This window comes from Copadichromis virginalis, linkage group LG10 (assembly GCF_057382275.1).
Source record: "Copadichromis virginalis isolate Kocher_CV1m ecotype Utaka linkage group LG10, C_Virginalis_male_GT1.1, whole genome shotgun sequence".
Taxonomy (NCBI): Eukaryota; Metazoa; Chordata; class Actinopteri; order Cichliformes; family Cichlidae; genus Copadichromis; species Copadichromis virginalis.
Window position 1 is genome coordinate 31,432,663 of NC_140627.1, and position 144,179 is coordinate 31,576,841.

Consider the following 144,179-nt stretch of genomic DNA (forward strand, 5'->3'; position numbering starts at 1 on the left):
CAGATTTGAAATCCATTTTCATCCAGTCTTTTATATAAAAAGAAACAATCATGTTAATGGTAAGAAATTAATTCACCATTTGACCTTTTTGTTTACAAGAAAATTTAAAAAGAAAGTACTTTGTTAAACTCCCACTTCCTTTATCTCTATTCCAGGGGGAAACCAGTGTCTTATTAAAGGCCTCAATCGAACAGTCCCAGAGACCTGTCAGCAAGCATGTGACACCCAGAGGTAACAGGAAAATATCTAAATCCTGTCAAAATGTGCAGATTTCACTTATAAGGAAAATGATATCAATTTCCAGTTTGCATCACAATTCGTTTTAGATTTCAGGACTGCTTGGTGCAGCACCACATAATTCTTTAACTACACACTAGCACCAGACAGCAATCTCTGGCAAAAGCTTGCCAACCGGTTATGCAATACACACTTTACACTAGTGACCACTGGTTTCCAGGGTGTCACTCAGCTAGGGTCTGTAAAGCGGGATTAGCAATCAATTTCACAGCAATTGCCAGCAACCTTTGACAACACTTGCCAGAAGAGGGAAAACATATTCAGCATATTAGTTTTCAACATGCCGAACAGTAGTAAATTCTTAAATTTGTCACTACTATCTAAAACGTGTGAGGAAAAAAAGGATATTGACAATCATCTATGTTGTTTGATTTTAACTATCAATGCAAACCATGTTGAAACCACTTTAAATTTAAAGCTACTCTCCAAAACAAAGCCTGTTTTGGTTCCACACATGAGCCTTTGTTTTCCACACATGGGTAGACAGAATTGAATGATAAAAGGCAGGCATGTACAGACTCAGTCTAAATTCTAGACTACATATAGATTAAAGCAAAAAACTTGTCTACTTTAATTCAATGAACAATTAATTCTATAAATAAGATTTAATTTGGTATTTAGTTTATAAATCATTTCCAGATAGTGTTTCATGTATAATTGATTCCCCTGATTTAGCTTTTGGGTCTCTGCTCATTTTATCATATAATCAAGCATATAGCAAAAGACTTGAAGACAGTAGATTGGTTTTCTGATCTCTTAGGCATTTCTTTGATCTTATAATTACAGATATGCAGCTAATGGGCTCTTTTGAAATAAAGAATTGCCTTACTTTAGAGTATTCTTTTTCTTCCCCATATATGGTTTATTTCATTGTCAGAGGAACAAGCACTTAAACCCTGATGTGAAATATGTAATTATCTCTACTGGATGGATGAGGTGAACAGAGCCGGTGTTTCTGAGGTGCAGAAAGAAGCCCACGAGCAACTGAGGTCTGAGGAAAATCAATGTGTAGATTAATCACAATCGACCACCTGGGTTACAGAACGTGAAGATGTCACCGCGGAGATTCACGAGATCGATAAAACATAGCAGTTATTTAAGGGTGAATTCCAAAATTAATTGGGAGGAAGTATGTGGGGCCTGAACTGAGAAGATGTCTGGCCAACACAAATGCTGCGTGTCACATTTTGAAGGAGATAAAGACAGTAAATTACTGTTTTTAAGATTTTTAAGAGAAGCATGGTTGCTATTGTGATGCTTAAAGTTGGGAGAGAAAAAAACACTAATTTTCACTCTATCGTCATTGATTTCTGCAAAATGCTTTATCTTGCAAATTTGATGAGGACTGTTGAAGCAGAAATTTCCGAAATCTTCCAATTTAAGTGGAAGTCGATGAGACAGGTTTGGGTGTAAATGAGTACACCGAGTAAATTAAAACCACTTGATCACAAAATACCTCGTGGAGCACAGAGAACATCAGAGTGCAGAGATGTAGCAGGGTGAAATGGCGGGTTTTTCTTTGGTTGTCATCATCCTATCAGAGAAAGCCCTCGAGCATTTGGATAAATGACTCAAATTGAGGATTGAGCACACTGCATGCCATAAGGTGTTACTTTAAACAAGATGAAATGGAATTAAAATGATAGGCTATCTCAGGAGTGCAGAAGGAAGTGTTTTTCCTTTTCAGCATTCTGACTTTCAAGAGGGCACTTCAGCGTGATTTTTTTTGGAACCCAGACTTAACACCCATCTTAGCTCCACCCTTTCTCTGTGAATATGTCAGTTTGATAAAGAATGCCATGTTATTTCCTCGAAGATTGGCCTAATTTGCAGATGTCATTCCACAATGGCCTTGGAGCCAGTCTCAGTACGGTTTTTAGAGCGCAATGTCTCCTGCAATATACTGAAAGGAATGACATTAAAGTAAAGTATGTGATAACGTGCTATTTTTTAGGCGTTGCCATGTAAGACTATCCCCCAGAGCCACACTGTTCTTTGTATTCCATTATATATAAAGTTGTGGACAGAGCTTTGTACTTCAGGAAATGTTTTGGTTATTCATATTCAGAGACTTCATCTTTGGGGTAACATGACATTTATTATCATGCTGTGAAAAAGTATTTACACCATTTCAGATTTCTTTTCCTTTTTTTGCTTATTGGTCCCACTTGTTTGATTAAGATCATCAGACAAATTTGAATATTAGATAAACATTTGTTTATTTATCATTTATAATCAAAGGAACAAAAGTTATCTAAACGTTCCTACGATTGTGGCTCAAGAGTTGGGAGTTCGCCTTGTAATCGGAAGGTTGCCGGTTCGAGCCCCGGCTTGGACAGTCTTGGTTGTTGTGTCCTTGGGCAAGACACTTCACCCGTTGGCTACTGGTGGTGGTCAGAGGGCCTGGTGGTACCAGTGTCCAGCAACCTCGCCTCTGTCAGTGCGCCCCAGGGTGGCTGTGGCTACAATGTGTGTGAATGGGTGGATGACTGGTTGTGTAAAGCGCTTTGGGGTCCTTAGGGACTAGGAAAGCGCTATACAAATACAGGCCGTTTACCATTTACTCTGTGCGCAGATTTGTTTTAATTCAGCCACACTGGAGGGATTTTGAGCATGTTTAAGGTCATGCCAAATCATATCAGGTGGGTGAAAGTCCAGACTTTCATCATCACTTCATTACTGGAAATTCTCCTTCAGGATTTCCTGGTAGAGAGCAGAATTCACAGTTCTGTCAGTTATAGCAAGTCATCCAGAAGAAGCAAAGGAGCCCAAGACCAATCACAACCACCACCATATTTAACGCCCATGGTCTCATCATATGATGTTCTTTTAACCAGATGTATCGGTTCAACTTTTTTCTCATCAGTCCCCAAGATTCAGTGATCATCAAAATGAATAAGCGTTTGCCTTTTTTTTTTTGTACGGTCTCTTTCTATTTGTTGAGTCATGAACACTGGCTTTAAGTGAAAAAAGCAATGATTGCAGTTGTTGTTCTGTTTGATGTTGTTTTTGGTCCTGGATGAGTCATCGAAGGACTTTTGGTGTAATGCTGGTAGGCCGGCCACTGCTGGGAAGGTTCACCACTATTCCAGGTTTTCTCCATTTATGGATAATGGCTCTCACCGTGGTTCACTGCAGTCCCAAAGTCTTTGAAATGGTTTTGTAACTCTTTCCAATTTCTCCGCTGTGCCATTGTTCATTATTCTACAAGAGGGAGCAATTTCCCACAAGGCTAGGTATGTTTGGACATGTTTTTCCCTTAATAAATGGAATTATCATTAAAAATAGAATTTTGAATTTACTTGGCTCTCTTAGTTTTAACATTAAAAATTGTTTTATCTAAAAAAAAAAGTTAAGTGTAACAAAGAAAAAAAGAAAAGAAAACTATGTGTAAACACATAGCGAGTGAAAAAGTGACTGAAGAAGAAACACTCAATGCATCATGGGAACACCTAATGAAAGTAACAAAGGGAGGACTCAGGGTCACCTGAGCCAACCTGAACTAAATGCTATATTTGCCTAAGGAATTAAGTTGTCAAAAGATTTGGAGATTGCTGGCATTTGCATTTAAAGTTTCTTTCTGTGGACCTAAATAAGCTCTCACTGCAAGAGCAGCACACTGGTGAGATACAAGAAAAACGAACTACAGAGGACAGCTGCTGTGGATGATTAGAAGACCCTTTCTATGGTATAGATAAATCACTTCACCACATCAAGCCAAGTGAAGAACACTCTCTAGGAGGTAGGCGCATCATTAGCCAAGTGGACAAGAGTTCACTACAAGGCGTGAACCAGAAATCACCAGTTTCAAGAACAGAGAGGCCAGAATAGCGTTATTTTAGCCGCACAGAACTCAGCGAAATGGAAAAGGCTTGGAACAGCTCCTGATTCAAAATATATATAACCTTATCTTAAAAAAACAAAAAACAAAAACACAGTGGAGGCATTATGATTGGAATGCATGATCTCTGTTTATTTTACTGTTTATTGGTGATTTTACAAAAGACAGAAACAGCAGCCATATGAACTGAGAAGTTTATGGAGCGATACTTTCTGCTTACATATAGACAAATACAATAATCGTGTTTTGACAGCACCTCACAGAGCAGATGGGCAGTCAGTGGATCTCAGCTTGATCGAGCTGCATTTCACTCAGTGAGGACAAAACTAAGGCAGAAAAACCCAGAAACAAACAAGTGAAGTCAGCTGCAGCAAAGGCCTGGAAAGGGGTGCCATAAAATGAATTCATTCTTATTTGATGTGATGGATCACCCCGACAGTCTGCAAAACTTCAATATTATATTTTCAGTTATGTTAATATATCCAATGCGATTTATTCCTTTGAAGAAAAGTGAGCCAGCACTTCAGTTGCATGTTGACTGTTTACTCGTACTAAAACTTGTATCATTGTCCAAAGAAATTCCTGACCTACCAGTGTGTGGAGAGCATGGCATACTACTAAAGAACTAGTACTAGAGAAATCCTCAGAGGTCCTTCTGTGCCGCAAGAAACTGAAACTAAATAAAGAGCTGCCTGATATTTCCTGCAGCAGTGGTTGTCAAGGTGAAACATTGCAGTGGTGCTATGTAAAATAACTTATGGAAATAATAAAAAAGTGATCCTCAACAGGAAATGTTGCCTGGATGGTAGCACTAAGATTAACTGGTCAGTGGTTGTTGATCAATGGTCATGAGAATTTGCATAATTAAGATTAAGGAACTGACCTCCCAGCCCATTGTTCCTCAGTGGGCTGGTTTCAGTCATTATGCTGAGACTGAAGAAGTCACTTGGATGACTGACGAAACGTTTCTCCCACAAAACGCTACGTCCAGATGAACAGAATCAACTTTTGGAGATTTACTTACCTGGATGATCGAGCATGCATCAAGACGAAGCCATCTGATGTATATTCTGATTTTCACCCAGTATTATTTTAGGGCCTCACCCCACCCCAGTGAACCTAGTTGGATAAGCAGATAAAAAACTAAATTGATGGATAATTGGAAATACTACAGAAAGAAAAGGATGTAGACAACAGTAATCTGGTTCTGAATGAATGGTATCACCTGCCCAAACACTCAAAAAATGCACATTTCGTGTAAAGATCTCAAAATAGTACATACATGTATCTCTCCTCCCTTTTCCCCCTTTGTTGTTATTCCATTAAGAGTCCCAACAGTTGCTTGCACACACAGCCTATTTGTTCTACTGTCTTCATGCATATTGTGGCACGCTGCAGAGGAACAGAGAATAGAAACAGGCTTTCATTCTCTACTATCTGGCAGCTGCTTTCACCCTGGTTCTCTTCTCCAAGCTGCCTGATTGTCTCTGGCACAGTAGCGGTGGGCGTTGCTGACTTGTTCTATTTGTCTGCATACAATTGTGTTAGCTGGGTTCATCACATGATAACAAAAATGAGAATGAGGGAGAAATAATGTTCATTTATTAGAACCATGTCCTTTCAATAAATACTACTACTATATTCTAGCAGAAAATCCTGATTCTACTGCCCAAAGATCCTAAGCTATTGTCTATTTTGTCTGCTCATCGTTCGTCCAAGGACAGAAGAGGCAGTGAAAAGGCAGCTCCGTGGATAAAGACAACATTAGTGCTGTAGCGTGCAGCCAAGTGTTCTGGGTCAAAATTCTCTTCTTCTGTAACCTGCTACAATCACACACACAAATATTTCAAGGATTTCTCTCTGGTGCAGCTTGTATTCTGCTGATTATGTGCCATGGAACAAACCTGATACTAATCAGCACCGACGTTAGCCAGTGACAAACAACAAAGAAAAAGCTCCAACTTGGCAGCGTTTGCCAAGTTTGGCTAAAGTGGTTTAAAGTGGTAAATAATGTGCACTTTACTGTCATCACTACTGGCCATTTAAGGCATTGTTGCTTTCCCGTATGCAGCCTTGGCTAAAGAAAATCTACTTGCAAATACTTGAAACTTGCACAAGATGTGTCCATCACAACAGACACCATCTCAGTCCTGTTTTTTGTCATAGTTATGACTTCCAACACAAAATTTAAAACTTTAAGACCTTCTGGTGATACTGTATTTCAGGCCTAATCACACCTAGAGACTTGTTGACAACCATCTTGCAGCCACCTGCTGTGAGCCAGTTTCACCTGGTAACAGCCAGCAACTTCCAGCCACACATCACCAATCGGTCAGGAAGTACACATTCTGCCTGAGCGACTGGAGGTTGCCCGGGGGTTTTCTAGTTCCAGTCCTACCCCAGCATTTTCTAACGACCTCTTTCACTCCTTTAGCACATTAGCATAGAAGATCTGCCACATTAAGTGATGGTTTGACAATGCTCTGTGAAGGCGATGTTGTGTCTAACATTGAGGAAACCCCATGGACTTACAGCAGGAAGTTCTGTGTTTATTTCAGAAAAGCTACACTCAACAAAAATATAAATGCAACACCTTTGTTACTGCTCCCATTCCCCATGGGATGGACGTAGAGACCTAAAATTCATTCCAGATACACAATATAACCATCCCTCCCAAACAGTGGTCACAAATCAGTCCACATGTGTGGTAGTGGGCACATCTGCTATATTGAGATAATCCATCCCACCTCACAGGTGTGCCACATCAGGATGCTGATCTGACATCATGAGTAGTGCACAGGTGTACCTCAGACTGCCCACAACAAAAGGCCACCCTGGAATGTGCAGTTTTGTCTCACAGCAAAATGCCACAGATGCCACAAGCAATGAGGGAGCGTGCAATTGGCATGCTGACTAGAGATGGCACGATACCACTTTTTTATGTCCGATACCGATACCGATATCATAAATTTGGATATCTGCCGATACCGATATGAATCCGATATAGTGTTTTTTAATCAACAAAACTGTTTTTTAAAATATCTTGCTGCATTTTGCAAGTCTGCAAGTTCATACTCAAGTTTAAAACAACAACTACACTAAAGCTATTCTGTTATACCTGTATACAAAAAAAATATTTCATAGTTCAGCAATACTGATCAATCTAATAAACTTAGACCTACACCATCCTCCCTATTCTGGTATTTTAAAGAGTACTTAGCGTAAATATTAAGCAACCTAACTAATAGGGTTCCAACTCCCAGCAACAACAAAAATAAATAAATAAAAAATAGGGAACCACCCCTCACGCGCCACTTCATGATGCTTAATTGACGTAATCAACCTTAATTTGATGCAGTGTAAAAAAAAAAATGCACAGAAATCAATTATTTTTCAAGAAATATTAAATAGATTCAACATCTTTCTTCAACAAAATTGCAGACTGCACAGATGGTACCCTCCCAAAGGAAAAAGTACTATAGCTTACTATATATATTAGACTTAATAGTTACTATATACAGTAATTGACTTCTATTCATTTTGGTGCAAAGTGGGCCAAAAACAAACAAGAGAGACGGACTCGCGACAGAAAAGCCGATCAGCTGATCATTTAAGCAGTTTCACGATTGAAGTAGCAGCCGGAGAGCGAGAGGCAGTCGCTCGTTAAGCTTAACGCAGGAATGCTTTACAAACATTCAGAGATGGACTTACACACTTGCTTTACTTCTCTCGGTGATAACTTTGTCGGAGATGAAATGCCAGGTTGCTAGCGAAGCTCCACATGCTATCCAGACCACCGTCAGGTCCCGCATGCCACAGCCGCTCTATCACGTGATGCCTACTGCTCCGACGTGCTAACGTTCTGAGGTGAGTTACGGCGTGTTGCAAGTTTTGTGAGGTGCTTTCGTGATATTTAATGGATCGGATTACATTTTTTATTTTTCTCCGATATCCGATCCAGTAATTTAGGTCAGTATCGGACCGATACCGATACGTAATATCGGATCGGTCCATCTCTAATGCTGACAGCAGGAATGTCAACCAGATCTGTCGCCCGTGCATTGAATGTTCATTTCTCAACCATAAGCCGTCTCCACAGGCGTTTCAGAGAATATGGCAGCACATCCAACCGGCCTCACAACCGCAGACCTCGTGTAACCACACCAGCCCAGGACCTCCACATCCAGCAGGTTCACCTCCAAGATCGTCTGAGACCAGCCACCCAGACAGCTGCTGGAACAATTGGTTTGCACAACCAAACGATTTCTGCACAAACTGTCAGAAACCGTCTCAGGGACGCTCAACTGCATGCCCGTCGTCCTCATCGGGGTCTTGACCTGACTCCAGCTCGTCGCCGTAACAGACTTGTGTGGGCAAATGCTCACATTCGATGGCGTCTGGCACGTTGGAGAGGTGTGCGCTTCACGGATGAATCATGGTTCACATTGTTCAGGGCAGATGGCAGCTGAGAATGTCCCAGTTCTTGCATGGCCAGCATACTCACCGGACATGTCACCCATTGAGCATGTTCGGGATGTGCTTGACCGGCGTATACGACAGCGTGTACCAGTTCCCACGAATATCCAACAACCTCGCACAGCCATTGAAGTGGAGTGGACCAACATTCCACAGGCCACAATTGACAATCTGATAGACTCCATGCGACGATGTGTTGCACTGCATGAGGCAAATGGTGGTCACACCAGATACTGACCGGTTCTGGGTCCCCAGACCCCCAATAGCGCAAAAAACTGCACATTCCAGGGTGGCCTTTTGTTGTGGGCAGTCTGAGGTACACCTGTGCACTACTCATGATGTCAGATCAGCATCCTGATGTGGCACACCTGTGAGGTGGGATGGATTATCTCAATATAGCAGATGTGCCCACTACCACACATTTGGACTGATTTGTGACCACTGTTTGGGAGGGATGGTTATATTGTGTATCTGGAATGAATTTTAGGTCTCTACGTCCATCCCATGGGGAATGGGAGCAGTAACAAAGGTGTTGCGTTTATATTTTTGTTGAGTGTAGCTTTTCACGTGTAGACACGTGTAAAAGTCCACTGGACTCACATTATACACATTGTGGGCAATTTTTCAAAAAACAGTATTAATGATGTGAAAGGATATGTCTGTGAAGGTTCTCAGTCATCCAGGTCATCGTAGTCTAAGGAGCTTGCAAAGAAAAGCGTCTGGACTTCTTTAAGTTGCTTGAATACGTTTCACCTCTCCTCCAAGAAGCTTCTTCATTTCAGTTCTGGATCATTAGGGGGTCCATTGTCCCTCTTGGGGGGACACTCCCACAGAGCTTAAATCTGGAACTCTCCACCATTTGACTCTAGAACTGGAGAAGCTTCTCAGATGAGAGGTGAAACGTCTTCAGTCAACTTAAAAAAGTTCAGGCGCTTTTCTTTCCAAGCTCCTTAGATGATGTGAAAGGATATATCTTTAAAAAAAGGTCCTTCCTTAACCAAAACCAGGAAGCAAATGAAAACAGTGTGAGGCAAAGTGCAAAACTCTCTGCTGACAAATTTGTGACTTGTACCCATCATTACCCTTCCAACCTTTAAATCTACATTTTTCAAAGTCGTCCACTTTCAAGCTATTTGATAGAGTGGTATGAGAACACACAGTGTTTTGAGTTTTAGCTATAGTGTGCTCTAACATGCTGCACTACTAATATATTATAAGTACCTTGAATTATATGTTATCGCCATAACAATCTGCCCCTTGCTCTCTGCTTCTGATCATTTCTCTTGCAAGCATTATTCCTGTGATAGTTTCAGACAGCTGTCAGGGGGTGAGAAAAAAACAGTGAGTAGTATTCAGCATACGCCGTTTCTTTTATGTAAATTATAATCTTTTTTCTGAGCTGAAGAATCATTTAGCGGCAGTTTGGCTCCTGTACATGAGAGCTGCATTTGGACACCTGCCTGGCGTTCAGGCAACCTGAACAGAATATATAGCATACTGTCTAAATCTGTTAAAAGACGGAAGTGGCGGTAGCATATGTGTCGCCAACAACCAGCAAGGAACTGGCTGTTGTACAACAAAGTGCAATTTCTGCTTGTCGCTGTCAAAAAGCTGTTACTCTACAGCTTCAGTCAGCAGTTTACTCACCCAGACTGAAGGGGTTTATGAAAATATAACAACAGGCATTTAACTGCGTGACTGCGCTTCAGACAGATGAGGAAAAAAGAACAAAAAGAAAAGCTTTACCCGGAAGAGGTGATGATGATGAAGAAGGTGTAACACTAATTCTGACTGTATCATATCAAAAGTTGTACTTTAAATGTTTCTGCCAATGACTGTTCCTTTGATTGTTCAGCAATCCACCAACGCAAGACATTTCTATGATTATGTGAGAGACACATTCTGGCTTTCATTCAACCATGCACATAAAATAAACTTGGTTTTGGCTTTGTGACAACCGGACGAAAATAGATCCTCTCTTAATATGCAATTAACAAGCAGTTTGTTTTCATTCGGTGTCACATCACCTAAAAAAGCTTTAAGGATGAAACTAATATGTGCTTTTTTGTGTTCCAAACAGTCAAGCTTGTGGAGGATTTGGCTCAAAAACATCGCCACCAGGTCTCTGGTGGCCTGCCACTGCGACACTACAGTCATGACTTTCCATTTGTGTGTGACAGCGGGGCCATTAATAGCAGCAAAGCCCTGTGGGGAAGCAAGTTAGCTGTAATTATTCAGCTATGAGCAGAACTGGTCTGTCACACTTTCCACAGCTCCCTCGCGGAGCAAATCTTAGGCAAGGAGGAGATTTGGGATATTGCAGTCACACTAGACGGAAGTGTTTCCCCACAGAGTAAAACTGCACTTTCGTAAGGGATCATTGCAAGTTTCACTCAAGACTCTCTAAAAGCTTTATCTCCTACATGTGATTAATACATTTATTACCCTGGTTAATACACATCAAAATAAATGCTCCTGACCTAGTTCTGCAAATATATTATCAAGATTGACAAGATATATCTCGACTCTAAAGGAGAAAAATGGTCCTATTCTTTCATCACATTTTTGTTTTAGGGTTTGTCTCTAGCTTGCATCTTTACATTTCATGCTGTGCACTATTCATATCACACATCATCAAAAAGCAGTGAGAGCAATTGCAGGGTTATAATATGATAGAGGTGAATGTGAAGCTGAATGTGCTACTGGTTCAAAAGAGTGCATTATAGCTCCAGAATAAGTGGCTGTAAACTTACAAGAAAGATTACTATATTGAAGATTATCTGCCATTTGCTTGTGATTATTTATAGATTTGTGCAGAGTTTGTAATGTCAACATTTCAGTCAGAACAACACCTCTGAAGATAATAAAGGGAATGAAAGTATTTCAAATGCTATTTTCACATGAGAAAGACCAAAGAGCTTGTCCACTATTTTGTGAAGGTAAGATTGATTACATGGCAAAACAATATAGATTTAACTGATCATTAGAGAAAGACAAAGGACAAATTCAAAGACATATCCCTTCTGACTCGGTCTAAGATATGATAGCACTACCTCTGTAAAACAAAATAGATTTTAACTGGCACTGAGAAATATGAACATATTACTCCAGTATCAGCAAATTTATAGTGGCTGCCTGTTCCATTTTGTATTGATCTTAAAATCTTACTAAGCTTTAAATAGCCATGTTCTGATTTTTATGAAGAACTTGTTAGTCTCCTATATGCCTGGGTGCTTACTTAGATTGGTGCATGGAGTGCTGGTTATTCCAAGGTCTCAGTTCATAAACAAAGGTCAGTATTTAGTTTTTTTATGCTTTTAACAAATCTGATATTTTTTAATAAAGAAAAATGCAAAACATGGCTTCTGTGAAGCCATTCATAACTATCAAGAAAAATGCCACCCACCTGTCTTTTCAGTCATTTTAGATATTGACTGTATAAAAACTAATATTTGTGATGTTTGTCATGTTTTTGTAGCAACAGAATCTTCAATGAACTTAAAATAAATAAATAAATAAAGCTTCCCTGATTAATCACAGCTGAATTCATCTGCTGGACTCTACAGTATGTGTGTGCTCTAAATTGGTGTAAAAATGTGCATTTTAATATGTCCAATGATGACCATGATATGTTTATTGGATGCTGGGTCTTCAACTCTTCTGCCTAAATTTAAGAATTTGTTCATACTTGTACTGTTTATATGATTCTGCAGCTGCACAAATATGTATTCATGACTGTATTCATGAAGTAAAACTGTTTTGTTTTTTCTCCATGATAAGATAGAATAAGTACATGCTAGAAGTTTAATAATTCATCCTAACTTACTCTCCCATTTCTGCTTCATTTTCATCTCATCAATATTACTCTACCCTCACTGCATGCAAAAATCTCCAGGTTAGGGGTATTTCTGCAGTGGCTTCCACTGTTTGTCTGACCTTGATGGCATTAGACAGCCAATAATTTCTCGGGAACCATACTCAGGTATTGGATTTGCCACTCAGGTTGATGACTCACTCTGTCAATAAAAAAGTGAAAGTGCCGAATGAACTTTGGGCCTCAGCAGCTGCTGTCCTTTGCAGATAATTGTTAGCTTGCTGTGCAGGTTTTATCCCCAGACTGAGCAGAGATGATGAGTTTGCGTGACCTCTGTTTTATCAGATTTCCAATAAGATGTTTTCAGACATATACAGGTGCTGAGTCAAGGATCTGCCTGATCATAGGTTATCCATAGGTTGCCTGTTACTCTAGAGTAGCCGGGAACATATTCTCTCTGTTAAAAAATGACTAGTTTCTCACACAGATTGGGTATATCAATGGTATGATTGTTCCTTTCAGTCATATAGTTTGTGCAACAATGTTTGCATATTATTTTGGGACATATTTGAATTTATCCAACAGGTTGAACACAGTGCTTAGTTTTGAGTTGATTTTTTTCTTCTGTTCATTGTATTTTTATTCAGTTACATGAATGGATTTCTGTTGTTTGTTCTGCCTGTTTTGCATACCATTTATTGGCACCACTGACTGATACGCATTTTATTGACGCACATATTCTGCCTGCAGGCTTGTCTACTAAAAATGACACTCTTATACAACTATACAATTTTCTCATCTCTGCATGCAATTTCTCATGTGTCACATTTGCAAGTAAATTAGTAATCAGCATATGTGTCTTTTATTTCTTTCTTCTCTAAAATGTCATGTTTTTCTGCAGCTGATGGTGGAGACAACTCATCACTATGATAGTTGAGAAAATGGAAGTGAAGCTTCTAACTTAGCCACTGTTGTGATATGATTTATTTCAACCTGAACTATGTGAAATTAAACTAGTGGAAATGGCAAAAGATTTTTTAAAAAGCAATGCAAAAGTGAAACCTTTGCTCCAATTTAAGTTTTAAAAATAGTTTAGTAAGAAAGACAACTTAACTATGTATAGCAGTTATTAAAACCATTTCACAGCTTTATACACAATAAAAACACGCTGATAAACTATAAAAACAGCAGAGGGTAATAAAACTTACAGTAGAATCATGCGATACACAAGTGCAAAGTCAGTAATAAAATACTGTGTATTTAAGAAAAAAATATTTTAAAAAATAATTAACAATATTTCTTAAAGCTAACTATGTAGCGTGCTTCAGTTCGGCTGGTCATTCCACAACTGCAGAGTCCCTTTTAGTCTCCAAGCATGAGGTGAAAACAGTCAGCAGGTCCTTGCATGAGGATCCCAGGCTGTGCACCAGAGTCCTGAAATCCCGAGATTTTGAATCCAGTTTGCAAGAGTTTCCTAGATGAAGATAGTTATTACTATCGACTAAAAATAGCATATTTTTTGATGATAGAGATCTGAACAGATTTGAGCTCCTGGAAAAAAAATCTATGCAAGAATGTGGACATCATGCGCACTCCATGCGGAGAGGTACAAACCCAAAATCTTATGCTGTAAACCACTGTGCTGCCAATTCTGGACCTCTCTGACCGAATGATCTGTAGATGTGTTTATGAAAAAATGGCCGCCCCTCCCTGAGCCTGGTTCTGCTGGAGGTTTCTTCCTGTTAAAAGGGAGTTTTTCCTTCCCACTGTCACCAAAGTGCTTGCTCATAGGGGGTCATTTGATTGTTGGGTTTTTCTCTGTATGTATTATTGTAGGGTCGACCTTACAATATAAAGCGCCTTGAGGTGACTGTTGTTGTGATTTGGCGCTATATAAATAAAATTTAATTGAATTGAATTAAAAGAGTGCACACTGGTTTCTTGCATTTTGTTTAGAAATCAACAATAAAATGATAATGAAACTTTTGGGAGACAGGGCTGTACCCTGAGAATTCCTTTAGCTGTTAGAGAATTGCCAACACATGCAAACAAGCAAAGTGCAACTTCACTTTTGTTTTCTGTAAATGGCATAAATATCTGTTGGTTTACAACTGTTAATCAGTACACATGAGAAAACTGCTTAACCTTGCCTCAGTAGTAGTTTAGCATAGCAGAACATTTAATGAAAATATAATTTTAAAAAAGAAGTTTTCACCTGTAATTTACCAGACAACACAAAATACATTTTGAAATGATGTTCACGTAATATTTAGTTTGTTTATAACATTATACAAAAAAGTTCACTTTAAAGTCTTTGTGCCTTTGAAAAAAGTATATTTTTAGTAAATCTACACACTGTGCAGGATTTTGTCCCTCCTCATTTTCTCAAGTTGTGCCTTTAAAGAACTTGGGGCCGTGAGTAAAAAGATAGCATTGACAAAAAATATATAAATAAATGAAATAAAAACTGGATAGCTCATCCATTAAATCCAGCAGTATCGGCATCAGTATCAGTATTTTTACCGCAGTCAAATTAAGTTTTTTCCTCTTATACATTTTTGAGGTCCAAGTCTTCCATCTTTAAAAGCTCCACATTTTCAGGGTTTCCACAAGGCAGTCAGGTCTCACCATCGTTCTCCCATCCTGACGATAAACAGAATCAAAATATTATCAAAATCACAGATTTTATAATAGGCATTTTAAAATGAACTGTGTCTTTGCACTCACTGAGCGTTTCGGGTGCTGGTGCTCAGGCAAGCATGTCCTTCTTTTATCTCCTTTCCCACGACAAGCTTGCGCTTCATGATTGGATTCTGGATGTCACTGCTTGTGGTCCCACCAGCTCTTCAGCTCTCAGGGACTGCACTAGATCACTGTACCACAGGGTATGTCTGGAAAGCTGTGTCTTATTCACTTGTAGCTTTCATTCATACCTTGACAACACTGAAACAAAGGGAAGATATACAGGTTCCATAAATTCTGAGACCATTATAGCTCTATTTAACAGGCTTACTGGGTAATCCTTAAGGAAGTTAAAAAAAAGGCAAACTAGCAAAACATTAATGATAATCGTAATGGTGGTTTCGTGTCTAGTTTCTTCACCGTTGTTAAATATTATTGAAGTTGCATCAATAAATGTTCATCACATTGGGCGACATGAAATATAAATATTTTTTAAAGGAGTAAACTTCTTTAAAATCAATCATAGGATTAACACACTGCAGGCCACAAAGTCAAAAAGTCACGATTTTTACTTTTAGTGTGAACGGCCATGATTTTGGGTTTGCTTCGCACACTTTACAGTTTAACTGTGAAGTTTTGGCAAATGTTTGCAGGCAGATCAGCATCTTCCATGCAAAGTACATAAGACACCAGCATTATGCTAGAGAACAAAGCTATAGCGAAGAGATTTTCGGTACAGCACCGTATCTTTTTGCAACCAATTTCACCTAGGGAATGCCAGCAACCACTTGCAAACTGGTTGGGGAACACACAGGTTCCTTACTGACTGACGGTTGCCCAGGTGCAGCAAGGTCTGTGTGACCAGGGCTTTATGATTTATGAGCATGTTTTCCTTCTGTAGTGAGCCTTGACCCTGTTGCCTTACACCGGTTATGCTGGCTGCAAACATAACTACTGGAAGCAACACATACAACCCTGTATGGTGTTTTATGTTTATCAGCCAGGCAAGGACCACTTTTAACATAAAAGTATACTCTAAAATGTACTACCAATAATTTCACGAGTCTTCAGGCCACTACAGTAACAGTGTGAGAAATTAAAAAGCAAAGTAATTTGTCCATTTCAAAACAAAATCAAACATCTCTTCCCTCAGAAAGACTCACTTGAACAAAGATGACCTTTGAGTCATGATCGTTCTTTTTGGAAGACGTGTCATCTCACTGTTCAGTAAGCTCAGTTGGTGCCCTGGTTGAAGTGCTCCAGCACAGTGGTGTTGGTTCTTTCAAACAACCACAGCTGGCTGAGAGAGGCAGGGTCACACGTGTTCATGAAGACTCGCCGCTCACTCGGACTGCTATCAATACAGCTGTTACTGACGGGATGATACAGACTCTTATCCTGGAGGAAAGATAAACATATACATATTATACAAGAAGCTAACTTCTTCACAGGACATTTATTTCCTTCTTTATACAAAGAGAAAAATCTAATACTCTGTGATTAATACACATTTTAAAGCCTTATACTCCACAACGATTAAACCTATTTCTCAAACTTGTTGGTGTTCTATATGGCATATGTACGCATTACTACCGGCAGGATGTTACACTTTGCTCCTGCAAAATTTAAAGTGTCTATCGACCTTTTACCAGGCACACACTGAAATACTTGACATTTCAATTTTTATTTATTTTTTTATTTTTACTTTGGTGACTTTTTAACAAATATAAAACCTTCCTAAGGCCAGGACAGTTGGAGAGCATTGAATAGGATGAATTAGTAAATACACTAATTTTCTACAAGCAGTGAACTCTAGAATTTCTCTATTTCTGTTCATCATACCTTTCTGTACCGCCAAAGCTGGTTTCCCTTCATGCCGTGACAGTCATACAGGGTGACTGGGCTGCTGTGGGAGATGGCATCAAAGCACAGCTTCCTTGTATGTATGGGGTCACCCACCCGGATATCCTCCCTCCAGCCAAATGTTAACACCTGCAGGGAGCACATCTGAGCTGTAACAACATCTGACTGTCCTTCCTTTGTCTACGTGAAATTTCTACCTTTTTTTCTGTCAGATTGATTTTCTTGTTGAAATTGGGGTTATTATGGTAGTGTTGCAGTGTTACATGGTGTAGAGATAGTAAAGCCGATAAAATAAGCATTTTGGATTTATTTGATTTATACAATAGTTTCTCCACATCAGTGTTCAATCGATCTAGCCCAAATAGTTGGAGGTTACATTTACACTCAGGTCCATAAGTTTGTGGATGATGATACATTTTTTAGTAGTAATGCTGTACAAAACCACAGTACACTTAATCAATTAAGATATACAGTACACATATGAATCACTTCCTTTTGTCACTAAAGTTTTTACTGTCTCACCCATTAAGAGTTCATTTCCTATGATCTGTTACCAAATCCAAGTTCAACATTTGGAATCAAATCCAGTTTTTATTTTTATTGAACTTTTGATATTAAAAGAAAAATGTTTTGCCATCCTAAAACATATGGACTGCACCCTATGACCATACAAGCTGCAAAATGTTATGGATGTGATAACTGTACACATTTGGTCACCACATTCTAATTAGAAGTTTTGAAAAAACAAGCTGTTTTTCCACAGGGAAGCATATCACTTTGCAAAAGTTAGAATGAGGTAACTCATTCTCACTCACTCACTATGTGTTAATAGACCTCTCTGCATTGAATCATATCTGTTATTAACCTCTGTCTCTCTTCCACAGCATGTCTTTATCCTGTTTTCCTTCTCTCACCCCAACCGGTCGCAGCAGATGGCCCCGCCCCTCCCTGAGCCTGGTTCTGCTGGAGGTTTCTTCCTGTTAAAAGGGAGTTTTTCCTTCCCACTGTCGGCGAAGTGCTTGCTCATAGGGGGTCATATGATTGTTGGGTTTTTCTCTGTATCTATGAAGTGCCTTGAGGTGACTTTTGTTGTGATTTGGTGCTATATAAATAAAATTGAATTGAATTGAATTAATAGTACTATTAAAATGTATCTCAATTAAGTGATTAGACTTAATTTTGTACAATTATAGGATAAAAATGACAGGGCCAAATGTAATTCAAATATAACAATTTAAATAATGGGACAAATGATCGTTCTTTTGCAGTATTATTTTGACACCGACGTCTTTTCTCCACCTGTTAATTTTCTTTTTTATTTGCTGTTTGTTTAATTTAGCCCAATTAGGGTTTGGCTAAAAATGAATAGCATGACATTAAAAAGGTCCACTTTCTGTCTGTCTGTTTAGTTTTTTTTTCCTCCTTAATATACCTTGTTGGTAAAAACACACTTTCATTAACATGCTACTAAAGTAAGAAAACAAATGAAAATAATTTACCTGAAAACAGGTTGTTAACAACCCATCATGTTGCTAGAACATCATCTCAGAGGCTTTAAGATATGAACTGAAAACCCAATAAGCTCATTTAAGAGGGTGCCCTTACCTGTCCGTGACTCCACCCCACCTCACCACGGCCTTTCACACAGTTCTCCAAGCGGATGGGGCTCCCTGACACAAAGTGTTTGACCTCCATACACATTCCACTGCCCACATTCTGTATCTGAAAAGCACATATATAACTATGATAAACTGACATAAACCAGAAACCCATAAACATGCTGAGATTACAATACACAGTATAATCTCCGCTCTTAGTCCTACACAAGTAAATCCATACACTGACTGTAGTCAGCAGATTGATTTTCAGTTTTATCTTTTTTCTTAAGTTCTTTTTTGTGCACTTCCCATGTAAAGGCTTGGAGGCATTTTTTGCCTTCCAGGAGTGTAACTAGGCACCGATAGGAATTGCAGCTTGTTAAAAATACTAAAAAATAGTGTGTTATTGCAAACGTGTTTCATCACTGTTTCTTGTCTTTTTATACCACTGAGAATTCTTTAGCGCGTACCTCAATCCTTTATACCTTTTTAACAATTCTTATCAGTAATCTATTTTTCTTAAATCAAAAAACCCTCAAAACATTACAAGTTGAAACCAGTAGAAACGATTTTCCTGCCTTAAGCTAGTTTTTCGTGAACTTGTTACAGTCACATAATACATTCATGATGAAATTTTACAGTGAAATTATAGATTTTTGTTAAGTCTGTTGAAAATTTCAAACTTTGGTAATCTGTTCCTAAAAGAAATTATTTTTGGCTTTGGCTGATCATAGGATAGGGTAACTAGAGTTGTTCATATTTCCAACAGCTTTACTTCTGTGGCTTCAGTTTGGGTACATTGAGAGCAGAATCTGAATATTGTGAATACACTAATTTTTCTTTCCATGAAATGAGTTAGCAAAAGAGCCCTAAGGCATGAAACATGATTCCCAGACAACAAACAGGGAACTAGAAGATGACGATATTTTCAAAAGAAAGCTGGAAAAATACTTTGACCTTTTCATTACGCAGAGTTAATTTTCATACATTTTGTAATAATTTTCATCTTGATTTGATATAATTATTCATCTTGCTTTTGCCACGAAAATATTCTCTGCAGCACAACTGAAACATGCTCATTAACTGTCTGTTTTCTGATACTAAATGATTTATTTGAGCTACACACCGCAGTATTATATAATATATCTATTTGAATTTATTTATAGCAGCAGAATACAATTTAGCATCCAGGTTCTGAGCTAATTACTTTCAGCAAATAGTTTGCGTACAAAAATTGGTGAGTGATTAGTAAATATTCCCTTTGTGGCTACAGGCGGATGCTCGGCTATTTAAAGGGGAGTTAATGGATTGGAGAAATAGGGAATTTTGCAGCAGATGTCAGAGGCATGTTACACATGTATGACCAAGTGCAGCTAGATGTGACTGTGTGGAGTCATGTTCCTTGAGCCAGCTGGTTACAATTGGGGGCTTGTCCGGGATTCTAAATGAAAAATCAAACACGAAACATACCCTATGCCTGTATAGTCTCTGGAATTATGAAAACACAATGGGAACAAAGTTGGATTCACAGATTTTTTAAAATGTATTTATTATTTTTTATTATGACATCTAACTGCAGACATGTATTCAGTTTAGCGATTCCATATTCATTGTACACACAAAAACCTTTCCAGATGTGTTTTTTCATTTATTTTTTAGTTTGTATCTCTATGCATACATCTATTTATTTAATTTCTCTACATATATGAAAGCAGTTTCATGAACTAATCCAGCTCTTACCTCTCCCCAAGCAGCAGCAGGAGGTTCTACTGGTGGATAGTGTTTGGGAAGATCCCAGGCCACTTCATTCATAAACCACTTAAAGCTTTTACAGTTTAATCGGGTCCTCAGCTCTTTCTGCGCTGTCATGTCACCTGCAGACAGGTGCCGATACTCAGGTCGACGCTGGTACACATACTCTGCGTATTCGTCCATCCAAACTTCTGCTACACGTTTTAGATTCTGAAATCAAGTTAAAAGGAGTTTCACATGGTTGGATTAATTCTTTAAAATAGTTTTTTGTTAGCAGACAATTCAAATTTCACACAATAGGAACCTCTAACACATTATCAATAATGGGAGTCATAAAAAAGGTTTAAGGGTCCACTTATGAGTAATGCAAACTTTAACATTCCCATTCTCTTCAATTTGTTGTGGCTTTATACTTTAATGCAGCGGTCCCCAATCCCCGGGCCTCGGACCGGTACCAGTCCGTGAGTCGTTTGGTACCGAGCCGCGACAGTTGAGGCTCAGGTGTGAAATGTATGGTTTTCAGGGTTTTTAACAGTTTTCAGCATTATTTTGTTATCGTTTTTATTGTTAACTCGGTTTTCCTCCATCTTTTCACGTGTGTTATGAATAAACCTTCTTTTTTTTTTGGTACTAGTTTTATTTTGTTGTATTTATCCGCAACACCTTAAAGGCCGGTCCTTGAAAATATTGTCGGGCATAAACCGGTCCGTGGCACAGAAAAGGCTGGGAACCACTGCTTTAATGCATCAACTATGTGTTGTGTCAATGGATTCTGAAGCTGTCTGTGTTTCCACCTGCAAACAAGTACCCTAGTATAGGTCCTTTAGTTCCTGACAGTGAGACCAATTATATGGAGAGCTGCCATGGACTGGTGTGAACTATGTTTACCTAGTATGCTGGGTTTTTTTTTTACTGTATATTTGTCTCTAGGAATCTGCCAAGACAACGGCATTTTATTGCTGCCGTTTTTGACCATTGTATTTGAGCTACATATATTGAAACTGACCTATAGAGTGCTCTCTTTGATTCAGCTTTGATTGAAATGATACCTCAACAAACGGGAAAAAAAGAACTATCCGCTTTTATGTAAAGGGTCAGGTGATTCAGGGACATCAACATTTCAATGAAGCTAAGTTAGAGACTGTTCCTCAGAAAAACAAAACAAAGCCAGTTACTTTCAGCTACACACTGAGCTATACCGAGCCATGTTTCAGGCTGAGAGCAGAGGCATACATAATGAATGGTGTTTGGCTACACCTCAGATGATTAAGCACTTTTAGACAATTTCCTATTCTGTGTAGGTGCTGAAAAAAAAATAACAAAAGAACTTAAGCTCATTCTTCACAGTAGCACCTGGAAAGGCTATAAGTTGTAGATAGTGGATACCCTGCATATTTCTGCCTCTTGCCTGGTGGTCTTTTATGAGTGAATAATGAGCAGACTGTAAAGTACACTGAGATGAAAGAGTAGTGTACTTAGCAGAGGATGCAGAAAATACAAACCCTGCACCACTCTGTGTGTGCATGCAAATGCATAGCATGTGTGTTTACATGCAGGGTTAATGTATGTTTCTGTTTACTTGTTTATTGGGGTTAATTAGCTAAAAGTTCATTTAAAAGGCAGGGATGCATTCAGCTTCACTGCTCAGTGGACTTCAGAGGCACAGAAGTTGCTACAGTGTGTGTGTGTGTGTGTGTGTGTGTGTGTGTGTGTGTGTGTGTTTGTACTTTTATGAATACACACTTACACATACACATATCTTCTAAAAACATCCCATCTTCCATATAACGTCATAATTAGCAGAGATCCAAAAATCATGTTTCTGTATTGCTTTTAAACCCTGAGTGTGAATACAACAAAACACTAGTTTGTCAAAAATCTGTTTACCTAAATGTTTACTCTTGTTTGAAGCATGCTGGTTGACAGTTAATCATTCATTCCTTATTAAAAATCTTACTGGCAACAATAAGAATTTTTTTAAAGGGTAGGGGGTGGTGAGTGTGAGCAAGCATGTGATGGGATGCACCATAATCCAGATTGAATACTCCTTCTAGTACTCCTTAGGATATTATAGCATTATACTACCATATACTACTGTAATTCAGTAAAATCAGAATTATTAGTCTTTTAAAAAATGAAAAAAGGAGCTCCTGGAATGGAAAAAAGGATTTTCTTTAATTGATCAGGCTTTTTATCTCATTGACTAGTTCTCTACTAGTTTATAGAATACAATAAATTGTTGCTCTATGACTTAAATGTATCAGAAGTAATGTTAGAGCCTGTGTATTTTGCTTTTATAGTATGCAGAAAATCCATCACTGATCCACTGCACATAGTGAGAAGAATTACCTTTGCCAAGCTGATCCCACCAGGCACTTTGTAGGGGACATACTTCCTATAGATGTGTCCTACCCTGGAGCAAGGGATGTCCTCCATCCGACCACCACACATCCACAGCTTCAGAGACACAAAGAGAGGGAAAGAATACTTTCATCTGATGAATCTTTATGGTGTTTAGAAGCTTTGCTCTTTAAGATTCAAAGAGATGCACAAAGGTAAAGCAAGGTGAAGGAAGGAGATGACGACAGAGATGAGCAGAAGACTGATGGCTGAGCAGAAGGAGGAATAAGGTACAGTGATTCGAAGAGGCTTATAAATCCTGGGAGACCAACAGGAGAGAGAAGATGTAATAAAGATGAGAGGACAGAGCAGAGGAGGCAGGGGGCACAAAAACAAATTATGCCAAGATGGTGACCTGACTTCACCTAAGAAGGAGGACCAGATGAGAAAAGGTCTTTCTGACAAATCACTGATACAATGCTTATGTTACGACACTATTAGAATATTGTTGGTATTCAAAAAACACAACTGGTTTACTAAAACGTCTGCCGTTTTATGGGAAAACAACATTTTTGTTACTTTTTTAATAGCTTTTAAGTACCTTTGTCTGAAGTGTTGTCTGAAGCAAAAACAAAGCATCATTGCTTCTTTTTCTTTTTAGCTGTCTATCTGACATAACAGAGACATTCAACAGTGTGTCTTCATTTTAATCCTCCAGCAATAACAAAGGCGACTGTGATGATTTGCTTACTTGGCTTTCAATGAGGAAAACAGACCATGAGAAGAAAGGGAGGCTATGAAAGGGGCGAGAAATAAAAGAAAGACTTAAATACAGCAGGCAGGATGGAAAATGGGTTTTGTTTTAGCAAAACTAAATGAATAGAAATGAGAAGCTCATTTGAAACATAAGTAAATACTATCAACACAAGTTTGAAGACAGCCAAAGAGAGAGGCAGAGAGAAAGAGTGGTTTGGTGCTGCTGGTCCTGCAAAAAAGTCTGCTAATATGAGACTAAACAGGCTAAACGTGGGGAAAGTTTGACAACTTAGACATGAGCGAAGGAAAAGAACATGTTTTATACATCACTTCTAGTTATACAGACATACATTTCATTAGTTTGCGTTTTTTAAATCGTTGAAGGATCGCGGCAAACCCTTTGAATGAACTGAGCCGATCTCTAACTGTAAACCTATTACTACACAGCAGTTCATATGTAGATGTGTAGATACAAAGAATTTTTTTTCTGTAGTTTCCTGAGATATGTGGCTCAGTGGCTCCCACCCTGCAGAGATGATAACATTGAAACTATAGAGGAACGTAGAGCAGATTGCATCTCAAATGCTGAAGACTGAAATATCAGCTAGTTGTCCTTCCAAGTCATCAAGTGCTGTCAATTCATCAAACCCACAGGCATCTCAAAAATATGCACAGTGTCCTTTGGCACTGAGTTATGGTATTACTCAGACATGTCTCAGTAGCAACATGTCACATATGGATGCTTCTAAAGAATCTCTTGCTGTTACATTTAAATGAACTATTTAATGGATTTTTTCAAAGTTAATGTTAATGCTGCTAAGGTGTTTATGTAATAAACAAAAAGCTGATCTTTTCTTAAACCTAGCCAGCAACTTATGGGGAAGTGAAAACTAAACTTTTAAGCAAATCAAAATAAAACAGAGTAAAAACAGAATTACCTTTGCTGGTGGATCAAAGCACCATGTGCAAATCTGAGATTCTGCCAGATGTTTTTATTGTTGCACAGCTTTTCATATGGCCTGGTCTAGAACCAAAATCAATAAGCTAGCATACACAAACTGTAGATTATGTGAGGAAAAACATTTTTCGAAATGTGGATTTTGAAGTGACCTCACTCTCACCTTATGATTATGAGTTTTTTATTTTTTGTCCTGTCTACATCCCCTCACCCACAACTGGTCACAGCAGATGGCTGCCCCTCCCTGAGCCTGCTGGTGATTTCTTCCTGCCAAAGGGGGGCTTTTCCTTCCCACTGTCGCCACATGCTTGCTCATTGGGGATTGTCTGACTCTGAGGTTTGCAGCTGAATTACTGTACGGTCTTTACCTTGCAAAAAACTGCCTTGAGGCAACTGTTCTTGTGATTTGGTGCCGAACAAATAAAATTTAAGTGAATTTACAGGAGGCAAGGAAAAATAGAAGCCGGTAATTGAATCCCAAATGTTCAAGGAATGTTTAGTGTTTAACTTCAAACAAGTTTGATTATTATTCAAGGATTTTTAGTGATTAAAATACATTAAAAATATTTTTGGTTTCCAATGGATGAATCATTTTCTACGGGCTGCTCTATGAGATTTTTAGCAGTACCTGCATAGCAACACTTTTTTTTTTCTTCTAGCAGTTTTTAATATCGCTTTTGCAATACAAGTAGATGAAATACCTATCCCGTAGGAACCGCCATAAAGACATGAATCTATTTGTGTTGGGTTTTAACTTTGAGACACTAATGTGTGCCAGTGAATTATTGATATACTTTGAATTATTCTGACAGTCTAAAAATATTAAACTGACAATCTGGTTGGCAACAAAAGGTAAATATTTCAGGTTCTGAAAGCAATTACCATAAACCTTGGCACACATGGCTTGAAAGTTGTATTTTGCTTTTCATTATGAAGACGTTCATTAAACATTAACATGTTTAATTGTTTTGCCAACTGCCGTTTCCAAGGGCAGGAATTAACAGTCAAGCTCAAGCCAAAACATAAAACCTACTCTATGTCAGGTTCAAACTTTAACCTCCTAAGAACCGAACTCTTCCATGGCATGCATTTTTAATCTCTCTTTGATATTTGGGCTGATTGGGACCCAATGAATGTAAAAATAAAGAATTGCCAGATTTTTCTTTTTTCCTAATTTTTGTTTCTAAGAAAAATGAGAGCTACATATGAGGATATTCATATAAAATTTAGATAGAACGGTAGCAGCATAATGTCCTCGTAAGTGGATACCAGGCCCTTGTAGAGCAAAACTGATTGTTTTGGTCTAAATAACCCAAAATGTGATATCCACATATGTGAACGCCAGGTCCTAGGAGGTTAAACACATTCGGGGCTCAAATTTTAATTAAACTTGCAGACTAAGCTTACAGACATTAAAACAATAAGACAAAACCACTGACTATCTAGAAATCTACAAAGAAAAAGCGCTATCAGGCCAGTTAATGTTCCTCTATAGCAGCTCGACTTTCATTAATGAGGCGTGTAATCTCGTCACATGAAAATGTGTTTCACGGTCCAAGTAACATTAAACTCATATATCGTCCAGGCATGAAGTTCTCATGACCCTGTGCTGTTATCACTGTCACTCTAGTACAGCTAGAGTCTCTCTGCTCACATGAGTGTTCACAGCTCAGTTCAAGAAAAGAAACTACAGAACCACTGAATTCACTCCAAATGCATAAATAAAATATGTTGCTGCAAGAAAAAAAATCCAGCACTGACTTAAAGTGCAACAAGAACTTGAGCTGTCTGTACTCGTGTCCAAGAATAAATAAAACATGAATGCATACAGTTTGATTTTCTTCTGTGTTTCAGTGGCCTGGTCATGTGTTTTGCTTCCACTGCATGAATAATAATGATCTAACAAAATGCTCGCAGCACTAAATCTAAAGTCAGTATACAATAGCATCAATTGCATTTTAATGCTCTGGGACTAGAACAACAATCTGAATGGACTGACCTTGTGTGGTTTTTTTTTCTTTGTTTGTGTGTGTGTGTGTGTGTGTGTGTGTGTGTGTGTGTGTGTGTGTGTGTGTGTGTCAGTGTTTTCTTTCAACAGGATGTTTTATGAGATGCCTTATGAGTCTGGCGTGACACCTGGACTAGATTTACACTGGATGGCATTACCTTGGCATGCTGAGGAACCTCGGAATAGTCTTTGACTGAGATTTGTCCTTTCACTCACACAGCTTCTTTGTTTTTTAGTTTTTTTTTTAAACCTGCACAGCGTTATAAAAATGGGAGCATCCCGTCTCAGGGTAATGCTGAAAAACTAGTCCAAGCATTTGTTACAACTGTAATCTGCTTGCCCTAAACGCACTCTGAAATGCCTTTACTTGATCCAAAACACTGCAGCAAGAGTCTTAAGAAGACCTAGAAAGAGAGCTAGTTCCCCAACAGAAGCTTCTTGTCAAAACCAGAATCAAGTTAAATTTGCCCAATCTTATCCTGAAAACCTCACAGTGAGCAGACAAAACAGAACATCAGCTTTTGACATTATTCTTCAACCAACTAGAGGCTGGACCAGGGTCACCTGAACTATTACCTTGCAGGCCTACTATAGATTGCTACAGGGCATCCTGAGCACTTCTCCATCTCTTCCTTTCTCTTACTCTCCATCCATTAGCTGTACGTTTTCTCTGTTCCAAAGTTTGAGTTTGTCCTGTTTATTATTTTATTTCTATCTATCACGACGTGTTTCCCCAAAGGGATGAGTTATATTTCTGTCTATATTATAGATCTCATCCCTTGAGTTGACTTTTATTGTGATTTTCTGAAATAGCAAGTAAATTTAATTGACCAAAGACCAATATAAAAAAAATTATAATAAGCAGGAAGGGGAAAAATCCACATCAAACATAATATGAGCAAATACATATTATTTGATGATGTTGCCGTGGAAACAAGAACCAGAAAGCCAGTGTACTTTTTATTCTTTCAATAAGATGATTTTATCACAGGCAAGGGTAGAAAAGTTAGTCTGTAGCTGTCTATGTCCATCCAGCGCTAAATCCATAAATATGAAATAACATTCTTTTAAAAACATTTTTTTTTCAATTTATGTTTTTAGAAAAGTTTTACCCTGCCAACTATTTGGAAGTTGGCAAATGTTTTCTTTGAACAAATACCCCTTTTCTGGCTCCATCCATGGAGGTTTAATTATTTCTGCCTCCAGAGCAGCTCTGTCTCCAAATGTTTGCATAAATGAAGCTCGTCCGAAGCAATATAAAGACTCCGCAGTTGGTTTTATGCCTGCACTGTCCCTCTCACCCTCCCTGTGAGGTCACATTGCTTCTGCTCTTTGGGCCTTTATGTTCTGACATTATCTTGGTGTGTGAGCTGGAAATGCTTGGTGTTCCCACACCGCTGTCACCAGGATGGAGCTTTAGATTAACTGTACCACTGAGTAAAGTAATTGTGTTTCACATGCAAGCAGGGCCCGGCTGTCTGTGGGAGCAGCAGTTTGGTTGTAAGGATTAGTATGAGAGCCTGTTAATCTTCTCACCTCAGGAGACTGGCTGTCTGCACTATATCAGCTAATGGGGATCTTAATAAAAAGGAAACCAAATTGAATATCTGAGCATATAAAGTAGACTTAAGAGGCACAGCAAGGCATGCGCTAATAGGAAAAATTAATAGTGATAATCTTGACCAAAATAATAACCTTGGTAAAGGGTATTATCTTAATGATTACTTAAGTTAGACAGAAAACTGTATTAAAACATAAAAGCTGTTCTCACCAGGCTCAGCCCTGGGCCATTGATGGCATTAGTCTAGGCCTATCATTTGTTTCACATGCCCGGCTTCTAATCCTCACCTTTTGTTCAGACCTAAAGACACTCAACTGCAGTACAATCCATCATATTATAGTTTTAAAAATGGATTATACTTTTGCATCATGACGCATGGGTATCCAGGTATAGGTGACCTTGGTTTTTGGAATTAATCAGTCATTCAGAAACCGATTTTATTTCCACCCAGACATCCGTACATCAGTTTTCCTCTTCTTCATCTTCTTATTTTGTATAGTGTTGTCATTTATGGTAAGCATTGGGCAAATTCCTTCTCTTATATTCACAACTTTATATACCTACAGTGACTTCACCCATTGGTTTCTTGAAATTTAGACCCCAGACGGTTGTTCTTATCATTGTTTTTTGGAGTCAGAAACCAAAAATTTTGACAAATGAGTGCATTGCTATAATCTAATTCTAACCAGTAAACCTTAAGTTAAAAGATAAGGCCAGCACAGAAGCGCTAAAAGAATCATTGTCTGACATGGCCATTTACAGCTGGCTCCAAAAGCAGGTAAGTCTCCCCATTTCAGACTCCCAAGGTACTACACCCAACTCAATCAAGATTAAAAAAAAGCATGTTTACAGCCTGGTACACACAATGTTGAGGATTCTGTAGATGCTTTCACCTTTCATAGAAACTATACAGTGTCTTAGTGTTATTTTTAAAAATTATGGGCATATAAACAGCACAAAAAGGACAGAAATATGTGTTTGGTTGATTATTTCTTTGTAGTAACGGTGCTTCTAATCTGTAACTCACACTAAAACATTGGCGGACTTGTGACAAATGCTGACAAAAGCAATCTGTGACCAGCATGAGGATGAAGTGCCAAGCTGTTGTGGCTGTGAATGTTTCTTCCAGATGCTACTGAGTGAATAAATAAATGAAAACATTTGTAAATTGCCAGTATGTCTTGTTTCTTAAGAGTTCAATAATCCAATCCAGTAAATGACACCCAACAGGAGTCAATAGAATCTTTGATTTGAAGTTTTTCATGGGTGCAACCCACATATTCAAAGCTGCTTCTCAACCCACAAATGCAATTTTCCAAATGAGGTACCATTTAAGGATAATTAGACTGGTGTTAATCAACCAAACACAAATGTCCTTACTTTTGTGCTAAGCTTAGTCAGATGCAGATGTAGTCAAAAGCATAATATATAGTGTATCTAAAGACTATATGTTTTATTAGTTATATTTTTATAATTAAATTGATAAAAATGTGAATGAAAACATGAACAAAATCAAGAGGTCCAGTTCAGTGATTGGTTTACACATTCAATTAACAAGGAAAAGAAAACTGCTTTGATCCCAGGAGGAGACACAAATACCTTTGGGGTTGCATCAAGATGGGATAAATCAAAGAAGCTACCCGCTGTGGTGATGCCTTGTGTCTAAAGGGGCAGCCGAAAGTAGTTCTCTTTCACTCGAGTGGCTCAACTTACCGTGGTCTGAACTTACTCTGATACTAAATGAAGCTTATGCGTAAATTCACTAAGGAAGCTCCCTAATCAGTCATCTGCCTGCTTTCCTGGGTGTTAAGCTGCTTTCTGTTCATTACATCACTACCACTTTCCCACGCCGTCAATCTCAACACAGTCATCATTACTTTAAATGGTAAATGGCCTGTATTTATATAGCGCTTTACTAGTCCCTAAGGACCCCAAAGCGCTTTACATATCCAGTCATCCACCCATTCACACACTGGTGATGGCAAGCTACATTGTAGCCACAGCCACCCTGGGGCGCACTGACAGAGGTGAGGCTGCTGGACACTGGCGCCACCGGGCCCTCTGACCACCACCAGTAGGCAACGGGTGAAGTGTCTTGCCCAAGGACACAACGACCGAGACTGTCCAAGCCGGGGCTCGAACCGGCAACCTTCCGATTACAAGGCGAACTCCCAACTCTTGAGCCACGATCACCCCGCTTTAGTCCAATCATCTCCTTGCCCTTGAGCCAATCAGGCTCTGCGTGTGTTCATTTCTTTCTCCCTTTCAAACTCTCATTCATGCAACCCATCTCCACAAGCACCTCAGTCAGAGCTCCGCCCAAGCCTCAGTCTTCATCTTCACCACCACCATCGTAAATCCTGTAACTGCTGGGATTTTGTTCTGCTATGCCATGTGTAATTGAGTCTAATTGCCAAATACGTTAATTTCTATATCTCATGTTCAGTTATTCCAAGTGATTTTTGCTCATGAAAATAAGCTCACTTTACTTCTGTTTCCAAAACAACCAAGTTGGCAGTGATACACAGCTAAATGAAAGCCTCCAAACACAGGACACATCTTTTATAGGCCACAGTCTGTGCTTTGCACCAATTCATCGGTCCTAGTGACCATACTTCTAATAATGCAAACTTTAAGCTTTAATAATAATAATAATAACAACAATAATAACAATAATAATAATAATAATAATAATAATAATGGCTGGACTGGTGTAGTGATTCACTGAGCTGGTGTGAGAAACATACTGATGTTATAAATGTGTGCACAACTATTTGTTCTATCTGGTTCTGAGAAACACAAAGGGATTTTCTGTGTTTCTGTCTTCTTCTACTATGAATCTGATCACAGAAATGTTTGGTGAGAGGAGAAGAACACTCCCGTGGACATCTTCCTACCACCTCCACCACCCCCCTCTGTCAACAGCGTTGACGCTAAAGTAGACATAAAAGTAAATAGGCATTACGAGTGTTTTCAGTGCTGTCTGAGCTTGTTAAGATGTGGCTGAAGCGTGTTTAAAAGAGTTAAAAGGAAACATTAGAAATACACTCTCAGCTTGACCCCCAAAGCCAGAACAAAAACAACTCCCTTGGTCCTTTTGAAAAAAAAAAAGTTTAGTATTTTATAGATTTGCCGGAGGGCAATGAAAGGATTATAACATTGTCTGGGAACACCTTTAATTTGCAGGCAATCTTTTATTTAATTATTTTTTTTGAACTGATGTAATCATGAAAGGCTAAAACTATGGCAGAGTGGCTCCATACAGAACCATTAACAAACAGGTTACAGGCAAGAATATAATCTGGCTTCACATCCTCAATTTAACGTCAAAAACATAATATAATGGATAATATTATCTATACATATTTACCTTAAAGGAGATCTCATACTGCTCTCCTCCCCAGATCTCCAGACCAGTGTCGTATCCTCCCAGCTCCCAGAACCATTTTCTATCCACAGCAAACAGTCCACCTGCCATCACTGGTGACCTAAAAGACCCAATGTAACACAAACAGTCACTGCTTGCGTTGCATTTCGTGAACAGCTTTTACTTAAAACCCCTCACTTATCCATAAAGAGTAGAAGCATCACAGTAATATCAATCCTGCCAAGGACAACATCTAAACAGACAAATCTAACAGCCCTACCTTTTGTGTGAGGCGAAGTGTGGATTTATTCAAAATGACAAACATGTTATCAACAGTGCATATAAATACAGCGCTACTTCAGACCCGTTTCATGAATAATGTGTAGGTTAGTATGGTACTTAAGGTCAGTTAGGGCAGCTTTGTTGAGTAAAATGACATGGTTAAAAGACGTGTATTACACGTGTCAATGCTCTATTTAATGCAAAATACAGTAAATAATGACCAATGTTGGGCAATTAATTATATAGTTACTTCTTCAAAAAAGTAACTGAGTTTTTTGCAGCTGTTTACTTAAAAATGCAGCCAAGACTTTTTTTAAACAAACATTTCAAATTATTTACAGAACAATCAGCTGTTCTGCATCAAGTCTGATGCCACACAAATTAAATCATTTCTGTCCACTATGAGATAAAGGAGAACAACAGCCTGAAACCTGCAGGCCTGACAACAGGAGATGTATCACTGCTGTAACACCTGAAACATTCAGCAGTCGCCTCATTGTTCTGACACACACAACAAAACTATTGACTACACTACACACTAACTACACAAGATTTGCGCTAAACGTCACAAATCTCTCACATCTCATTTTTTGATTGGTCGACATGGCACATTTTTCAACCAATAGGAAAGGGTTGGGGTTTTTTTGGTTTTGTTTGTTCTCACAGTGGAGTGCTTTCGAGGGTTTTCCTTACTTTTAATGAGCAGCCAGTCACTTACTGACTAACACCGCAAAACAGAATTATTAAAGTTTTAATCTTAATTTCAATTCAGATTAGATTTTTTTTGTGTGCACAACGCAGATTTTCTGTTCGCAGAGACCGTGCCAGCAGTGCGCAAGCACGTGCGCAGCTTAGAGGGAACATTGGCTACAAGTCCAGGTATGGTTATAAAACATACAGGTTGAAAAGGAATACATCCATAAACCTTCTCAGTGCCTAGCAGGTCCATATTCAACATCCTCTATGCATTACATCCACTATCCCTCCTCTGCACATGTCCAGACCAACTCAGCTTCACTTCACTAACGTTGTCTCCAAAGTTCACAACCAGAGCTCTTGCTCTGATAAACTCGTTTCTATTCCTGTCCTAACCCTAACCCACTCCCAACAAAAATCTACCAGCTCCATCTTTAACTGTTACAAAATAACACTTTTTAAAAAATGAAACTACATGCTTTGGAAGAAAAAAAAGAGTTGATTGTATAGGAAAACATGCATCCTTCTAATATGAATAAAGTTCAGCATCTAACTTGATAGTGAATTAAATCTACAATGGACAGGTAAAGGAAATTTAATATGCTTGAATGTGGCATTAAAAGTTTTCTTGTGGAGTCTAGAGAAGGTTTTCAACCAGACTGACTCCCTCCTTCACCCTTCAGGCCACCCTTAGAGCAAAATCTACAGCTGCTTTTCTTGCAGTGGTGTTGGTATGTATGTATTCATGGGAATCATGAACTCTGACATTTACACAAGATTTTTTAATGCAAAACTAAGCAACCTAGTCAACAAATTATACACCGGAAATGGAACTGTTAGAAGTATAATGGCTCGAAGCTCACCATCCACCTGCTAACGGAATATAAGGAGAAAATGACAGTTTTGAAACAGCTCCAACAGTGCTTGGACCAAAATCACATAAAGTCTGTTTTTGTGGCCTTGAAGAAAAAAAACATCTAAGCTGGTAATTGCTTTCAATGGTATATGACTTTTGGAAGCAAAAATAAAACGAGTGAGAATATTCAGAGGAATACAGACAGTAAGGCAGAGTGCATGTATTCCAAGTGGCACCCATTTCTCACCAGAAAATGAAGATGCTCTGCACAGTACAAAACCAATTAACCCACTATAGCACTGTGGTTTCTGTCTGCTGTGTCAAGATCTGTGCTGCTAAGCGCGAGACTTGTTAGCTGTTATGTGGCTGCTATACATGATTGTTGCTGCTGCACACCTGAGGCACAAAAACTGGGGCAGCAGGTAGGCACACAAACACAAGAGTACGTCAGATTTCTTGTGAAGAACTTCACCAACTAGATCCGATCTTTAACCCACAACTTTCCACTCAACACCTGACCCCAAATGGTGCAGCACTAAATCAATCAAACACTGAAGCGCATCATTCTCATCTTTCTATCCCCCAAACGAGATGCGGTCCACTTCACTGCAGAAATATCACAGCACACACACTCGCGGGTACACGCAGGTTGTCATAGCTACAAGCTTTTCATCAGGTGGAAATCGGAGGTGAGTGAGCCAGCAGGTAGTCTGCTCTTGCCAAAGTCGTCCCTGAGGAGGATCAATTAAAGGCAAACAGTGCAGCTACTGTACTGTCAGCGGTGAGAAACACTCTAGGGCTTCTCACACCTCGTGAGCAGTGAGCACAGATATGAGTCCCTTGGTGATAACAGCCAGGTTTCTGTAGTTTTCCCTCTTCAAGGGTGAAAATAATTAAATGAATGAATAAGCAGTGATTACAGAAATCTCTGTACTCCTCTCCAACACTGTTTAATGTCTTTAACACATCATAATTACTCTGGGCACACTGTGTCGGGTTTGCCTCTAACACTCGTGCAGCTTGTTTACGGTCCTTCATTTTTAAAATTAAAATAAAAACCATTTGGCGTGATGAAAACATTTATGCTTCCTGTGCCCTCTGTGGGGCACGCTACCCTAAATTAGCACTCACAGCTCCACAATGCACACACATGATAAACGAATGCCTAAGTGCAGTGTAATAAAATTAACAGATTTTCCAATTTACTTTCTCAATGACAGCAATATTAAATGAAATACTGAAAACTTGGTGGTTTACTCGGTCCATCCCTGCTTTGGCCAGCACATCAAGGTCACCTGATGCTTGATGCTTCCTACAAAACACTGGTATGCCTCTTGGGTCTCTAAATTCCCCTTTTGTTGTTTTAATCACAAAAACCTATCAGCATAAGAATATTTTGCCTGGAAACTGTCCCTGCACAATCACTTTTTTGTCCTGGGACATTTGTTGTCTATTGCAATGCTGTCAACCCTCTCTTGTCATGTTAGTTTCAGGCCAAAAACAATCAACTAGATTTTTAAATTGCTGTTTTATCATGTTTTACTTTGTCAGAGGTTTCTTCCTATTAAATGGGTGTTTTTCCTCCCCGTGTTCACCAAGTGTTACAGTCAGGTGGGCCAATGTGTTTGAGGAGCGGATCCAAAAGCATACGTATGGAAGACAAAACAAAAGGGTAACAAAAGGTGAGCCATTTATTTAGGCTGGTAGTAAAACCTAGAAATCAACTGGACAATGGTGAACTAAGGCAAAGACCAAAAGCTAAACTAAACTGGAAAAAGCTAGAGCTAAACATGAAAACTATGGCAAATACATAAACATAAATCTGAACAGGGGCATACCAAGAGCACAAACATGAACTTGAGCAGGAGCATGAAGACACAAGAAAGCCAGAGGGATACAGGGGACTTAAATACACAGGAGGGTAATGAGGGAAGTGAAAACACCCGGGGACAAATGAGCCTGAATGCCAGAGATGAAGTACGACTAAACGCACTAAACATGGAACACCAGACTCTTCACAATAAAACAGGAACAAGAAAGGGACGTAGACAAGACAACATGAGCTTGACAACATGGAACACGCAGACATGAGACACATGACAGACTGCACGGAAAACAGAAAAGACACATAAACAAGGAGAAAGAGAAGAAACATAACTACACCAAAACTTAACTAAACACTAAATAGAATAATAACACAAGAACTTCACAATGTAACCACCAGAAATACAAAATAAACTCAAAAAAACAAAATAAACTCAAAATGCTGAGTCGTGGACCCAGCCTCCCACACTAAGTGTTTGGTCAAGAGGAAATTGTTTGGATTCTCTCTGCATTACTTTATATTTGACCTTTAAACAGCCTCGAGTCTCAAAGACTTACATATCATGATTTATCATATCACAGATGATATGATATGATGATACTTTTTAGCCCAATATATAACCAGTCTTCTACACACTGACTATATTAGAGGGATTAATAAAAAAGGTGTTTTACACAGTTATTTACACAGTGTTTTACGCCTACATCAATCAAGATTTAAGAGATTCTGTTTGATCCGACAGGGCAAGAAGGAAAAAAAACTCAAATTACACAACGCTGCCTGAAAAAAAAGTGTTGCTCCAAACCATTGGTCTAAATCCACATCAATGTAAATATGAGCATAGTCAGTGTGGAAAAATGTGGGGGTAAGGACTTAATTACAGCTGAGACAAAGTGAAGCAAAGGAGCTGAGACGGAGTTGCCAGTCTAATTTCAGCTTCTGTCTTAATTAAGAAAGCTCAGCACTTTGTCGTGTCACAATTATCCTCAGAAACACATCTTTCTTTCTCACACTGTCACATTTGGACACATTGGCAACATACAGCAGGGGAAACCAGTGGATTTTTTTTGTTTTGCTCCAGTCATAAAAGCAGAATTACCAAAAAGCTGCTGCATGCCAACCAGTCAAATTGCATTTTACATGCATGTCTGTGCATGTGTGTAACATGTTACATTTAACATCTAAAACGGTATTTTGTGAGGTCACAATGACCTTGACTTTTTGACATTTAAGCAGAGTTATTCTAATGGTTATTAGTTATCCTTCTAGTTCATCTAATCACTTCATTCTTGTGTCCAAGTGAAACTTTGAGCCAAACTTGCAGAAGCTCCCTTGAGGACTTCCTGAGAAGGGGACAGACAAGTCGAAAACATAAAGCCTCAAAAATTGTTTCCTGTGGTTGTTAAAGTGTCCCAAACCTACAAAACACAGATTATACATATTCATAAGGGAAAAACATCACAAATGGGCATCTGGCACCTGTCTCTAGATGTTCTCACTCGTGAAGCGCTGTTCTATAACAGTGTGATCGTACACAAGAGAACCACTAAGCATACGGTTCAGTTCATCTGTTGCTATATTCTGTATAGTTAGATGAGCACTGCAGTGCACCAGTGAAGTGTCTTCTTGGGAGGGTTTGACTTCCAGTGCAGCATCTGATGTGTGAGAGCACGGATTTTGGGAACATAAATGTAAGAGACAAAAATGTCTGTACATCATTACTAAATACAGAAGGGAAAAAGTGTTGTCAATATTTAAAGTGAGCCAATTGGATAAATGATGGATGGATGAATGAATATGAAGATGTTTTTTCACCTCTCATGTGAAAGGTTTTAGTTTTACAAGCTGATGGAGGTTCTCAGGCATCGTAGCTCTATCTACTTAACATTCAAACCTCTATTTTAGCTCCAGGTTGCGTTCAAATTAAGTGCTTAGAACTACAATGACTGGATGACTCAGAACCCCACACAGATACCTCAAGCATAGAAAATACATAAAAAGACTGCGTTAGGCCACCTCTAGAGGCGGAGAGACTGTTCATCAGCATGGCTAAATACACGGACCAGTTTTAGTTAAAGCAAAAACAAAAGTGGAATCAATTTACATTCTACAGTGTTAAAAATGTATACAAAATTACACAAATGTTTTTCACCACAAAAATGAATGTATTCATAGTTAGGGGCAGTTTGCATTACAGAACTTTGATATAATTTGTGTTACTTTCATATTCTGCATAAACTGGCTTATCTGATAAACTTAGCCTTGTGCTAAGCTAGCATAATTTAGCAAACAGCTAGTAGGCCAAAGTATTCCTTGTTAAAAATATTTTACTGTAATCAATACTTATGTTCAAGCAGACAAAAAAATAAGAGCTGATCTCCACTTTAAAAAACATCCGATATATATGCCTGATTCCGCCATTCTTTTTAAAAATCCAGCAGTAACATTACTGGAGTAGGAGTGAATGCATCTTACGTAACTGTTTGAAGTACAATATTTTGAAAATGAAAATTCTAAACAAAGCAAACAAAAGTCATCTTCTTAATGGAAGTATCAACATCCTTATCAATACAGTAAACTAGTATCAATTTGGTGATGGGAGGCATCCTGCTAAAAATATTATCATTTCTATAGAGACATTCACTCCCCGTATCATGTCTACTTTCTGTCTGGGCAGCCCATTAGTGATTGTGTGATCCTGGCAACTCACTTACACCAGAGTAGGGAAAAAATAAGCCTCACAAGACAAAGTACGACATACGCCTTTATTAGAAAGAGACTTTCAACAGCTCAGCCTGGATAATGAGAAGATTATGCACAATAAAGCATTTTAGAGGAGTGGACTTCAATTACTGTCATTTTATCATTCATCATTTAGGTCATTTAAATAAAATCCTTCAAAATCTAAATGCATATTTAAATGAAATAGGTATGCCGTGGAAGGAAAGCTTTAAGTCACTGATTAGATTTAAAGTGCACTACTTTTAAACTTGCGTTACTCACTCAAAGGGTTCACTGGGGTCATCCCTCTGCATCTCTGGAGGGATTGGAATCCGTTTGTAGTACATTTCCCAGTCAAACGCCCCTCGCATGGCGTCCCCTGCCTGCGTGTCATAGCCAAAGTTGTCGTGGTCGATGACGTCAATCATTGGACATACAATAGCCTTCCTGTTCTGGGCAATTCGATCTGTGAGATGCACATAGAGAGCCATTTGAATAATGTGAGTTAAATTAAAAAAAATAATAAGACAAGTTACGTGTTTATTTGCTGTATGTTGTGATATGGACAATAATAAATGAAACTCAGTCTTGGTTAACCCTTGTTCTGTTTGGTCCTCTGTTTGTGTTATAATATTTAGTTTTTGTTTAGAGATTCATCCTTTGGTCATAACCTCTCTATCCCCTTTTTCTCTCCTTTGTTTGTATCTAAACTCACCGGCTACTTTACTGCCTTGGACCTCCCTTTGCTTTCACAACCATCTTAATTCTTCATAGCATAGTAGTAGAGTGAATTTTGAACACTGTTATGTTCAAGAAACCAATCTGAGATGATTTGAGCTTTGTGACATGGTGTGTTATCTTGCTGGAAGGAGCCAGCAGAAGATGAGTACAATGTTTTCATAAAGGGATAGAAAATAATCAGCAACAATATTCAGGTAAGGTGCAGTCACTTATCAGAGTAGGTGATATTTTTCCAGTCCTGATATCCAGTTTGGGTGAGCCCATGTGGAGTCCACATTGTGGACTGTGGACTCTGTTTCCTGTTCTTGGCTTAGAGGAAGGGTGCCTGGTGCAGTCTTCTGCTGCTGTAGCCCATTTCAAGGTTTGACACGTCGTGCATTCAGAGATGTGTGTATTATTGTAGGGTCTACCTTACAATATAAAGCGCCTTAAGGTTTGTTGTTGTGATTTGGCACTGCATAAATAAAACTGAATTGAACAGAATAGAATAGAGATGCTTTTCTGCATACCCTGGTATGTTCTCTATAGACAATAGTGAATCCTCAGCTTGTCTGACATCAACAACCACACCAAGTCACTTAGATTAACTTTCTTTTCCATTCTGATGCTTGGTTTGAACTTCAGCAGGTCTTCTTGTCCATGTTTACGTGCCTAATGCACGGAGTTGCTGCCATATGAGTGTGAGTGTATGTGTTCTTCCTTTTACTAACTTCCACATAACATTTACATTTGGATACAGCTGTGAACGGATTCTTGGCAACAGCACTCCATAAGTTAAGGTCTTTGATGATCCAGAAGGGGATAGGAAAATTGTCCACCACAGATGTAGTTTTTAAAAATGCAGCTTTATACCTGAGTTTGAATTTTTTACAGCAAACAATATACGGTAACTTTATATTTGGATTCAACAATTATTAAAATACAGAAAATATTTATAGTTTCCGCTCCTCTTTCAGATGAAAAGCATGTATCATATCAATATTTGTATTCATAATTGCCAATTCAAAGTAATGATACTGCTGCACCTAATGCAAACCTGCAGTGCAACTACAGTATGTTCACTTTTCCACAGCCTCCAGTCCTAACTCTTTCACTCCTGACAACAATCAAAGTGCCACAGTGGGCTGTAATGAACATGGCTGCTTGTTTATGTTACGCACTGGCAGACACACGTCCTATTCCCGCTTGATGTGTAAACAGCTTGACAGAGAGGTAACATGGGTCATAAGGTTTGCTGTGAAATGGTTCCAACTGGGAATGGCGCCATGCTGGGAAACCGAGTTGAACATGGGTCCTTAATGGAAAAAGGTAATTGATAAAGTGAGAATGAGGTAGTGAGCAAGTCCATCAGCCAGAAGAGGAAGCACTCAGTCTCGCAGCAGGGATAGTGTGAGTGCATGTGTGTGTGTGTGCATATATTTCTGTGTTTGAGAATGATTGGCTCTCTCTTAGTGAAAGCAATTTTGCAGCAATAACGTGACTTTGTACATTCCTGTGCTCCGTGACCTTGGGAGTGATACATTTTTCCGAGAGCGATGAAATTTGGAAATTGACATTTGTCAGATTTTGACATTTATAGATGTGTCCTTTTTGTTGCAAAAGTGAGGCATTTTTAAAACAAAAAGTTATTTTTTAAGAAAATTTGAATATTTGTGAAAGTAAAGTAATTTAAAAATATTTGAAAATTAAACTGTCAAAAAGGTTGAAATGTTCTTTTGGAAATTAAGTGATATTTTTGGAGCAATTTTTGAAAGTGAAACGTTTTGGAAAACAGAAATTTCAGGACGTTTTTGTTTATTTAATTTATTTGTTTATTACATGAAAATCACAGTGCTACATTTAAACATTCAGCCAATATTCAAATGCTGAATGACTCTAATATGTTGCCTGGACTGGCTTTAAGTTGTTTACCAGAACGTCTGTAAACATGTTCTTTTTGTTTAATGCAGTAAATGTTATTATTGTGGCCAAAATAATTTATAATAATACATCTGTGTAGAAAATGTGGAAATTCATCCTTATATTTTTGATATTTTAATGGTTCAAGAGGGCAATGTGAACTGGGAGTGTGCAAGAAGCTGGTGGATACAACTGATATATAAAGTAAACACCATTACTATAATGATATATGCTGTAGTTAGCTTGTACACAAAATATCATTAGGCTACAAACTGTGGACACAGCTCTGAGTCACGGCGAGGACCCAGTAGTGCAGTTTAACAGTGAACGAGAGACAGCAAGAACGGACAAAAACTTGGTGATTAAACTATGAATTTATTTCTCAAACTGCTCCTGTGTGGTGTCTCACTTTTCAGTGGCACTGCTGTGGGAGATGAGTCTCAGTATGTTGAAAAAAATGTGCCAACAGAAAAGTGAATGGCCTCATTTGTAGTCACCTTACTTTAGTCAACCATAAAGAAAGTAGCTGAGGTAGCAGAATATTAGTCACTGGAAATGTGAACGGGAACAAACCTGGATAAACTATTAAGTGAGTCTGAAACTCTACATACGCACTGCAGTGTTTATGATGTACACATTTTATGTATACATGAACTCATTTTTAAACGTAATGTTTATCCTTAGAACCCTATATCATGGCAGCTCTATCATAACTACGTGATCACAATCACATGCATTTGCTATTTTTATTACAACAATGTGGTCTGATGTCGTACTTTGAAGGAAGCCGTCAGACTGAATTGCTATTGGGTGTGGAAATAACACCCTATCTGGCTTGCAAATATTGGTATAAGACCTCGTACCGATTTTTGGATGGGAGATATGTCATCGGCACCTCATGATTGCTGGATGGATGTGTGCAAGCGTGTTTCTCACCCAGCAGTGGAGGCAGCCAGTTGACATTAGCTTCGCAGTGTGAGTCCAGGAAGGTGATGACTTCTGCCTTGGCAGCAGCGGCTCCAAGAAGACGAGTTCTGATCAGCCCCTCTCTCTTCTTCGTCCTCAAGATTTGAACCTTAGGCATCCGTTTCATGTACTCCTCCAGTGCCACCTTTAGGTGCTCTGCAAAGAGAGGAAGGTAGAGATGATTTGAGGTAAAGGACCACTCTGCTTCAGTAGATTCTTTATCACTTTTAGTCTTTTAAAACCAATCGACCACTTTTTGCTACCAAAAAGTCGTAATTTTTTTTTATCAATACCAAGAAAGGAAAGACTCTCATATTTTCAGTTTTCTAAATACAATATTTTAATGTCATTTGAACACTGCAACAAGCCGTACATGCTGTAATTATTTTCATTCTTTTCACACTTTACCTTCACATCGATCAAGCTCAACAACAAAATCCTTCATCACCGTGCTTTGTGTAAGAAGCTGATGCATATGCTTGAGCATTTAGTTTTTCAGCACAGCACTGTCCTTTGTTTTGTACTGCAAATGTTTGTTCAGGATTAAAATAAATACTATAGTAGCATTGATCATTTTGTTTGGAGTAGAAAATTTAAATAGGGACACATGTCCACAATGCATAGACAACGAACTCTCTCAATGTATTTCTTAAGTGTGAAAGAGTTGTGCTGTGTGTATTACCAGTAACAACATTTCAGTGCTCTTAGTTTTTCCTTGGTCCATCCATTGGTGTTACATCTTCTCTGTATCTGTGTGAGTAAATGTGTGAATGTGTGTGTACCAGTCTTGTGATTTTTCTTTTTCTGTCACTTCTTGTTTTGTTTGGTTATCACCCTCATTGTGCATCTTTGTAGTCTTTGTTTTCCAGCTCCTGTGATTGTGTGCTCAGTCCTAATTGATTCGACCTGCCCTTCACCCACTCAGACAGTAACATCCTGTCGCTCCCATCTGTCCTTTGTCAGTTCAACTGCTGACCTTCCTGCATGTCCTCTTTTATTTTTATCTGAATTACTCTTTGGTAGAATCAGCAGCCATCAGATTTGCATCTGCTACCTTTCACCATTTCCAGTTAGTTTCCCTTTTTTGTTTGTTCAGCCTGTCTGTGTAGTTCTGTCTCTGCAGTTTGGTTCTCCTTGAATCAAGAACTGGCATGTAACACAAAGACTGGCGACCTACTGAGTTTACCTTCCCTCCTGCCCATGCTCCATGCTGGTAGCCGGGATACACTCCAACCCAGTGCAATTCTGCACACAATAAGCAGTTTATACAACAGCTGTTTTTTTTTTTTTTTTGCAGAGGTACCAAAATAAAGTTTGGGGATAGGAAAGTTTTACTGTTCACTCACTGTGTCTACTTCACAAATCTTCAAAAAGAAGAAAAAAAAAAATCTGTTCTCTGCTTCAGTTTTCTGCCTGTGGGATTTTGCCATTTTAAATGCAGAAATTACAGACAGAACATTTAACCACAGGAGCAACGAATCAGACTGATGAGATGCAGGGCTGTGATGTTTTACCTATGTAGGACAAATATCTGCAAACATGAGTGAAGGTTATCTCAGTTCAGGAAATAGACAAAACAACAACTCTAGCAATCCATTTAATGAGCAAGATCAGACAGCGTTCAAAACCGGCTGCCAGGAGATGCACGAACAATGAAATGTGAAAATCTCATTGTTAAGATCTCATTTGGACAATTGCTTGCACATATGGCTATAAATATATGACTATAAAGAGATAAACTTTACAAATATTTGCTCATACTCACAACGTTTCTCAAAGAATAGTTCTTTATACTTAAAATGTAACAAGCGAATAAAAGCGCATTATAACCTGACATTTGGTTAGGTTAAGATGTGTCACACATTTTTTGCAGAACAATCTGCAATTTGCTAAAAAAGACTGCTGAAACATTTTGGCTGTTAAAATTCAGTCTGTCATTGATTGTAATCATGTCAATGATCTGTAAATGCATAGTTAAGTGTAAGTACCATTATTCATTGACATGGGCTGGGATAATGGTATCCCTGAAGAGAGAAGGCTTTGTTTTTGTTTTTTTCGTTGTTACGTTTTAATGCTCTTCATACAAAATTTAAAGGCCTTTAAAAAAATCTAACCTAAAATGTGAGATATTTTATATTATTAGTATGACTGTCTGTGTAGGTGGCCTGGGCTGTTTTGTTTGTATAATAAGTACAATTAATTGCAACATTTTGACAAACCAGAGCATTACAAGTATGAAATACTATTTTACCCAACTGATATCATGGATTATTCTATGAGAACACTTAATTCTGTTATGGTGTCATGGTCTTGGGGCTGTGGTATTTTTGTGATTATTTAGAGTGTTTCTCTCTGACTTATGTTAATGATTTGAGTTTTTGTCTTCTGCTCGTCCTTTGTAGGTTTCGCTTTCCTGAATAACTAGGAAGTTGGAATTTCTGAGTTCCGAGATTTCCCACTCAACCAAGAGTTAACAATCCAATTGGTCTTCCATGGTCTCTTGTGTTCTGGGGGCCTCTGGATGTCTGGAGTTTTGATCTCCTCCATACCCGCTTCACACCCTGGAGGACGGGGCTGTGGCCCCCCCACACTCCCTAGCAGATCATTACATGGAGAAACCTTTGGAATGCAAGCATGCTGATCCACACAGGTATGCACACATGGGTATTCACAGACGCGGACTAAAGCTTTCTTGGCTGCTGCCTCAAAGCACACTGTGCGCTGTCTATCTTGCGTGCTGCACAATATCGTTTATTATTTAGTAAATATTGATATCTATGACTAGCTAGTTTATTGTGATGGTGCTTTGTTTTCTCTATTATTATGTTGCTCTTTGTTGTTTGCTGTCTCCTCTGTTTGTTTTTTTTGTTTGTTTTTTTTTTTCTCCATACAGGTGACCCAGGAGTTTTTTTTTTTTTTTTTTTTTCTCTCTCTTCCCCCCCCTTCTCACCGTCTCTTCTCCCCTTTGGTTTTCTTTCTTTCTCTCCCCCTCTTTCTCTCATTCATTCCCCCTGTCCTATTTATTAAAAAAAAAAAAAAAAAAAAAAAAAAAAAATGACAAAGGATGAACTGAAGCTCTGCCATCACGTAATGTCGCATACTGCTGTTTCTGATGTCATTTAAAAAAAAAAAAAGAAAAGAGAATCAGAATCCTTCACTTAATCCCTAAGGAAATTATGTAGAACAAAAACTCTCTAGCCACATAATTGAAAGGAAATCTATTAAACAGACGAACATTAAGAACAAAGTAAAGGACAAAAAATAAGTAAGAAAAAGTTAAAGTAAAGAGAAAAGCAGGAGCAACTGTAACAGGCTGCATGCATTGTTGATGCATGCACACTCATGATGGCGCACATCCAAGATGGCGGCCCTGGATGTAAACAATAGCAAATTTGTGAAACTTTCTATATCTATCTATGCTGTCACTGTTGTGTATTTGTGACTCACTACATAAGCCATACTGACCACGCTCTATCCAGTGATGTTTTTAAGCGCAAAAAACTTTTTCGTCACTTTATCTGGAACGAGCTAACTTGGACTCCAGAAGCAATACTCTTAAATTCCGACATCAGAGTTTTGAGTAATCTGGAGCATGGAATATATTCTGAAATCCAAATCCAAGAAAAATCAACAAACTACTGTTTGTTGATTTTGTTTGGATTTTTGTACAGACTTGTTGTGGGCCTTCTGCCAATAAAGCTGCCTTTTTGTTTAACAAGTCTGAATTTAGGTTATTTTCGTGCAATTTTATGACATGAAGAATCACAGTTGATTATCCAATGGGTTGGACATCAAATACCTATGCTCTGTCAGATTCTGTTGGTAAAAGATGAGCATAAGATGCGTAGGAGAGAACCAGCCTCACTGAAGATTGGAATTTGAAGCTTCGGGGACAGCAGTTGTGTTAGCCACACATCGTCAGCTAGAAGAAGATGACGCTTAGAGGCCTGTTTGTTAATTTACTTTTTCTTTGGTTTAGGCTCTAAAACACCATAAACTTTGTTAGTTTGCTAGGTTTGGGATGACAGTGTAGTTTGGGTTAAAATACACCCTTTCATAGCATTAAACACTGCAGATATGGCATCAACTCCTCACAAGGTTTCTGTCGGTCCCCTGATGCACTAGATTTATGCCATTACTAACACTCAAAAGCAGTATTTGATGCCCTGAATGAGGTTGGCATTTCACACCATGAGATGCCCTAACCCTGACCTTATCCCCAATCCTAACCTTTTCACGTTCAAAAAGCCTAAAACACAAAGACATTAAACACAAACGATGCTATTTATACACAATCCCTTAACGTCATGTTTTAATGCTAGGTGATCATTCTTGAGGATAAAAGCAGAAGCCCAGTGGTTTGAATAGAAAACCTTCTTGAAGTACAGAAAACGTGACATATGGTTTTGACAGCTTCTTTACAAACAGTGTCACAATACTGCCTGTCTAAAGAAGAAGACAGATAGACTAAGAGTAGCTGAAACGTTGACCTTTTAACGTCATCCTTTAGAAACTCTTTGCTTTCATGCCAAATGCAGAAATCGTACTGAGCTGAATTTGATGGAGAGGAAGAGAAATATAAAATTGCTCTGCCTGCTGCCTTTTTTAAATACATGAAGATGACCTGCAGTGGAAGGAAGAATGACTGCAGATGGTTTTATATTTTCAATATGAAGAAAGGTTAAGAAAGAAGAGCTAAACTTTCAACAGACATTAAAAAGTCTGTAAATTGGTAAATAAAACAATCTCCACCCAACCCTCATTCTCCCAACTAATATTCCAGGATTTTATTTATTTATCTTTGTTTTGTTTTATTTCCAGAAGATGAAGCACTTTAGAACAGCAGCAGGGAAGTGGAGCAGGAGGTTGACAGATGAATTGGTGTTTCCATCAGTACTGATGCAGACACTGTACTGGTCAATTGTGGCGAAGAGAGAGCTGAGTGAGGCAGTTGATTTTCTAGATGATGTGCGTTCCTACCCTCACCTATATCATCATAAGCTCTGGGTAGTGACCAAAAGAATGAGATCGCGGTGGAAATGGGATAGTGGTGGTTGGTCATGTGGATAGGGAAAGGAGCTCAGAGTAGAACATTTCAGTTGAGGTGGTTCGGGCAACTAATTAGGATATCACCTGGGTACCTCTTAGGCCCTGGGCGCACCTCGGTGTCACCCCGCCCACCAGTGGTGGTGGCAAAGGAGAGGGAGGTCTGGGTGCCTCTGCTTAGACTGGTGCTCAGGTGGACCAGCATCAGAGCAGCTGAAAATGGATGGATGGAAAAGCAACAAGTCACATCAACAAACAGCTAGGAGGATATGACGGGAATCGCACATTCTTTGTCAAGATTTCATGTTTATTTTTAAACACTATTTCTTGCATCTTTCGGTGTCTCACCTGTTCACCTTTCCTGAAACAATCCTATTTCCCCCCAAGCTTAAGCTGGGGATCTTTTGCTTGTTAGGCTAATTTGTAAACTACTAGAGTATTTTAACACGACTGATTATAAATGGTTATGGATTTTTTACAGAAACTGTATTTCTTCGCAGATGGTCGTAGGGTTTAAGAAAACTCATATATATATATATATATATATATATATAGCAGCTGGATAGCGTAGTGGTTAGACTACACGCCTTTGGAACAGAGTATCGCAAGTTCGATTCCTTCCTGGGGCGTCTGTATCCAGTAAGGGTCCTAAGGTTAGACCCCCTCTGCTAAGCAAGCCTACCGCAGACATGAGCGAGACAGATAAATATGAAGGCATGCCGGCTCGGACGTCGCCCGGATCAACAAGGTCCGCGTCAGGTGTTGAGGAACCAGGGCACCCTGACAAAAAGTGGGCTACTGGAACAAGAAGGCATCCACTCAACATCCACAATGACGGCGAAACAACTAGTAGCTCAGTGTTCCAACATTCGAAAGAAGGGACTGCTCTCACAGCTAGAGATTGACGAGGTACAACACAAATGCTACGGCAAGGAGGAGTCAGGACGCCAGGTCAGGGGGGAGATATCATCACCCCCACCCGAGATTGGGTACATAGCCCCAAGTGCGATAGGAGAAGGATCGTTGAGTGCGAGAGGAACTGACCTGAAAAATAGGATCATGGCCAAGCTTGAAACCTGGATCCCCTGTAGCCGGTTACCAAGATTACGTGAAGTACCCTCAGAAGGTCTGCTAGATGATGTTAATGCAGCACTACGGGCAATACCTACAACCACAATTACCGACACTAACAAGCTGATCTACAATACGGCATCAGTGAGATGCTTGGCTACAAGTTGAACAGCGACAAGGGGCAGTACCCTCCATGGAGAAGGAGGCTAGAAAGGTGCGACAAATAAGGTGCCTAAGAAATACAGCAAGCTGTCCATACCTGAGGCCTTGGAAACTGCCAAGCAAAGACTCACAGCCTTGGCCAGCCGCTTGAGGAGGTACACCAGAGAGATAGAAGGCAGGAGAATAAACCAGCTGTTCTCCACAGAACCAGCAAAGGTGTACTCTCAGTGGCAAGGGAACAATAAGAGACGGAGCAATACTGGAAGAGCATATGGGAGAAGGACGCAACCCATAACGGCAATGCTCAGTGGCTAGTGGATCTGAGGGCAGACCACAGCGACCTCCCTGAACAGGGTCCAGTAACCATCACAGTGGCAGATATCCAAGAAAGGGTCTCCAGTATGAAGAGTTGGACAGCACCAGGCTGGCTGAAGAAGCTGACTGCACTCCACGAGCGTCTGGCAGCACAAATGAACCAGCTGCTAGTTAACGAGAGACACCCGGAATGGCTAACCGAAGGCCGGACGGTCCTGATCCCCAAGGACCCCAAGAAGGGACCGGTCCCCTCCAACTACCGACCAATAACCTGCCTCAGTACTACATGGAAGCTAGAATGCCTAGAATTGCACAAGATCAATGGGACCCTAAGAGCCTTCATCAGGAACTCAATGGGGATGTGGCGTACAACACTAGAGGCCAACTCCAAGCCCATAGCACAAGTCACCATCAAGTGCGGGATCTACCAAGGAGATGCTCTGTCCCCACTGCTGTTCTGCATAGGCCTGAACCCCCTCAGTGAGATCATTAACAAGACTGGCTACGGATACCGACTACGGAACGGAGCAGTTGTCAGCCACCTCCTGTACATGGATGACATCAAGCTGTATGCCAAGAGTGAACGAGACATCGATTCACTGATCCACACTACCAGGCTATACAGCAATGACATTGGAATGTCGTTCGGACTGGAGAAGTGTAGTCGGATGGTAACAAAGAGAGGGAAGGTAGTCAGAACTGAGGGGATTGAACTACCAGAAGGCAACATTGCAGACATCAGAATCAGAATACTTTATTCATCCCGAGGGAAATTAGGGGACAGTTACAAGTACCTGGGGATCCCGCAGGCGAATGGGAACCATGAAGAGGCCGCTAGAAAAGCTGCAACCACCAAGTACCTGCAGAGGGTCAGGCAAGTCCTGAGGAGTCAGCTGAATGGTAAGAACAAGATCCGGGCCATCAACACGTACGCCCTGCCCGTGATCAGGTACCCTGCTGGGGTAATAGGCTGGCCAAAGGAGGAGATAGAAGCCACTGACATAAAGACAAGAAAGCTCCTTACCATGCATGGAGGGTTTCACCCCAAGTCCAGCACCCTGAGGCTGTACGCTAAGAGGAAGGAAGGGGGCCGGGGACTGGTGAGTGTCAGCACCACAGTCCAGGATGAGACAACGAACATCCAAGAATACATTGGGAAGATGGCCCCAACTGACCGAGTGCTCAGTGAATACCCCAGGCAGCAGAAACCCAAGAGAGAGGAGGGAGACGAGGAACCATCATGGAAGGACAGGCCCCTGCACGGTATGTACCACCGGCAGATAGAGGAGGTGGCTGATATCCAGAAATCCTACCAGTGGCTGGACAAAGCTGGACTGAAAGACAGCACAGAGGCACTAATCATGGCAGCACAAGAACAAGCTCTGAGTACAAGATCCATAGAGGCTGGGGTCTATCACACCAGGTAAGACCCCAGGTGCAGGCTGTGTAAAGATGCCCCAGAGACAATCCAGCACATAACAGCAGGGTGCAAGATGCTAGCAGGCAAGGCATACATGGAACGCCATAACCAAGTGGCCGGCATAGTGTACAGGAACATCTGTGCCGAGTATAACCTGGAAGTCCCGAGGTCAAAATGGGAGATGCCCCCAAGGGTGGTGGAGAATGACCGAGCTAAGATCCTGTGGGACTTCCAGATACAGACGGACAAAATGGTGGTGGCTAACCAACCGGACATAGTGGTGGTAGACAAGCAGAAGAAGACGGCCGTAGTGATCGATGTAGCGGTTCCGAATGACAGCAATATCAGGAAGAAGGAACACGAGAAGCTGGAGAAATACCAAGGGCTCAGAGAAGAGCTCGAGAGGATGTGGAGGGCGAAGGTAACAGTGGTCCCCGTGGTAATCGGAGCACTAGGTGCGGTGAATCCCAAGCTAGGCGAGTGGCTCCAGCAGATCCCGGGAATAACATCGGAGATCTCTGTCCAGAAGAGCGCAGTCCTGGGAACAGCTAAGATACTGCGCAGGACCCTCAAGCTCCCAGGCCTCTGGTAGAGGACCCGAGCTTGAAGGATAAACCGCCCGCAGGGGCGTGCTGGGTGTTTATATATATATATATATATATATATATATATATATATATATATATATATACTGTCTTTGCACCGATCCATATAGCCACCATTTACTGCACGAATGATGCTTTGAATGACACAAACAAGAAGTACTATGTTACTTATTTGAATAGCTAAATGCTATTAGCAAATGAAAAACTGCAGTCCTCACTTGAAAAAGCAAGTCAATCCAGTTTTGATGAGTGACATTCAGAGAATGGTCACTTCTGAGTGATAGAAACCAACATTTACATCTAACATTGAGGCTTCAGGGGAGAGCTTCACAAGCTAATGGCTAACTATGGCGTATAAAGTCTATGCCTTTATGTTCTATATCCTTTTGGTGAAGACTTTGACTGATCTGCAACTCCAAGCAAATCCTCTTTGCACTGTAACCAATGACAACTATTGGTTATGCAGTCAGCTATTGACTGGACAACTGATTAACTATATTTATTCTATTTTTAATACAAATGGATCAAACTAATCTGATGTATATATGCTGCTGTATTTTTTACATTTACTTCATATGTTTTGCCCACTTTGATGTTGCTGTTTGAAGACTTTTACTTTTTATTATTCCATCAAAAACTAATCCTAAATTAGTTCTCTCTGCCCTTCCTTGAATTTCATGTTGTTGTTTCCCCTTCCTGCCTTCCATTGGACTGCAGTGAAGATCATTACTTTCAGCCCATGTTACACAGCAGCTGACCTACACCCTATAAAATGTGACATTGCAACAAGGGCGGAAGGTCTCTGTAAGGTCAGCATCAAACTGAGAGGAAAAAGCAGAGTCTCCTCACTTTATGCTCATGCAATAAATCAACCCATTAACTACTGACCATTAAAAGGCTGACTCTTGCTCTTTATGAACACTCACCCCGCTCAAAGTAACGTTTACATCATCCTTCCAATGACAGGAACCGAGGCAAAATTAATCAAAGAACACTCACCCCATGTGTGAAGAGAGCTTGTATGGGGAGAGGTGAGGAAGACAGATCAGAGCATTTAATTATGATTGGTTAATTTTCCCTCAATAAATTGTGATACAGCTCGTACTGTTTACCATAACCAAGGAGGCAATTAATCACTCTAATGAGAGTGAGCTGATGTTGGCAAACACATTAGTCTTTATTAGAATGTGAAGCAGAGGAAACTGGAAGGCTGAGGCGTTGGGGCCATTTCACAGTGTATACAGCAGAGGCATGAATCACTCATCATACAGCAGGCTGGTGATAGGAGTTCAGCCTATTTATTTGGCACAGAGTGGATTCCACCTGAACTCCCGTGATATTATCCATCCATTTTTGTTAGTTTACCTCCCTGGAGTCTGTCACACACATTTTACATGAACAGTCCTGGAGTTTTCCCGCCATCTTTCATCATCTCACATAGGGCCAAACTCAAACATGAATATGTGCTTAGAAGTTGAAAGACATGACAGCAGCCCTCAGGCTTTTGTATGGTGGCCCTGAGAGGTCAAACACACTGCACCTTAAGAAAACACCATGACACAGAAAAATGCTGCAAAAGCAGAAAAAAGGAGAGGTTTTTTTGGGGGAGACAATAACGTGACGGAACAACTGTGGAAGTGAGACCAGAGGGTTCATCTGTGAAAAGATACAGTTAATGTGTGTTTTATTTGCATGATTCATATAATATTGTAGAAGCATGTTTGCTAACAGCTTGTCACTTCTGCAGCTGCTCCCTCACATTATTTTCTCCCCCAAAAGACTCCCCTTGTGTTTTGTGAGCTTTCTTCTTATTTTGTATTTATTTAATTTTGTTGTGACCTTAAAAAAAAAACAGTTGTGTTTTGTGTGCTTTTATAGAATCTATTAGCTGGTGTTTTTTTCACGCTGCAGTGCATTTGACCTCTCAGAGCCACCGTACCTTCGTCTCGGTGATGACATGAGGTTAAAATGTCAAATGTGTCAGAATAAACTTGTGGATTATGTTTGTCTTACTTTGGTTCATGAACTTAAACAACACTGACCAAGTGGAGCCTCCTCATAGGACTAGTGAGTCACTGCATTATCCTTTGAATATATTAGCTGTACTGTTATTATTAAAATGCCTTAATTAAATAAAATGATAGCCCACAAATCCATCACTTTGCTGAATTGTTTTATAACATCTGTAAATTCACTAATCTTTGCTCAACTGAAATCCCAGAAATTACAATTACTAACTAGTGTTGTCTCACATATAGATATGGGTTAGCTTGAATTCCAGAAAGGCTGCAATCATTGTTTTAAAGGATACTAACACTTAATAAAACGTAAGAATATCTGACTTTATGTAACCAAGATGTAACACATACACACCCTTCCCGCCCCCTAAAACACAAACCTCTGAAAGCTAAAAATAACTACTATTAAGTAAGGTTACTTTTTTATTGGATATTTTTCATTTTAGCACTCTAATATTGTAATGTTCTCATGAAGTATATATAAAGAAATAATAAAAAAAATATTTGCACCGAAGAGAGATCAGGTTTTAAGTCGTAGGGCCTATGAGCTCAAAGTCAAACACACAACACTGCAGTCCACACACGAGCAACATCCTTTCTAATGGATTAAAAAAAAAAAAAAATCAATTAATGCTGAAACACAGCAGGTCCAACATGGCACACTGAGCTGTTTTCAGGGTGGTGGATTAATCCCTAGAAGCGCTGGCACACCACCAAAGACTGGAGCCGCTTGTTTATTCCCCCAGCAAAATATTCCAGTGCCCTTGTGAACTCCATCACACTCTGTCAATTTTCTCTCATGAAATAAATTATTCTCAAGGGAGTGGCTGCGCCTATTGTAGGTCAGTTTTGCCACACTGTTAGGGACAGGAAGCACGAGGAAGTGCACGGCAAACAAATGATGTCAAGTTTGCGACCAGTGTTTCGCTGATCTGCATGTAATTTCACATTCTGTTTTACTCCGAGGAAAGCCTGATGAATTTCCTTAAGTAATTTCTTGAGTCAGCATTGGCTAGGGCTGAAGTGAGGAAAGTAAGTCAGGAAAATGCACTGAATGAATAAAACAACACCTCTTGTTCTGCTGCAGCAAGTTTGAAAGACTTAAACTGTCTACTGGGATTTCAACCTTTGCTGCAATGCCAAATTGGTGGTGTATGCCTTTAAGAAATTTGAAGAAGCCTCTGTTACCAATAACAACGAGCAAATAAATTCTCACTGTAAACCAGCAGTTGGCAGCAATCACTGCTTTCAAACAAAGTAGATCAAACAATGTAGACAGACTAACCAGAATACAATTATTAATTTATTTATTTTATATAGTAAGGAGCTTGGTCTGGCCTGATGACGTGAGATACATCCTGAACACAGTCTGCGCACAGACAGAAGAATGGCTGCCTTTATACTTCCATTTGTCAAAGGCTGAGGGTGTGGTACACATCTGCACAAGCTGTTTTCTTTTCATTGGGGACCTGACACGCTGGCTGCAGAAAAAGCTAGCAGTCGATATTCAGATGGATGAGGACAGATGGATGGATGGATGGATGGATAGTCCTTATTAGATGGCAGAAGTTTGGTTGCAAGTCAAAGATTTCACAGGCAGGGGAGCACAGATTTTGTCTCATTTGCGAGCTTTGTGCTTTTGCACTTTGTTTTCAGTCACATTTTAGTTTCACATTTTGCTGCTTGGCACCAACAGCTTGCCAACATTAAGTTTTTTCACATTGTAAACTTTGCACATTGAAAATTATTTTCAGATGTATTCAGTGCCTTTACATGTGATGCCAAAGGGCCCTCAAGAAACCACATGTTTTACGTCAATGGCATAACCCTTTAACAAGTCAGCATAGGACAGTGCATCGGGAACAAGTTATAGATGCAAGTGTGGTTTTTTTTAAAAGTTCCTTTTTCTACCAAATACAATTTCAATCTTTATTAAAATCAGTGATCTTAGAGCATAATCACACCAACACACTGTCACACTGTCCTGATCACTATCACACTGCAATCAGGAAAGAAACTGATTAAATCAGCACAGAGTCAGGAAAGAATAAAATAACATAATAGAGGTTCACACAGACAATAATCGGGTGTCAAGCTTTTAAATGGCACCTGGGACTGTGAGATAATAACATTGTATTTTTAGAACATTTTTTGTTACTTTAGGAATTCATAGTTCAGATGCCACAGCGGCAAGAAATCACAAAGGAGCTCAGAACCAGCCTGTTTTCCATTGCAAAACAGTGTCCTTCAAGTCCTTACAAAAACAGAGTTTACTCTTGCCACAGGCATGCCATCGAAGTACATGAACAGCTTTAAAGTACATTGACAAAACCATAACTGTCAGAAATCAGTAAGAAAAAAAGTATACAAATTACCCACTGTGATGTGTAGTTGTTTTTTTATTTATTTATTATCTAAGATCAAAATTAAAACAGATAAACACAACAACTTGATTTTTTTCCTTTTTTTCCCTTTTCAAAGCACAACCTCACTGAAAGATTGAAAGACAGAGATTTGTCAGTAAGAAAAAAATTGCTTTTATTATAGATGATAACTTACTGAAAAAAATAATGCAAAAGTAATAAAAGAGATCCTTGTGTAACTGAAAGTAAACACAATAGCATCTTACTAAAAGAAGGTTACATAATAATAATAATAATAATAATAATAATAATACTTTAAGACTGTATGTATTAAAGCCTGTTAGGCTTATGTAGGCTTTCCACAGATCTTCTAGCATCTGCTGAAAAATTGTCAAACAACAATCTTGCATAATTTACTGACCCTAGCAATCTCAGAATTGAGAGCTTGTTTTTACGACTCTTCATAGTTATCTTTAATCTGAACCTTTAATTGTGCAAGAGTTGGAAGTCTGCTGGTTTCATAAGCTCCATCTAAATGTGCTACTTTATTAAGTAGATATGAAAAAAATCAGTGGGAATGACAAGTGAAAATAAAACTTGTTTAGAATGAGTATCACTCATCTGGAGATTAACAAATATAACAAAAGAAATGTGGGTTTGTACAAGGAATGGCTTTATTTATATAAAACAAGCAACCCTTGTATCTTGCCACAAGACTCTTGTGTGCATTCATCATATTGTTTCTAAACTCACCATCAGCCTTTTTACTTCATTCATTTTTGATCGTGTCTTACTTAGATATAAGAAATACACTTTAACGTTTTTTTAATGTCCATATTATGACATTACTACTTTGAAAAAGAGAGAACAAACAAAAAAAAAAAATGTATCATGATGGCAAATATTCCTCCCCATTGCTTTGTAAGGATGGAAATTGTGTTTCTGTACTTGTGTTTTTCAGTTTTTAGAAGAGCTCAATTTAGTTATAGGAAGAACATATCACTTATTCAATCAGCAGCAAAGAAAGGAAGGCACTAAAGGTTGGCTTAAAAAGAAGTGAATATGGTATGCTGCTTTAAAAGGCAGGCCAAGACTACATTTTACAGGTTTATAACTTAACGCAGAGGCCAGCATATACAATAGCAGCGCTACAGTATATTTCATTTAGTTTGTCTTCACACAGTAAGCATGACTTATCTGGTTGTCTCCTCTTCAGAAAGACGTTTGAATTGATCAGCTCCCAGTGATGGCTCCACATCTCTAAATGGCAACACTCAATTAGCTGCTTTTGTCCTCTGTCGTCTGTCTCCCTCTCAACCTCCCTCTTCATATCACTCTCTCCCGCGTATCTCCATCACACTTCACTGAGCGCCATTACCTCATTATCTCCCTTCACCCTCATTCACACACACACACACACACTTGAATGAATAAACATGGCAAAATTTGTTCTGTGTTTCTGCAATGCCTCCTCTTTCTCCCCCTTTAGTCACCCCCCATCGCTGCCTGTCCCATAAATCATCTCCTATCTCCTCATCACCATTGCTTCCTCTCCCCACTGCTCCATCATGATGGTGAGGCTGCTACTGTTGATAAGACTGTAGCTTGACACTGCTGACAGTAGCTTTCTCAGGCAGCCAAAACAACAAATCTAACTAGACTGTTCCAAAATTTTAACTGATTGTGTATTCAGTAATGTTTATATAATATCCATAGCTAAATCTATATACTGTATCTACAATAATAATAATAATAATAATAATGGATTGCATTTATATAGCGCTGTACAATTCCACTATTCATTCACTCTCACACACTGGTGGAGGCAGCTACAGTTGTAGCCACAGCTGCCCTGTGGCAGACTGACAGAAGCGAGGCTGCCGTATCGCGCCATCAGCCCCTCTGGCCATCACCAGTAGGCGGAGTGTCTTGCCCAAGGACACAACGGCAGAGACTGTCCGAGCCAGGGCTCGAACCGGCAACCTTCCGGTTACAAGACAAACTGCCAACTCTTTGAGCCACGATCGCCCCAGTATCTGTCTCTCTATATATAGCCAAAAAATGTCAGTGGGTCAGAAGGTGCATGAGTCAGCCTGTGTACCACCTCAAATGTCTTAAAAACTCCAGGACATATTGCTTTGGAATCTAGTGCAAATAATTAAGACCCAAGAAAATAATCGTAATTAAAATTTTTGATCTTGAGAAAGCGGCAGCACGGTGGTTAGCACTGTTGCCTCACAGCAAGAAGTTCAATTCCACCATCAGGCCGGGGTCTTTCTGTGTGGAGTTTGCATGTTCTCCTCGTGTTTGCGTGGGTTCTCTCCGGGTACTCCGGCTTCCTCCCACCGTCCAAAGACATGCAGCTTGTGGGGATAGGTTAATTGGCTTATCCAAATTGCCACTAGGTGTGAATGTGAGTGTGAATGGTTGTCTGTCCCTATGTGTTAGCCCTGCGACAGACTGGCAACCTGTCCAGGGTGTACCCCGCCTTTCGCCCTATGACAGCTGGGATAGGCTACAGCGCCCCCCGCGACCCTGAAAAGGATAAGCGGAAGCGAATGGATGGATGGATCTTGAGAAAATAGAAAACGGTCCATGATCAAGCACGTAGAATGGCACAGGAAAAAAGGAAAGTTTAAAGCTTTTGATTGGGTGGACTTTTTACAGCCTACCTCTAAAGTCACTCGCTCTTTCCTCTTAGCATATACTAGATCATCTGTAACGTGCACAAGTGAAAGTCAAATAGATAGATGGATAATAGATCCAAATAGATGGATTGCCATTAAACTGACCGAGCAGAATGACCACTTTCAAACATTATATAATACAAGTATGTGCTGATTTATCACGTAATCTAATCGGCATACCATAATGAGACTGACTCATTGCACATAGGATAACTTACTTTCTCTACACTTTCCTCCCCTCAGCCCTAACCAGTCATGGCAGAATGACGCCCCTCCCTGGGCCTGCTTCTGCCTCATGTTTCTTCCTGTTAAAAGGGAGTTTTTCCTTTCCACGTTCGCCAAAGCACTTGTACATAGGGGGCCATTTGCTTGTTGGGGTTTTCTCTGTATTACAGTAGGATTGTTATCTTACATTATGAAGCATCTTGAGGCACCTGTTGTTGCGATTTGGCGCTATATAAATAACTGACCTGAATTGAACTACAATTAGCAAAATGCTAATCTGGGCTATAAAAACCTTGAAGAGCAGCTACATGTTATTATTTTTCTGATTTTCAGTCGACTTGCTGAAAAGAAACAATGTTAGAAATTCTGTATGTTTTTGAAAATGGTCCAGTTCATTCTAGCCCAAGTTGGTTCTTGTTTGCTGTTCTGCGCCATGTTTAATAGCTTGCAATATTAGTAACCAACCATGTCAACAAAATATCCAAATACACACAAAATAAAAACAAACACAAGTACTGAGGGAACCCATCCACCACCAGAACGTTCTTATAAAGAAAAAAAAAAAAAGACAAACAAATCAAATCACAAGAAAACACATTTGAAAGGCTGTTGAATTTTATAACGAAAATAAATAAAGATAGAGGAAAAACTGAGACATGGTGCATTTCAGCACTCAGACTCTATTAGTGTCACATTTTTCTTTGGCTGGACTCACAGTATTAAAAAAACAACATGAAACAGCATCAGATTCTATCTTGTTGTCATCATTCCAGCCGGCAGAAAAATGGGCCTTCTTTTATTTACTGCTTTATCTTGACAACAAGAGCAACTGGGCAGGTGCAAAAATGTTTCTGGTTTCATTCAACAAGCAGCTGAGACTGGCAGGACTGTGAAACCACACTGGCACATTTGGGAATCATTTTCCATCGCAACACAATCAAAATCTGTCAGTGACATATTTCTGCAAACTTAGCAGCAGGCTTCTTGTGGTCAGCTCTACAGTTGCTGCAGGTTGGAGGCTGTACTGTTGCCTGCTGTGGAAGCCCTGCTATGTGACCACCAGACCGCCTCAACATCTGACTGGAGATAGATCAAAAGTCGCTCTGCATAGTTACAGAGTACAGGCCACTCCTTATTTGAAATAAAGTATTGCAGTGATTTGCTCAATTGATCCCATCAGGGAGTAGAAAGTGGGGAAATAATTGGACGATCAATCTGCCAATGGCAGGTCTCCATCACAGAGTAGCTGATGTGCAGTGAGATTGTGATACCACTGAATAGAACTCGGGGTTTGATTCTGGCTGTAATTCTGAGACACAAGTCCTTTTCATTCAGAATAAAAATCAATGTCACTGAAAAAAGCAACAGAGTATTAATAAGAGAGCCGAAGAAATTACAGAACAGACTCCTGATGACAACCAACAAGCATTTTCATCAGTCAAAATTTTCTACCTTTATTTTCACTGTCACTCAAAAAAACCTGCATGTGGTGAATCATCAGTCAAACCTGATAAAGCAGCAAAAGAATTTAAAAAGTGACTCTACCAAAAATTTAAGCGTACTTGCACTGTTCTTCATTTTTATGCATATTCACCTGTTGCTTCATGTTCTCTTTTTTAAATCATGTGTCCTGTATTCCTCTGTTAATCTGCGGTCTTCTTGTGCATCTGTCACTTCTTGCATGGTCTTTGTCTTCTTGCCTTGTTAGTCCCCAAACTGTTCACCTGTGCCACATCAACAATCAGACCTTTCTGTATATCTAGTCTTGTCTGCCCCGCTATATTTTGACACACACCTGACGTAAGGCTTAAAACCCACAAATTTAGACTTTGAATATACATTAAGTCACATAACCTTAAAGTCAATGGGACCAACAGGACGGCAGGCATGACATGGAATATTTACTTTATTTATTTCTGTGCTAAATCTATGTCATAGGTACATGTTAGTGTATGCCACTCTTTTTCAGGTTTCCCGTTTTCCTCTAATGACAAACATCTCTGAAACCCTATGATGCAATGCAATCTACACCACAAACTAATGTGTGCCTCCAAAGAAATGTAATTACACATGTCGAGATGTCAGCACAGCCCACAATGACCTGTTCTATTGCGTACTGTGTACTCCTATGTATTTCCAGCAGCTTCTCCACAAGGGGATCAGTGAGAGAGTAGTAATCACTGCCTCAAAATAAGGACTCACAGATGTCAGCAAATTCCTGGAGGGAGACTGAAAAGTATTGGAATGGGCATGAGGGAAAGTGTAAAGAAAAGGAAAAGCTTGAGGGTCAAATATGTTAGCTGCTAAGAGGAAATAAAAAATGATCACAACAAAACCAGAGACCTATGTCCCAGCACTGTATTTCTTTCTTTCATGGCTGACACCATACTGGGGACATAACCACAAGGTCATTAACAAGTGTTTCATACACAAGCATAAATGCTGGCAATGACAGTTAGATTAAAAAGACTTTTATAAAGTTTCACTGCAGAAGTCTAAATCAGTCCTGAAGCAGCAGGTAGCTTGGATGAGATGGACGAACGTAATCGAATGTGAAAAGATATCTGGTGAGCAGAGTCCCAGTGCATAAAATTTTCAATCCAAGCTGTAGATGACATCTTACCTTGCCCTACAAACCTTGACTGAAACACTTTCCTGTCCACTCAAACACATCCTGTCCAGCTGCCAAGAAGCCCTAGGGGAGGGTCACTACCGGTTGGACCATCACCAGATGCTAATGGCAATTGCTGGGACTCTTCTCAGCCATAATAATAATCAGGCCCCACTGTCTCCCCATAAAGTAGGTAATATTAGTCAAGGCAGGAGAAACTGAAACTCCAATCTTGAGCTGCCACTGGTTTTCTTTCCACTACAAAAGAATTGCAGAAAGTGACAGAGACCAAACAACTTATGCTTCTCCCACATATCACATCAACATCCCTGCAACCAGACATTGTAACTTTGTTAGTGGCTTCAAACAGCATGCCCTGATAAAATTAACTATGTGCAAGGAAGATTGTATAGCTGAGGTTTTTGAGAGTAAGCTGGACAAGTACCAGAGGCTTTTTGCCAAGACAATGTTGGCAAGGATATTGCCATCCAGTGGAAGTAGACTGGAGAGGCTTTGCAGGTCGCTTTCTCTACAGTTTAAAGCTTGCGGAACATGAGCGGAACGCACAGAAGGTCAGTTATTAGGATTTCAACAGAGCATCAGAAAGAGCTTCCAGGTAGACATGGATCAAGAGGGTAGAGCGATGACGCAGTTTTGCTGTAAGGCAATTCAAGGCTAGGTTTTATCTTCTGTATTTTTCACTCATAATCATGCTTAGAGAGTTTTCAGATAGTTTCTTTATTCAGGTTTCTTTGACAGCCATTACTCTCTCTTATAATAATTTCACTTAATAATTCGAAGCTGCTTTTTCTCTTTGACCATAGAGATTATTTTTGGACCAACAGTGGGAGACCTATCAAAACATGCCAAGTAGTTTACCCAAGGTAGTTGTTAGAATGAGATGAAAAGTTTTCTACTGCATCTGTTTTCTCCACTCAGTAGTCATCGAAAAATAGGAGAACAAGTGGATGACTAAACTCTAAAAGCAATTCTTTCAAGGTTGTAACAGTTCTTGTTTTAAAATTTTTTTTTTTTTAAAAAGGTAGTACATTAGGGATTTTGGGTTGAGGTTTTAGTACACACTCCTCTGCTACAAATGAACATTCAAAGTTTATTAACCCATTATAACCCATTGGTTGTTTGGTTTTAGGTCAAAATAGCGTAAGTCATGAACCAGTGGCAATATTGAAAATTACCAAAAGTTTTTTCAATGATATTATGGACATTACGGTACTTTGTAACTAAAAACTGAAAAGCTATAAACTGAAACTAGAACCACTAACAAACAGTGGGGTGTGAGATCAGTTTCTTAAACATTAATATGTAAATTGTCATGACCATTGATGGGGAAACTCAGTTACACTCAATGTAATTCAGGTAGTTTTTTTTACACATATGCAAGCAGGAAGAGTTGTTTTCTCATATTCCATCTTCATTCCTCTTGGAGATATGAGTTAAATTTATGGATACATTTTTTATTATTATTCCCAATTTCCATGCTATCAAGTAAAGTCATTCAACACTGTATGTCACCTCTCCTTGTGAGCCAATTAGCCCTTTCCTTACAGCTTGTCTGTCATACAACCCTCATCTCCATCTAAAAATCACACAGGCTATCAGGGGCGTCCCATCCAAATTTCCCTTTGGTCCTGCCTTCAAATGCGATTCTGTTCTAAAATGTTGCATCGCATCAGATTCCAGTTACCTACTGAAAAGTTATATTGATGGATATTTTTACTTTAAAATAGTCTCTCCTATTGAAATACTGCCAGATAATAACTTGCATTGATGCACATCCACTTAATCAGAACAGTGTGGCATGTGTAAAGATGATCGATATAGTCTGCATTTATATTCATCAAAAATCTATGTGTATCTGGAGATAGATGTCTCCTGTATATCTGATGAACTCTCCACGAAAGATTCATTTCACCTCTCTAACAATTTGAAACATCTCGGGCCTGTTATTTCTGACTGAAGTAATTATGCTCTCAAAAATGACTATGCAAATTATAAAGAGATATAATTTTTGCTTCACTTACAAAAACAAACATAAAAATAGAACCTAGCCCTAACAAATGCAATCTGTCTTTTTAGAAAGCTTTAGAAAGCCAAATGAAGAGTCCAAGAATGAAAAGCAGAGGTGGGGCTTGACCCTTAGGCTGTAATGGTGACTACAGTTGGAAATAAAGACAGATTTAGGAGCTTTGTTGTAATGCTTACATATAGCAGACATACTGTACATGCATTTCCTCTCTTTGTCTTCCATAGATTCTCTTCCTTGATCTGAGGAGAACGGAGGCAGCTCTTTGTTCTTCTCTGCATGTGTGTGTGTGTGTGTGTGTGTGTGTGTGTGTGAGAGAGAGAGTGTGAGTGTGAGTGAGAGAGAGAGAGAGAGAGAGAAAATGAGGGAGAAAAAGAGGGAGACGTTACAGCTACTTTCCCTGCCATGTCTGGCCATAAATCCGTGAAATGACTTGGGCTCCACCAGCAGCATTCATCGCTCATGCTCAACCGCAAATGCTAAGCTGCAAGCGACATAATTCAACCTTTTACTGAGTGAAACCATCTTTACACAGCAGAGGTGAAACTGTTGAACTTTTTTACAGTTGGAGAATTGAATCGATTTCCAATGTTGAAATAATCATGTCGGAATCCATCTGACTCAGTACTTCTAATGATAATGTAACTATATGGACTTTTTATGTTGATTAGCTTTTAGCCTTAGCCACCACCCTTTGGTTACTTAGGTGTGGTTACTTAATCCCAGACATGAGCCACATGTGGACCTATTTTAGGTGAGTTTTTGTGCTCTGTTGTAGTCTAGTATTTTTTGTGGATTAGCATTGTCCTGATGAAATAAGCAGAGCTTATACTAAAGCAAAACAAAAATACCCCCAAAAAAATCAGTGCCGACTGAGGGCCTGACGATCCCGGGCATCCGATTTTGATTTCTGGCCTTGACCCTTGTGTGCAGATATTTCTCCAGATTCTCAGACTCTTCACAATTTTACATTGAAGGACATTATTCAGATATCCTTTAACATTGTTTGGGTGCACATGCAGATTGGTGAACTTCCGCACATCTTTTCTTCAGAGAAAATCTGCCTGTCAAAGATGATCTTTTAGATGAATATTTATATGCTCTGCAAATTACTGCATTTTTTTTATTTTAGTCACATTTTATACAATTACTGGACTGGACTGGATATACTGGACTGGTAACAATGAGAGGTTGAGAGAGGCAGAGGTTGATTTGCGGGGGGGTCATTTTTGCCCTGTCCTCAACTGAAATCTGAAGAAATGTAAAAAATAGATATAAAAAAATTAAATAAAAAATTAAATTAAATTAAATTAAAAATAAGAAATTCAAGAGAGGAGAGACTGGAGGTTGGCTCCCTCACAATGGGTAAGGCCATATACAAGGAAGGTAACATATGCTTTAGCACAAAATCTGCTTCAGGGCGGAAATTAAGGGAATAAAAAGAAAATGAAGGTGCTGCCTCTTGATGTTTTCACTGCTATTTGATAGCAGGGGGTTATTTCATGGAAATTTACCTTTTCCTTGGAAGGCAGTTAAGTTTTGGCAGTTTCAAAAAAGTGAAATGGTGCTTTCCTTCACCCTCACACCCAATTTCTAACCATACCACTGGAGCTCTTGTTGCTATGATACCTCTCCAACATAAATGCCACCTGACAAAAAGAAGTTATTGTGCCATGAAACAGATGGCAGCTAATGCTGGCGTTAGTGCACAACTCGTGAGAGTTGCTTGGAGGTCTTCTTTTATCCTTTATAACTCTAAATGGAAAAATTTCACAGTGTTAATAGTCCATAAGCTATTTTGATGTCATATGCTGTTTAGTGATTAGATTAGGGTGGACCATTGCAATTTATCAGTTTTCCTAACAATGCTGGAATGAGAATACTGAGCCTGGAATGAGATTATATTTGTTCTATCTACTATAAAAGGCAGAATTAAAAATGAAACTGGTGAATGATGAGGCTCCGTCATATCTTGTAGTGCCTCATAGCAAAATGTTATCCCAATATCATTACTCAAAAAAGTAATTATTACATATATTACACAGAACACTTGTTTTAAAAGTAATACATTTGGGTATTTAATTACTCTCAGGATAAGCTAATTCTTTATACTATTCACTAAATTACTTACTCTGTAAAATGACCTCAACAAACTGCCTTATAATTACCATTTAACAATATAAACCTATAGGCTATGTTCCTACACACAAGTAAAAATCCTTATTCTAATGAGGACACATATATGATTTTTCTCAGTTTCTGTATTACACAAAACCGACAGCACAAAGCAAAGATGAAAACTAGCACAAAGAGACTTCAAAGCGATCGCCACAGTGATTCTACTATAGAAACATGAACAGGTAGAAATGGAGCCTGCAGCCTGACTGCTCATCAGTTTGTTACTTGTTGAAGTTCAGTGTCTGGCTGTTGGGCTTCACTCAGCATTCACTCAGCTTTGTCACTCTGGGTTCTTGGCTAGCTTAGCATGCTTTCTAGCTACCTTAGCATGTTTGTGATGGTGCTTACAGGGAACAGAAGTTGTGTAACTCTAACTGTTGTGCAACTGTTTGCATTCTCTTCTTTTTGTGCAATTAAAATAAAAGTAATGTTGATCTCCACGCTGTCCAGCACTTAAGTCTAACATCACTTCTGGGTCCAAACTCCTCTTCAATTCCCAAACTCAAACACTACGCGATCACTGAGACAGAAAAAAAAAACAAAAAAAACCCCTCTGAATTCTTTCATCTTTAATATATTGATCACTGCGGTTGCTCTACCAAGTGTAACAATAAAGTTTTAACATCCAGGCATCCATGAAAATTTATGAAGTTTAACGATTTAGCTTATTAGTTTCCATCTAAAGATGATATACAACTTCTGACTGAGGGATTTGTGAAAACTAAAACGTACAGCTCTGCTATCACTTTGGACATAAATGAAGACAGAAAACTAAGCAACAGTGATGTTTGTAGGGTTACTGAAGTTAGGCTAGCTAATAATAAGGGTGTGTAAAGTGGTGGCGAGTTAGGATAATATAATAAACACATTAGCATAGTGAAGCTAGAGGATGAATGCTAACTTTTTTGAGCTATGATTAAATGCAATTGCATGGTTCGCATGGCAGGAAAAAGATGCTGAAAACACACCAAATTTCAGTCAGGAGAACTGAAATAGTCCATCCACAATACATTAATATACTGCTGCATGGTTTGAATTACATGCTATGAAAAACTCCTGATCCTCAGCTTCATGTATCCATTCAAATCCTTGCTAGCCTCAGAATGATTCCTTTCTGACCAGTTCAAATATTTAATGTCTGGCAAACCATGAGCAGATGGGCTGTAGTTACTTTGTAGAAGTAACTAAAAACTGGGCTTTAAAACGTACTTCAAATTGATAGTGATGATAATAAAAACCCAGAGAGGCCAACAGTGATCACTGACTACTTTTAGGGCCTTGTTCAGATTAAATAGAACAAGATACAAGCGTTAAAACACGTTAAAAAGACAACATCCTTAATCCCTAATGAATGCAGTGTAGTTTGGCCCCAGAAGCAGGGATTTTACGTCTTCATTTAACAACTGGATTTTCCTCCTCTGATACACAAACTGAAATCAGATGATTGTAGCCCAAGTGCAAGAACCAATAAGTGGGATTGAAAGGCAAGCAGGCTCACAATTCCAAGGAACTGGACTACTGGGAACTACTTGTTCTTTGCTGGATTTCAATTATATGACCACGAATTCTTTTACCTTTTACTTCTAGTTTCTTCAAATTATATACATATATAAAATATGAGCTTACCACTCATATTTGAAAACTGGTCAATGCAAAAGTGACTTGGAAGACTGTAAACAACTACAAACATCTGCAGCAGACTGATAAGAGAGCGATAATCTCATGTGGAAAATAAGGCTGAGGGAGATCCTTTAATGATTGCATTAATATAAACTGGGGGTCATTTCTATAATTACAACATGTGTAATCTTACACACCTTGCAGGCAAACTTCAAAGTGTTAAAAATAACTGCCTCCTCATGTTTTAATTTGCCTCAGGATAACTGTTACAAGAAATGCTGGTACAGACTGAAGTAACCACATTAGTATGACTGCAGGCTCTGTAGCTGCCGTTAAGCATAGAGAGGTAACTCGGCATCAACAGAACTCACCTGGAGGGTTTCATACCATCTGTTTGTGAGTGTGTATTTTATACCTTCATGCAGACTGATTGGCTACTATTTGGTGAATGAGAATTAGATCCCCTTGTATTTCCTATCAATTTTCAAAACAGGAAGCCGAAAAAAAAAGCTATAAGGATGAGTTAACTTTGCCTTTCTACGCATCTTAAAGTCATACTTGTGCTATATACAACCTCATTAAACCGGCTAAAAACCCTTAAAGTAGCTCAACCTAATTTTTGCAAACTGCTACCAAAAATAGTTTCAGTTTTTAGATAATTGTTATGATTATTTTTAAATGTGTATTATTACTAAAATTATCATTGTTAACCAACAAGTGGACAGAGCTGAACTGTTTTATTCCTTCATTCAGATGAAAATTGGTGATCGGAGAATAACTTCCACATCCTTTCCTCCCACTCAACAAAATCATAAATTATGTATGTGTGTGTTGTTGTAGCCTATGACCCAAACGTGATGGGAAGGATTTGAACATCATTTTAACCTTGTTCAATAATTGCTTTTTTAATTTTACCACACTTAAGTTGGTGAATAAAAAAAGAATATAAAATGAGCAAACCTTGCGTGGGGAGTTTGATGTGAACAGGTATCACACACCCCGGACTGTGATTTGACTCACACTTTTCATTTTTTATTCATTTATTTTGTTTGTGCCTTCTTTAGGAACACTTTCTCTTATTTTTAAGTGCCATGTTTACCACACAAATCCTAAAACTTACTTTATACTCACTTTAACAATAATCAATTGACATTCATCCATACACATGCGATTACAAAACACCTGACGTGGGTATCATTGATTCATCCTCCATTTTTAGTTTGAGTTATTTTTGAGCTTCATAAAATTAATGTGTGAACCAGAAATTAATAACTACCTTATAAGTCTGAACCACACTTACTTCAGACTAAATGACTTTTCCTCTTCCTCCTCTCCATATATTTTTTTTTGTATACGAGGGTTTAAAGCTTGACACCGTTTCGTGTGTGCACAGAATCGGTCCAGGATTACTCTCTTTGACATTGTAACACTACTCAACCAGAAACCTGAAGCAACTGAAGTTCACTTTGGCCTCATGCCTCTTAAGCCTTAATTGCTGCCAAACTCATTTCTTATCAAATGACAGTAGTGGTTAGAAGGAACGTCAGAGCAGACGGTCTGCAGAGGTTAAAACCCTTCCCCGTGGCTGTGTAATGTTTTCCCATCAATCCTGATGACATGAGCGCTCACACCCATCCCATTTTTTTCCCTTCACAAAACTAAATTTTTTTTGCTTCCCACCTGTCAGGTTGTGTGAGGGGAATGATATAGGACACATTTAAGGTCTTAGCTATTCTATGTTTTGTATGTATCTATTACATCTTTTACTTCAAAGTTTACTTCACTGGATTGTTATAAGTCAATTTAAAATTAAAAACCAATTTACAAGGGCTTCTAAGAGACAGTCTTAATGTACTGCTTCACTTATTCAAAAAAAAAAATCTTATCATATCTTTTTTTCTGAATAGCTGTATCACAACAAAACACCAGTATGGTTTTTATTGTTTAGCCATATGTTTTGGAACACAACTTCAACATGTATCAAAACAAATGGATACTGATCCATCAATAGCTTTATACACAATGGAGTTTGTACAGCTGCGCATCTGTAACATTGATTAGCCAGACTACACCAAAAATAAATAAATAAATAATAAAACCACAGGGCCTTGACAGAGGACCTCGTGGAGCGTCTTGTGGGTAGCTTGACCCTGAAAATGGAGTGATTTCAGTTTCTGTTTGCTTTTTGGATGTTCAGCTGCTCTGGCTTCTTAGGTTACAAGGAAACAGCGCAATCACAAATATGTGTGTTGCATTATTTATGAGGACATCTTGATTTTGTTTGAAAAAACATGTTCCTGCCAAACTGAAATTAGGACTACTGATGATTTTGAATGGTTCTAATTATGTGTCATCTTTTGGAAAACTCGAAGGCTTGAAATCCACTCAACATTTAATTTACCTATACAAATATTTGAGCACAATAACACTTTTGATTGAAATGACTTAAGCGTCCAGAAACGTGAACATTGAAATCGTTATTGTTTCCACTCCACTTGGCAGCAGCAGGAGGAGGGTTTAGTCTCGGAGCTCTGATGGGTGGTAACCTTTAAATGAGTCTGAGGCAGCAGAACATCTCATTACCGTGGAGACGAGAGGTAAACACATCCTTCGACGAAGGACCGTGACAAAGAGCGCTAATTAACAAGGAGTTAAACACTTTAAAAGGCCTGATGAAAGAGTGAGAGGAAACACACAGAAATGCATACACAGACACACACACAGACACCTTAATCTATGCGATGATAAGCAGAACACATTTACCACAAATAGCTGTTGAAGAAACATTCAAAGCCAAATGTATACTGCTAATCCTATGCCAATTATAAATTTAAATGAAGACATTCTATAAGAATGTAATCACAATCATGTGTTAACCTTATGTTGTACGGGTGAACAGATGTTCATTAGGAACAGGAACTATTCGGTATTTGCTGGGAACTACATCAATGCATAACTGAGGTAGAGTTATGACAGTAGAACAAATACCAAAACACTGTTTGGTTGATCTTTAAGATGGAGTGTCTTGCTCAAGGAAGCTGCTTTGCAGCCTTAAAATCTTCAGGATATTATCTGAGAAATATGTGAAAACATAACATTTCAGACAGTTGAGGGATATCGTGATCTCTAACCATCTCATCTAACCAGCATCTTTATCATCTGCTTTATCATCTTTATCATCTGGCCTTTCAAAGAAGGCTAGTTGGTGTGCACACTCTGACCAAAAATACAGAAAAGTTATAAGAAAGTATCTGTTACATATAGTCTAGAAAAAGGAACTGGGGACAACATCTCGACTCGATACTCCCATTCATGTGTTAAAAAAGGTGAAAGATTGTATGTAAACTCCCAAGTTCCATGTTTCATTCCCATGCAGACAAGTAAGATTAAAATACTGCATTTACTGCACGTGTGAGAAATATGTAAGAAACAAAGTCAGAAAGAGGGCAAATCCTTTCCCACAGCACGGTATATCGGGCTTTTACAGCTTAGTGTTCTTTGTAACCTTTCAGAGTTTAGAGAAGCTCTCACTACCTTTGTCACTGAAGTCATCCACCAGTATGACCTCTGTGATGAGCTGCGGGGGAGAGCGGTTGAGCACACTGTGAACAGTCCTTAGCAGAGATGACCAGCCCTCATTGTGGAAAGGGATGATGATACTGGTGTTGGGAAGCTTTTCTGCATACAGCTTCTGTCTGCAGCTAGACACACACACACGTACACAGACAAAATAGAAATAGATGTAGCACACTTGCAAATACATATATAAACACAGCGTATTCAAGAAAGGACAAGAGCATCTTATTCATATCCTGCATACTGCCTTTTTCTTTTTCTTGCACACTTGTCTCTTCAGTACATCTCAGGTCACAAAGAACATGTATATATATCAGCACTCAAATGAATGTGTATGGGCATGGTGAGCAGATGGCAGCTCTACTCATTTCACTGAAATACAGGTGCAATTTTCTCTGAAAGCTCAACTCAATTCCCTTTCTATCATCTGCTATTACAGAGACAATTGCATTTGTTCACCTCTTAGTAAGAAGAAAACAAAGAACAGCAGAAAACAATTTCAAGGACTGCTTTCCAATACACTCCGGACATAGTAGTGGTGGACAAGCAGACGAAGACGACCACAGTGATAGACGTAGCAATACCGAAAAACAGCAACATCAGGAAGAAGGAACACGAAAAGCTGGAAAAGTACCAAGGGCTCAGAGAAGAGCTCGAGAAGATGTGGAGGGCGAAGGTAACAGTGGTCCCAGTGGTATCAAAGCACTCTATGGAGTGACCGCAAAGCTAGACGAGTGGCTCCAGCAGATCCCAGGAACAACATCCGAGACCTCTTTTATGGTTGAATGTCCCTTAGTAAGGAGGCAAGTTTTGTCCAAAACCCGACATTTTTGCTAGCCATCAACAAGCTGGCATAATTCTGTCTGAATATTTGGCCACTCTTCTTTTCAGAATTGGTAGATTATTTAAATTTGAGGTTGGAGCTTTGAGAAGAGCATTCTAGAAGTGTAATGCTAGCCTGCAAGAATTTGAAGGCAGTCATTTATTATTCCATTTATGCAATGTACCAGCACTACTGGGTGACAATTTGCAGAGTTCTGGAAGCCTTCCCAGACATAGTGACACATCCACATAACCTGTAACCTGTACTCATCAGTTGTTTGAACTGATGAGCTTGGAATCAGCAGTTGTTTAAAAATGTCTTGAAAAGACCTTCCAACCTCATGTAAATTCACAATTCTCCTTCTTAGATCTTCACTGAGTTCCTTTCGCTTTCTCATTGTTCGAAGTATTAGTCAATCCAGTGAGAACTATCAAACAAGTCCTTATCATGCTTTCAAAGACAAATTAGTTTTTATGGTCATGATCATGATCACTAAGGGGATGTTAATAGGCTTTGGCCTTATCAAAAACACTGTAGAACTTTCAGCACTATTTAATTAAACATTGAAGTGAAATAAAAGTGTCTAAATTCTTTTACATTTAACAGAAAAATGAGACATCAGTCTATATTGTTACAAAACTAATCTTAATTTTGAGTTTTTCTTTTGGAATACTTTAACTGCTGAGTTTAACAGGTTTTAGTCTTTGAAAGAAAAGGGAAACAAAAGACCTAAAGTCATATCATGTGGAACACACAGTATGAATAGGGAAAAACAAGGCTGTGTTCCACTGCCTGTCAGTAATTTTACCAGCCTTGTTTAGTCAGTGAAACAGAAGCATTAAGAACTAGAAACCTTTCCTTTAACATACCAAGCAGTGACTGTGCAAGTACAATAGTTAGGCACTGTGACAGGAACGCTTTAAGTTAGTTACATCTAATAGATTGTGATGAAGCCGGAGCCTCACAAAAGTGACCGGCTGAGCGAATCTGACTATATTCACATGTTTATTTTGTGTTCTTCTTCTTTTTTTTGACAGAGAAACTTCAAAGTAAATTTCATGTCTCTACTGTTAAACTTCATCCATCCAATAAGAGCTTCTTTCATCAGCTCAGATTTACAAACATCGAAAATTTGGTCTGCTGTTGGTCTTCAGGAGGTATTGTGGACTTTACATCAGAGATTGTAGTGTTATATTCATTTTTTCACATTTACTTTCATGATGTTTTAAAAGTGCAACCATCATTTTAGATCAATTGTTTTTGAAGCTTTTTGGTTAAAGCCAATGATCTAATCTTTAATTGAGAGTTGCATAAAAAAAGGTTACAAATTTGTTCTCATCATGTATATTTACATGGTTGTCATGTGTTCCAAGGTAGTCATGTGATCAAAGAGAATAAACTGGAGCTAGGATGACAGCTTTGTGACATTTTCTAAAGCAAAGACCTTCAGATATGCTGCTAAATACATACTTAATTACTCGTGTCAAGAATGTCACCGACACGTTCCTCCTGTATCAGGGACAGTTGAACTTAGAGCAGTTATCAGCTGGCAACATGTGCTCTGACGATGGGCTGCAGCTTCCATCTTGTGCATTAGCATCGCAGCAAGAGGCAGGACCCCTGCAGAGGTGTTAATCATAAGAGGACAGTTATATTCCTGCTCTGACAGAGAGAAAGTGTAAGTGTGTAGTGAACTGTGTCAGTCGATCAATGTCTGTGTTGAACATCAGCCTGCGTGTTATTCATTCAAATAAGAACACTGGGAGACAGGCAGGCTGACTGATCGACAGGCAGCTGGCCGACGAATCTTAACAAACCTTGTCCAATTCCACAAGGGGAAGGAGTAAGTGTGTGCTTCAATTAAATCTTTTCAGTGTGCAGAAATCGAATGTGTCAGTCTCAGGTCTGGGACTGGGTGACTCTGGGGCAGTGACAACATGCCAATCACTAAGAGGCAGATGGTGCCTATAGGGCAGACCAGGTGGAGGGGTTGGGTACAGGTGTGTCTGTCTGATTGGTCACACAGGAGTGATGAATGATGGCAGCCAGTTGGAGCAACACCAGTAATCAATGACACTCCTTCATTTAAGATATTACCATGCTAATAATTCAATTACAGCCCCACGAAACCAAGATGACTGCAGCAGCTGTCATGTAAACACCTGAAGTTTTTATGACCTTCCTAAATCTAAACACACTTCAAACATAGTGATTTCAAATCGGAAGAGAGTGTTCATAGGTATGAAAGTAACTGTGAATAGTATCAGACTAAATGTGGTTGCTCAGAATACAGAATAAGTACCTGTGTAAGGTGTACCTTTACTCGTTCTTTCTTTGTGTAGATCCACACCAGTTGGATTTGGAAATAAAGTGCATACTTGCATAAGAAATTAGCTTACTATGCGGGGATGTTTTGTGATGATAGATTCACGTTTAGTATAAGCAGGAAAACACAGGTCATCACAAGAGATGTGGCAGGTCAAGGAAAGAACGGCTTCTACAAACACTAAAAGAAAGAAACAGTCCTTGTGGAAAGCAGCTTTGAAAGCTTCCTTTCAAAGCTGCTTTCCACATGAAGGAGGAGGAAGGGTCAAGAGTCAGTGGAAAGTTCTCGTCAGGTAAAAGCAAAGCTGTGATTAAAGGTCTTTCACAATGCCAGTCTATGCTTGAAGGAAGCACACAGTTCACAGGAGTCTGGACAGGTTCTTGTTTCTTTCTCTCTCTTTTTTTAAATTCCACTTTTTTCTTGGTGTACCAAAGCCCCAGAAGTAATCCCTGACAAACACTAAACCAAACATGCTCCCTGTGACCTGCTGTTCCTGAGAAGATGAATTGATTCTTTGGGCTTTATTAAATAGGTCAAAATGTTGGCTTCTTATAAACACTTCTGGCGAGACACCAGTTCAAATAATCCATGCAGTGGCATCTGTCATATCTAATCGTAGACATGCATGTCAGTAACACATAATCATTTTCAGGCTCCTCTTGGACTTGAAGGCATTATAAAATGGAGGAAAAAACACATTATGTTCAAAATTGTTCTTCATTTTCCAAAGTTTCATTGTAGATTTGATACAAGAGGCCCACAAGGTGAGTAATGAGGGCACACATGCTGATTTAACTCTGAACAATTTAGCCTTCAATTCTAAAAGAAAATATTGCTTGCTTTTGCTTATTTTCAGAACCCAGTCTAAAAGAAATGGACATTCATGGAAAAACAACATTTGAATGGAGAGGATGACTACATCAGAAATCCAAAGTATTCAATAAAAACTCAGAAGATTCGATTTCTGGCTTTGGAGTGCATCCATTTACCTGAAGTGCACACAGACACACACAGACACGCAACTCACTTTTCATGGCGGATGTCAGGGAGAGAGCGGTTGAGAGAGATTCGGTCGCTGACATAAATGTTGAAGCCGTTTTCCCTGTAGGCTTGGTCGACTCTGTCATTTTCTGTCAGAGGGAACGGCTTCCCCTGCTCACCATTACCTATCAAACACACATGTATAGGTCAACAAATAAAGAGAAGAAAAAATAACACATTAAAAACGAAAACACCACAAACACAGAAGAGAAGTCCAACTCGGTACCTCGAACATGAAACCTCTCAAACAGTTAGCAACCAATTCAGCACATACCTGTCACTCAAAGTGTCCATGTCCAAGTCATAACTTTTCATTTTAAAGGATAAGTTGTTTTTTTTAACCTCCTAAGACCCGAACTCTTCCACGGCATGCACTTTTAATTTCTCTTTGATATTTGGGCTGATTGGGACCTGATGAATGTAAAAACAAAGCATTACCAGATTTTTTTTTTACCTAACTTTTGTTTCTAAGAAAAATGAGAGCTACATATGAGGATATTCGTTTAAAATTTCGATAGAACAGTAGCAGTATAATGTCCTCGTAAGTGGATATCAGGCCCTTGTAGAGCAAAATTGAGTATTTTGGTCTAAATAACCCAAAATGTGATGTCCACATATGTGGACGCCAGGTCCTAGGAGGTTAAAATATCATGCACAGTTGACATAAAAAGGGGAGATTTTTTCTAACAATCAAAATCACCTTTTATAAGATCTAACTAGGCTGTAAACATGTTTATTTCTGCTTTCAAGTTCAGCATTTTAATATATGGTTCTCTAAGACTGGACTTACTTTTGCAGCTAGCCTCAAGTGGTCGTTTAAGTACTTCCAAAATTTAAGTTGTCAAGGTTTATATTTGAAGAATATACATCACTATAGGATTGAGATCTATAAGGTCTATTTATTAATATATATGAGGTACGCAACTCTGAAAGATATTCTTAATAGATAACCAGAACTGTGTTGTTTCTTTGGCTTTAAAGGAGGTTTTTTTCCCTGTTTCTTGGTTATTCAAATCATTTGAATAACAAACATATATGTATATATGCACACACACACTTGTATTTTTTTTTCAACACTTGATTTTCCAGCTTGTAACAATAATGTCTGTCTATGTCAGTGTTATCATTTATGTTGTTGAACAACTAGGACAAACAAGTATATATTTGTGTATTAAAGAAAGTAGATTAATATCAGACATGAAGGTAAAAATCAAAGTGTTTAACACTTTGCAAAGTATTAAAACTTGAACTAAATTTTTAATATTGATGGGAAGACAGCAAGATGTGCTAAAGCTTAAGCCCACACGAAGAACCTAGCAGCTACATTTAAAAAATGATTTGGTACAAGTGAATTCAGAATTACAGTCATCAAAATATAAATAAATGGTAAGCATAATCATTGCATTCGTCTTAGCCTGAAATATACTCAAACCAGGCTCAGCAATCCTGCATAATTAAAAAAACAAAAAACAAACCAAAAACACACATGAGAAATATTCTGCAGTGTCTATTCGTATCTTTCTGCAGAAAATACTTTCTTGCATTTTGGGGACTAAAGTGGCAGAACTACCTAAATAAAACTGTAGAAATTATCTGCCATCCAAACATAAAGAAATGTACAGCATTTTCTGAATGTCATCTGTACAGCAGTGATAAGGTTTACTATATCATATTCACCATATTATATGCCCAAGGCATAATGTTTGCAAAGTAAACAAAAGAAGAAAGAACATCGGCACAAAAGTCAAACAGGAAAAAAAAATACAGATTCAGCCTCAGAAAGCATCATATTCAGCAGAAATCCACTGAGATCCAACAGTATCTACAGTCATATTGCATTAGGCTTTCCATCTACTCCTCATCAAGTTTGAAAAAATCGTTTTAGCTAAAGTTGTTTGGAGAGCAAGGAGTTTGGATTGATTCAATTCAATTTAAATTCATTTAAATTCAATTAAATGGTAGAAATGGGGATGACATTTGTTCTGTTGCACCTAATTATTCATACTGATGATGTTAGCACCTTGAGTGAAGTGAGTGAAGAAGCACGTAGCCGACATTTATTCAGCATAACTTGGGTCTGCAAAGAAAAATGCAACTCTAACTTGCTGAATCATTTCCAGACGTGGACACTCTCCTCATATTTCATTGTTTATAATTTAAAGAATTTCCAAAGTATGAGAAAAATGCATATTTTCGCCTTGTGTGTTCCCACGTAATAGTCTTCAATTTGAATATAATTAGTTCATGGCTGTTGTGTTAACAAGGTGCAACAAGCTGTCAATATCGGCTAATCAGTTAATTGTTTAGAGTATGACACATCAAGTGTTTGTACAGTAACTATATAATACATATATTCAGCACATAGTTCAGATGTTTGACATGAACACATACTTGTGTGCCTAATCGTATTCTGTAATCTTTATCAATGCACAAACATTGTGAAGCTTAAGCTCATATCAAAAGTGCATCAAATTACACTGTGCTGCTTGTTTCATTAGCCACTTATCAATGCTCTCCACAAAAATATACACACAGGCGCACAGACGCTCTATAGTCAGAGAAGAGCAACAAATTAAACTGAACTGCCTTGTTCCATTAGGCAGAAATGATCTCTCTATATTCCTGAAGGTAACAACTGTGGAAAATAACTCCTCACTTTAATGGCTCATTTCAGCGATAAACCCTCTTCTACCTAGTTCTGTACTTTTCCCGGTTATTAGAAAGATCTTTGAAATTGGGATTTCTAGCCTTCCTCAGGCAAATACAAACCACACAGAGACAAATTATTTTTTAATATTTTTTGGGGGGTTGTTTTGTGTGGTCTTTCTGGCATCAGATTTATCGTTTTCATTACTTTCATTATGTTAGCAAATACAGTCACTCAGCTGATCATGGGTCTGCGCTAAGGAGAAGAAGCAAAAAGAAGAAATAGATGGAAGAAAATTGGAAGTGTATTATTCTCTGTTTTAATATTGGTCTTTATTTATTGAGAATTTACATATGAGCTGAAAAAAAAAAAGAGCGTGAATGAGTGACTTGAATGCAATAATGTCAAGCATTGATTGCAAACACTCTGAAGGGTTTCCATTGTATAAGAAGCTTTAATGTGCCCTCCTAAATTGTGCACATATAAGAAGAGGACATTCATGGGGTTCACTAATGTTGCTTGCAGAACAAGGCACATGAAAGGTTTGAAAATCATCTGTTGGATCTCTTCTTAGGGTACAGTATATCCAAGGACTTTAAGATCTTTTGGTCATGTTCAAGAGTTATGGGAAGGTGGAGCATGAGATGTAGTGTCAGCAATGACACAGGCGCTGTAGTGGTCATTAAGATTATAGGAGAGTTGAGCTGAAAAGCAAAGCTTTTGTTTTGTAAATCTACATTTAAACTATATGTAGTAATGAGCTATGGTTAGTGGCCAAAACAATGATATCCAGGATCTCAAATTTCCTCTCTAAGACATCTGGGCTAAGCCTTAGAAATAGTGTGAAGAGTTCAGACACCAAAAGAGAGTAAAGTTGGTTCAGCCTGAACCAACTGAGATCTAATCTAATCACGGTGCCTCCTGAGCACCTTCCTGTGAAGGTTTTCTGGGGATACCTAGCTGAGAGAAAATCTAAGGTAGACCCAGAACTCACCGAGGGGATTATTTATCTCATCTAGCCTGAGAGCATCTCAAGCATTCTCCAGGAGGGACTGAAAAGCCCTGATGGGAAGAAGGATATCTGCAAACCTTTCTTAGCCTGCAATTTCATACCCGACTTTGCATAAACCGAAGAAAAAAAAACCAGATATAATTAATCTTTTCTTGATCAATATGAAGCACCACATGTCTGTAGGCCAACCAGCTCGAATAAATCACACACACTTGATAATAGGGATGCTGTGCTTTTCTGAGGGACGAACTTAACTGATCTAGCTCCCACGTTTTCTTTTCATGCCCATATTATACATCAGATTGCACCTTTATGTCATTCTTTCCTTAAAAATATGAAAGTGCAAGGATTTTCTATTCATTAAAGCTTCAGAATGTATAGACATTTTCCTCAGTGTTAGAACCGTATCAACAATGGCATGTATGAGTTTTAAGCTTGTAGACTAGATGTTTGAAGGTTAACCAGATGCATCTGAGATGTTAGGATGTTTACATTTGTCTTTATTATCAATGCTGTTTTCTCCAAGCTGTTGAAGAGCATCACTGTCTATTGAGAAAATTAATGACTCATTAAATCTTTAAACAAGGGTACCTGAAAAAGCTGAACTCACTTTGCATATTTCTAATTTCTCTATATGCTTTAATGTGGTAGTTCAAACAAGGCTCAAACAACTAATTTTCTTCCATAATAACTACAATGTAATTCTATAAAAAGATTTCAAAAGGGATGATAATCTATGTTTCCCACTCGAGGTCTTGTTGTACAAGATTAACTGTGTTTAATAATGAACTCAGAACAGCACTTAGAGCATTGATTCGCACTGGTTCTGAGAATGAGTGAGAAATCCACTTCGAGGGAATTAAGAGAAAAGCAGCACAACTTTAGAGTTTTAGTGTATGTGTGTGGCCTTCTGCTAAAACAGAGCAGATGTTCTGAAAAACAGCAGCATCAGCAAAAAGTTTGTACCTACCCATGCGTGCAGCATCTCTCCTTATTGCCTCGTAGTCGTGCCAGTCGATCCGCCGCACACCGTCAAGTCCCACCTGAGTGACCTTACGCAGCTGGTTCAACCACTGCAGTGGTACAAAAAAACATAAAAGCCTTTAAGACTTGCGTCACAACTTTTCAGCTAAACTTACCATGTGGATGTCAAGTTTTTATCACTTACAAATGGCTCCAATGATGGATCTTTCCTCAAAATCATTACACAAGTATTCCAAATGAACGTCATTCAAGAAAGCTTGCTGAAGCATTTTATTGTTGTCATTATGTTGATATGTTTCCATAGAAAACTGAGTGCTTTCTTAAATATAGACGCAGTGCAACTGATATTAGAGGAAGAGTGCAAAGGATGTTCACTTTATTGGATGTTAAACAGTAATATTGGTATCAAAAACTGCTTAAATACAATATATGGTTAATTCACGCTTTTTATATTACATCACACACGCACACTCTTATCACCATAAGCCATTATTTTCTACACAGAATTAAAATGCAAAAAACAGCCATTTACAAAATTCTTCCCGCGTTAGAAATGACTTCTCAGTGTCTCGAGATATTACAGGATCACAGCACAATGGTTAATCAATTAGCTCCGTGGGAGGATGCAATTAGTGAATTGTTGTTAATACAAATGATAAGTCTGACTGCATGGAGTATTATTAACCAGGCTGTTAGCTGATACCACAGCAGAGTCAGACAAACAACGATGATGAATGTACAGCTGTTCGTTTATTTCCTCTTTGCTCTTCTGCTCAGTGTTAACACAGTCAGCCAATCAGCCAATATCCTCTGTATTTCAGTAAGTATACTTTAATAATTTATCCCAAAAATGTAATATAGTATGCAATTTTACAACACCATTTTTAAACAAAGTATATAATCACAGTGGATGGACCAATTTAGACAAAAGCCCAGATGATTACAAAGGTCATGACTAAATATGACTCTCTGACCCCAAATACATGTTTGATCATCCTTAATGCCAGACTCAGATTGTTAGGGAAAAAAAATTAGTTACCAAAATCATTATGATTCATGCTCTTGGCGCTGGGAACCTGATTAGGAGTTGAACTTGGCCGGCTGTGAGACAGGGAAAAATCGGGTCATCTACTAATTGAAAGGCCAGTGGTTTGAGTCCTGGCTTCTACAGCCAATGTATCAAAGTGTCCTTGGGCAAGGTACTGAAAGCCAAAGACTGCCCTTAATGCAATATTGTATGAATTGAGTGTATGAATTTCCATCTAAATATGGCTTGTAGTGTCATGCATATTGAGTGGTCGATTAGACTAGAAAAGCACTACATAAAAGCTTATTTATCATTTATTGTCACTGAAGTTCTCCAACTTGTGGTGATGACAGGTGGAAAAACCTCAGGGAAGGTTTTCAAGTTAACTGTTTTCAACTGTTCTCTTTCCTCGGGCATCAATTAGGGCTGTTTTCTCAAAGCCGGTCGCATGAGTCATTCACCCACAAGGTGTCCGTTGGCGGCTGAGCTGGACGCATAAGGTTATGGCATTAGTGAGAGGCATCTGTCTCTTCCAAAACGTCATTTTATCAAAGTTTACACACTAACGACGAGAGACTAATCTCAACTTTTTCTCAAGAAGTTAAAGGAATTATGAGTGGGAGTGAAAATACTGTTAACATATGACATTCTGTGAAATACACAAGAAGGGGTCTCATACATTAGACCAACGAGACTAAATATCGACCACAAGATTACCAATTCCTTTATTTGTGTACAGACTTGACAGCTGAACTCTTCAGTTCTAAAATTAAATGACTGTAAAGCTTCAATTTAATGCAACAGCTCAGTCATTTCATGTGCTTTTACAATGATAATAAACTATGGTTTTTAGTGACACTGTTAGAGAGGTATTCATTTTTTTATAATACCTGTTTCCTTAGTCTTTTTTATTGAGGGTGTGGTTTGTAGCAATGTTATATCAGACTGCACATTATGAGATGTGACCAACCCATCTGCAATGCCTAATTAAGCATTCAGTGAATGTACAGCTGAGATTTAAGTGTGAATGCAAATAGAACTGCAAATTGCAGGCAAAGTGAAACGTGCTGCTAAAGCCAGAATTCGGCCAACCAACAATAATACAGAAAAAGCTAAACACAAGCTAAAGAGAAACCTGCCAAACCAAAGAAAACTACTGGAGCTACTGTTAAACACTGCCTTGTCCTTCAAGCATTATTTGAGACAGTAAATATTTGAAGCATGATAGTTCCCAGTAAACTGTATTCTCTCTTAAATTTAATACTTGTGATTAGGGCTGCACGATTAATCGTTAGAAAATCGCGATCTCGATTCATACTTATGTGCGATCTCATTTCCAAATGACAACGATTTAAAAAAAAAAAAAAGAAAAAGAAAAAAAACGACGACTGTACCGCATTTTGATCCGGGACGTAATCTGCATGAAAACAAGCGCTCACTCTTCCTGCTCAACAAATGAAAAGGGCGGAGCCTTATACCACGTGATACAGAAGCTGTGCTGTGTGATGCTAAAATTAGCAGGGGAAAAACAACGGAGAGCACGTCAGGGAAGACGAGAAAGTGACAGGAGAAAATCCGTCCCGGTCAACCACCCAAACATCAATAACGGGAACCTTATACAGCGCTTCCCTATACCCGTCGAACTCCCGCAGGCACAAAGAAATTACGGAGGCTATCACTTACCTGACCAAAGATATGGCTCCCATCAACACTGTGCAAAACGAGGGATTTAGGAAAATGATCAACATCCTAGACAAACGCTACACAGTGCCGTCCCACGACTATTTTTCTATTGTTGCACTACCTGCTCTATACACGCAGTGTCGAGCAACAGTGGAGACGGAATTTCAAGCAGTACAACATTTTGCGGCAACAACAAAACGTGAGACATTTATTGTTTTTATGTTCAGTTTCAACTGTTACGAAGTTGATGTGCAGTTAATAAGCGCTATAAATATTTATACTGGAAAAGAAAATCGTGAGAGAATCGTGATCTCAATTCTAAGCCAAAAAAAAATCGTGATTCTCATTTTATGCAAAATCGTGCAGCCCTACTCGTGATGAAAATATAGGTCCAAATCATGCTAATGAAGATGGTCTTAGCCATAGTTGAATCTGGCAATGTCTGGTGGAATCACTGTTGAAAAACCCGCAACCTGATTGTTTTTGCAATGAGGTTGTTGAATTAAAGACACCATCGCCTCCTTCCAGCTGAAGTTAATGATGGAGCACATCACTAAATTAATTTATTTAGCATCGATTTGGAGCTGCCAGCTAAAACCTCGCATTAACTTTTCTAATTGTCTCAAACTCCATCCTCATTCCTCTTTTTTGGTTCATATTTTCTCCCAGTGTGTCGTGCCAGGACCTGACAGGCAGTTAGAGTCCATCTGTGTGTTTCCCACTGAAAGGAAGCGACACTACGCTGCCCCATTTCCTTTTGATTAAAATTTCAGCACACGTCGGCGTGATATTCCACTGGGGCTTTCTGCTCTAACAAGACCTTGAAAAACAAGACAAGGAGAATGAGAAACTTTTGTAATCTGAGTCTCTGCGAGAATCTTAGTGTGACTTTGCCTAGGTGTTATGCTGTTTTTCTCAGCCTCAGCCCAGGCACACCACATAAACACATGCAAAATAAGAGACAAGATGTGGGTGAGAAGCTGATTGAGATAAACAAAAAGACAGAAAGGAATTTAAAAAAAGAAAAAAAAAAATCTATTTCTTCTTGCTCCATTTCTTCCCATATCTACCGCTTTCTCACACCTGCACGTGCACTCCAGAAGCAGATGCAGAGGACCACGCAAAGAACGAACAGCCGAGGGAATTTAAATCCCAGAAAAGCTGTCGTAATCACTCAACACAATAATGCAGGAAATGGAACTGGACACCACATTAACCCAGCTTTCTAGTGGAATATCCATTGCCTTCCCACAATAAAGGTGCACACATTTCAATTTATTTCATTTCAATTGAATATGGTTCAGTTGGAAATCACCATCATTCTGTATATGATGATGATGATGATGATGATGCGCCCACCCAGCTGCAAATACCAGACTGCAATGAGTACAGAATATTCTTGCATGAGCTGCTGGAGACAAGCCAGAAAATGAAAATAATGTACCTTTAGAAGTCAACTGCATTAAAATAAATTTCCCCTGATAGTTTGTAGGGATTTTTTTTCCTCTGGCCTGTGGTAATACACATGTAACCTGCTAATGACAAGGTCGCAATCATATTTTGCAACTGTCTATTATTAAGTTTTGATCTCTAATTGGTTTTACTGTTGATTTCATCATGTTTTGATGTTTGTTAATTATGGTTTCCTGTTTAGCATTCATTTTCATCCTAGTATATTAAGCTTCAATTCTCGTTATACCGGTTCACTTCTAATTCTTGTTTTACATTAGTGAGTTTTTATTCTTGTTTTAATTTTTTAGTGTTAGAGTTTTGAATTATGTTTCATTGACTTTAACATCTTGTCTTGAGTTTATTTCTGTCAGTGTCTGTGACGTCTTCTTTTTCTGTGTTGTGCTTTTTTCTTTTTCATTTTTGCAGCTTTACTTTAAATACCATTTCTGTCATTTATCATGTCAGTTTTACTTCCTGTCTGTCATTCTTTTCTTGATTGTTTTCACCTGTGTAATTACTTCCACCTGCATCTCATTTCTCGCCTGTTAGCCATCCTTAATCGGTTCTCATAGTGTTTGCAGTCTTCCCTTTGTCACAATCCGTTAATATATCCTCATTTTAACTTTCTGTATTAACCTAAATAAAGTCCTCTGTTTCTGCATCTTGCTTTTGGGCAACATGCATCGTGACAGCTTAGTCGACTCTTTCTTCCTACCGTCTGCTGTATATCTGACAACCAAAGGGACCATGCGGGTACTGAACATTACAGGTCAGAGAAAAGGGGAGCCCTTACTGTTTAGATTCTCTCTTGCCATCATGACAGAATCTAAATAGTACCGGACAGTCCAAAGCCACCTAATAAATCTGAATTTTCTGAGTTGGTGTTCCGAGAAAGTCAGTCAAGGGTCCCAATTTGCTTGAGCCAGAGGGTACCGCTTTGCTTTCATGGATCCTTCTATCTTTGTCGGTAAGACTCGACTGCTGCTATCCCATTGAGTCTAGGGCATCCAATGTTATCTAAGCCTGAGTGCCAACTTTAACATCATTGGCCTATCTGCTTTGTCACCAGCCGGCTGTTCAGAAGGTCTCTGCCACCTCCAGTGACGTATGCCAGCAGCATATATTCTGAGAAATTGCCCCCAGGTCGACCCTCTGAACTGCCCTTCATATAGGTCGATCCCCTGCTCTTCCTGTCCCCCTGGTTGACACCTTGAACTGCTTGTTTGCACTGTCCTGTGGCTGAGTCACCTCTCTGAACCTGCCTCTTCAACTCTCCTCCTTCCTGTTTTAGTTTTGATTACTGTTGGAGATGGAATTTTGTTATTTTTACATTCTAAGTTCTGTTGTTTAGGGTTTTTTTGTTAAGTTCACTCATGTTCTTGTATTTATTAGCTTAGTCTCTTTAGAGTCTTCTTGTTTCTTGTTGTTATGTGTCCATCTCTGTGTTAGATGTGTCCCTGTTGAATTACTTGCAGATTTATTTTGTAGCTCTCCATCCCCAGCGTTGTGCATTTAGTTTACTTATGTTCTACTTTTTCTTCATCCTTAATTAGTGTCACATGTATCTAGTTTTACCAGCATTTCCCTGATATCTGTGATTAGCCGTCAATATGTGTTTAAACCCTGATTTTGTCTGCTGGTTTTTGGATTTTATTGCCTTGGTTTTTGAACTCTTATTAAGGCTGATTTCAGAAAAATCTGTCTTTTTTTCATGCTACCAGCAAGATTCACATTTGGATGGTCTGTGCCAAACAATTACCGCTGAAGGTTTTACAACAAATGCAACACGCTACAATTAAATAGGTTGTATCATTCTACAATAGCAAAGTACGTACATTAATCTTTACAATTAAAAGTCAATTAAAAACAATTAAGTCACAATTTATAACTATATATAATAATTCTGATAGAATACGGTTACAATGCTTGATGTATCATCAATATTTTTATTGCCAACTACAAAATTAAATCCTTCTTCACCAAAACCAGTGTCTGAGCTTTATTCATCCCAAGGCTCCTAAATTACATTTTTTTAATCCTTATATTTATGACAACACAACGTCCAGTCACAACACACTGAAATCAGACATGTAGCTGTTTTCTAAAGATTCAAGTAAACCCAACCAGAACTCTCTTGTGTCTCACAGCGCCTCACCTGCTGCTAAGTAACTAAACACAACCCACAGGGATTTCTGACCTTTGCTTGCCCACGCCAACAGTTGAAAAAGATTCAGTTCAGTTGTATTTTTTAGCATCAAACGCATCAACTGCAGCCGTCTCATACAAGCTGCTATAAGTAGCTCTGTTCAAAAAGAAAAACAGTAAACACAGCTGTCTTTATTCTTCTCCGAGTTTTCGCTGCCTCCCTGCTGTGTGTGCTGCTGCTACTGTTTCTGATGGCTATCACAGAGATGAGGTTCACACTGGCACAAATACTTTTCTGCACTTTCTAACACATAATTATTCAAGGTGCAGTATAAAGTAGCAATCGACCACTGGATTAACCATAGCACTAACACGTAGCCAAGTAAAAAAAAACTGTTCTTTTTAGGCCAAAATTCACATTTTTGTTAAGAGAGGGGAAGAAAGTAAGCTACAGTGGGGCAAAAAAGTATTTAGTCAGCCACCGATTGTGCAAGTTCCCCCACCTAAAATGATGACAGAGGTCAGTAATTTGCACCAGAGGTACACTTCAACTGTGAGAGACAGAATGTGAAAAAAAAAATCCATGAATCCACATGGTAGGATTTGTAAAGAATTTATTCGTAAATTAGGGTGGAAAATAAGTATTTGGTCAATAACAAAAATACAACTCAATACTTTGTAACATAACCTTTGTTGGCAATAACAGAGGTCAAACGTTTACTATAGGTCTTTACCAGGTTTGCACACACAGTAGCTGGTATTTTGGCCCATTCCTCCATGCAGATCTTCTCGAGAGCAGTGATGTTTTGGGGCTGTCGCCGAGCAACACGGACTTTCAACTCCCGCCACAGATTTTCTATGGGGTTGAGGTCTGGAGACTGGCTAGGCCACTCCAGGACTTTCAAATGCTTCTTACGGAGCCACTCCTTTGTTGCCCGGGCCGTGTGTTTTGGATCATTGTCATGTTGGAAGACCCAGCCTCGTTTCATCTTCAAAGTTCTCACTGATGGAAGGAGGTTTTGGCTCAAAATCTCACGATACATGGCCCCATTCATTCTGTCCTTAACACGGATCAGTCGTCCTGTCCCCTTGGCAGAAAAACAGCCCCATAGCATGATGTTTCCACCCCCATGCTTCACAGTAGGTATGGTGTTCTTGGGATGCAACTCCGTATTCTTCTTCCTCCAAACACGACGAGTTGAGTTTATACCAAAAAGTTCTACTTTGGTTTCATCTGACCACATGACATTCTCCCAATCCTCTGCTGTATCATCCATGTGCTCTCTGGCAAACTTCAGACGGGCCTGGACATGCACTGGCTTCAGCAGCGGAACACGTCTGGCACTGCGGGATTTGATTCCCTGCCGTTGTAGTGTGTTACTGATGGTGACCTTTGTTACTTTGGTCCCAGCTCTCTGCAGGTCATTCACCAGGTCCCCCCGTGTGGTTCTGGGATCTTTGCTCACCGTTCTCATGATCATTTTGACCCCACGGGATGAGATCTTGCGTGGAGCCCCAGATCGAGGGAGATTATCAGTGGTCTTGTATGTCTTCCATTTTCTGATGATTGCTCCCACAGTTGATTTTTTCACACCAAGCTGCTTGCCTATTGTAGATTCACTCTTCCCAGTCTGCTGCAGGTCTACAATACTTTTCCTGGTGTCCTTCGGAAGCTCTTTGGTCTTGGCCATGGCGGAGTTTGGAGTCTGACTGTTTGAGGCTGTGGACAGGTGTCTTTTATACAGATGATGAGTTCAAACAGGTGCCATTCATACAGGTAACAGAAAAGCTTCTTACAGAAGACGTTACAGGTCTGTGAGAGCCAGAGATTTTCCTTGTTTGAGGTGACCAAATACTTATTTTCCACCCTGATTTACGAATAAATTCTTTACAAATCCTACCATGTGGATTCATGGATTTTTTTTTCACATTCTGTCTCTCACAGTTGAAGTGTACCTCTGGTGCAAATTACTGACCTCTGTCATCATTTTAGGTGAGGGAACTTGCACAATCGGTGGCTGACTAAATACTTTTTTCCCCCACTGTATTTCACATACTGCACTGCTCTCTTCATCGTGTATCTCTTACATACAGCACTTCAAACAGTGCTGTATGCTTCCCAAACACAGTTAAGTCATTACCACACATGCAATGCAGCCTTGCACTTATTTAGACATTACCCAGTGGGGGTGCATGTCAGAACAGTTTAACTCAGTCAAACCAGAAAGGAAACTGGCTTTGACCTGCCAGCTCCTTAGCACAAAGTCCATTTGATTTATGCAGCAGAACAACTTTAGACAATGTTCCAACCTTTTCTCATCACTGGTTACTTTATTTTAAAAAAAACCTCTCCTAGTCCTGCACTGGTTTGTTGTCATTTTGCAGTTTCTGCCCGAGTCCAGAAGGACCTGAGCTTTATATTTCTCTGAGAACGTTCTAACTGCCTGTGTTAACTCCCGTGTCTTCCTCTATTTCTAATGTGAGATCCTGTGGCTGAAACATGGATTATGGTGACCCTCTAATGTACTCCTAATGTGTGGAAAAACAAGTCAGTGACCTCTCCCTCACCGCACTCTCACTCACCAACTGGACTTTCCTTGTAGAATCTCCCTGTTTGGACTTCTTGTACTAATAGCTCTCTCCTCTCTTCCAGAGTCAGACCAGCTACCCAGAGTGACCTCAGAATCTCTCTATTAAACTGATAATCCAGTCTATTTGAGTCTCGTGTCTGAGGTCACCATTACAAATGGGCTGAAGTGTCCTATGACATAAATGTGGTGACTGAGTGGAAAATAAGAGACTGTAAAAGAATGACCAAATGACCAACATGACAGCTAACAGAAGCAAACTTCCACTCGAGGACGTTGAAACTGTCATTGTATGCATACATTTTAGATGTTTTTAAATCAGGATTTATTTAAACTAACCACCACGCGTACAACACAAGACTCCAGTCAAGCTGTTCTTACTTTCTTGACAGCTTTCTGGTGAGAGAGCCAATATTACATTATAATGTAAACAACAACAGGGTTCTTTGTATTTGCCCTTTAAAAAAAGAAAATCAAATTTGGTACAATGTTTTGATTTAATGTCCACTTCTGCCAAGAAACAGTGCCGACATTAATTTTACCCTCTTCTCTGCAGTCATACGACATAACAGCCCAGAATATGTACTGATATAGAAACTGGCATACTGAAAGTAATACAAACAATACCCGTGAGGTTTATTCAGATAAGACCTACCACGGTGCTCTTGAGGAAGACAGCATTCAGAGCAACAACCGTTACAGCTGATAAAAATAATAATAAAATGAACCTTGACATTCAAATCTCTTGTGCCAGACCTTTTGATTCGCAAAGTTTTCCACTGTGTTTTAATAGAAATTTTAGAAAGTACATGCGACCTCACTTCAGACCATCAGTGGCATTTTGTTCTGTCACGTGTTTCTCTGCAGAAATGTTTCGGCCCTGTGCCACACAACTTCACCAGAAGAATATAAAACATGCTTAGGTGAGTCTTTGCAGAACATGTGACATCTTGACAGTGACAGTCCAGATGCTTAGAATTAGTCTCGCATGTTCTCCCTGTGTCTGCGTGGGTTCTCTGCCTTCCTGACACAGTCCAAAGACATACGTAGGGGCTGCGTTTATTAGTGATTCTAAACTCACCATAGGTTTGAACACAAACACAGGTTTGCTGTCTGTGTCTAAAAAATAAAAAAAAAATACAGTATCACCACCACTATCTTAAAACCACTGTTATTTCTAATGGCTTTTTAAGAGCTTGGCAGTTAGACCTTGCTAAGAATTGGCAATATCTCCCTGAACTCCAGATAAATAATTTCCAACAGATTATATCGGACAGGTTTTCAGAACAAACAACACATTTTGAAATTGTAGCTGCAGCTGGCAAATTTTATTACAGATTTAAGTTCATTTCAGTTCCCTAACAGGGCTCTACACTAACTTTCTGACACAGCTGCAGGCGCACCAGCACAAAAGTTAGACGCACCCAAATCTTTCAACCGCATCGCTTAACATCGCAGTTTTACATGTGCACTTCTTTGGGGGCGGAAAATTGCTGTCCGTACAGACAATGATTAACTAACAATCTTGTGCTTGTGCTTAAAGTGCTTTGGCAATATTGTAGACAATGTTAAACGTAATCATCATCTCAGCCTCCTCTGACGACCTGTTATCTGCTGCCTGCCGCTGAAAGGCAGTGGAGAGAGGGGACACTTGGGCGGTGCATTTATCACGACATATAATATGTTTTCTGGATACACTGTCCTTTTTAAGCGTTCAAAGACTGATGGCTCCGTGTCAGAGCACTGGCTATGAATTTCGGACGGATCAGGCCTTAATGAAAAACTTATCAATGGTTCTTTTCATCTTTTCTCATTACCCATAGCTACATCCACTTATGTCGGGCCTAGGCTACTCACTAGGGCTGGGTGTCATCACTGATTTCTATAATCCATTCGATTCTGATTCACAAGGTCCCGATTTGATTCAATTTTGCCTCAGACAGTCAGAAATATTATAATTCTGATCATTTAACAGTACTGACACTTGTGAGACTTCATCAGAATTGTGAGCATCACAGCAGATGCTTTGTGTCAAAGTAACTGAGAATAAAACACAGAAAAACATGAAGGAGATTTTCCTGGCCTGGCTTTTTATATAACAGATAACCTTCAAAATATTCTGCAATTTTGCATAATTTTAAAAGGTTTTCTTCAGTATTGAACAGCAGAAATTAGGCTTTGTCCGAGGTCATTTAAGAAAAAAATAAAAAAATAAAAATTAAAAAAAAGGACAGCGGCTGACCGCGCTGTAAACAGCGGTAGACTGGTGGGTTATAAGCGAATGAATAATGCAGAAAACAGAGGTTTGAGATGCGTAGTTTGCTGCTTCTTTTGCTGGTGGTTCAGTGAATTTTGGTTGGAGAGAGACAAAACCTGCAGCGCAGAATCTAACGCAAAAAAGACGTACACACAGCGCGGACCTGGTGCATCAGAATCAGTGAGCTGTCAGCTTTCAGCCCCGACACCGTGTCCGTCTACGTGCCGTTGAGTGAGAAAGCTGATTCCGATGCATCAGGTCCACGCTCTGTGTTTACATCTTTGTGTGGAATCCATTTATCTGCTCTCATTTGCTGTTTGGTGGTCGTTGAAATTGTTTTATGAGCTTTAACCTGAGATTCTGGCAAAATACATTTATATTTAAAAGTCGATTCAGGATTTAATGAATCGATATCGCTTTATTCAAGCTACTCACCCCCATGTCATACTGTGTATGGTTGCGTGTGTGTGACAAATAAAATTTGAATTTGAATTTGAATTCTCTATCCGCCTGCACTTTCAAATGTACAGACGCACTACATGAATATCTGGACCATGACCAATCAGAGAGGTCCCGCCCCTGATTATCTCTGATTGGTTTACACCACAATAGGGGCATAATGTGTGGCTGTTGTTGACCACACGGAGACTTTGAGAGTTGCAGAGACTTTTTTTTCGTTACTCAAACAGTTGGTGGCACTGGTGCGACCTAAGATATTTTTTTTTGTCGCACCATTGAAAAAATGCCTAATGTAATTGAAAACTACTTCTCTGGCTGTTGACTGTGTCTCTCGTGTTTCCAAGTTTGCTTTAAATAGAAATCTGTGCTGAAAATAAATGGATCTAAAGTTGAATGTCCAGGGCAGAAGTTCACCATCATCACTGCTGCTGGCCAGTGTTGTAGGATGATAACTAATCAATGTGTTAGTCAGACAGACACACTACATCACTACAGAGATCTGTGTAAGAACATAAAGAACATGTCTACTGAAACCGAATCAGCAGGAAAAGGGGTAAGAGTTTTGGTATTGGAAGCTGTGAGCTTGGTTAAATATTGGAATGTCGGCCTGAGCGGGAATAAATAAATAAAAGTGTTGAAACGCAAACTAATCCATATAATCTGATGATGATTTTTCTTTTTTAGATTTAAGTTATATATTTGTCAACAATGATCAGCACACAGAACATGAAGACTTAAGCCACATATACAGTGACTGTACCAGAAGTTAACAAATGATAGGCATTCAGTCTAGAGAAACATAGTCTGGTTTGCTGGAGGTAAGTTTTCTAAAGCCCATGTATAGGAATTTATTTTATTTATGTATTAATCACATTATTTTATTGTATGATGCCTTGGTGCTACTGGATTTAAACATATTTCACACTCATACTGCAAGACAAATGGTGGGGGTGTAGTAAGGAAGTTGGGGGAAGCAGACCACTCCCCAGGAAGAGTCTTTTGTCTCTTTGAGGACTCTGGGAGGTAGCAAGGGAGTGTGAACCTTAAGGTGTGAAACAGCTGTGTACTGCCTTTTGTTCCTGGAGAAGGTATTTAACTGAGAACCATGTTAGGCTCAGGAAGACTCTGCTGACCGTCTGCCCCGCGGTCATGCAGGCTCTCCACCAAGCTTGGTTTTTCTCTTCTTTGTGTTTTGATTAATGAGTCTTAGCTACTGCTCACCGCTCGTCTGCAGGCTTTATTTAATGGAAAACGTCCACAACACCCAACAGCCACTTATTTTACTTTATTTACTCTTAAAAATTCACAGTCTGGTTCCCACAGTGGATGTATTTGTCCTGAACAAGCATTCTGAAATATATTTCATACTTCATGATAGCATTCATTCGTTTTGGAAATATACATTGTGCTTTATTGTTTAAATTAGTTAGAAAGGCAAACATACATATAATACATCTCAGTTGTAAAAGACAATATAACGACTTCCAGCTACTATGTTTAGGAGAAACCAGTATCAAAAAGTATAGCTTTAAAGGTCTTCCTGCAGCTGGTTATTTTGTTATTATATAAAACAAGAACATAAACAAGCAGTCCCTGAGCGAGACCTCAATCTCACCTTCCTACCTCTGGCTAGACACTGGAGAGCCCTGCGATCAAACCCAGCTGCACAAAAAGCACAGGAAGGAGGCAAATCAATATACAACTCCAAGTGTATGTCTAGCCCCGCTAAACATAGAAATGGAAGGGAAGTGAGTTTTTGTCTGACTTCACCATCAGAGACACTTAACTCTGTGACTGTGTTTGAATGACTCAGAACCAGCTTCCTCCATCTTTGTTCCCTGTCACAAATGCATACAGTTTAGAGGAATATTAAGAAATTATGAACTTGAATAATGTTTACCCACAAACATGGGAAAAATACTTTGTAAGCAGCAAATATTAGGTGCAAGATGAATGTTTTCATGCTGTAGTTGCTATCTATCCAAAAAAATATAACCGACTTCCTCCCAGAGGGCAATTTATATTGTTACCATTTTCAGTTTTGATGATGTTTATTTACAAAGTGGTAGTGGCAGAAACAGGCAGTGAGGTATGACAAAACAACTGAAGAAACCTAAACTGGGAGAACTAACTGACAAACCTGAGACCATACAAAAGGGGCGATGGGCAGAGAGACGCAGAGACAGGAACACCATAGAACACAGCGATACACGGATAAATGCAGACGAGCCGACAATGAACACAGACCGACACCCACTAAATATACATACACACAAGGTAATCAGGTAATCACACACAGGAGGGAAGAACAGCTGAACCTAATACACATGAGGACCGGAGGAGACAAGCTGAACACAATGACAACAGACACAGACTTTCAGAACAAAACAGGAAATCTAGAACCCGAACCAGACACAAGGGGGGAGGGCACAGAATAACTAGAACAGAGGAAAACAATCACAAAACACAAAACGCTGGGTCAACGACCCAGGACCATGACAAAAATGGCCTCCTCCAATGTCACAAACTTCAGGCTATATTCAGGCTTTCAGGTATTTTCATGTCCCTCTAGTAATAAAGATTATAAATATCAAAAGTGGTTCCTAGTTTTATTATAAGCTTTATGCTTCCTTTTTCATAAGATGGCTCAAGATTACCATCATTACCAGAGTCTCTTGGACTTGCTCAAAAAATGTTCTTCCTCCAACTTGAAAACAGATTGTTTGCTGATTTTCTACCACTTTCTGATCTGTTCTAAACAAACAGTCAGCGGGAAAATGAAAGACAGATAAACGCTATCGGACTGCTTTTGTCTGGCATTAAGAAAAATAAAGTATTACCAGCTGAGCAGTGCATCTGATAAAAAACAGTGCTGGCAATTCAATGTGCGAGGTCAATACTCCCCTCATGTGATACAATTACCTGCTTTTCATGTTTTGCTTTACCCTCTTCTTCTCCTCCATCATATTTAGGCATTTGACAGACAAGTTGATCTGAGCTAGAGGGTCAAAATCCCTTTTTCCATCTTCTAAGAAAGCGCAACTTCTCTATTCACTTAAAAATCCATTTCCATCTTACAATCGTAGAACTGTACAATCAGAAGTACCAAAGGTAATTAATGGGTCGTGATTCTGTGTATAAAGTATCTTTGTGCTTGTTTTTTTCTTTGCCAGCTAACACACTCTACAAAACTCACAGCTTTTAAACAACACTTTGAGCAACACTTCAGGTATCCACTGAGTAATACTGTTATGTTACTTGAGTCCTGAGAGCCATAGTTACAAAATCGTACTCTGCTATTTCAGGTAAGTTGCAAAAGATCTAGACTATGCTTCTGGCTGATTAACCTCATTGTGACTCACATGCAAATCCTTCTAGGCTTCTGCTCTCTGTCTCATCTGAGCTAGACATGAGCTTGAGGCAGAGGACCTCCCGACAGTGATCCCTGCAGCGAGGCACTCCAAACTCCCCTTGCAGAGGAGCTCAGCAAGGCCACTGCACAGTCCATTATCTCCCAAAAGGAGTCATTATCCAAAGTCCTGCTGAGATGGAGAGAGCAGGCAGAGGACCACAGAGAGGCCAGAACTCCTGGAGTTCTCTGCTTCCTGTGGTTTCAAACTTTCTGCTCAGATATTGATGGATTACGATGCAAACACTGGTCTTACAGAATTTTTTTGGACCGCCTGCTGCTCCCACCAAGCAACATGAAGACCAAATAAAGTCTTGTGCTCCTTTCTTTGGTCAAATCAGAGAGAAATCAAAGATGAAAATATGTGGAATGTAGACAAAGGTTTGTTGTTTTTCCCAAAAGTAACATGGAAAAATTGGCAGGGACTTACTTTACTCTTTCAAAAAGTGCTTCAGTCGATGGCTTCGTTTGCAAAGAACAGTTATTTTTCTCATTATCAGAGCCTTATCTCACAAATATTATCGTGGCTAAATGGACATACTGTAGGCTGTAAGAAAGCCTTAAAACAACAGACTCATTGTAGAATTACATTTCCAAGCACCACAGGAGTCTGCCTGTATTGTCTACTACTTATTTCAGTGTGTAGAGTTTGTATCGGCTCATGTTTCATATTACAATGCAACAAAGAACAGAAAAAGGACACACTAGGAGATTCAAACTAAGATACAACGTCAGCTGGATATTTGTACACAGAAAAAGAACTTCCATAGTCCTCATTAAGAAACAGTTTAAAACTGTTCTGATATCACCAAAGAGCTGAATGCAGTGTTTTCCCCACACAGCTTAAAGGATGTTAATGTAAGCTGCTGACAGATCCAGCTGGTAAACATTTCAGATATCTGATTTTAAACTGCTCTTAATACTACTGAGCAAGTTAATATATTTTATGCATAAACTACTGCTAAAAGGTATTTGCTTGTTCCAGTGCTTGCTTCCATTCTGCTGTAAGCAGATGGAACTCTGGGCCAAATCAACGCTGCAGGTTTTTTTGGCTCTTCGACTTCAGAATCAGCAAAAATCTAAATAAATCGAGATGCATTACAGTAGCTGCCATCCACTGAACTAAGCTAGACAAGTCACTCTAACTGTGAGGTTCTATTGTATTAATGGGACTTCAGTGTGATCAGTCTGGTGCTTTGCAGTCTTGTCATTTTTTCTTAGCCGTTTGGCCCTTTCATGGCTGCAGGGTAGCTGGAGCTGAAACCAAGGCCAACACATAGAGACACACAGTCATTCACACTCACATTTATACCTACAACCAATTTAAAACCATAAGTTAACCTATGAACCTGGAGTCTGTTCACCTTCAAAGTAAAAGTGGTGCCTTACTACTAGAACCAAAAAGGTACCACTATTACTCTGAAGGTAAATGTTCTCTTCCCAGTTTGTATCACACTTTTTCAAGTTTCACCAACTTCAATGCAAACCACAGGTGACTTTGACAATCTGCTAGCGACAACTTCACAACAACATTTTTGGTCTAGCACCCTTTTTGTAACCAGTTCCACCCAGGGACAGCCACCAATCACTCACCAAGGATTAGACACATTTTTCCCTAACAACCAGAGATTGCCAGCAGGTCATCTAGGCCTGTGTAACTGAGGCTTAACATGAGACATAACTAGAGAGAACCCACATAGGCACAGAAAGAATATAAAAACTGTACACAAAAAGGTATCCACTAGCCCGCTCTGGATTCAAACCCTTGATCTTGGTGTAGTGGGATGGCAAGGCTAACCACTACTTTACAAAACAGTGGTTAAAAGTAATTCAATGAGTAATCAATTCAGTTTTATATATGTAAATCCAAATCACAAGAAACATCATCTCCGGGTGATATAAGGTACAAACAATAAAAGATAATTTAATGTCGTTTGTTATTTTTAACAGGATGAACTAAACTGTATTTATTTCCAATGGTTTCGGTTATTTCAAAACCCGTTAGTTTTTGAAAAACTACAAGACAAATACCACAAAAATACACCCTGCATAATATGCTGGAAATGCTGGGATTGCAGCCTTCACTGGTTGTTGTGTGAATTCACATCAGCTGTTCATATAAGCTCCTTATTAAAATGTCTGAGGGAGACGAAAGCAGCAAAGAAGCAGTACAACTACACATGTTTCTTTTCCAAATATTTATTTATAAGTGACTTATGTATGTATGTATGTATATATATGTATATATTGTACTATTCTTAGTTAGCGTATTGTCTGTCTTGTCTTAATGTTGGTTTAAAATGGAGCACTGTAACAAAAAATAATTTCCCCCAGGGATCAATAAAGTATTCTGATTCTGATTCTGATTAATGGTCACCGCACAGAATTTCTGGTGCTGCAAGCTCAAAGAGCAGCTTCCTGTCACATCTATAGCCAGAGGCAAAGCTGGCAGAAAGGCCCCAGTATCAGCCCCCAAGCACAGAACAGCACTAAGCTTCAGAAGTACACTAAAATGGTGAGCATGTTTGCCTCCAGGTGAGAAAACAAATGAATGTTCAACAACAACTGAAGAATTTCCACTACATTAAAGCTTAAATAATCACTGAGGTGAGTCCGTAACTCCGTTCTCACTACAAACTGGAATCTGTGATGTTTCATATCACAGAGGAAACAAGCAATAATTCAGCAATAAATAAGGAATGACACATGCATCAACTTTCCTGAAATACGCGAAGTGTTACACTGATAAAGAAAGAAAATTATTTTCATGGATGCATAGCACATCTGCAGTAATGACTGAGCTCAGGTTCAATTAAAATGTCACAATAAACTGAACCTCTGTGTCTTTGGTTATGAAGCTCAACGTTAGATGACCATCAGCTGCAGTGGCAACCCTGCAGTCCTCCATTCCACACCATCCTAAATATCACCCCGTCAGCAGAACTCGTACTACAGATGAGTAACTTTGCTTTGCATGTTGCCTTTCAGCTTTGCTGCCACTAACTAAAGAAACAGATGTGATTTGCACTGGCTTCCCTAATCCCACATGCTCTCTATCTGCCCCATTAGAAGCATCGACTTAGGCTGATTTGCAGGGCCACAGTCATGCTGGGTTCTCTTTTTTGAGCAGAGAACACAGAGACAGGTTGTTCCTTCACTACAGCGATCAATGCTCGGTATGGTTAAGAGGAGCAAATCAATTGGTTTAATAGAAAGAGCTGTCACTGTGCTGCTGAAAGGCATTTAGCCACACTGGTGAGTACAGTTATCTCAAGGCCATTTTGTTTTTAAATCAAACAGTGGATTTTTTTGTTTCTTTTCAGAATAAAACTTTTTCAGCATAGTAATAAAATGAAAATTCAACGCTACGCAACAAAGCATAGACAAAGTGCTGAAGTGCGGAACAACAGGTGCAGCCAAAGCTTTCAGTCGCATTAAGTGATTAGTCTTATTCAGCGCTCGGTGAAAGTAGGGCTGACGGTTCAAACACAGAGAATTCGTTCACACTGCATTCATATTGCATTTAAACATATTGCTTACATCCCAGTTTGGAAGAGTTTGCCTCATTCTCCTTGAAAACCACTCAGGTTCTCATGTATCAGTTTAGGTCACTGATGAAGCAGGAGACCACATGTTACATGGCTGAAATGTAGCAGCCCTTTGCTACATGCCCTCTCCCGCTCTCTCTTCCCCTCTTTCCTGCCCACTCTTCACTACTAAACTAGTAAATAAGAACAGGCTACATATTACTGCATTGACAACCAAATCTATAGGGAATAAAAATCAACATATCGCAAAAAAAAAAATGTTTTCAGAGTCAGTGTTGAGAATTTTTAGGTTAAGTCACATCAGTGTGCCTCAGCTTCCCCAAGTGTCTTTCAGTGACAGAGCCCAAGGTTGTCCATTTTTTACCTTACATTTTTACTTTCGGTTGTTATTGACAAAATTCTGGGATATTTTCAAGCGAATAATAAGCAAGGGTTTGAGAGGTTACGAACTGACTAAGAGATAAAAATAAGGGAAGAAGACCCACAGTAAGCATGTCAGTAATTTTCTGTTCAGTGTAAATCAAATGTAAGGCATGCTCCTTAAGTGGAAATCCTTAACCTTGGTGGTGCAAAGCTGTGGAAAGACTGTTGGCTTTAATTGTACCAGTTTGAGATATTATAGCTGTGACTGAATCTACACATAAATTGTGGAAATGAGTCCTGGGTCCGGGTAGTGGTTTGAGAATTCCCAAATGATGTTTTGTTACTCTTTACGGTTTCATGACTGAGGGTCAAGCAGAAATGCAAAAATGTGGATATGAAAAAGTGCAAATGAGGACATAGCACCAGAAAAGCCTTCTATGTCCGGCTCCCTGGGTAAATCCATCTAAGAAAAAAAAACAATAAATGTAAATGTTGTTCATTTATATCCTGTTATAACTAATACATCCGTGGGACAGATTGGTTATGAATGAGAATGTGGCTCACCCTTTTTGTATTGAATACACTCTGATCTCATTCTGATGGTTTAAGCGATGTGTAGTCGACAAGTGAAGCAGACAGAAACCAACAAGGGGAAGAAAATATCAGCTACAAACGTCTCTAACAAGACTTATGTGGGAAAAGCCTGAATGGGATTAGAGTATTGATTTTTATCTACTTCAGTGAAGCCATAACAGCCCACAGGGAGCACTCAGACGCCGAGCACAGACACACATATTGTTCCTTCCTTTTGCCCTTATTTGTTTTTTGTTCCATTTGTCTTTAGCTATTAAAAGTTTACAAGAAACAAACAGAAGACAAGATGAATGTTTGCAGCCGGTTTCCAACAGTGTAAAGGAGTTTCTGTGCCATTAGAGGTTAAAATAAGATAAATGTTAGGGTTGGATGATGATGTGCTGGCAGCCTAACCCGTTTGTCTCCCTCCTTTTCACTCAGTCCATGCCTTTCAGTACACATGATACAGAAATAATGGCACTTTAAGTCAAGTGGGAGTAAACTGGCTTCCTAATTCACAACAGCGAGCGTGATCGATGACTCAGATTTTTCTGAGCTCCAATACATCAAATGCATAAAAAGAAAAACAATAAGACAGCTCATATTAACTAAAATCCCTGATGAAGGGAATTAAATGCAAAATTAACACTTTATGCGCCTCCCTGCGTATTCAGGGTGTTGTTTAACATTCACACTACCAAATCTATAACTGCACAAACCTCTTAAGTTTCCTGATGTTGTAAATTCATCTAAGTGGCAAATGACAAGCTTTTCCATCTCTAACTTCAATCCCACATGACATGAACGCAGCACAAGTGAGTAAATCAGACAGCATTATTGTTCTGATGTTGATGTTCTCGCAGCATGATATGATTTTTTTTTTTTTTTTTTTTTTTTTTTTTTTTTTTTTTTACAGAGGAAATACATTTTGACAAAAACCACCACAAAGAGATTCATATACCTAAATTACATAAAAATTGCAAATCAATATCAATAAATATTTTATTTCTATAGCACATTTTAAAAGGACAATGTCCATCAAAGTGCTTCACACAAGGTAGCAAAGCAGATTAAAACAAAGGCAACAAAACAAGTTAAAAACAATTATAGTTACAGTTACATAGCACAACTGGAGACCAGGTGGAAGTCCAAACTAATTTGCATCAAAAGCTAGCTGGAACAGGTGAGTTTTTAAGCATGATTTAAACGACTGAATGGAATCTGATATGCGGACATTGATAGGAAGATTATTCCAGAGTTTGGGTGCGAAAGCTCGGTCCCCTCTAGTCTTTCGTCGGGGCCTTTGTTGCACTAAGAGCAGTTGGTTAGAGGATCTGAGCATTCTCTTGGGGCTATACACGTCGAGAAGGTCTGCTGGGTAACTGGGCACCAGTTAAGAGGCGTGCTGCGGCATTTTGAACTAATTGCAAATGCTGGAGGAGAGAGAGAATTGGAGGCCCATGTACAGAGAATTGCAATAGTCCAGTCTCGAAGTAATGAAGGCATGGATAAGCTTTTCAAGGTCTTTATGTGGAATATAGGGCTTTGACTTGGAGATTTGACGTAGCTGGTTTTTACCACACTATATTAATGCACAAATATTCCCCATTAACTTGTTGCTTACATAGTTGCATATTACATTTTCCTTAGATGAATATATTTTATAAGTCAGGAATTCCCTTAAATTACAATGCTGTGATTGCAGCCATTCCCCAACTCTCTGTGAATGGTACTCATGGCCATTGATCAGTGGTTGTTGATCAATGGTCATGAGAATTTGCATAATTAAGATTAAGGAACTGACCTCCCAGCCCATTGTTCCTCAGTGGGCTGGTTTCAGTCATTATGCAAATGTACTGTTTCTAAGGTTGGGGAAACCTGCAGTCAGCTGAGACTGAAGAAGTCACGTGAATGAGTGACGAAACGTTTCTCCCACAAAACGCTACGTCCAGATGAACAGAATCAACTTTTGGAGATCCTTAAATTAAATTCTTTTTTTTTCTTTTTTTTTCCCACGGAGACACGATTAGGAAAGCACACTATTGATATTTATGTACGGAATATTTATGTACAGAACGTGTGATTAATATATTTCATTTTGTATTGCCGTTATAAGGTGTAGAAACATGAAAGGTGTCATGGATGTTTATATACAGGGGTGCACATAAGTGGTCCGCATGTGCGCATCCGTTGGAGGTGGAGGAACACCAAAGTAATTACTTAAAGGAGCTTGCTTCGACATCTTTAAGAATTCTAAACAAATGTCTGTCCTCGTCCAGAAAATCTTATGTATGCAAACGCACATTGCAATTTTGTTCTTCCAAGATGGGCTATTGGAGTCTAATCGCCAAATACATTAATTCCTCTATCTCAATCAATAATGTTCAATTCTTCCACGTGATCTCTCCTTATTGAAATAGGGGTCTGGCTCTCTGTGTTCAGTCACTGGGAGGTTACTAAGTAAAAGCCGTATTTACTAAGTTCAGCATATGAATCCTTGAGTGAAAAATAAAAACTCAATTTTTTTTCTTAAGTAATTATTTTCATAAGTTTACAACTTGAATCTCTAAAATTCAGGGTTATAACTCATGTTATTATTATTATTATTATTTTAATCTTCAGTAGCCCTAATATTTCCCCTACTGTTTAGCTGTTAAATTGAAAAATGGAAAGGAAGCCTTTTCTGTCATAGGCACTATATAAAATGGACTGTGCTACTGTGAGATCACCCACTAGTTTTGAATTAGCAGTTTTGCCCCTGACATGTTGTTTTGTGAAGACAAAAGTCATGCTGCATCTACAAAACGCATAGGCACAATGCAGATGACCTACTGATCATTTTTGCAAACTAATAAAATAATAAATTTTCATTGAGTAAAACTGAAGCTCAGATTTCTTTGACTATAATATGAGACAGATAAGTACATTAAAAGGCTTCAACAGGTACCAACAGCACAGACGTGGCAGAAACATCCAGTTTATTCATTCATGTATCGGGACGGCTATCGGTAAAATGAGCCACAGCCCGCACTGCAGCATCCAGGTGGATGAGTTATAAAATTCACACCAGTCAGAGTTCTTATGAAGGGGAAAATATGCAGACAGGCCAAACTCTTTTTAGAGCCAGACAGTAAACAAGTGTTTTTAATGCTAAAAAAAAAAAGGGGGAACTTGCTCAGTTTTACATCTACTATGTGAACTTCAAATTTTCATAATTGGCACTGGCTACAGCCCAAGAGGTAGATTTCTCTGTTCAGTCAAAGGGAACTGAATACGTCAGGCAGTAGATGATCAATTCTAATCACTGGCTCTCATCTACTCCATTGCAACAGTGGGAATGGAACAGAAATCAATGCAAGCATCAATAACAGGAAAGCTGTGATTGGGCACCTTACACTGATGACTGAATGCAAAAACATTAACGCAGGCTGGATTTCCACAAATCTACACATAAATCATGCTTAAGTGGTCATTTTTACTTCATGGTTTTGAATGTTGTTTAATCCCTCAGAGAAACTGAGCTGATATATCTTCATCACTGAGGGAATGTTAAAGAAAAAAAAAAAACATTTCATGCGTTCAGTGTAAATTTGACGCTGAACATGTGGCTTTTCTTCTCACACATCAAGGAATGAATGGTTTTGTCAAAGTATTATGTACAGAGACGCTGGATATGTTGAGTCTAAATACTATGAAAAAGTTTTAAATGAATTTGCAATGTTGAAGCTTTTTTTATGACAGCCACTTCTTCTCACTTAAAGGACTACCAATCAAGAGAAAATTAATTCGAGCCAAAAATTTCATTGGACTGATTTTAAATTCCAAAAGCCTGTCAGCAGTATGAGCATTAGCAGCCTTCCTCTGTTTTCATTTTATAATTTACAAGAAAGAAAAAGAGAACCTCCTTGACACTACTGGAAGCTTGCTGCATAAACACTCGTCTTGTCTCTCTTATTAGAGGTGAGGCGCATCGAAGCGTTTGCCAATGACTGACGGGCAGGAAGCCAGTGTTGCTGTGCTCTTCACTCGATACATGCCTTCTACATATGATTCTCAAATAAAGGCACCTCAATGTCAAATAAGAGTGAAAAACAGTTTTTAAATTTACAACATCCTCCATGTTTATAACTTTACAACAATGCTGAATTGTAATGGAAGTGCCTGAAATGTCAAGCAGATGCCTCACGCCAGCCGCATACCTTTATTATTTTATTTTATTTTTGTACCCTGCCTCTCAGGTGTGGAAGCCTTAGTAAAATAAATATTGCATTTTCTTTTAAATAGAGTACAGTACAGACACTACAGCAACCAGGATCATCATGGTTTTAAAAGACAAAGCACTTTCACCAATCAGAAAGAATAGTCATGAATATAATTTTACGATCTGGTAGATGCTCCTTATTATTCTTCACATGACATGCCAACAAATTAGTTCCTTAATATTAATCAATAATGAGGGATTCAAAGCTGACTGCCAGGAAGCTCATGCTGAAGCACGTATAATCCCACAATGAAAGCATCTACATTTGTTCATCATAAAGAAAACTCTCAGTTCCACTACACTAAAACCAAGCTAAGCACAGAAAAACAATCAATATCCAGACAGTGAAGATGATTAACTTTGAATGCCAGACTGTTACACATCTCATTGTTTAATGTGTTGAAATAAAGCAATAGTGCTGAAATCGTCCTAACACCCAACAAACTTTGTCTTGCGATCCTTTAGGTGCCTTGGCTCTGTCCATGGTGCTGAACCTGAGCAACGCATATACGCTCTCCATGGTGCTGAACCTGGGAACACATGGGTTTCTTTATTCTATGTTTCTTTTTTAGATAGTGGTAAAAGAATGTGTCTTGTGGATATTCTCAATAGTTTTCTAGTTTTCTTTTTTTTCATATTTCCCACTTTTAAAGTCGCCTATATGAATATTTTCTCTGTTTCAGATTTCCCTTTCTCAACCAGTCTACTGAAGCTACGCTCTGTCCACACTTTACAAGGCTTTAAAGTAAGGCGAGGGTTGCTTTGTAATCTCACTCTTCTGCAAATTCTACTGCACGTCTTACTATTTTGAGTGAATGACGGCTACCTTAAGCAACACTGTGCTACACTGTGTTTCACGTCTCACTACATTATCCTGAACCTGATCCTGATTTTACAACATATACGGAAGATTGGATTACATATTTTCCTTACTTGAAGTGAATTCTTACGCGTTTTCTGTAGTTTAAAAGTCTCCTGTATGAGAGTGTGTTCTTTGTTTCAGATGTCCCAGTCTCAACGAGAATAAACCGAGGCTATACCGTCTCCCTGCTTGTCTTTTAAACCGAGAACAAGTGGACACAGTGAGGAAACACGATGCATGTATGTTTTTTAAGACTGCCTTTAAAGTCTTAGCACCCCTGCGTGACACGGGGAGCGTTAAAGCCGAGCTTCTCTTACCTGTATCGGTGCATCCACTGTGTAGAGAGAGTTGTCAAACACTCGGTCCCTGTACAAAGACCACAACCCGACGTTAGGGAGGAATAACAGAGCCGCTATGAGCAGCCCGGCGAACTGCAGCAGCCTCTTCTCCTTCCGCCTCATCTCTGCGGGAGAAAGCGCGCGAAGCAACGGCGGTGCGAACAGCAGGGTCCCGTCTCACCACTTTTCCAAGCGGAGACAACTTTCGCTCTGACTCGAGGAGCGAGCTGCTTTTAAGCTAACTCTAATACCCCACCAGCCGGGACATCCGGGTGAGAGTTTCAAAATAAAAGCACACGACTTAAGAAACGCTTTCACTTTGGTCTAACGACAAAAACTAACTTTCAAAGAGCGACGAATGGTGGCATTTGAAGATTATATCAAATGAATCCTTTCTCTTCTATTATACTCTGTCTTGAATGTCAAACCAGTTTCAAGATTTCAGCGACAGAAAGCCATATTTCTCTTTCTAGTTCATTCCATCTCTCAATGATGCACTCACAACACTACATTAAAGGTCACATTGTGGGATCTGAAAACGGTTATGTAGATGGCTTCTTGTGCCTTTGTAGTTTCCTGTGTGAAACGTGGACACAGGCATTTTATATCTGACATTGAATCACATCTTTAGTTTGTAAGCAGCAGATATGAATGTGACCAGACATTTAATGAGCATTTATGTCAGGAGTCTTTCAAGCTTGAGCACAAATGGTGCTTTTCTCTACAAAAGTCATAGTTTTTAGTGGAAAGACATAGATGGTAGAGCAGCTTGAGGAAACGTCTACTGCCTCAAAAGTCTCGGTTTTTTTTTAACCTTTTTTTTTAACCTTTTTAACCTGAAGCTGTTGAACAATTGTTCCTGCAAGCTGGAAAATGGGGGTTGACTGGTGTTAAAAAAAATCCACCAAATTGCACAGTGTGAAGACTCTCCGTGTGCGGTGTAGAATTACACAGCAGGAAGGCACACAGAAAATGTTCCACCTTGCATTTCTGAAAGACCCAAATTGGCTACGCTTTCTTCTGACATTTCGTCCAGACTCTGCTGTCTTTATGAATCGCTGCGATATGTAGAAATATTTTCTTTGTATTTCTTTTTTAAGTTTACGAGTATTATATTTAATTGGTCATCGAGGTTAACAAAAGTATAGCAATCGGAGTCAGTAGGTCTTTTCAATACAGTAGATATGAATGTAGCAGAGCAGTAAACAATTAGCTTAATTCTTATTGACTGGATTGATGCTTTTGTTTTGAAAGGCTAATTAGCAATTTTCCAGTGGTTTCCTGCTCTGTAAAACCTGCTACACTTTATAAACCACGGCTTGGTGGGAAACCCCAGTTGCTCATGTTTGACTGTGTTTTAATAATCAGGTATGCAATAAAACATAAAACAAAAGATAAAACATCAAGAGCCATTTCAATTCTTCTTTTTGATAAACACAGCAATTTCTTTTTCTCACAGTGACCCTCTTATGTCCTGCCTGCTGATCTCACCCAGCAAACAAACTGGAAAGTCCCACTAAAACGGGAGCGCAGCCTTTAGGACTCATGTTATGATGTTCTTCAAAGACAATGGAAACTAAAGACCAGTAGTGACAGTAGTGAAGGATTTTTTTATTCTGTATCACTGGAATGGCTATAAATAGAAAGTCACTTCAGGCATATTTCATGTTCACATGTCATGTAATACATAGAAAATGACTAAAGCCTGGGGCAGGGTTCAGGTCATTTTCATGGTTTCGTAAAAGTGTGAAATGGCAGATGAAAAGGAAAAAAAATGCATAGCGTTAACATGTAGGGTGACTTCATGTGTACTGTTACACTATTTCATGGTATCATTTTTACCTGCTTCTGCTTTCCAACATGTACTGTGTTTTTGTCCTTTTAAAGTCCTGTTAATTCTATCAATCAAACAATAGAAACACAGGGCTGCTGCTATTTTAGTGATTTCCTTTGCAAACTCTTCCCGTATTCTTTCTTCCATTTATCCTTTTTTCTTAGTGCTGCATTTGCAGACAGAGGAAGTCAATGTACATAATTAATGCACTATGAACAATGTCAGTCCCTCATCAATTTTCATTAATTAACACAAATGATGATTGAGCCTGGCCTGGTAATGAGACATTCCACTATTCTAGTTGAGCTCATGCAGAAGGTGACAGGTTTTTTTTTCTTTTTTGTTTTACCAATTACAGCAACCACAATCAAGAAACATGATCCCAGATCACTTTATGAAGCCGCATGAGATGAAATTAGATGAGATGTGATGAGATCTTGCCACTCTGTGTTCATCAAATATCCTGTATGATCTCATATTTAACTGTTTTGGTCTAATCAAACTAAAATGAGAGCACATTGCCTGTATTTTACAGTCTTCTTTAGCCCTTTAAAACCAGAACAATAAAATAACTGCCAGAAATCTTTAATTTCTTGATAATGGAGTTTTTGTTGAACCTTTAGACAGAATATCTAATAATATATTAAATTTTAATCTGCATATATATGTTTTAATTAGTATCACATTTGCTACATAAGCCATATTTTTGCAATTTAGTCATTAAAATTGTGCCATGCAATTTACATAATTTTTCGGGGGTAAAAAACAAAAAACAGTGCCAAACAACTGTGTGACCTGTGTAGCTCCACATTGAGCTACACGTCTGCTCTTTTTATATGTTTTATGGTATCTGCTTTGACTTTTTTTCTCCCTCTTTACAACATTTCTTTTTGTCAGAATTTTATTGTTAAGCTGGGTACACCATTTTTTTCTGTTTTCACTTAAGGCAGATCATATTCAATCAACAACTTCCACTGCATATAAATGTCAGGGGTAGACATTTGTTCAAACACAAGTAAGAGAAATGAGACACTGTAGACCGACTCAGAGAGTATTAGAAAGCGTGCGCACGGGTGTGAATGCCTCTGAGAAGACACACACACTGAGCGCAGGCTTGGTTCTTTATTTATAGTGAAAGAAAGTTACATAGTACTTCCTCTTTTAACAGAAAGGGGAGAGGTCAGGCATTATCTCAGCTTTTCTGACCTTGCACACATACACTGAAAATAACGATGCAGAAGTATATCATGCTTATCTGACATCACACACTGAGGTAAGGAATGCATTATGTTCTCTTTTAACAATAAGCTTGGTTATGTGAAAACATATGAACACACAGAATATAAGGCACACTTGATTATATTGTATTATAGAGATTTGGTTATATTGTATAATGTAGAAAATCTCTTAACAATAGCATACAATAAATGCATAAATAATTAAATGTACTGATTTTTAAGTAATTTTTTTAAACACTCAAGCATCATTTTTGGGTGGCTGTAGCTCAGGAGGTCCTCTACTAATTGGAAGGCTGGAGTTTTGATTCCTGGCTGCTCCAACGTGCATGCTAAATATCCTTGGGCAAGATACTAATGCCAAGTTGCTCTACTATGCATCCATCAGAGTGTGAATTGAGCATTGAAAAATGTGCTTGTGTGTGAATGAGGCACGGTGTAGGCTATAGAGTCCTTTTAGTGCTCAGCTAGATTAGAAGGGCATTATATAAGAACCAGTCAGTTTTATACATTTGAGTTCATGTCACCATAGACTGTATGTTAAAGATGCATACAGTAGCCATCACAGATTGATTTCTCACACCTTGACTTGAGATGGCAAATGCTCCATGTGAGACTTGGACTGAATAGAATTTGATATCCTTAAGCAGTCAGATGAATCGCCAGTTGCTATATATTAGAAAGAATGCACTTTGTTGACAGTCCGTTCCTGTCATGTTTATTTATTTATGCATTATTTATTTCAAATGCATATGATGGTGACCAATGAAGGCAAGGAATGAAAAAAAAGACTTCTGCATGTGCCCCCCCCCCCCCCCCCCCCAGGTTTGCCCTGCTTTGTTTTCTAACCACGTACGATTGTACAATAGTTAGTCATCTAAAGCCTCTCGACCCAACTCAACCAGCTAAACAGTGAAAAAAAGCTGGTCAGTACAGAAGTGAGAGTAAAGGTTTTCTTTTCAGTTGATAAACACTGAAATTTGTGACTGAAATTTTGATCACCTCTTCCTGACCTTAAACTGCCCCATGATCCCTTCTTATTTCAAACGTCAGTTGATGCTCCCTTTTTTAACCTCTGACACACACGATGAACAAATCCTCATTTCTAAGCTACTCTAATCTCCTATAACCCCCAAATTTGACAGGCACAGACAGAGCATACACAGACTGGAAAGAGCTAGTTTAAGTTAAATGAAGATTAGCTACATTCTTTAACAGAGTGGACTTGAAGCCAGGAGTTTGACCCTCTCTGCCCGCTAATCGCGTCCTTTGTATTCCTGATCTGGACGCTGAGAAAAAGGAGAACAGCTCATTCCTCTCTCGTTCTCTCCATCTGTACTGGCCGGAGTTGTGACAATTCAATCTGTTCTCCGTCTTCCTGCATGAATTATGGATGAACCTTGCAACCTCTCAATGTGGTGGGGATTTAGGCTTAATAACCCCTCCTGCTCATGTCACTCTCTCAGTGTGGATTTGAAAGAGGTTGGGGGAAAAAAATCAAGGTAATTTAGAGAGCATCAAAGCAGAGGAAATGGGGGTATTATTATCCTCTAATGGCAAACCACTGATTGACTCTTCCTTGCTGAAAGCCATTAACAAGGCCCATTCAGAAAGGGCTGGGCTATGACTTCCTTGATAAGCAATTACCGATGCATCATTCTTTTCCAAGGAACTGAGCCATGAAATCCGAACCCACGGGTCAAATAAACAGAACATTTTCAGTTAGATTTTTTTTCCCCATTGGAGCAACAACAAACAAAAGCCTCAATTACAAAATGCCACTACAGTCTTCCACCTTGTTATCAAAGTATAGGAAATTCTGCCCACAATTCCTCACTAATATAGTAGTGTTAAAGTGAGTTAACCTCCTAAGACCTTGGTCAGTCACAGGAGCTCGTTCAGTGAGAGACTGAGATTACCGAAAAGCACCACTGAACGACACAGGAAATCATTCCTGCCTGTGGCCATCTCCCTGTACAACGCATCCACTTAACACACTGTTTGCTGCTACAGCTACACATGTTTCTTTTCCAAATATTTATTTATAAGTGACTTATGTATGTATGTATGTATATATATGTATATATTGTACTATTCTTAGTTAGCGTATTGTCTGTCTTGTCTTAATGTTGGTTTAAAGTGGAGCACTGTAACAAAAAATAATTTCCCCCAGGGATCAATAAAGTATTCTGATTCTGATTCTGATTCTAAGACCCGAACAAGTTCAATTCCTGCCTGGGGCGTCTGTATCCAGTAAGGGTCCTAAGGCTAGACCCCCTATGCTAAGCAAGCCTACCGCAGACATGAGCGAGACAGATAAATATGAAGGCATGCCGGCTCGGACGTCGCCCGGATCAACAAGGTCCGCGTCAGGTGTTGAGGAACCAGGGCACCCTGACGAAAAGTGGGCTACTGGAACAAGAAGGCATCGGTGGGCAAGAGACGAAAACAGGGCGTTGTTGGAATGCTACTATGCAAGTAACCCTGGCGGAAGGGGCTACATGAATAGGATGAGGGACCTATGGATTCTTCGATACCCAACATCCACAATGACGGCGAAACAACTAGTAGCTCAGTGTTCCAACATTCGAAAGAAGGGACTGCTCTCACAGCTAGAGATTGACGAGGTACAACACAAATGCTACGGCAAGGAGGAGTCAGGACGCCAGGTCAGGGGGGCGATATCATCACCCCCACCTGAGATTGGGTACATAGCCCCAAGTGCGATAGGAGAAGGATCGTTGAGTGCGAGAGGAACTGACCTGAAAAATAGGATCATGGCCAAGCTTGAAACCTGGATCCCCCGTAGCCGGTTACCAAGATTACGTGAAGTTCCCTCAGAAGGTCTGCTAGATGATGTTAATGCAGCACTACGGGCAATACCTACAACCACGATTACCGACACTAACAAGCTGATCTACAATACGGCAGCAGTGATCAGTGAGATGCTTGGCTACAAGTTGAACAGCCACAAGGGGCAGCACCCTCCATGGAGAAGGAGGCTAGAGGGCAAGATCAAAGTAGCACGGAGGGAGGTTAGCCAACTAACGGAGTTGCAGAAAGGTGCGACAAAGAAGGTGCATAAGAAATACAGCAAGCTGTCCATACCTGAGGCCTTAGAAACTGCCAAGCAAAGACTCACAGCCTTGGCCAGCCGCTTGAGGAGGTACACCAGAGAGATAGAAGGCAGGAGAATAAACCAGCTGTTCTCCACAGAACCAGCAAAGGTGTACTCTCAGTAGCAAGGGAACAATAAGAGAACAGCACCACCAAGGCTGGAGACGGAGCAATACTGGAAGAGCATATGGGAGAAGGACGCAACCCATAACGGCAATGCTCAGTGGCTAGAGGATCTGAGGGCAGACCACAGCGACCTCCCTGAACAGGGTCCAGTAACCATCACAGTGGCAGATATCCAAGAAAGGGTCTCCAGTATGAAGAGTTGGACAGCACCAGGGCCCGACATGGTTCACGCCTACTGGCTGAAGAAGCTGACTGCACTCCACGAGCGTCTGGCAGCACAAATGAACCAGCTGCTAGTTAACGAGAGACACCCGGAATGGCTAACTGAAGGCTGGACGGTCCTGATCCCCAAGGACCCCAAGAAGGGACCGGTCCCCTCCAACTACCGACCAATAACCTGCCTCAGTACTACATGGAAGCTCCTGTCAGGCATCATATCGGCTAAGATGAACAGGCACATGGGTCAATACATGAGCGGGACACAGAAAGGAATTGGCAAGAATACCAGAGGCGCAAAACACCAGCTACTGGTAGACAGAACAATCAGCCGAGACTGCAAGACCAGACTGACCAACCTGTGCACTGCCTGGATTGATTACAAGAAGGCCTATGACTCAATGCCCCACAGCTGGATACTGGAATGCCTAGAATTGTACAAGATCAATGGGACCCTAAGAGCCTTCATCAGGAACTCAATGGGGATGTGGCGTACAACACTAGAGGCCAACTCCAAGCCCATAGCACAAGTCACCATCAAGTGCGGGATCTACCAAGGAGATGCTCTGTCCCCACTGCTGTTCTGCATAGGCCTGAACCCCCTCAGTGAGATCATTAACAAGACTGGCTACGGATACCGACTACGGAACGGAGCAGTTGTCAGCCACCTCCTGTACATGGATGACATCAAGCTGTATGCCAAGAGTGAACGAGACATCGATTCACTGATCCACACTACCAGGCTATACAGCAATGACATTGGAATGTCGTTCGGGCTGGAGAAGTGTAGTCGGATGGTAACAAAGAGAGGGAAGGTAGTCAGAACTGAGGGGATTGAACTACCAGAAGGCAACATTGCAGACATAGAGGACAGTTACAAGTACTTGGGGATCCCGCAGGCAAATGGGAACCATGAAGAGGCCGCTAGAAAGGCTGCAACCACCAAGTACCTGCAGAGGGTCAGGCAAGTCCTGAGGAGTCAGCTGAATGGTAAGAACAAGATCCGGGCCATCAACACGTACGCCCTGCCCGTGATCAGGTACCCTGCTGGGGTAATAGGCTGGCCAAAGGAGGAGATAGAAGCCACTGACATAAAGACAAGAAAGCTCCTTACCATGCATGGAGGGTTTCACCCCAAGTCCAGCACCCTGAGGCTGTACGCTAAGAGGAAGGAAGGGGGCCGGGGACTGGTGAGTGTCAGCACCACAGTCCAGGATGAGACAACGAACATCCAAGAATACATCACAAAGATGGCCCCAACTGACCGAGTGCTCAGTGAATACCTCAGGCAGCAGAAACCCAAGAAAGAGGAGGGAGACGAGGAACCATCATGGAAGGACAGGCCCCTGCACGGTATGTACCACCGGCAGATAGAGGAGGTGGCTGATATCCAGAAATCCTACCAGTGGCTGGACAAAGCTGGACTGAAAGACAGCACAGAGGCACTAATCATGGCAGCACAAGAACAAGCTCTGAGCACAAGATCCATAGAGGCTGGGGTCTATCACACCAGGCAAGACCCCAGGTGCAGGCTGTGTAAAGATGCCCCAGAGACAATCCAGCACATAACAGCAGGGTGCAAGATGCTAGCAGGCAAGGCATACATGGAACGCCATAACCAAGTGGTCGGCATAGTGTACAGGAACATCTGTGCCGAGTATAACCTGGAAGTCCCGAGGTCAAAATGGGAGATGCCCCCAAGGGTGGTGGAGAATGACCGAGCTAAGATCCTGTGGGACTTCCAGATACAGACGGACAAAATGATGGTGGCTAACCAACCGGACATAGTGGTGGTAGACAAACAGAAGAAGACGGCCGTAGTGATCGATGTAGCGGTTCCGAATGACAGCAATATCAGGAAGAAGGAACACGAGAAGCTGGAGAAATACCAAGGGCTCAGAGAAGAGCTCGAGAGGATGTGGAGGGTGAAGGTAACGGTGGTCCCCGTGGTAATCGGAGCACTAGGTGCGGTGACTCCCAAGCTAGGCGAGTGGCTCCAGCAGATCCCGGAAACAACATCGGAGATCTCTGTCCAGAAGAGTGCAGTCCTGGGAACAGCTAAGATACTGCGCAGGACCCTCAAGCTCCCAGGCCTCTGGTAGAGGACCCGAGCTTGAAGGATAAACCGCCCGCAGGGGCATGCTGGGTGTTTTTACATATATATATATATATATATATATATATATATATATATATATATATATATATATATATATATATATATATATATATATATATGTAGTATATACATTGGGTGAATGTGCAGCAGTAGCAGCAAGCAGGTGAATTCTGTACATTAATATGAATAGACATCTGACTATTGAATAGACATATATAGACTATATGAATAGACATCTGACTATAATGTGGCTCATTCCCTGCTGAATTTTACTACAGACTATGCAAGAAGTACATTTCAATGCACACATAATCTTGTTGGATAGTTACATACTTCTGGTATTTTAATCATCATCATTGTATGCTATATTCAGTAGAAGCAATTGCAGGGAGGTTTTTGGTGCAGCATCCTGTTTGTGACTGATTTTACGTGGCAACAAGCAGGAACCTCACCCTTGTCAGGTGTTGAGGAATACACATTTCCCTCTACAAACCCAACAGAAAGCGTCCCTGACTGATCTGAAGGCCATATTTAAAAAAAAAAAAATTTTTTTGCCCAAGTTGGGTTGCATTAACTGATAGCCAATTAACCCAAATAACAATAATGATAATAATAAAGATGTCAAGGACCTAAATGCTAAAGTAGAGGTTTCCAAACAAAGTTTCAAAAACAAATGAGTTGCATCCCATTGGCATCTTTTGTATGCAGTCTTTGTTTTTCATTCACTGTAGTTTTTTTCTTTTCAGTCACTGTAGTTCATTAAAATAGCAACTATGTTTCATAAGGACAATAAATTGCAGGCAAGCATTGCTGCCTGCAATTTATTGCTCCTGCATGAAAGACTACATTTACAGCACATAAAGAGAAGTTTTCCTCAGCTGCTCAGTTTTGGGTGACATTTGAGTCTTAAGCGCCATTTGAATCCAGTTAACCTCTAGTGGGATTTTGTGGTAGCTGATGATTTAAGTCATTGATCTGTATGTGATCTCGGCCTTGCCAAAATTACAGGATTTGGTCTGTGACAGAATTTCCACAGGAAAGTTATGTAACCTTTCACGGTTGTCATTTCTAATTTGATTGAGTAGTGAGTCTCATCCAGCATGAAGAAGAAGACTATAAAGACACTGGAGGGAAGATGAAAGTGAATGTCTCAACGCTGTTTCCTCTGTTTTACCCCACGTTTCTCTCTTTTTTTCTCAAAAAAATCTGTTTTACATACTTTTTTCACCTGTCTTCACAAGCTGTGGGTAGTGACCAAAAGAATGAGATTGCCGAAACAAGTGGAGGAAATGAGCTTCCTCTGATGGGTGACTGGCCTATTGAAAAGCGGGCATACACTGTGTGATTTTTTTCAGTTGCGTTATTCAGCTCCTGCTCAAACTGTACGACTGAATTTCAGGGGTTAGACGTTCGTAGGTCACGATGCATGTTCTCACACTATACGGCCCAATGCTCTGATGTGACCTGAGTGCTCACCATGTCCATGACATGAAGTGATAACATGAAGGTTGTAGCACAAAATCTGTCTCTCGCTCTCCCTCTCTGTCTTACACACACACACACACACACACACACACACACACACACACACACACACACACACACACACACACACACACACACACACACACACAATTTTCACAGTTGTTGCTGTTGTGATAATTTTAGGAGGCCACATCAAAAAGCCTCAGATGAGCTTGCCAAAGTTCTACAAGTTGGGCCTCCATCATTTGTGTCCAGATCACATGCTGCACTGCTAGTTGTGAGGTGTTAATCGCTTTTCATTACCCCATGTATACTACACGATGCACAACCCACACAATGGTTGCACAAGTGAAAAATGGTCTCAAAATGGGCCAAAAATTGTACAGTTTATGCTCAGCTTTAGAGATAGGGTGAGAAGTTCAGCCATTCTTGAAGGGCTCAGAGTAGAGCTGCTGCTCCTCCACATCAAAAGGAACCAGTTGAGGTGGTTCGCACATCTGACAAGGATGCCTCCTGGGTGCTTCCTGGATAAGGTGTTCCGGGCATGTCCCACTAGGAGGAGGCCCCGGGGGAGATCCAGGACATGCTGGAGAGATTATATCTCTCTGCAGGCCCCGGACAAGCTGGAGGAGGTGGCTGGGGAGAAAGAGGTCTGGGCTTCTCTGCTTAGGCTGCTGCCCCACGACTGGCCCTGGATAAGCGGAAGAAGATATTGAACCACCAACCTTCCAATAAGTAGATGACTTGTTCTACCTCCTGAGGTCATATATGACAAGGATAGGCAAAGGAAGGAAGGAAGGTAGGAAGGATGGATGGATGGATGGATGGATGGATACTTTTGTTTTCACAAGCCATATCTGACCCACAGTTGGTAAAATGAAGGAGGACAGAAAACATTTTTACCAGTAAAAAAAACCCCAAAAATACCACAGAGGCTGTGTTTGTTAAAATACACCTTCCTCTTATGAGATTTAAAGTACAGAAGGACCAGAGAACAGGAACACATTAAACAAATTGGGCTGCAGTTGTCTTTTTATATTTATATATTTTTATATTTGTATAAAAAAAAACATTACAGTATACTGCGGCTTGGCAGCGTGTTTTTAATTCTATTTCATGCACATTGCATCCATCAGCTTATATTTTTATAGTTTATATATCCTATTAGATTAGGCAAGGCAAGGCAAGGCAAGTTTATTTGTATAGCACAATTCAACAACAAGGTGATTCTAAGTGCTTTACAGAGACATTAGAAACAAGAACAAATAAAAAGCATGATTTAAAATTGATTAAAACAAGCAAATAAACTAACTAACTAATTAACAAACAAACAACAAACAACAGTATATAAAATCAAAACAGATAAAATCAGAACAGTAGATAAAATCAGTAGTTAAATGTAAGTTTTGAAATTTAAGCTTAAAGTGTGGATTTGGTGCTTTATTCAAATGCAGCTGAGAACAGGTGAGTCTTCAACCTGGATTTAAATAAACTGAGTGTTTCAGCTGATCTGAGGCTTTCTGGGAGTTTGTTCCAGATATAAGGAGCATAAAAGCTGAATGCAGCTTCTCCGTGTCTGGTTCTGACTCTGGGAACTGATAAAAGACCGGATCCAGATGACCTGAGGGATCTGGATGGTCCATACTGGGTCAGGAGGTCATTGATGTATTTTGGTCCTAAACCATTCAGAGCTTTATAGGCCAGCATCAGAACTTTAAAGTCTATCCTCTGACGGACAGGCAGCCAGTGTAAGGACCTCAGAGCTGGACTGATGTGGTCCACTTTTTTGGTCTTAGTGAGGACTCGAGCAGCAGAGTTCTGAATGAGCTGTAGTTGTCTGACTGATTTTTTAGGTAGACCTGTAAAGATGCTGTTACAGTAATCAAGCCTACTAAAGATGAATGCATGGACTAGTTTTTCCAGGTCCTGTTGAGACATCAGATCTTTTATCCTTGATATATTCTTGAGGTGATAGTAAGCTGACTTAGTTATTGTCTTAATGTGTTTTTCTAAGTTTAGGTCTGCATCCATCACTACACCCAAATTTCTCGCCTGGTTTGTGGTTTTTAGATGTATAGATTGAAGTTCTCTGGTGACCTGTAATCGTTTTTCTTTGGCGCCAAAGACTATTACCTCAGTTTTGTTTTTGTTTAGCTGGAGAAAATTGTGGCACAACCAGTCATTGATTTCCTCAATGCATTTACCAAGAGCCTGTACAGGGCCTCGGTCTCCTGGTGACATTGTAATATATATTTGTGTGTCATCTGCATAGCTGTGATAGTTTATTTTGTTGTTGTTTATAATCTGTGCCAGTGGGAGCATGTAGATGTTAAACAGAAGGGGTCCCAAGATGGAACCTTGGGAAACTCCACATGTGATACTTGTCTGCTCAGATGTGAAGTTACCTATTGATACAAAGTATTTCCTGTTTTCTACGTATGTTTTGAACCAGTTTAGTACAGTTCCTGAAAGACCTGTCCAGTTCTCCAGTCGTTTGAGTAATATGTTGTGGTCAACTGTATCAAATGCTGCACTGAGATCCAGTAAAACTAAGACTGACATTTTTCCACTGTCTGTATTCAGACATATGTCATTAAACACTTTGGTCAGAGCGGTTTCAGTGCTGTGGTTCTGTTTAAAACCTGACTGGAAGGCATCGTAGCAATTATTCTGTTTTAAGAAGTAACTGAGCTGTTGAGAAACTGCTTTTTCAATGATCTTACTTAAAAACGGGAGATTTGAGATCGGCCTGTAGTTGTTCATTTGTGTCTTGTCAAGATTGTCCTTTTTCAGTATAGGTTTGATTACAGCAGTTTTTAGTGATTCTGGAAACACACCTGATAATAAAGAAAAGTTGACGATCTGTAACAGGTCTGACTCTAAAGTCTTTGAGACCTTTTTGAAAAAACTTGTTGGCAGGACATCTAAACAGCAGGAGGAGGAGTTCAGTTGACCTAAGATGTCCTCCAGGTCTTTGCTGTTAATAGGTTGAAACTGTTTCATGGTGTTTAAACTGTTTTTTGGTGGACACAGTACATATCCTGGATCTGCTGTTGATGTACCAATTGCTTGTCTAATTTTTTGGATTTTTTCAGTGAAGAATTTGGCAAAGTCATTGCAGGCCATGGTCGAATGAAGTTCAGCTGCCACTGACACAGGAGGGTTTGTTAGCCTGTCAACTGTAGAAAATAAGACCCGAGCATTATGGCTGTTTTTAGTGATGATGTCAGAGAAGTAGGACCTCCTTGCATTCCTCAGTTGTAAATTATAATTGTGAAGTTTCTCTTTATAGATGTCATAATGAACTTGGAGGTTTGTTTTTCTCCATCTGCGCTCAGCTTTCCTACACTCTCTTTTTTCATTTTTCACCAGTGTGGAGTTTCTTCATGGAGACTTTTTCCTTCCAGAGATAACCTTCACCTTAATGGGAGCAATAGTGTCCATTACATTTAACATGTTAGCATTGAAGCTATTGACGAGCTCATTGACTGACCCTCTGGGCAGGTCAGGTGTTAATGGGAAGACCTGGTTAAAAATTGCACTACTGTGTTCAGTTATACACCGTTTTGTGATCACTGTTGTTGATATATTTGTGTGGGCTGAGATTTTACTTTCAAAGAAAACACAGTAATGATCAGACAGGCCCACATCAGACACAGTAACCTTTGAAATGCTCAGGCCTTTGGAGATCAGTAGGTCAAGAGTGTGTCCTCTATTATGTGTGGCCTCTGTTACATGCTGAGTCAGCCCAAAGTTGCCCAGAGTGTTACTCAGGTCTTTAGTCCCTTTGTCCTGAGGGTTGTCCACATGAATGTTAAAATCCCCAGCAATAATTACACAGTCAAAATCAACACAGATCACAGACAGCAGTTAACTGAGGTCATTAAAAAAGTCTGTGCAGTATTTGGGAGGCCTGTAAACATTAAGAAACACAACTTTGGATGGGGCCTTCAGCTGTAAAGCCACATATTCAAAAGACTGAAAACTTCCAGGAGATAGCTGCGTACATTGAAATGATTCATTAAATAAGACAGCAACCCCTCCTCCTCTCCTGCTCGCCCTGACCTCACTGATAAAACTGTAGTTAGGAGGGGTCGTCTCGATGAGAACAGCTCCACTGTTACTTTGGTCCAACCAAGTTTCAGTTAAAAACATAAAATCAAGGCTGTGCTCAGTGATTAAATCATTAATTAAAAATGTTTTCCCAGCTAGAGATCTAATGTTTAATAAAGCCAACTTAAGTGTTTTAGAGGTATTACTTGTCCCCTCGTGTTTGGGAGCAGTCTGTGGCACACAAGGTATGTTTACTATGTTTAAAGATCTTTTAGATTAGTGTATCTTTGTGAAATTGTGGGATTCCAACAATGCAGAGTGTTTGACCTTCAGAGATATAAACATTTCACACACATTATGTCTTTTTACATAGATTTCATACCTATACTATTTATTTGTTTCACTCTATTCAGTTAGAGTCTAGAACCGTGTTTCATGACCTGCAAAACAAATGAATAGGTGGTTACTTTTGACAAAGTTGTAGCACAAATATAAAACATGAGGGCACACACTGTTGACAAAACAAGCTCTCTTTTCTATAGTAGGTGTGTGTATGCATGTGTGTTAGGTCATTAATACAGCTATCGAACCACAATGTTTCAAATGATGAATGCTGCCTCTTGTGCCATGTGTGTACTATTTTTGTGTCTGCCTTTGGAATTGACAGTGCTGTTTTTACTCGAGCCCAACAGTGATTAGCCGAGCATTACTGCTGGCGCTGTTCTCCGGGAGACAAAAGCAGATAAATGTAGGCAATTATTTCTGCTTCAGCAGCTTTAGCTAAAGTACCATTTCACCTTTCTGTAAGCGAGAAACTGAAATCCTACCTGGGGAAAATTAAAGATGATCCATTCGCTCGCTCCCTCTCTTTCCCTCCCCGGCTTGTAAAATATAACAACTGCAATGCACACTATCTGCAGGGATTCGATAAGGTTGTTGAGTGATACAAGTGATTCAAAAACTGCTTCTTTTGGGTAATGAGTCATCAGCTTTACTACCTCACTGTCTCCAGTCTGCAAAGTGCATCCTATTGTCAGCTGTTTACGATGTCTGCAGGCAAGCCAGTCTCACATTAAGATGTGAAATAGCTACATTAGTCCACAGGGTAAAACATATTAGTTCTATAATTGTTGCATTCCTGCAGTTTTTTTAATTGTCATTGTTACTTCACTACATCAACTTTTTAGTGACTGCCAAGATTATTTTGCTTTATAGATGGAAAGAGTCAACATTTCTCCAAACCCTGAATTGGACAAGCAGTCAAGAAAATAGTTCTCATTTATAATGTAATCGTTCTAATATAGAACTATTATTTATTTATTTATTTATTTATTTATTTATTTTCACTGTTCATTTTAAAACCTGCTCTTTCGTTAGATTTAAGCACCAAAAAGCAAGATAGCTTACATAATAATAATAGTAAATAAAAGCTATTGACAATTAAGCTATTACAAATTTAGGTGCAACTGGAGCTCATCTGCCAGCTCAGCTTGAAATCGATCGAATCAATACTTTCAGCAAACCTCCTTAAAAACAGACAAATGTACAAAGACACAGTAGCACGTATTGGCAGCAGGTATTACATTTGTTATATTTATCTACGTTTTTATTGCCATCTGGTTAGCTAATGTTTGCCTTGCCTGTAACAGTCAGTCACAGTGCTATTCCTTTTCTACCCCTTTATGCATCATAGTTGTTAGACTAGTTGTGTGTTTATAGCGTCAAACTTTAAATCACTGTTAAAATGCACATCATGACAATGTCAATACTGCATTTCACTGCATCTTTGCATTCTGCTAATCAGCATTTCACTGCAATGACATGAATTTGAATCAAATCTAGCTTTCATGTCAGAAGCAAAATCCATTGTATTTTATACATGTACAGTACAGAAAATGTCAAAGGCAAAGCTATTCAGTTTCTTGTGTGAGTGTATGTAAATGGGCAGAGGAATTTATTTCTCTTGCAATGGAGGGCCACCTAAAATCTTGCCTAGGGCACCAAAGTGGTTAGAAGCAGGACTGATGTAGGATATAGATGTAGGAGGACATCAAGCACCCATGAGTGCCTTGAAAACTGCCACTATTCCATTCCATTCTGTCCATTCAATCAAACTCTATTGGTCTATTAACCATGTACTAACTCTGTTGCCATTTCAGACCTGCCACTCCCACCTCTCTGCTTTCCCTCCAGTATGATCACCTTTGGGCTTTTAAACCATCTCCAAATCCTGGAGTTTGATTTTGTCTCATCCTTCAGCCCTGGTGGTTTTTTAGGCCCAATTTCCTGAATCATCAGAAAAAAAAGGTATCCTCTGAGCTTTACTCCTTAAAAAACATAGAACAGCACATATAAATATACAAAAGGCAATAAAAAACAAGAGACACAAGTAGTGAGTGTGGAGCAGGGAAATTATTTTACTGCTATTGTTAAATAATTGTCATCATTACCATTGCATTAATAATATAATCTGGAGTTTATATTGCGTTTAGAGGTTTAAACAGTGTGTCTTTCAGAAAGGCTAAAAGTAACAGGACAGGAAACAGGCTTGGAGAGTTTTGCAGAAGTGAAAGTTATTTTGAGCAGCAGGCTAAGACGAGGCTTTAACAATGTAACAGATAGCTTTAAGAAGGCCTTAAGATGTTATGCATACAGTTATTATGTTGACCTTGTATTTCAGGTGCAGTTATGACTATTTTATACACAATGCATATCTGTGCTTATTAAAGAGTTGGAGCTCGGTCAATTAATTGGGGGTTGGAAGCTTTGTTCGGCGCGATGTCCGGACAATCTATTGTGCAAGTGACTTGGAGCCATAGAAGGAATTGCAGTACATGCTTACAAAACACTTATATATCAGATCATTTTATATTAAGCTTTTAAGTAGAGGTTCTTGGTTAAAACATTTATTTAGTAGAAGACATACATATAGTCTCAGTGAGCCTCTGGTCTGGTGAAAGGTCAGAAGTGCAACAGGTGAATTGAGAAAGAGCATGTGAGGTCAACACACACACACACATGAGTTAGATTTATTTAGAGGAGAGATTAGTCATGTCTCGGTGAAAGAGGAACAATTCACTTTAAGACAAGAACGGAAAGTACCAGCCATGAAAATAGAAGATGATCTTCTGGGTTAAAAGCCATTGTGGTGTTGATCTGATCTATGTATAAAATGTATCTGTGACGCATGAAGGGGCGTCAGTAAATCAAACCCTGATGCTATTAAATATCTGTTCATGCTTTGATTAAGTTGGAGATCACTTGCTGTCGGCGTACAGAGTGTTCTTCCCACACGTGTGTAGTCATTAAAATCATTGTTTGACCAAGACCTTCTGGACCATGGGTGGTTTGTACTCTCCTTCCTCAATTTTGAACCTTAACATGAGACTGTTCATTAATCAGCAGATGCTATAATGATCCATTGACTGTTAGCTTATTTTCAAGCAAAGGTGCAAAGCAATAATTATCACGTAAGGTGCCTGGCTCCTTGAACCAGGGTTATCAGGGGTTTTTCTCATATTTCTCTCTTCTTCAAGTCTTGAATGAAGAGTAGATAGAACTGAAACAAACATTTATTTTTAGGTCCATTCTGCTACTGATACATACTTTAGGTTTCTGAATATTAAACTTGTTTCTGCCTTTCATAGTGTGTAACTTGAAGGCCCTGAGCACTTTCTCGCACACTGAAAACACTGGGATGATAAAAAAAATTTGAACATTACCTAATAAGACTGATTCAGGACAGACAGTTATTCTAAACTTTTCTAGCAGTCCTTCACAAACAGGGAACAGTCTGTCTATTCTCTCCATCTGTCAGCTGCTGCTGGCTCTTCCTCCTCCTCTTCCTCACACACTGCTGAGTTTTCCTGGTGGATCATCAGGGGTGCAAAGCCTCACAGATGATGTGCAGCAATGGGTCCCTCAGTCTGTCCTCACTCTGGACACTTGCAGTTGTCACACATGGAAATCAAATGTGCGATAAGCTGCAGGATTAAAACACAAGTGTAACTTATAAACACATGTTCATACTTTTATTACACAATCAGAGAGAAAGAAAAAGAGAGAGAGTGCAGGACAGACAGGTGACAGTCTCAGGTGTATACACTGCTACAAAACAGCACAAGAGAAGGAGGATTTAGTGTTTGTGTTATTACGAGTGCTAAACAAGAAGAGTTCCAGATGGTACAGTGGACACATGTGTGACTCCTGTGATTAAAGCATCTTTCTTTCAGCTTAACGAGTGAACCGTCAGCTCGTTCAAACACACGTTAAAGTCCGTTTGGCTCGACACCACCGAACAGAGGCAGCAATATAACATAGCTAACATTAACAGTTTGGGGAAATTTGGGGAAATCGACGGTGCATTTGGCGACCACATTTGGAGTACACTTCGGATTGGGGGGGTGTCTAAACTCATAGGCTGCATCCTCCTGAGGCCGCATTTGTAGGCCGATTACGTCACAGTGACGCGACGAAGGCTGTCCAAATTCGTAGATGTCATGGTCCTGGGCCATGTTGGCCCAATATTCTTAGTTTGTGTGTTTTTGTATTTTGTTCCCTATTTATGCCTTGGTTCCTAGGTTATTTAGTTAAGATGTTCCTTATTTGGTTACCTCCTGTGTGCCCCTGTGTATCTGTGAGCCCTCGTCTCTCCTTGTGTTTTATTCCATGTTTCCCCCAGCCTGTTATGTCTGTGTTCTCCCCGTGCTCTCTCTCCTCCTGTCTGAACCTCTGTGTACTTCCTGTTTTACTTTGACAGTCTCTCGTCAGTATGCGTCATGTTGTGTTCACCCCGCCCTGTCTCGTTACGATTATCTGTGTCAGCTGTGTTCCCCATGTGCTCCCACTTCCCTCGTTAACCCTCTGTGTATTTATGTGCATGTCTCCATCAGGTCAGTGTCGCGTCGTCAATGTCTTCTCCCCGAACCTGTGTGTCTTTCTGTGTTCCCATGGTTTTCTGTTAGCATTCCCAGTTTAGTTCTGTTCCTTTGTGAAACCTGCAATAAAGCAGTGATTTTGAGTTCAGTTCCTGCCTCCGTGAGTTTTGCGTTTGGGTCCTCATCTGCCTCCACACAGCCGGTTCATGACAGTAGACTCCTCCGAATACAACTGACAAATGCGTCCTCCTTTTCCCCGAATTTGAAGGATGGGTCGGGCGTGTGCTTCATGGCCCACCATATCCCAGAATTCATAGCGCGGCTCAGCCAATTCCAGTTTTCAACAATGCAACAGCTCCTAAGTTTTTAATATTATTCTTATTACTCTTTCTGGGGTCGTGTCGAAATTCATGGGTTGCATCCTCCTGAGGACCCGGCCTTCACAGTCTACGTGGGCCATGTTAAGTCAAATTGTTGAATGTTGTCATTGTGTTTCTTAAATTTGTAAAGTCTTAGTTCAAGCAGTATAGGATCAAAGACATTCCTTTGATCCTTTTTTATTGTAAGCGTCCTGCTTTTATGATCCTTTTGGTGAGCAGGAGGCCACACACACACACACACACACACACACACACACACACACACACACACACACACACACACACACACACACACAGTGCCTTGTCTTTTGTAACCAAGGGGGTTCTACGATGGGAGGTGCTTGTGTTGTATTGTGTAAACTGTAACTGGGAATAAATAGCTGCCTTCCCTCGCTAGCAAGTAAAAGACCAGTTAAAGATGTTCTGTCTTGTTTTGTCCTTCACGAGAATAAGTTAAAAAAAAAAGCACCCCTCGGACAGCCAAACCCATCTGTTCTCTGATTGGATTGTTACATTTGTGATTGACATGACATTGACCAATCAGATGAAAGGAAGAAAAATAGAGTCAAAATTCGTACTTGTAAATTGCAGAGGTTTTTTTTTTTGGCTAAGTCCACACACAAATCTTTTTTTACACATACAAATCCTGATTTACAAGTACAAAATATTTATGACTACAGTTTGAGCCCATAGAAGCCACGTTAATGACAACGTGTACAACCATTGGAGATGTGAGCAGGACAGACGGAAAAAGTGTGGACTATACCACAAATTAAGAACACTAACAGTTTGTTTTCTTCCTGAATACTATCGTTGTTTATATTTACTACAGGAAGAAATGGTAAAAACTGTGTTTTATAAGGAAAACGCTCAAAAGCACTCATTGCCTGTGAGCAAAAACAACACCCCCAAAAACAACTAGGAAGGGGGAGGTTTTAGGAGTGACGGAGGTGTTTTGAGATGTGAGAGATTTGCAACGTTTAGCGCAAATCTTGTGTGTGTAGTGTAGTCAGTAGTTTTGTTGTGTGTGTCAGAACAAAGAGGCGACTGCTGAATGTTACAGGTGTTACAGGAGTGATACATCTCCTGCTGTCAGGCCTGCAGGTATCAGGCTGTTGTTCTCCTTTATCTCATAGTGGACAGAAATGATTATTTGGAGTGCCACAAATAATTTGTGTGGCATCAGACTTGATGCAGAACAGCTGATTGTTCTGTAAATAGTTTGAAATGTTTATTTTAAAAAAGTCTTGGCAGCATTTTTAGGTAAACAGCTGCAAAAAACTTTGTTTGCAAAACTTTTTTGAAGAAGTAACAATTTATTAATTGCCCAACATTGGTCATTATATACTGTATTTTACAGACAGAGAGTTACAGGACTATCTCCCAGACCACAGACTCATACTCATAATACAAGTCAGAGCAAAATAAATAAATAAATAAAGTTGTGTTTTCAAAATTGGAGTTAAAGTTATTTTTACTTCCAATAGTGTTAACATACTACACAGGTCATGAACAAGATTTTTTTTTTAAATTTTCATTGTAGCAGTTAATTAAAAGTAGTCTAACATAAATGTAAATGCTGTAATTTAATTATTTTAATAAAACATGTAACTTGGATGGATTCGATGCTGGCGTGACCACAGTGCTCACGTCTGCTGTCGCTCACAGTGGTCCAAGGGACCGCTCAGGGAGTTTGTGTGTTTGCTCAATGTTAGCCTGATTTTGTTCAGCTGTGTTCCCTGGTGTGTCCTCTTGCCCTAATTACCTGGTGTGTATATTTTGTCTGAGTTTCCCTTTATCCTCTGTCACACGTTGGTTGTGTTCGCCCTTGCAGTATGGTTTAACTGAACATCATTGATTTGGTTTTTCCAAGTTTTCTGGCTCACATTAGTTTACCACCTAGTTTAAGTTAAATAAAACCACTTTTAGTTTACCCCTTGTGTTTCCAAGTCTTGTGGCTCCAACTCGGTCAGTCAGACTGTTGGTTAACCGTCAACACAATGGCATTTCTACACAAGTCAAACCCAAAGCAACATTATAAGTTAAAATTTGAGCAGCATATGAGTTTTGATTATTTAAAAATAATTAAATATATACAGCACCTGAGTCAGCAGGATTTGAAGAACTGATAATATTTGCTTTAAACAAAATGTATTTCATCCATGTAAACACAACTAATGAATGTCAGTGGTGCTATTGTAAATATTGTTTTACTGTTTGTTGTAGGCACATTAAAGGGGGGGGAAAAAAAGAAAGATTGAATTTAATCATTAATATTGCCTACATGACCAGAGCAAAATTCCCAGACTAAAACTGTCTTGCTGCCTTTGCTTTTATTCTATCAGTGATAAAGAGGCTGGATGGAATACTCCATACACAATTTATGAAAGTGCCCTTTCTTAATGCCGTGAAAGGTCAAGAAGTGGTAATTCACTAGAGAAATTACCGTTGCACATGGCAAGACTGGCGAAATAATATCAGGCACTACTGGTATGCTGAGTGGAAGAGTAGAACTGAAGCAGAATTGTTTTATGGTTCCACTTTACTATTCTCATCTGATGCTTTCTATATAATTGCACAGCTTCCCCAGCGAAATCTGCACAGTGCAGCAATCTATCATGTGGGGAAGCTCAGAAGACATTAGGAAGAAGAATCTCTCCACAGAGGAAGCCATAAAACCTATACATACTTTAAAATACACTATTTCGTTTGAAACTATCTGTCCTGTACACCGGAACAAGGAGGGAAAGGACAAAGTCATCCACAAGATCTTAAACTCAAACAAGTGCAAAGAAATATACTGTGTGTGTGGAAAAAGTCTATAACCATTTGCAAATGAGATTTCCAAAACTGTCTTGATGACGTGCAACAATGAAATACAGCCAGAATAATTGACAAATTATTTAAACAGATTTAATAGAAAATGGTAAAAAGACAACATGTCACATTTTGAAGCATGAATTGTATTTATATTATTTTAAAACAGTGATTTTGAACTTGATCCAAAGCTTTCAAAAAGGTTGGGGCAGGTGTATGATTTCAACGGGATTGCATCACCGCTTTTTTCACTCTGTAAGAGTTGAAGGCTGAATGTTTTCCTATTCTGGCCTGATATAAGGCAGCTCAGTTTATCACTTGGTACCATGCTGCTGGTATACATGCAGAATGCAATGAAGTACTGTTGTCATGCTGTAACAAGCAAAAGTTATTTCTGTAAAAACCTTCTACAGAGTTCTAGTGTTGTTGTCCACTCCAGTCAGTATTGCATTTTTCTACGTGTTTTACTTTTTAATTCTATTTCATTGCTATCTTTAAAAAGTGATTCTAATTTCAGGTTCATGATATTTAAAACGCCATCATCTGTATAAGCTTCCCATATGAGTCGCTAAGTACGATATCAACACTTACACTAGTTTGAAAAATGCAGGAACTTGGAACTACCAAAATGCAATAAAAGGGGTAAAAGTGCTGTTCTCAGTGTGCGAGCTGTTAATTTTCTGGCCCAGTACCTGCCCCATTATTTGGCGTGGATGTGCGTGTAATGTAATGGCGCGTAAAGTGCTTTTTTTCCCACTCATATGTGCGTCTTTGGAATCAGAGCAGATGGATCAAGTTCTCCATGTTATGTAATGTAACATATACCTCTAATACCCTCATAGATGCTAGTTTTTGAACTGTGAGTTGATATCAAGTCAGGTCATTGGACAGACCACAGATCAGTTTTCTACTTCGTTTTAGTTCATCTTTAAGTTGTTTGCACTTTTTTCCCTTAAATGCATCATTGAGTTTTAACTTATATTTGTGGATCTTCTGCCACTGGTTTTCAAAAGCAACTTCTGCCAGTTATTTTCAAAAGCAGTTTTGAAAACCATGCTGTGATTTCGTGGAGGCCGTGGTGTCCCAAAGATTGCAGCTGTTTGATATCAGGTTTCAGCCTCATGTTCTGTGTACAGAGATTTCCCCAGATTTTCTTAATCTTAATGAAACCCCACAGGCCTGCTGTGCCAGGGAAGAGGATCTTAAACTATTGCTCAAAAAGCAGTGGATGAGGGGTGTTATCAGTGGCGCCACTACCAGGTGCTGAGAGTTATTGCAAAGGCTATCAGAACAAGGGTCTTTTTCCAGCAATGCTGCTTTTATCAAGGCTGGGGAGAAGATGCAACAAGACACAAACCCTACAGAGGTTTCTGGGAACAGCACAGGACTGACAGCTTAAGGTCGACCTGAGGACATCATAGCAAGGCTACCCTCAGGCCTGACATGGTTCTAATGTCAAACTTCCAGGCAGGTGGTCCTGGTGGAAGTGAGTGCCCCCTGGGAAAACTGGATGGGAGAAGCGCTTGAGGAGAAAGTGGCCAATTACGAGATGGAAGACCAATTGTTACCCCACTGATTTTGGTTGCTGAGGTTTTTCCAACCTGTCACTCTACCAGGCCCTCAAGTTGCTGAGGATCAGAGGAATATATAGCAACTTGAGGGATCCATCAGGTACATCACTTATATAGCTGGGGAGGCATCAAGCTGAACATGAGACAAAGAAGCTAGTGACTCATCGCCCTAAGCTGGCTCACCTGACCAGGTGTGTGATGTTGAAAAGACCGAAAACACCTGATAACTCATAGGGTATGTCACTGATGACGTGCGTAAAATCAATTTCACTTACATGCATTCACGAATGAATATGACCGTTGTACAGAAGCAAATTGATGGAAAGTTCAATAAAGTGGCCTACAACATTAAATTATGCCACAACTCTTTGATTGCACTGAATTCTATAAAAAAAAAAAACAAATTTGTTGCTTTAACGGATTCATTTAGGCACTAAAAATCTTCCAGCTGGACTTTTTGTTTTATTAAAACATTATCACTTTTGTTCAGTGGCGTGTGCCAGCCAAATTAAACATTTTCCATGCAGGGATCCTTCTGTGTTGACAATAATGGAGTCTGCTCTCTTTGTGTTAAAATAATTATCTGCTATGTGTGTTTCCTCAGGCTCATGGTGTAACTAGCAGACAAAAAAAAGATGAGATTGTTTCCTTCCTAGAGCTTCTCCTGGACCGGTGCCCTCTATATTCTCTGATCCCTCATCACTTACATCCCTTACATCACATTAAGTCACTCAGTGTTTGTTTATATACCCTTATTTATAGCTCTGGCTGTAGTTCTCCTACCTTCTTTGGAAAAATCACAGGTGCTGCCAGGCAGTCATATATCTGTCTCTCCTAGTAGCTTCTGTTCAATGCCAGCTGTGGGATCAGAGGAGAGATCATCAACTGCAGCTTCTATTATTCCCATTCTCACACTTCTGTTGCCTGTAGTTGTTTTTTGGGGCTCTCCTGTGAGCCACTTCTGGACTCCAACCCAGTCATAAAGTGGTTCTCTCACCATGCAGTGTTGTCCAATGTTTGTGTTTCTATATTAATGTATTCCAGTATTTCCAGCTTCTTTTTTTCCAGAATAATTTTGGTTCGCCCAGTCTTTGTTTTACATCATTGTGTGTTTGAATCATCTCTTTTCCATCTTTTTTATGTTGTCTCACTGATTCATTAAAAAAATGCATTATAAGAATGTGTAACCTTTTTATTCCACATCATTATTTCTAGTAAGGCGAGTACTTTTGCAAAGAAACTTCTGCCTCCTGCTGCCAGTCATTCCCACATTTACAAACCTGCGTAAAAGGAGACAAACTCCTGTCACTTGGCCTGCCCAGCTCTTATTTCCCTCTCAGCATGCGTTCATGTACCTGTCATTTGTCTGTCTTAGAAATAATCTTTTCTTGTTTTCACACTTCCACCTTTGTCATCTACAGCCAAGTACACCTTGTTCTTGTAGATGGGGGAGAGCCCGTCTTTAGACCCTATCCTAAAAGTGAATGTAAATGGTAGAATAGGTGATGGGGGAAAAAAACAAATGTGTGAAGCTTGACGAATCTTCGACAAGTCCCAGGAATCCAGTGATTTAGTCCTTTGCTCTGGCGCTATGTTTTCTGGTCTAGGTGCAGGCCCACTGAGGGGATGATGATATTTTTTGAGCTAGTGGGTATTTGAGTTAACTGAATCCGCTTTCTGGTGTTGATTTTTTGGTTTTGCTTAGCGCTAGCTTGATGTTATCAGTGAGCTTTGGCTTGTGTTCTTTCTCGTAAGCGAGAGAGGGATAGCTTTATGCTGGACATGTCTGCAACGGGCCCTAGTTTGTGTTATTTTAGTAGTATTTTGTTGGTTATGTCTGTTTTCGTTTTTGTTACAGTGCACTGAGATAAGAAAATCTGAGAGGTGTGATCCACCGGTGGTGATATGTTGATATTTTGTGAGTTCATGATTTAACAATCAGCTCTTTAAACCAGGCCTGAAAGATTGAAATTTAAAGCGCTATAAAATATTATTACTGTAAACAGTTGCAAAGTGCGCTTCTCCATGATTGTAATTGGCTTGGGAGAAATTCACCTATAGGGAACACTGATCTAAAAGGATTGCACCGAGTCAATCTGGTCCAAAAAACAACAAGGAATTGTTTTCCTTTTAAAATGATGACGTCATCTTGCTGGTGATGGAGGCTCGAATAGGTTGCGCGTGAGACTCTGTTATCAGCAACATCTGGTATGAATGTGTGTGGAGGTATGCATGTGAATGGACTGTGATGGACTGACGACTAAAAGCTTTGACTGACTTGATACTGAGACAATGACTGCACCCACTTTAGGATTAGTAAATGCCAATAAACAATTCACCCAGCCGACAAGAGAAGGGTGGATGCTTCGCTTTGTTTTGTTTTGTTTTTTCAGGAGCAGGAGGATAAGAGAGACTGGAGGAGGAGACTGTAGCTTCACATAAGTATGAACTGCAGACTTAACACTTTGGTTGCTGATTTTGAGTTACTGATGTTTGCATTAAGAAAACTGTGCTATATTAGCTGTGTTTTGATTAAGGTATCATGTTATATTATTGGGAATGCCAAATGCTACAGTGGAGATAACTATTGATATCACTCATGACTCGAATATGTTACTATTAACCACAGCAGGCCACTGTAAAAAAGTCAATTAAATTTTATAGAGGAAAATCGCCAAAACCTTAACAATACCTATGAATGACTGGCCACATTCAGAATAGAGATATGCCATAACAAACATTGGTCCACGTGATTTAGGTTCTCATTTGAAATAGTAAGTTATTAGATGTAGAATATAATTGACAGGGACATTTGATAGGATGTGGTACTGCAAAAGAACAAGAGCAAAGTAAAGAAAGAAAACCTATTGTGTTTAGTTTGGATAAATTCAGATTAAAATGTACCATTATGCTCAGAGGATCAATATGAAATTCAATATATGCTAATTTTGTAGGAAGTACATGTACAAGTAGTACTGAGGCAGGTTATTGGTCGGTAGTTGGAGGGGACCGGTCCCTTCTTGGGGTCCTTGGGGATCAGGACCGTCCGGCCTTCGGTTAGCCATTCCGGGTGTCTCTCGTTAACTAGCAGCTGGTTCATTTGTGCTGCCAGACGCTCGTGGAGTGCAGTCAGCTTCTTCAGCCAGCCTGGTGCTGTCCAACTCTTCATACTGGAGACCCTTTCTTGGATATCTGCCACTGTGATGGTTACTGGACCCTGTTCAGGGAGGTCGCTGTGGTCTGCCCTCAGATCCACTAGCCACTGAGCATTGCCGTTATGGGTTGCGTCCTTCTCCCATATGCTCTTCCAGTATTGCTCCGTCTCTTATTGTTCCCTTGCCACTGAGAGTACACCTTTGCTGGTTCTGTGGAGAACAGCTGGTTTATTCTCCTGCCTTCTATCTCTCTGGTGTACCTCCTCAAGCGGCTAGCCAAGGCTGTGAGTCTTTGCTTGGCAGTTTCCAAGGCCTCAGTATGGACAGCTTGCTGTATTTCTTAGGCACCTTATTTGTCGCACCTTGCTGCAACTCCGTTAGTTGGCTAACCTCCCTCCGTGCTACTTTGATCTTGCCCTCTAGCCTCCTTCTCCATGGAGGGTGCTGCCCCTTGTCGCTGTTCAACTTGTAGCCAAGCATCTCACTGATCACTGCTGCCGTATTGTAGATCAGCTTGTTAGTGTCGGTAATCGTGGTTGTAGGTATTGCCCGTAGTGCTGCATTAACATCATCTAGCAGACCTTCTGAGGGAACTTCACGTAATCTTGGTAACCGGCTACGGGGGATCCAGGTTTCAAGCTTGGCCATGATCCTATTTTTCAGGTCAGTTCCTCTCGCACTCAACGATCCTTCTCCTATCGCACTTGGGGCTATGTACCCAATCTCGGGTGGGGGTGATGATATCGCCCCCCTGACCTGGCGTCCTGACTCCTCCTTGCCGTAGCATTTGTGTTGTACCTCGTCAATCTCTAGCTGTGAGAGCAGTCCCTACTTTCGAATGTTGGAACACTGAGCTACTAGTTGTTTCGCCGTCATTGTGGATGTTGGGTATCGAAGAATCCATAGGTCCCTCATCCTATTCATGTAGCCCCTTCCGCCGGGGTTACTTGCGTAGTAGCATTCCAACAACGCCCTGTTTTCGTCTCTTGCCCACCGATGCCTTCTTGTTCCAGTAGCCCACTTTTCGTCAGGGTGCCCTGGTTCCTCAAAACCTGACGCGGACCGTTTTCATATCTTTGTGGGGACATCTAATTGACATAATGCTTTCCCTAGCCACTTACCCTAACCTTAAACATCAAAATTGAAGGCCTAACCCTTAGCCTAAACCTAACCTTAACCTAATTGTAACCCTGAAACTAAAACCACATTAGAATGAAAAATGCTTTCAAACTCGCGAGGACCGGGATTTTGTCCCCATAAGGGCTTTTGGCCCCACAAGCATAGTAAACCCTTGGCCTCATCAAGAAGGAGAGAAAGGTTTTAAAAAGGGGCAGTACATGCAAAGTAGCCTTCAAAGATGCTCCAAATGAAAGAATGTTGTGGTGATCCCAGCAATTGGTGAATAATTGTGCAAAACATCTACAAGAAGTTGTTTCTCTCCAAGTGAGCGTTGTTACTTTTGGTTTAGTGTTGGAATGTTGAATGTTGTAGTGTTTGAATTGAACTATCTGCTTCATAGCTCATAGTAATGCATGGGCTGTGAAATAAGAGTATCAGTGCAACCATCAAACAGATGCTTCTTTTACTATTGTCTCTTGGAGCTTTTCAGTGAAACAGCCTCACAATTACACTGAGAGCTTTTCCTGCTTTTTACATAATACAGGCACCACTGAAAGTGATGCTCCCATTATGGGGGCTTGAGTTTCACCTTTGACAATAGAGGACCTAGAGTTTGATGTGAACAATTTCATCTTCCTCCATTAGGAACAAAAGTGAGAGTGCCTGCATTCAGCAACGTGGTTCTTCACTGACTTTTTGCAGCTCTTTTTCTCTGTGCTGTAAATCCTCACAATGCACTTCAGCCACGCATCCCCATTTTCAAAATTATAACCACCGGGGGAAAAAAAAGTGCAATTTCAACCGTGCAGCTCTAATACTTTGATCTTGCTGTGTTTAGAAGGCTGTCTCTCCCCCTCTGTTTGCTCATCTCTGTCTCCTTTGTTTGTCTCCTTCTAATTCTTCATGAACCACATTGAGTGTTGATCATACAGCCAAACAAATATGTCTGCTTCGCTGCACTCCAAACACCCTTGAAAAGCCTCCCACTCTTCTGTCGATCATCTGCTTTGTCTTTCATTTCCTAAGTTTTTTTCTTCCAAGTGCTACCATAATACTTTAATCATCTGAAGAATCCGTGGCCTTAATGTAACTGGCATATAGTGTTTGTCAACTTCAGAACTGTGAATTTCCATAGGATGGAAAGATGCAAAGAGTTCTAACGCCTTAGATTAAGTCGACCTTAAAAGAAAATGGATGCACAGACAAGAAAGCATTGCATGGTTCTTTATCTGCACATCTATTGTTGTTGAAGGATGATTGATTGTTTATGATATTACCTCACCATATACATAACAGAACATTTATATTTGTGGGCACCAAATTTTGAACAGGCCTGGGGCAGGAGGAAATTTGAATTTTACCGAGCTGAAGATGTCATGTTAATTTAAGTTATAGTGTGTGTGCGTGTGTGTGAGTGATGAGTTGAGCCGTATGGCATTTAGATGAAATTAATAGTTAATTGAAACTCTGACAGAAAAGATACCGAGGCTAAAAAGTGCAAGAAGTTTTGGTGGACGTGGTATTGCTTGACTCAAAGATGACCTGGGACCTTCTAGGTGGTTCCAGGTCATCTTTGAGTTTCACCAAATTAAAAATGGTGCGCCTTGATAAAACCCCACTTTGTTTTTTGAAATAAATGAACACATACACACATACACATTTTTACTCAGTTGTATATAGTATTTGTATTTGTATTCTATTTTTATCTTATTGTATATTTTTTTTTTATTCTACTGTATATAGTATTTTATTTTATTCTATTCTGTACAGCTGTGTACTGTATTTATTCTTATTGTATTCTAATTTTTGCCTCATAACTTTTGCACTGTCCACTTCCTGCTGTGACAAAACAAATTTCCCACGTGTGGGACTAATAAAGGTTATCTTATCTTATCTTATCTTATCTTATAATGAAAATCCACTGACTCCTGTTCTCTGTGAAACGTCCTCCTGACAGCAACTATTGATGCCATGTCAACTTAATTAAGACATTTTCCATACCAAATAAGGTGGCAATAATCAATAAACTGACATCCACATACAATACTGTTTAAAGTACCCATCAATTCTTTATATCATTCATCTTTTGTTCTACGAAAATTGGAAACAGTTGAAGTGATTTATTGAAACATGTGCAAGCATACATTGAAATCAGTAAATAAGGCACAAAAGGAAATTTCACATTTCTAATGAGGATGAAAATCAGTTTTTGCCTGAATTGTCTCAGACAAGCTTCGTACATTTCTTTTTTCTTTTTCTTTTTTTAGCCTTCAGGGATAGTTCTCCCATCCCAATCTTTGGATGTTAGCAGACTTGTCTTCAGTTCTCTGTCAAGATGATCCTGATGGTGTGATACTGCATGTGTTGTTGTTCATCTGAGGCTGTATTTGACTAGTTTTAACACCAGTTAGTGATCTGATCTGTTTTTGTAAAATATATTTATTACATCGTGATAGTCCCCTCTCCTTCCATTCTAAGGGTTTAACTTTCTCTTTGCTGAGACTGCATACAGCACATTTAAACATCCCAGACATCGTCCTGTGCTGCACAGCAAACAAATATAGAATAACACAGAACTAAAATATCTATGAAATAGGTTTAAAGATAAGACTTCACAGGTCCTTGCAATGTGTAAACTGATGTGTAAAATCAGCCAAGTGCCCTTTAACTAGATGGAGGAGCCAGTGTACCTGCCTGCAGCGAAATGAGGTAAATGAAGTGTTGGACATTTAAGAATCAAGATAATTAATTATCAAACCAATAATTGACTTTTCAGTCATGAATAACACCTCATTACTCACTTTAGACAGTGTGTACACCTCATGCGCTTCACAAACAGATCATGAAGAGCTCTTAGTGAATGAATAAAAGAGCATTATCAAACCTTTATTCATCACCACTTGTAGGTGAGAAAATCTGGGTTTAAAAATAATAGACTCAATAGATTTCTTTTTTTATCCCACAGTAAATTCTACAATACATAATTGATTTTTCAGTGTGTAAGAGATGGTGCTGCTTCTTGTATTGTTATACTTTCATAAGCTCGACAAGTTACCAGCTTCATTTTAAAGCCCAGAGTGACTGTGATTTGCAGTGCAGCTCTCTGGCATGTGGCTGTGTTCGCTCTCCGGCTGTCAACATATTTTAAAAAACAGCTGCGGTATAGGGCAACACATCTTTCATTGATTCATTGACAGGTGGAGGTACACATAATGCGAACCATGACTGGGCATGTGACACAAGCACTGACAGGCTCGCACACTCAGGGAGAGAGACAAGTCGATTAAATGACATGTTTAAAAGGTATAACTGATTCGAGATTCATCAATGGCATTGTGACTGTTTCTCATCGATTTCACATGCTTTTAACCACCACCTGGCTGTTACTAGCCATTTTCAATCCCATACATATCAACAGTTGGTGGCCTCCTCCACCTACTAGAAGTACATTATATAACGATTAAATGGAGGCTGTGTCACCCTGCTGAGTGGAAATAGTACTGTACAATGTATTCTCTTGTTTTAAGCGTTACTGGTTAGGTGAAGTACTTTGAGTTTAGGAAAAGAAATGGAAACAAAATACAGCTGTTACCTGTTGTTTTTAAATGCTTTCACAATCTTGCCCTGCCTTACTCCTCTGAGCTTCTTGGACTGGACTGATTCTTATATAGCGCTTTTCTACTCTCCCGGAGTACTCAAAGCGCTCTATACAACACGCCACATTCACCCAGTCACACCCATTCTCACAAGCACTACCTCTATACTGAGTGCTTTCTAACTACACTCACACACATTCATACTCCGATAGATGCATCTTCCCTAAACACTCTGTCGGTCTGTTAGGTCAGCTGACCAGCTGTTCCTGGAAGTACAGAGATCCAGGAGGAAGCTCAGAGGGGACACGGCATTTTCTAGTGGGATAACTTGCACTTGCACATTAGAGAGGCCCCTCCATTGTCCACTCTTAAAACACGTCTTAAAAACCGTTTTTAATCTTTGGCTTTTGACCTCAGTGACACTTGGTTTTTTCTTGTAAATTAGTTATTAACTAATTGATTATTTTACTTTTTTCTTTTATTTGGCTTTTATTTAGTTCCAATATACACTAGTTTGCATCAGGTGTGGTTGTTTTTAAGAGAGATGGAACACGGGATAGCAATAATTTCTTACTGAATGAGCAAGAGCGACCTGGTGATACTATGTATGTCACTGATAACAACCAATAACAGCGATTATGCTATTTGTTAATCGTAAATTCTATTTAGCTAAAGTATTTCTTTATATATTATTTGCATTTGTATTTATTGACTGCTTGTTTGTAAAATTTCTACTAACAGTGCATTTACCCACTTACTGTCTCTGTGTTTGCAGGGACACTAAATAGTGATATACATATGCAAACATATATTCCATTCCATCTGGCAAAATTCCCATCATATCTTCTTTTTTACTTGAATTGACATCTTTACAGGCGCTCCTAAATCCTCTTCTTCTTTTTGATTGAGCATGAGAATGAAACTCATACTATCTTTTTTCTCTCGTGGAGCTTCTTTTGCATTTAACAGCTTTAGATCCCCATCTGCATGATACCACATTAGGGCAGAGATTTGAATTGCTCAAGCGAGGGAAGATATGGTCAGAATGAGTTCATGAATAAGGGAATTCTCCCATTCCCCCTTTTTCTTTCTGCCTCTATTTCCTTTGTGACTTTTTCTCATGAAAAATGAGCAAAGTGATCGTTTCCATATTGATTAGCAGGGAACGATTTAGCTTCTTATTCCAGTGGCTTTCATGTGCATGTGGAGAAGGGGCTGAAAATTACTTTGTGGAATTTGTGCCACAGACACAAGCATCCCTGCTGCTCTATCAGAAGTATTTTCACAATGTCTTTTCCATGTGTGTTCCTCTGTATTTTCCAGTGATGTGATTTTAAACATGACTAGATGTGTTTGTAAAGTAAAACATGTATGCATGTGTGCCTCCGTCTATGCATTTACATTTTTGCATACATAGTAAAGTGAGTTTCTTGCTTCAGTCCTGCAATCAGTGGAATGACATTTCAAGGAACAACTGCATTGACCAATGTTGGTCATTTTTAAAATGCTGCCCTTATTTTACCGAGTTTAGAAAGAAAAAAAAAACTTTTTCAAGGTTGATTTAAATTCAGTAAAATGTGAGTCCAATTAAAATCCCACAGTATACAACTATTCCTCAAAACTTTGGGTTAAGCAGGCTAAAATTTTGTTTTCTGTCCTTCCCTGAAGGTTTTCACTTGTCTTATTTTCTGTTTACCCAAGCGTGTGTGTGTATATAGTTTTCTTCTCCCTTTGTATTTTTCAGATTGTCTTGGTCTTTGTACCTCATGTCTGATTTTCTGTTTGGGACTCTTCATGACCAAATATTGCTTGCTAGTATCTTGGAGAAATGAAAAGCTTTAAGAAATATCACAAGTTGGCATTTTGGCATCAGTGTTATTGTTTCATCACATATGAATGTTTCTTAAATCCTGCTTGGCAACTCAGTTGGTAATTATAGGCGTGTGCAGTATTCATTTCATTAAGTGGCATATTTTAACCCAATTATGATCATTTGTCCCAGAGACAAATGTAAATGTAATAGTTTTGGTGAATGAAAGCACAATTTAAATTCAAGTAAAAACCAATCATCAGGTGAAACAAAGTGAAAAACACTGAAAGTGGAAAATTGGAAAGTGGTCCAGATCGTTGCCCACCTCTCAATTTTAAATACACGTAGACATTGAGGGCTAGCAGGAGGGACCATGCGCTTACCTACTGCTCTCTGGCAGGTAGCTCCATGCCCTCCTGGGTTTTAAATGCACCTTAGAACACACATGCATCAACACTACAATGAGCGGGTGGAGGGAGGTTTGGAGTCTTCTCTCACCCCCATTCTCTGCGGCCTGCTGGAGCGGGGGGGCTAGGAGGAGGAGTTGGCCGTCCGACTGCGGTCTGGAGTGTGGGGCCTCCCTGCTGCTGCGGAGTCGGGGCGGTCTGCCTCCCCCCACCACAGGGAAAAGGGTAACACCACCTGGGTCTGGGTGCAGTTCCCCCCTCCAGGGGCAAGGGTACCTAGACCCGGTTTGTAGAGTACGCTTGGGGAGTGTGATCGTGTGTACAGCGTCTCTTTATGTCTGTCTCCACGTTGGTTGAGTGTGGAGTAAGTGCATATGAGAGCATGAGGGTGGGAATGGATGTTTGTGTCTGTGTGTGCCTGTATGTCTGTGTCCATATGTCAGGTTGGGTGTCAGGCGCCACCTCTCTGGGGACACCTCAGGCCCTCCAAGGTTTGGAGGCCTATCTCCCCCTACCACCACTTCCCCTGCCAGTGGCGGACTCCCTCAGACATTGGTGCGTTGGTGGTTCTTTGTGTCCGGGGATGGGCGTCCGGGTACACACCGGCTCACTCCTTGGCGGCCGCTTATCGGGGCCTGGAGCCTGGGGCTTGCTCGGGCCCCTTCGGAGGTGGGGTGCCCCCGGCCTCTCGGCCTGGGGCTCGGTCACTCAGGCACAGCTGGCTGCCGGCGGAGCTCACGGGCGCGTCACTGCAATCCCCCCTGGCTTCTGCTCCGCGGCTGCTGAGTGAGCCCTCATCTGGGACTCTCCTCAGCTCTTACTGGGACAGTGGCGCAGCTGCCCCTCTGTTGGTCTTCCTTGGTCTCTTGTGTTCTGGGGGCCTCTGGATGTCTGGAGTTTTGATCTCCTCCATACCTGCTTCATACCCTGGAGGACGGGGCTGTGGCCCCCCCACACCCTCTAGCAGATCATTACATGAAGGAACCTTTTAAAAAAAACAAGCGCGTCCATGCTCACAGGTGTACACACGGGTGATCACACCCACAAACTACACCCTTTTTGGCTCCTACCTCTTATGTGCTGCACAATAATGTTTAATATTTAGTATTTACTGTCATATTCCCATATATCATTGTGATGTTGTTTATTCTATTACTCTTGTTCTCCTCTGCTTGTTTTCTTTTTTCTTTCTCAGCAGGTGATCCAGGTGATCGATATATGCATTTTTTTACTCTTTTTTTTTCTGCCCATTCTGTTGGTTTTTGTTTTTTGCGCTTCTCCCCCGTCCCTCTTCTCAGCTGTTTCTCTTTCCCTCTTTCTTTCTCCCCTTCTTTCCCCCAGTCAAGTCTGTCCCATATTCAACAAGTGAAAATAAAATAAACAATAAAAGGTGAATCAAATGGACCATTATGGCAAAGCTGGGATGGTCAATTTGGTAAAGTAAAAAAAAAAGAAAAAGAAAAAAAAAAGGAAAGTGGTCCAGATCAATCCCAGACAAGCCCCCATTCGTTACAGCAGGCTTAAATACTGCTACAAGTAGTGGGAGATGTGACAAGGTGGTAACTTGATAAATTAATGTATTTACTATTTACGTTCTAAATTAAAAAACAAACAAACATTGAACAAGACTCAACACTGAAGTATGTGGATGACTGGCAGCGTAGGCATATGATAAAACAGAACCCAAAGAGCTTGCTGTACTGTGGCGTGTTCAGAATATTGAGGATGAGAACAAAACAACTCTGGTCCAGGAGGGTTAGGTCAAATGATGATTTTAATGAACACACGCGTGGGGAGATGAACACATCATTATCATTATTTCAACTTTCAATTCTCATGAGACTTTCACCAAAATCAAAACATACATTCACCGGCAATTTTACTGAATAAACATTTAATTTTGTCGTCCAATTCAGCACACTTCGGATAAAATCAACAGGCCTGTGCCTACCTCTCTTTATAAAGGCGCCTGTCCACTCAGCTCGATTGCCGGATCATGCCTGTCCGTCTGACCACCCTCGGACCCCGGATTTCTCCGTCCACACCTCCAAAATCCCCTCCTCAATATCACGTCGGGGATCACCAAAACTGTCGCGTGTTCAGAATATTGAGAATGAGAACAAAACAACACTGGACCAGGAGGGTTAGATCAAACGATGATTTTAATGAACTCACGCGTGGGGAGATGAACACCGTTACACACTCAGCATCGATCTCCACCTAACAATACACAAGCAGTTGTTTTTATAGCATCAGGGTATTCTTACGCCCCCTCATGCGTCAAGCAGATACATCAGGTGGAAATCACAGCCATTTTTGCCCTTCCCCTTTACTCTGCATTTATTCATTGCACAGAACAGAAAAAAAGTCTCAAGCCAATCATAAGTCAACTTATTGATAATACAGTAGATTATTGGACCTAATTGATGGGCTACCTTTATAGTGTGTGTCCTCAGTCCCAACTAGTTCCATTTTAGCCTTTAAGCTGTATTGACTCCTTGAACAGATTTGCTTTCACTGTCAGATGTAACTTTACCAATGAATCTGACCAGGACCAGACAGAAATCAAGTAATTGATAATAAATTAGACTCTAGGATGATTCAATTCTGGCCCTTATAGGTTATACAAAGTAACACAATGTGACAAGCCCAGACCAGGTTTGATTCACAGCAAATGTGGGTTAATGCTTTGAAGTAAATATTTTACAAAAAGCTGTGGACATAAAAACAGTTAACAGCTTTGACAAGATTAACTGAAGACATTTAATAGTCGTGTTCAAACTAATAAAGTCGGGCTTGTTGACAAAAAATAAATATATATGGTGTATATATGGTTCATAAACCCATTGTATTTGTTTCTTAAATGAAAATGTGGAGCTTTTAGTTTATTTTCTGTTGATGTATTGGGTCAAGCACATATAGAGACCAAAAGAAGCATTCCATCCCCAGTTAAACATTTTGATATTCTGGGAAATAAGGTGGTTGGTTCTCTTTCAGAGTCCTAGATAACTATATTGTCTCCATTCATCATATTTAATTATGATGAATGGAGTCATATTTGTCCCATATAGTCTAGATAAAAGATGGATGAAGCTCCCAACATGCCACCCATTGGCTTTTGGACTCAAAATAAGCATTTTGATTCTTGCCACTTTTTAAAAATTGGACACGATAGGCAAAGAATTTTGCTAAAGCATACCATGTTTCATGATCTATTTTACACTACATGGATCCATCATTTACAAAATAAACATTATGTTGTAATAAATGAGACATCAGACCATGTCTCTCAGGAAAGTGTTTGAGGTCATAAATCATGACAGAAGTAGGTCTCTGTGTCATGGAGTCAGTCCATCCATCCGTCCATCCACTTCAGGAACATCCCAACTCTCACTGAGAAACATGCAGATACACCGTGATTGGTTGCTAGCCTATTGCAGACAATATAAATGGTCTTCTTTTCTAAACCCAGGACTCACAGGAAGAGTCACGTCCTGCCAGCCATTAAAAGGAATGAATTTTCAAGACACTTGGTATTGGCTGAACTTTTCAGACCTGAAGATGTTCTTTTATATATAGTCAATAATGTGTCCATTAAATATAAGGCTACATCTTGACTCAGCACAAACACTAGAAAATTGGGAGACAACCAGTCTTTACCTGTCCAAAGTCTGCATCTGATGGTTGCCAGCCAATCTTTGGTGACCTTTAGAAGTGCTTAGACAGGTTTTATTACCTTGTGACTGACGATGAGAGCATACTGTCATTATTCACGGTGCCAGCTGTGTTTTTAAGTTTGTGTCCCTTTGCAGAATTTCCAACACATTTTGAAGGAACAGGAGAAAAACAATTTCAAACCCAACATGAAGAGCACTGCATCACTTTGAATGAACAACGTGGAGCTGTTCAGCATGACAGATGGAGCAACCATAGAAAACACTTTACTTCCACAGCTGTACCCTCTTCAATAAAATGCAAAAATAAATCTTTGATGGAAGAGAGTGATGGAGTTGGGGGGGGAAAAAAGTATGATGGCATATTTCAAATCGTGGATAAATTCAGTCTTTTGTGGTCAGAATGTGCCCAGGTGTCTCTTTAGAGTCTCTCCTGTTGACTCAGATCTTAATTGCAGCAACATTTACTTAACTTATTGACACATCTGTGAAGGCAGCACAGACTGTAACTAGACTGTGTTTATAGCTTTTTGTGTGCATTATGCACACATGTCTACCTTCTGCCAAATTTCTGACAATCCATTTTAGTTCAGCTTCCATGCACATATTAGATTGTGTTTGTCACACAGTATGTAATCTGCTTGCAGAAATTTAGGTACTGCTGCTGTTTGTACTGTAGTTTCATGTATATTTGAGTGTTTCCTGTTGTGTGGTAGTGTATAGCCTGCCTGATTCTAGCATGGCCCTGTGCTGTGATGAAGGGCCAGCTGCCACCTCAGCTCTCTGCCATATGGAGGCAGACCAAGGCTGCTCCTGGATGGAGAGATTAGAGAATAAATGACAAGGGCCAGAGGAGCTCTGAAAGAAAAGATGTAAATCGCAGCCGACAACCACTAGGGGAAGAAATAAGTAAAAGTGTGGAGGTAATTGACAGATAGTGATGGGGTTGGTGTTGCATCAGCAAAAACTGCATTGTGAATTTAATTATTATGCATTGATATGGAGGCTGTAAATAACAAGGTTGTCTCCATAGACCTGGTTGATGCAAATGTTTATTTGATACATTTAAGTCTGCAACATGCTGAGCAGTCACTGCTGTATTGTCTAATTAATTGTGATGACGTAGTATACAGAACACTAAATTAGTTCTGTGTATATCTTCACTGATTGCTAGCTGCAGATGATGAAGGGAGAACGATCAAGACTGCTGAAAGGTCTCGACTGCCTCACTCTTACTTCACGTTCTGCATATTTTTACCAATAAAGACCAGATGGCACAAGAACAGCACCTAAAAAAATTACTGGGCCTCACGCTGGAACCAGCACAACAGTTGTCATGGAAGGTGGCCACCCCAAGAAAAATGTAAAAGGATTCCCACATGTAGCCTGCAGTCTCTGTCAGCCATGACCAAAGTTTTTGTTATTGCTTGACAAACTAGCTTTCTAGCTTTATGGTCATTTTAATTGATGGGACTATGTATACAAATGTCTCCAATTCCTAAACAATTATTGCAATTTTTGTTACTTTTACGCTGAAAGTGTGCACTTCAATCGCATGTCAGTTGACTGATTTAAAAAATCTAGTGCAGTGGCACAAAAATGATCTTTTTATCCAAAAATATTTATGGACATTTGTTAACTGTGGTATTAACTGTGAAAAAATTCATTTTTAAATTTATCTTAACATTTATTTTTATTTGTCATAGTTGGTGCTTGGTTCATTGTTCAGCTTCGGTGGTTGCTACTGATGGCAATAAAGAAAAGCACGAGCTGTGAGAAACGTTTTAGTTCAAATAAAACCACGAGCTGGTGAGGTAGTAATATTATTGCATGTCTTAGCTTTGTATTTAGTCAACAGCATAGTTTCTACACTGAGTCAGGAAATACAAGGGCATGCATTCCACGCAGACAGCAATATAACAGTCCCTGCTCCATTCATGTTTGCCACTTCTCTCTGCTTCTGTGCTATAGAAGGAGAGAGAGCTGGCAAACTGCAATTTCTATTCTATTTGTTTTTCATTTCCTCACCTTTATCTTGTATTATCAGCTACGTTAAGGGACTTTGTTAGTCTGTTTCTTCTGACCGACAATATGTAGATCAGCTCTTGTTGATTTTTAATCGCTGTAATTGCAGAAGAAGAAATCCAGGACTTAATGAGGCATAAAAAAAACTAAACAAAATTTAAATCAATTATTAGTTTTATTATAAGGGAGTTTTTCCTTCCCACTGTCATCAACTGCTTGCTTACAAGTGGTCGTTTGATTGTTGTTGGCTATTTTCTGAGTTACAGGCCACTGAATTACACACAATTCTTAATTTTCCTTGTTTTTTTATAGCATTTGTCAGAGTTAGAAAACACATTTAAATGCCATATAAAACCAGTATGTTCAGTATACTGGTTCTAAACATCAGAATTTAACGTTGGGGAACAAACAGTTCAAACTTTAAAAACTACATTTTAGGTAAACTTTAAAGGGTCCTATCACCATAAAGGACTTTTACAAATAGATTTCAAGCTCATCTGTTTCTTCTGATTCCTTCTGTGTCTAAATATCCCCCAAATGTTAAACGTGAGATTCTTTTTGCTAAGACATCTGAAAAAGTTCCCTCTGATGCAGCCTACCTGCTGTCTGCAGGCTGCGACAGGCAAAGTCAACATTTGTCCAATAATTTGTAGTCCATTAAGTTTTTTTGGAGCTGAAATGCTAGCCTGTAAATGTTACAACCCAGTGGATTTGTTTTTTCAAGTTCTTTGTTTTACACTGGCCTTCAAGCTTCAGATTTACATCCAGTCAAAAAGTACTTGGCTGAGCACTGATTATTTAGAGCCAAGCAAAGATTTGTTTGTAGGACACAGAAACACGTTATTTTTCTTTTATTGTTTCATTTTCCAATCTAGCAATGGCAGCACATTACGCCAGAAAGCATTACTTTAATTGGACCATCATAGAGAGATGTATGAGTGGGTGTATATGTCAGCTGGTCATTGCCATAATGGAATGGAGATATCTTTTTAGAGCCATCAGATTGCAGTGTTTAAGTGGCTGCTATTTTCAGGCTGATGTTTGCTGCCATGTAAAAAGCTTCATTTAACTGATGGACACAAAAGCAATGTACTGCTGAGTATTCAGTTTCCTCATTTAATCCTGTGCTTCGCCTGTGATTGGTAGATCCATAGTAAGCTGCCAGCATCAGCTTGTTGTAGTTTAGTGTATCTTTTTGTTTTTTAAAGAAATAAAACCTCCAGTTTTGCTTCCAGCATTGAACTGCAATTTTTAAAATCTGCTCTGTAATGGAGAGGTGACCTCGGTTCAAATGTCTTTACCCAGTAAGGCTCAGTTTACATCCCTTTTAGAATGTTTGTGGGACTATTAGAGTAGCTTTACACGTTTCCCTGTCCAAAACTCTCCTTATTTATACAGGACCGTATTTAAACTGGTTCCCAGTTCATCCACTATATGGATGTAGCCACTATGACATCACTTCTTGAGTCCTCATTTTAAAGATTTACTGTTAGCCTTTTGGCCATCGTCGTGCTGTTTTTATTTT

At 39.6% G+C, this 144,179-nt stretch overlaps 1 protein-coding gene across 1 annotated transcript; it reads right to left on the reverse strand.

The window, feature by feature from the left end:
* Positions 1 to 13,178: 13,178 nt before the first annotated feature.
* Positions 13,179 to 103,286, reverse strand: LOC146700804 (polypeptide N-acetylgalactosaminyltransferase 10-like). Its single transcript, XM_085471049.1, has 14 exons — positions 103,018 to 103,286; positions 78,060 to 78,162; positions 73,417 to 73,555; positions 69,199 to 69,365; positions 41,270 to 41,455; positions 37,976 to 38,159; positions 31,317 to 31,434; positions 22,673 to 22,780; positions 20,312 to 20,533; positions 18,579 to 18,695; positions 16,953 to 17,102; positions 16,274 to 16,508; positions 15,156 to 15,371; positions 13,179 to 15,071 (listed from the first exon to the last, which is right to left on the reverse strand). Exons 1-12 carry the CDS (start codon positions 103,159 to 103,161, stop codon positions 16,344 to 16,346), a joined length of 1,803 nt encoding a protein of 600 aa, XP_085327175.1. The 5' UTR covers positions 103,162 to 103,286; the 3' UTR covers positions 13,179 to 15,071; positions 15,156 to 15,371; positions 16,274 to 16,343.
* Positions 103,287 to 144,179: the final 40,893 nt, after the last annotated feature.

What these genes read in the sequence shown, in the direction of transcription:
- LOC146700804 (XM_085471049.1), bottom strand. Translation starts at nt 103,161, where the DNA reads ATGAGGCGGAAGGAGAAGAGGCTGCTGCAGTTCGCCGGGCTGCTCATA. An exon ending in CCTGACATCCGCCATGAAAA is followed by an intron (nt 69,366 to 73,416) that starts GTGAGTTGCGTG and finishes GTGTGTGTCTAG; the next exon opens with CTGCAGACAGAAGCTGTATG. An exon ending in CTGGCTGCCTCCACTGCTGG is followed by an intron (nt 38,160 to 41,269) that starts GTGAGAAACACG and finishes TGCATCTCACAG; the next exon opens with ATCGAATTGCCCAGAACAGG.